Below are 144,179 nucleotides of genomic sequence, written 5' to 3' on the forward strand. Positions count from 1 at the left end.
TTGTTTAAGGAAATTTCAGTTGAGAAGATTCATGAGCACTTGCCTGAAGAACAATGCTAAACAGGTTGGGATTCTATTCACTGGAATTTAGCTGAAGTAAAGGCGATCTCATTCAGATAGGATTCTTAAAGCACTTGATTGGGTAAATTCTGAGAACTTGTTTGCCTTCATGGGAGAGTTCAGGGCCAAGGAGCATTGCCTCAGAAATAAGGACATGACTTTAAGACTGAATTGAGGAGAAGCATCGGTTCAGCCATGATCCAATTGAATAGCACAGTGGACTTGAGGGAATGGATGGCCTAATCCTGTTTCCATTTCTTCTGGTATTTCTATTATTTTAAGCAACATTTCATATTGCAAGTACGTACATGAAAATGTTTTAAGCACAACAATTTCCTTGGGATGCATCCTTTCTTTTTTAGAAAGGAAGCTTTGCACAATTAGAACTGATTTCCCTGTCAAAATATATATAGTGGTAAACATTGTACTTTTTATTCCTTATCATACTATTGGGTGGCTCAGGTTTAACTACAGCTGAGGTCCATGCCCACTGCACTATAATTAATTCTTAGCAATGTAACATGTCAAGTCACTGGGTTCCAATGCTGGAATCCTGTAAAAGCTTTAACTTGTTCACTTGCCTTGGAGCAACAGCCTTATTGCTTTGATTATTGACTATCTTAAGGGCTGTATTACAACTGCTCATTGTTTGACATGTTGATTTTTTTCCATGAGGGTGCAAGCTTTCATTGTTTTTTTTCCCTCAATTCTTTACTGAGCATTGTGCTGGTCAGTCTGTGTGCTTGCTAAACTTTGTTTTACTTTACAGTTCTTCATGGAATGACCAGAAAAGATCAATAATAAGCACTTTACAAAATAATCTATATTGTGTCTGCAAAGATTACCCAATGTCTCTTGTTTCCGACCAGTTCAACACAACATGTTCCCTGGCTAACATCTCTGTCTCAGGCTTGCTGCAATGCTTTAGCAAAGCACAGTGTAAGCTAGAGAACAGCACCATATTTTCCATGTGGGGTCTCTGCAATCTTGACACTTCAATATCAAGTTCAATAGTTTTAGGACCTTAGCACCTTCGCCCTTGTGCTTACCCAGAGCACCACACAACTGGCCTTGTCATCACTTTGGCCTGCTACCAGACCCACTCGCAGCCATCGATGACCCCTATTAGCAGATATTGGTTTTCCCAAGCTGACCTTCACTCATTCCTCTCTGTCCAATTGTTTTTCTTTCTCTCTCTGGGCTCCATCTCCATCTATTGTTTACTCTTTCCCCATTCCCCCACCCCATCTTCAGAATATATACTTAGTTACAATTAGTCCTGCAGAAAGGTCACATGATTCGAAATGCTAATTCTCCACAAGTGCTGCCAGACCTACTGAATTTTTCCAGAAATTTCTGTTTTTGTATCAATAGTGAGCACTTCGGAGAATCTTAACTCCCAAACATTAGTGCACAACATCCTGCAACATCAGTTAGAGAAATAGGAACACGCACGCGCACTGCAATGGGCAAGTGGGCGGGGGAGACGAAAAACGCATGCGCACATTCCCCTCTGCGGGTTTGAGGGAAAGACGCAGACGGACAGAAGGCGCATGCGCACATTCACCTCTGTGGGTTGGAGTGAAAGATGCCGACCGACAGAAAGCGCATGCGCACATTCCGCTCCTTGTTGTGGGCTGGAGCGGACGCGCACATCATCGCCAGCTGGTTAAACGAGCGCATGCGCAATCGCCTCGAGCAGGTGGGCTAGTGGTGTCACGTGATCGCGTTGCTGTCACGGAGCCGACTGATGCGGTGGGAGACAGAGGCCAGTGGTAAATGATCTCTCTCTTTGTTGGAAATGGCTGTCCCTCGTCTTCGAATTCACCGGGAACGATGATGAGGCCACAGCCTTTGCTGGCTTTGGTTGTCTGATTGTGGCGCAGTGGAATACTTTCGATGGGTTGACATCCCCGGGGAGGGGGAGATGTACAGGGACATGGAGGGGAAGGGTCTTTGGCCTGTATAGGGTGGTGAGGGGTGGCATCTCCCTGGGCGCTGTCTCCCTCCTGGGCTTCATCTTGATGCCGCCTTGGTATTGTGCCTCTGCGTTCTTCCTGCTTCCATAGCGCCGAGTCACCTGCATTATTGGACGATAGAGGAGGTTTTCAAAATGTTTTTTAAATTGAGGTGGTGAAATGGACGTGAAGGGAGGTGTTTAAAATTTGCTTAAATGGCAGGGTGGATTTTAATTATAAAATAAAGCCTTCTCTCTGTATCATTACCTGAATTATAGATGCGCTATTGATCTGGGTATTGTCAGCACGGTAATGTTAAACCAGAGCTATGTTCTTTTAATTTAGAAATCCAATTTGATGCTGATTTAAACCTGTAAACAGCCAACTCCTAATTTGTTGTATGTGCTGTAAAAATGTCAAATGTAGATAACTTTTTAAATTAATGAATTGAATGGGTGTTTTTATTAGGTTGGAAGAATAGTAGTTGATACACTTGCAATGCCAAAGATTATAGTATTTGATATTGTTTTTAACATACATTTTCACAGAATAAGTCAAAATATTTGTAGCTTGGTTTATAACTTCTGTTCTTTTAGACCAGAATCTGTTCTATCATTAAATCTGTCTCCTTTCAGCATTATAATGTTGTTAACTCCTATCTCAGCTCAGCTGTAAAAATCGTCCATGTATTTTTTTCTTACCGAGCTTAATGAATTCATTTGGTTTGCATTCCATTGTATATTCTTCAGCAACTTAACTATTTCAGGCCTCTATGCTAACTTGCACCAAATCCCCTTCATTCATCATTATGCTCTTGGGCTTATGTTGACCCTTTGCAGTGATACCTTGACCCAAAAAAAAGTCATTGTTACTTTCAATCTCTCCTTGTTGCTCCTTTTGTCTGTAATTTCCTACAACTCTGAAATTGCGTACAATTCTGTCATACTGGCCTTCTGCCTGTTTGCTTTTGATTGCACTACCATTGACAGTAGTATTTTCAGCTCCCACAGTTCTGTGCTCTGGAATTGCCATTGTACTTCTCTCTCTCCCTTCAAGACAGTCCTTAAACCATCCCCTTTGACCAAGATCTCCGTATATGGCTTGATACTTGTTTAAAAATGCATCTTTAAACTGCCTTGAGCTGCTTTATTATATCAAGGGTTCTAGATATATACAAGTTATTTGCTCCATTGCAGTGAATGATGTTGAATCGGAGGATGCTTTAATTTATGTTGAATAGTTTCAGATCCTTCTAATTGTATTCACATCTACAGTATGAATGTCAAATATATTAATGGTCCTATAGTTTGTGAAATTATTATCAAATTATTAATACTGTCCCTTGGATGTGACCCAGAACGTGTTATTTGGAGATGATCTGCTGTTTTGAGAGAATAGTACTGTTAGATTGTTCCATAATTGAAGAAGTATTCATGATTAGAGCAAAATAACACCGGAACATTTTAAAACATGTTTCTGTATGTGACTTCAGGATAAACCAGAAACATTGTTGAGAAGAAATGTTTTGAGATGTGGAGCAAAGGTATTGAATTTGTATTAAAAAGTCAAAACTGTCATGGCTAGAAAAATGCAGGATCTTTCAATATTACAGCATAATTAACTCATGTTTATACAGACATACAACATACAGCACAGGAACAAATCTTTCAGTCCAACCAGTTCATGCTGACCATAATTGCAAACTAAACTAGTCCCACTTGCCTACAATTGGCCTATATCTTTCCAAACATTTGTTGTTCATGTACTTATTCTAAGAATCAGATGACAAGTGTACGTTACTTGCTAGTTATTAGACTGAGTCTGAAAATTGTGCATGACAGTGGTGGTATTTGAAATCTATGAATATTGTTTTCTGTTATTGTAATTGATTCTGAAAGTAAAACTTCTATTATATATGCATCGTATGTGCAGCTTTCATTGACATATGAGAACTGTGCTGTCTCTTTTCTGGGGACCTAGAAGCATCCATAATAACGATCTTAAAAAGTGACTTTCCGATCAGTTAAGACTGATAGCAGGGGAAATAAGTCTCTCAAATTGGTGAAGATCTATTTATTGTATTTGTTTACAAATAGTCGATTATTTCCTGACAATATGCTGAGTGGTGGAATTTGAATTACTAAACATTTTTTCAAAAAGTCAGATGATTTAGGGCAGTCCTTCCCAAACATGTTTTGGTTGAAGGACCTCATTTTAACTGGACTGATAACACGCTTTTTGTAAATTGTATTTAACTGTCCTGGTAATGTGAAGGTGTTGCTTGTTTAATGTGTTTTGGCTGCAATCCTCATTCATACCTTTGTTACTTCCATACTTTACTATTTAAATACCCTATTGGCTGATCTCCCACAATCTACCCTGTGTAATCTTATCATCCAAACCTTAATGACTATCCATTCTGCGTTCACATATCTCATCTGTTTGCTGATTTGTATTGATTACTAATTGAATAATGCTTGGATTATAAAATTTTTATTCTTCTTTTCAAATCCCTGCTTGCTTCGTCCTCCCTATTTTTGTAATCTCAGCTAGCCTTACAACTCTGATGTAATAATTCTCATTCAATTCTGGCCATGCACCATCCCCCAACTTTAATCAATTTCCCATTTAATAGTTGTACCTTCAATTGCCAAAGCCCAAAACTCTGGAATATCCTCTGCATCTTCCTGCTGTTTTATTTCTTTCGTCTTTCAAGATTTTAAAATGTGACCGAAAGCATTATCAAGCAGTTACCTGGTTTAATATCTCCATAAACGGCTGTCATGTTTAGTCTTGTACTTTGTGAAGTTTCTTGAGATACTTTCTTAAAGATGGTATATGAGTGTAATAAGACAGATGTTTCCTTGCAGTTATTAGTATGATGGGTCTGCTGCATTTTATGGCTAATTCTGTTGATCCTGAGCAGGATCTGAAGGGAGAAGGTGGCAAGCAGGAACTTTTGGAATGTTGAGCTGCTGCTCAATTGGTGACTGTTGACTGCCACATCCATCCTTGGGACTGTAGTTCTGCATTTCCAACTCTTCGGAATGTCTCTGTAAACTTCAGGAAGACTACAGCTTTCATTTTAAGAGACTGAATTGTGCATAGTGTACTTGTGTGCATAGTATCTTATATGTAATAAATCTGTTATTTTAGGAATTTTGATGCTTTATTGAAACGTGCAAATAGATATAGACATCAAGTGCCAAGCTTTCCCTTTGCAAATAGCAATTCAGAAAACTTTTTTTGTGCAATGTCGCATCGATAGCCCTGCATGTTTCTCAGCACTGAGATGTTTGTGTGGTTGATCTTATTTGCATTGGTTTTCCTGCCCATCAACCTCCACCACAACTACTTCCACCTTCAGTGCGTATCAGTTTTTTTTACTTTGAGAGAAGGGGCTGTTTGTTTATAACTATATAAACTAGTATTTGGCAAATTTGAGTGTGCAATGATTCCCTCCTTCATAATCAAATATTTTGAAATTAAACATTCTTGATCTTTTGAGTTTTGGTAGACTGTTCCTTTCATAACATTGAAACAGAAATTTTTCTTTTGTACATTGTAAATTTTTTTCCTTCATTGCTTATAGATCAAACGAAACGTTACTTATTGAAAACAGTTTATACCACTGCAGTGATCCATCATGGGGGAGCTATTCAGGAGTGAGGAGATGACACTTGCACAGCTTTTCTTGCAGTCAGAAGCTGCATACTGTTGTGTCAGTGAACTAGGAGAGCTTGGGATGGTCCAATTTCGAGATGTAAGTTGATGCTTTTTGCTGACTTGCCTAGTTCTGTGAAATTAGCATGAGAACTGCCTTTACTTTACTGCTGATTCATGATTCTGTCCTATTTACACTCAGGGCTGTGATTTCACAAACAGCCAAGTTTTAAAGTTTCAAATTAGAGAATGGGTGACCATTTCCAAATCCTTAGCTGCCTTGCCTTCTGCTTCAATAACTGGATATTATAGTTGCCACTGGAAGGCCATCACATTAAAGTTGCAGTGTAACCTGTTAACTTGCTAAATATAATGCTAAGGTCTTGGCATTATTGGCAGAAGTTACCCCTCGCTCTTGGCTCTCTCCAATGTTTGGCTTTGTCCTGTGTGGTGAGGATGATTTATCTGATGTTAGGATTGCTCAGTCTTTCCAGCTTGCCAGTCATCCTTGGCTCACTGCATTCTTTGCTGTTGTAAGGAAACAATGCCACCACTTGAGTTTGCTTCCCTGTTAGTTCATTCTGAAACAGTTTTCTACCAATCTATTTTGACATACTACATTTCCTGACATTTGCCTTCAAGTATTCCTGGAATCTTGATCTTTGTCTACCTCGTAGGCAGTATTCAAAATTGGAGTTGTTAATGTGTCACTGCCTTAGGGATTTTATCATTAGTCGTTCACTGAGTGTCCACTCTGATCAAGCAATAATAAATTCCTTAGTTTATTATTGTATCCATTAGTTGGATGCTAGTTATTACTTTTAGGCTGGGTGTTATAACATAAATTTGCAATAACTAACGTCATTTTATCTTCACACGACTTTCCTCCTCAGAATGTTCAGAACTTTACTTCGTGTAGGCCTAATGGCTGAATTGAGTACTGCTGCCATGGGGATTTGTGAATATTTTATTGAATTTTTAATACGTTGATTTTTGTCCAAATTTTGATATGCTAGTTGTATCACTATACATGCACCAACAATTTTATTTCTGTAATATGTCAGAAATTCAAAATGCAAGATTCAATCTCCTGGGCATTATTGGTCAGAATGGCCTGTAACTAACAGTTTATTGCAATTAGTATTATATTTTAATGAAACATCACAGAAATTCCTCTTTTTCTATGCAGTTACTCAACTTCATCCTTTTTTGTCTAGCTAAATCCAGATGTGAATGTATTTCAGCGCAAATTTGTAAATGAGGTTCGGCGTTGTGAAGAAATGGATCGTAAGCTACGTAAGTATCATGCAAGCCTAATGAGTATCTGTACCACATTTGTGTAAGGTACTTGACACAAAATTATGATATGTCGAGCAGAACATTAGGGAAGCTGCATGCAGTTCTTTTTAAAGCAGTTTCACTTTTTTTTTCTTCTAAGTGAAATGATAACTTCTGCAAATTATAAAACAAAACAAATTAAAACACTGTCCTGTTGAGTACTTTATACCGTTTCAGTTGTCTTGTATTTAAAGAATATTATCTAACAAGATATTTGGAAAAACAAGCAAAGGCACGGATGTGAGAAATAAATTCACAGCATTTCCTTTGATTACAAATACATTAATTTGTTTTAAACGTCACCTTATAAACTGGCAAAAATTATACAGCTCAAATACTGTAAAGTTCAATGTATTATTTTGTTCAGTTATTGCAGTTTTTAATTTATTTGCCTCGATGTAAATGTACTTGTTCAATTGAAAGGCCACACAAGCTATCAACAGTTGTTTCAATTTTGAGCCAATTTTTCCTGAAGTACCATGATCTACTGCATTGTACGAGTAGTCAGTTGAAGGTCGAGTTAGAAGGCTGTCTGTTGGTGAGTTTTGTTTAAGGCAAAGTTGCATTATTATTTGTGATTTGTGCTGTAAGTAAAGTATAACAATGATGTGTATAGCCCCTGCATTATGTTTCTATCTCTTCATTTGTGTTTTTACATAATGCGAACCTCTTGATTATCTGGAATATTTGATCAACCAAGCACACTCCTGGACCTATCGGTGCCAGTTAGGAAAAAGTTTGTTGAACTAAATTTTAACAGCCAGAAGTGAATATATTTAAAAGAAATAATATTTCTTTCGTGGTGAATAGTGCTGCTTTGAGTTGAATACAAATTTATTTTAAATTCATAATGGTTTAAAATCTTTTATTTTTTTTAAACTATCATTTGACTGTTTTCAGGATTTGTTGAAAAGGAAATCCGAAAAGCAAATCTTGTTATTTTAGACACTGGAGAAAATCCTGAAGTTCCTTTTCCTCGAGACATGATTGACTTGGAGGTAAGCATTATAATTATAAGTTATAAATTTTGGCTTTTGAAACTTTCTGCCAAAGGGCAGTCATTCTGTAAATGTGGTGGATTATTTATTTATGACTGTGTGTACCACAAGCATGAACTTCATTTCTATGATATGTGACCTTTGCTCAGTTAACCAATCTTAAATCAAGCATGGTTAGGGCTTCTGGAGGTTACATGCTTGCATGCTAGGCTTTGGGAAAAGTAGCAATGACTGAGTCTCATTTCTGCCTAGTGTGTGATCCATTGTCCAGTTAGACAAACTGAATGATGAGTTACAGGAACATTAGCCTCTGTGTTTAACGTGAATTGGCAGCAAATTCTTTTTAATTTGTGCACAAATATAGTTGAGTAATGGTATTACCCTTGACACAAATTTCTTTGTCTTTCTCTGGAATACAGTACTTCAGATGTATGCTTCACCAGGTGAATCCTGTTTTGCAGAACAGAACCTGACAAGTTATTGAGATTATTATTTCTAGCTCATTGATCACAATAAGAGAATTTTCATTTCTGAATTGCATGAGGCAAAATTTTACATCCTTGCTTTACTAATATCTTTCTTGTAACTTGGTGAATTGAAGTTCTTGTTAATGCAGCTGATGATTCTGGAGCAGTGATGTTATCATAGTTTTATACATTGATGTAATGGACGACTTTGAAGAATCTAATCACTGTGTACAGTTTTTGCAGTTAGTCATACTCTCTTTAATCTTGCGTTTAAGTGCAAGAATACTTCGGGTGACATTAACAGCAGCAATGGAGCTTGACTTGAACAGTTGATTATTTGAGTACCTTGGAAGACATACATCATAATCCAGTATAAACATACCATCTACAATTGAAATAGTGGAAGTGAAAATTCCCATTTACACACTGAATTTTAACTAAAATGCTTTTGTTTTAGGCAACTTTTGAGAAACTTGAAAATGAACTGAAAGAAATCAATACTAACCAGGAGGCATTAAAACGCAACTTCTTAGAGCTGACTGAACTGAAATATATTCTACGCAGAACTCAGCAGTTCTTTGATGAGGTCGGATTATTGTAAATTTCTCATTTTAAATTCATTTTAACATGTCTCATTGAGGATTAGTTGAAGCTTGCCATGCATGTGTGCAGCTCTACGCATCTTTCTGGTATGCCAGCTTACTTCGTGATTGCACACTGCAAGAAGTAATATTTTATAGTTGCATCAAATATTTTCTAAAGCTCATATGTCTGATAATTACATTGCACTTGTGATAAACTGCATGATTTTGAATTTTGCTTACTTTGCTGTTCTACTTCAATCTTAATAATCGGGGTGCCTTGTAATTATATATTTGTAATCGGGTGTGATGTCTCTAGAAAATTAGATGAATTAAGAGTCTGTACTTTTTAAAAGCTCTTCAAATGTTAAATGTCGTTAAATTTGGCCACACTGTTATACTGATGCTGAATGGGCAAGTGTATCATTCTTGGCTTCCTAGAAAATCTGGTGCAAATTTACACTGAATACTCTTGTGTAGCTCTAAGAAACTTTTAAAGAAAATCACTTCTAAGATGTAGGGGGAAAAGAAACCCCACAGGCACTGAATGATGGTAATTGGTACTGTTCTTCTGTATTAACTTAAAAACGAGGGACTAGATCTGCTCACCTGATTATTCTTTATGGTCAATGTAAATATTGTCCAAAAGCATTCTAACAGGTTTTAAGCAACAATTGAAATTGTTGATTAACTAGAGGAGCAAATTGTAAATGGTGATTTATTTCAAATCATACAGTCATGCAGCATGGAAATAAATACTTCAGTCCAACCTGTCTTGCTGACCAGGTTTCCCAAACTAAACTTGTCCAATTTGCCCGCATTTGGTCCATACACCTCTAAACCTTTCCCATTTATGTACCTGTCCAAATATATTTGAAATGCTGGAACTGTTCCTGCACCTACCACTTTCTTTGGCAGTTCATTCAACATACAAATCACTCTCTGTGAAAAAGATGCCCTCCAGTCCCTTTTAAATCTTTCTCCTCTAATTTTGAGCTTCGCCACATTAGGGAAAAGATCTTTGCTATTCACCTTATCTATGCCCTTTATGATTTTATAAGCCTGTATAAGATCCACCCCCCAACCTCCTACACTCCAGTGAAAGAAGTTCTAGCCTATTCAGACTTTCCTTATAACTCAAACTCTGAGAAACTTCTGGATGAAGCCTAAAATGTTAAAGGAGGAGGATACAGCGGTGGGAAGTTGTTTCAAGGTGGTTAATGTGCTGCTAATCAAGCAGGCTACTTTGTTCTGCATGGTATCAAGCTGTTTGTCTTGTTAGAACTGTGCTTATCCAGGGAAGTTGCATGTATTTTGTCACATGCTTGACTTCTGCCTTGTAATGCTGAACAGTTTTTGAGTTAATTGCTACAGAATTCCTAATATCTAATATGTTCTTGTAGCCACAGTGTTTATGTGGCTAGACCATTTAGTTTCTGGCCAAATGAAATCCCCAGAATGTTGAGTGATAGTGGAGGGGTAGGGAGGTTTCAGCAATACTAATGCAGTTGAATGTCAAGTGATGATGTTTTGGATTCTCTCTCATTGGAGATGGTCATTTCTTGGCACTGTGAAATGAACATTACTCACCACTTATCAGCCCATGCCTGGACATTGTTCAAGTCTTTCTGTATGTGGTAGCAAACTGATTCAATGTCTGAGTCATAGTGAATATATGCAAGCATTAGTGAACATGCCCATGTTGACCTTCATGATGGAGGGGGTATAATTGAAGCAGCTGAAGTTAGTTGGTTCCAGGACAATTATCCTGAAAAACACTTGCATTGATTCCTTTATTACTGAGAATTTATCTCCAGCAACCAGTGGCAGCACCTTTTCTTAAATAAAATGCACTGCAGCAACTCACCTAGCCTGTTTTGACATCATCTTTCCTTGTGCTAGCTATGACTTCAGTGGAGACTTTTCCCCTAATTTTCATTGATTCAAGTTTCACTTGGACTCTGCCATACTTTGGTAAATACTAACTTAATGTTCAAAGTAATTTCTCTCATCCCATCTCCTGTAGTTCAGCTCTTTTACTCATGCTTGTACCAAGGCTGCAATGTCAGTGGGACAGGGCATATCCGAGGCTGGTCATAGAATCAGAGTTTTTACAGAATGGGGGGGGGGGTGGGAGAAAAGTCTTTTGGCCCATTGTGACCATGGTCATCAAGCATCCATCTGTTCAAATCCAGATTTGGCCCAAGCCCTTGTACACTGTGGTACATAAGAATCCATCTAAATATTGCTGAAGTATTTTGAGAGTTTTTACACCCTTTTTGTGCAAGTTCCAGATACCCACCGCCCTCATTCCCCTTTATACCTCCTGTTCTTTCCTTCTAAAACTTGGCCCCTGGTTATTGATCCATTTACTAAGTGAAGAGGTTTCTTCTTATCTTTGCCCCATTGGTGATGGTGCTGCCTGGGATCTCACCTGTATGGTCCAATTCCCTGAGTATAACTCTACCTGTTGCTTAACCTTGTCTCAGATTGCCAATCCAGATCATCGTGAGCTGTCTTCACAGTTGAGGTAGAGAGCATTCTCCACAGTTACTCCTAGTCACTGATTTGAATGCTGCAATGCAGGTCTGGAAAAGTAAGCAATAGAGGTTTTTGGTTTTGAGCTCATTTGGTAAATGTACTCCATATTGAACCCTATGTTCAACATCTGCAACTAGTAACTGTCCTAAATACTGCGTGTGTAAATATTGGAAATCATTAGGTAACCATTAACTGGTTTTCAATATTTAAAAGGTGACTGCAGATGTGAGGTAGAATTTGTCTGGGTATGGTAGATCTTGCAACCCACTCAACAGGAATATAAGCTGGATGAAGTCAGATATCTATAATGGAACATCTTTCATTTTGCATCTTTTAAAATTAATTGACAGGAAAATGTTACACTCCTTTGTTAACCCTCAATCCTCAATCGATTTTCTTTGTGATCAAGTGATTCATTATGCCCGGTGCAAATGGCAATACTTTGACTGTTCAAAAAATATAAAACTGTATTTCACAATTAAATTTTAAATTCTGCATTGCAAGCAGTAAATAATTTTGCAGCTGGTTTGCTTGATTCAGCATGCTAATGTGAGAAATTCAGATAAAGTATGAAAGGAACTAGCAGATGCATACTATTTGTAAATAGTCCAGGGTCAAATAAAAAGAACATCTACACTTTGTCTCCCACTCAGCTTTGGTATCTTGGACATTGCGTTTGGTCCTTCTTGTTTATATTTGATTTGATGGAATCACTGTGAGAATGTTGACATGCACATTTGAAGAGTTTAATATCTAGCCTCTTATCAAAGGGAGTCTACCTCTAAGGCTAATGTAAATACTGACATAGATATGCACAGTAACTTGCAGCTGCTAACTTTAAAATGGTTAACATTTGTAATTAAGTCAGTAATGGTTTAATTCGGGCATCTAAAATTGGGTTACAAAGCAGTAATATTTCAAAAGATTAAACATTTCAAGACATTGCCCAGAAAAAAACAGGTATTTTTCCTCTGGTGCACGTGTTATCAGTTTGGTTTCAGTTTTTGGAGATTATTACATTGCAGACAGCCATTTGAACTGCAGCTTCCCAGTGTTTATTTCTGGCTGTGGCTGCTGCTGGATTTGACTAAATTTGCTATTTCTGAGAGCAGAATTATCGCTAGGAAATTAAGTTTCATTATGCAGTGCTCCATTTAATGTGCCTGATTCCAAACTGATTGGACAAGTCAGGACAGTTGAATAGGAGTCTTGATTAGGTTTGATTATTTCACACTGTATAGCACTGTGTCTAGAAGTAGTTCATGTCAACTATCTAAGTTGAAGGGAAATAAACAAACTCTTACTCTGTCAAAGTAATAGACTCTAGTATACGTCCAAGCCATTTTTGGGTCCCATTTTTATGAGCTGCACTTGTTGCTGTAGATCTGTTAGTTTCTAGACGCTGAGTTTAATTTTATTACAATATTAGGGGTGGCACAGTGGCTGAATGGTTAGCACTGCTGCCTCAGAGCACCAGGGACCTGGGTTTGATTCTAGCCTTGGGTGGCTGTGAGAGTTTGTAAATTCTGCCCCCATCTGCGTGGAATTCCTCCCATAGTTCAAAGGTTAGGTGGATTGTAGGCAATTTAGCATGGCCAATGTTCAGGGATGTGCAGGTTAGGTGGGTTAGCCATGGGAAATGCAGGGTTACAGGGATAGGGTCAGAAGTTGGGATGCTCTTTGGAGAGTTGGTGTGGACTCGAAGGACCAAATGGCCTGCTGCCAGAATGGAAGGATCTATGATTCTATATGATATATACAGAACCAGAATTTTTATAGTGCAGAAGGATGCTCTTTGACCAATTGTCTGCCCTGGCACTGACTATTTTAATTTAGTCCCATTTTCTAGTCCCAATTTCTTTCTCTTACTCATAGCTATGCACATTGTTTCTATTTAAATAAATCATTCAGTGCTCTCTTGAATGCCTCACTTGAACCTGTCTTCCCCACATGTCCAGGCAATGCATTCGATGGCCTCACTACTCTGTGTATCAAAGAATTTTCTTGCCTCGCATTTGCTACTTTTGCAAAATACTTTAAACCTGTGCTCTCTTGTTCTTAATCCATTTGTTTGGGAATCATTCTCTCTATCCACTCTGTTCCAGACCCTTCCTGATTTTGAAAACTTGTATCCAATCTCCTCTTTGCCTTCTCCTTTCCAACAGTTTTACTTCATTTATAGGATGAGGGTGTTGCTGGCTAGGCAGGCATTTATTATCAATCCTTAATTGCACAGAGGATAGTTTAGAGGTAACAACATTGCTGTGGGTTGGGAGTCACATGTAGGCCAGCCAGGTGAGCATGGCAGTCTCCTTCTTTCAGAAGACATTAGTGAACTAGATGGATTTTCTGGCTATCAATTTGAGGTCATCATTGATTTTAGATTTTTACAGAATTCAAATTCCACCCTCTGCCATGGCGGGATTCCAACCAGTGTTCCCAGAACATTCCCTGGGTCTCTGGATTAACTGTCTAGCAATAATGCCACTCTGCCATCATCTCTCCTAACTTTTGGCTGGAACCATTCTCATATATGTTATAATCTTGCGTTGTTTAAGCTACAGTAACCACGTGTCATGTGCTTTTTTTTATTGTTTTCATATTGTATGAATAACTGAGTGAGGCCTTGAAAATATTGTGATTTTAACATTTAATGTAGAATTAAGAATGAAAAATACCAACAATTCTCAAACTTGTCAACATCCAAAATTGAATTTCTCCCTAAGAATATTTATGGTTCATTTGTATGTTTTGACTTTTACATCTATCACAGCATACAGTCAATGTTTCTATATTCTGAAAGAAATGACCCACTGTATTTTAGTGTTACATTTAATTTGATCAGAACAAAAACCAAAAGATCAGATGCTGTAAATCAGAAACAAAAAATGAAATTGCTTGAAAAGCTCAGCAGGTCAGGCAGCATCTATGGAGATAAATCAGAATTGGTGTTTTGGGTCGAGTGACCCGTCCTCATGATTTGATGTTCAGTTTCCAATCTTAATTTTGTAAAATAGGCAGTCCAGTAAAGTACTCTTCATCAGTTTAAAACTTTGTAGTAAATTTGAGCTGCCGAAGAGAGACATGAGGAAAAATACCTGTTAAAAATGTTGTCACTGGTCATGAAAGTCTAATGTATTTATATCAGCTGTATTTATTTATTTTTATCTTAATACTTCCTTCAGCAAAACAATGGGATTGTAGCAAACTAAAGCCATTTTAGCTGGCAGCTGAAGGATCAAGGATGTTAATCATGTTTCTCCTTTTCCCAGTCTTCTGTTTTTTTAACATAGGCAGAACAATAACAAGAGAAATAAGTTTTGAATATTGCAGCGTAAACAACCATAAGTGCAGAAATCTAACGAAGACTGGAAAAGTAACAGTTAATGGCATGCAGATCTCCATCCCCTCCCTTCCACCTCTTCTGGTTTCTTGTGAATGTTTTTTTTTTCTCATTTGCTTATCATTTTGAGTAAAGTATTGCAAATCTGATTTTTCTTTTCTGGATTACCTTTGAAAAATTCAGGTATAATTTTATGGTTTGGTTTCCAATAAAGAGCCACATGTTGAATATTTCTTATTTGTTATGCAAATTTGAGTCAAATTTTCCCTTTATTCCACCATTTAAATCTAAAATTCTCCAGGAAAAAAAAGCAATTATTTGCTGTTTTGATATCTATTGGAATTGGAGACTGTGGCTTCATAGTGGAGATCAATCTTTATTCAGGATGGGGCTTGTGATGTACTCTCTGCAAAGCACTTTTTTTTTAGCCTTGCGCTTTGTGGAATAACTTACTGTGTCATTTAATTTGATTGTTTATAGGAGCTGTGCCCTTTACCAGCCCAGGAAAATTTCTTAGGAATTATTTTGACTAAAGTTATGTGGATCCTGATCTTTTTCCACACACTCTTGTGAAAAGGCTAAAATAATTTGCTAAAAATCTTGTTGCACAGGTCTGACAATCTCTGGTATTTTACCTATATAGTTCCAGTGTCGGGTATTCAATCTACTGTTGATTTTTGGTTTTTCCATTGCAATTGACTCCAGATTCTCCTGGGTAATCTCATAAAGAACAAAACTCAAGTTTAAATCTTCATGAAGTTCACAATGTTCAGGTGCATTTCACTTTCACATGTTAGAGATTTTATAGGTGATTTCTTCACTTGTGTGGCAAATGTGCTTGCAAAGTTATGCATTGAATGCAAAATCAAAATTTGCATGTGCAATTTGCAAATACTGCCCAACTTTGACAGTCTACTCCCAGTGTGTTTTGTTTCTTGTGTCCTGTATATGAATTCTTCATTTATCTGCTTAGCCTGCTCAAACAGCAAGACTGTTCTGGGTACTGGCGATCTTCTCTAGTTGGTGTGGGGAAAAATGAGATGTGCTCCAGTTATCACTAGATATTTTTTAAATTCAGCTTTCCTCAGTGTTGGGGCAACTTACTATTATTTTGCTGCTGACTGCAAAATCTACACCTATGAAGCACTACAGCAAAAATTGACTTTCCTATTTATAAGACGTTTATTCAGATAAATATCTTTATTCCAAACTTGTAACTGTTTGAAAAGACCTAGTTCTTTTTAAAAGTGATTTTACCCCCATAAAACCCCATTCCAGTGCACAAAGGTTAAAGCTCTGAACATTTATACCAAAATGGAAGCACCTTAGGGCGGCACGGTGGCACAGTGGTTAGCACTGCTGCCTCACAGCGCCAGAGACCTGGGTTCAATTCCCGCCTCAGGCGACTGACTGTGTGGAGTTTGCACGTTTTCCCCGTGTCTGTGTGGGTTTCCTCCGGGTGCTCCGGTTTCCTCCCACAGTCCAAAGATGTGCAGGTCAGGTGAATTGGCCATGCTAAATTGCCCGTAGTGTTAGGTAAGGGGTAGATGTAGGGGTATGGGTGGGTTGCGCTTCGGCAGGGCGGTGTGGACTTGTTGGGCCAAAGGGCCTGTTTCCACACTGTAAGTAATCTAATCTAATCTAAAACCTTTTATATCACTGCAGTATTGCTTTTGGTAAGTAGGTGCTATTTATTGAGTAGATGTGGAAGTGCTGTGCATGCATGCTTGTACCACAAAAGCAAATGGTTCACCAGGGCAGCTCAGTACTTATTTTACATCCTGGATTTATTTTAAGTTGCATGCATTCATAAGAATATCCTATCCATTGCTTACATCCTCCATTAGGCACATTGGAAAAGACCAAAGACCTGGCATTTTGCATATATAGTCAAAACTGCCTTGGCTTCTGCTACTGTGGGCCAACATATAAACCTGGATGATTAAATACTGAAATTTGGTATTGCTCTTTCAAAACATGAAATAAATATAAATAGGTTTATGAACGTTGTGTAGATTCAATGCAGGTAAGGTTTGATGTTTAATATAGACTCCAATCTAGATCACTTCACTTATGGAAATGATATATTTTCATTAGGAGCTTGCTCTAATGTAGAGTTTACTTTGTTTAATTTTGTAACATAATACAACGGATTTCAATGTGCAAGACAAGCCCTTTTCTTGGTCACAACAGATTTGCTTTGAAGATTTTTTAACTGTAAATTTAGAAGTTGCACTTCATGCCTTCATTTTTAAGCATGTTACATGTTTCAGTGATATGATGGCACATCTGGCATTAAATACCTTTATACATACCTGTGTTATTTGAATAGCAAGTACACAAAATTGATAGGCATTGAATTCCTAACACTACATTGTTTCCTAAATTTTATTTATACCTCATTTCAGTTTTCCATAAAAACTATAATCTACCCTGTCAGCTTAAGGACTTGGGTTTTCATCCAGCTAGAAGTGGTCACCTTTCTTCAACTGCAAAGGATCAATATAAGTACGTAAACAAAAGCATGATTGATTTGACTCCATGAGGATTCTGGTCCCAGGCGCGACTTGACATTAGAACTGGAAAATTTTGCACTAACCTGTTGTGGTAGTGTGGTCTATTTTCTGTCCCTGAACCTAGTTAGTACCCAACTTCAAGCTCAGTTCAAAATTTGGCTTGTGTATTGCCTACTTGTTAGAGAAATGGCTAATTTTGTTTAAATGGTTAACAAGCTTTGTTCCTAACATAGACCCCTCATTGTTTTTTTTAATGCAAAGTGATATTAATTTTATCAAGTGAGATCTAAGAGTATTCTTTTTCCAATTAAATTGATTGAACAACTGAAATACACAGGTATATTCTATGTGAAAAGATACTTTCGGAAGGCTACAGGCAATGAAATGGTCAAATCTAAACATGGAAAAATTATCAACCTCCAAAATGAATCAATGAATTTCGATAACTACCTTCAGACTGTGAAACATTGCCATATTGCTCCATTGTAGGGTACATAATGACATAGGTCTTACTCTCTGTCAAAGGTTTGAGGCAAAAGTTATTTACTTACTGGTTAGATAGGACGTTTTGTTGAAATGGTTGGGTCTTACTCATCACACATTATGTGGCAGTTGCTGTATCAGAATAGAATCCCTACAGTGCAAAAGCAGACAATTCAGCTCATCGAGTCTTCACATCCCCTCTGAAGAGCATCCCACTCATACCCATCCCCCTACCTTATCCCTGTATCCCTGAATTTCCTATAGCTAATCCATGTAGTCTGTGCAGTCTGGACACTACAGGCAATTTAGCATGGCCAATCTACCTAACCTGCACATTTTTGGATGTATTTTGAGCTTGTTTTTATTATAATATGATAGTAATGGATGTAGGTTTGCTCGCTGAGCTGGAAGGTTCATTTTCTGACGTTTCATCACCATAATAGGTAACATCTTCAGTGAGCCTCGAGAAGATGTTACCTACTGAAGATGTTACCTATTATGGTGACAAAACAACTAAAAATGAACCTTCCAGCTCAGCGAGCAAACCTGTATCTAGAACCTCCACCCAAGCTACAAATCTTCTCTGAACTCGGTAATATGATAGTAATGTTCCATTCCCGTAGGTTAGTAAAGCTTGGCTGGGATTTCATTCCTCTCCATCTAAAATATCAGTGATAATGTCATGACTTTGTTTTTAACAATTACAAATCGAAGGTTTGTGCTAACTAATTATAGAAAATGCATCATAAATTTATGTTTTTCACATGAAAATTGACTTAAAATAGATATAAATTGCAAAGCTACTGTCTCTAATTTGAATGGCTTGTGTGTTTCTTTTAATCCACAAGTGGAAATGGATATTTGGTCACATGTAGACCTTTGGGAGAACTGAGCAGAGCGCATTTTCTTGTGTTAATGCTCTGCTTATTCAGATGTTAAGAGTGACCACTTTGGGAGAACTCTTTTGCTTGCTGTCTAACATCCAGGAAAATAGCTTGTCTGAACTTAGACGTTCTTCATTTACACTAGCTGATTCAACTTGTTCTTATAAGTTTTTAGCAAAATTATTTGAACAGTAATCCAATTATATTTGGCAAGTAATAATTATCATATTTGATAAAGAACAACAGCCTTTAAAGATGTGCATTTAATAAATTTTGGTATGGCAGCCAACTTCTAAATTATGCACTCTTAAAATAATTTTTATCCCATGTGTGAATTTTGTCATTTGTGATTTTTTTTTGCAGTGGTGGAAATTTAGAGAAAGAAGAACTTTAGTCAATCCTTTAACAAATTGTACCTGTCTAAAAGCAGAAGTGTAGTACTGGTCTGCAAGTTCAGACCAGAAGATTTTGGTGGAAGAAGAAAATCCAAGCTAACAGCTTCATGCTGTTTCCATGCACACATTTTATGAAAGAACTCCAATTAGGAATGAGTTTCTTAATTTTCAGTATTCTACTCTGGCACCTTCTCATGCCTTAGATCTGATATTAGTTCATCAGGGAACCCTTGATATAACTTGTTAATATGACTGACTGCTACTACATTAAGGATGCACACTTTAGGATGATTTTTCAGGGCTAGAATAAAGATTGTCATAATTATTAAAATTGTGTGCATTGCATTCCCCACCCAAAAACAAAACATGCACACTCTCTTGGGATTCTTCAAATCTTATGTGAATTCATCAGTAATCTTTTGGAAGTAGTTATTAAATATTGAGTAATCCTCATACTGTTTCAGGATTTGTAAGTTATGGTTTCCATTTGACAAGCTTTTCAAATGATTCAGTAGTGCTTTGATAGTGCTAACATCAAATTGTAGCAGTGCTTCGGCAGAGACCATTATCCTGATCCAAGGGAGATCTTGACCAACAGCAATCTTGAAATTGATCTTAATAGCAAATAAAATGTGCTCTAATTCCTGTAAAATCTAATGTATAAATTGTTTTTGACTTTCATCTGTATTTAGAATGTTGAAATTGGGTTAAAGATATATGCTGAATATAGCCAGTGTTTGGACTATCCCAACATCAGATACAAGTTCATTGTATAAAACTGCTAATTCCACATTAGCTGTATATTGGTAATTTTTAAAAAGGTGTTTTAATGTAGTAAATTAGAATATCTACCAGTGAGCATCAAAGCGTGCTGTTAAACCGAGTAAGGAGAACTTTACATTGTATTTGTATACGGTAGATCTGAACTGGAATTCCTCTTTAGAAAACATTAATGTAAAACACATTAATCTTCCAGTATACTCATGATACAAAATGCATTTCTAATTTGAATATTGCTGGAAAGAGAGACGTTGTCCAAGCTTTTTGTTTTGCAATCATCAGAGCAAACACAATGCAACATTTCAAATGATCACAATTTATACTACAGGAGAAAGGGCTGCTGATTTTCAACAAATCCCCTGTTGTGGAGTAGATTCTCTTTCTCTCGAGAAAGGTGTGCAGAATTGGGACTCATTTTAAAATTTATTGATGCACATGTATTTATCAATGACTTCCAACTGGATTTTTACAATTATTATGGTGACCCTTTTTGTGAACAAATATTACTTCAGCATTGTAACTGACCTTCAGGTTTTCAGAGAATTAAGCCTGTAGAACATACTGTTTGAACTATACTAGTTGTAGGTAAATGGAAATTGCCTAGTAAAAGGCGCAACTTTTGCAATAAATCTGTCACCCTGTCACCTTGGGTTCCAACTAACAGAACACTTTCTACACCAATTTGCAGAAGAAAGTATTTATCAAAATAGTTTCTATAAAATTCAGCATAAAATGCCAAAGAAATTGGTTTAGTAACTTGTTGATACTATGTCAGTATCCTACTGATTTACCTGAAAACAAATTTCCACTTCTGTGATTGTCATGTCAATGGCACCTACGTTTTGGAAACTTCATATCAGTTTTCTGATCTATTTCTCATTCAAGTCTTTCAGACATATCCAAGAACCCACTTGAATGATGCTATTATTCACTTTTAAAATTTATTTTCCTGTACATCTTTGCTTGCATCTCTCTATTTAAAGTCCATTGTTTTCAATGTTCACTGTGGTTTGTCGTCCCACTTTGCAGTTTTAATTTTATCTTTTCTCCTGGTTCCTGATTCCCCTGCATGCCACTAACTGGTTTAAATAGTGTGTTAATTGATTTGTGAATTCAGGCTGAATTGCATCATCAGCAGATGTCTGATCCGGACCTACTGGAGGAATCGTCTTCCCTGCTGGATCCAAGTGAGCTGGGACGCGGTGCCCCCTTGAGACTTGGGTAACTTAATTTTTAAATTAGTTTTAATCTGAAACTTACTTCCTGCGGAAACAGAAATATAATTCCTTTACCAGAATAGCTCAATTTGTGACAATCTGATTGCATGCTTGAGTTTCAGGTGAATTTGGAAATCGGGGACAATCTTTGATTTTTAAAAGTAGACTCTTTATAAAACATTTTAGTACAATTTCTTTGTGAATAAGTATTTATGATTTTTCTTTTAATGCATTCTCTTTGATTGGATGTGGAAGTTGCATTCCTTTCTCTCCCTATTTGCCTATGTTTCCTCAACAAGTTAAGTTTCAGTGGCTTGGGAGACTTTAAATTGGGAAAATTACCTGAATTTTTCTGAGTGCGTCTATCATGAGAGTTGCTTTTTATGATAGTGGATAGTAAACTATCTGTAATAGTTTACTTGATGTTATGGCAGGTGAGCAGTGATAGTATAATTCTTTAGTTTACCTGCCTGACTGTAACTGGTGCTTTTAGAAGTATTTATTTTCCAGTTCAGTGTGTATTCAACTGTCTTGCATGCTGAGACTGTTCATCTTGTTTTAAATCCACAGGTTTTCTTGTGAATGTAAAATATATATTTAATACCAGATATATTTTTTTAAAAATGCTCCAACACTCACTCGTGCATATTAAAGAGTTATATAGCTAAAACTGCAATGATGGCGAGCAGAGTAAATTGTATATCTCAAAAAAAAAATTAGTTACATATGGATCTTGTATATTGACTTGGATAATTTCAGGCTGGGTTTGGTCATCTTTCTGGATGGTTTGAAATGTTGATTAAACAATCCGTGCCTATTACTTTGATTCATCAACTACTTGGCAGACATTGAGGAAGCTGTCTGTGGTGGTTGGCTGGTTAGAGGCAGGCAGGACGTAGGTTTGCAGAATGAATGGAGAAAGAGAGCCATTGCCAGTCCTCCTCTTGCGATTTACCCGTTCAAGGGCTTTCTGGTTGCTGACTGGGCCTCTAAAAGCAACTCCTTGAAAAACAAGTGGTTAGCTTCCTGTTGCCTGAACTTCCTTCACAAACTAACTAGTTACCAAGCATGGTTGTCATAAATGCATTCCAGGGCCACTATTTAAAGTGATGAAATTAAAATTTGATAATTGTGGCCCTTCTCTCAGCTGGAGGCTGCTGTTGAAAATGACTGAGTTTAACGGCTTAGTCTTTACTTGTCTGAGTCATCAGAAGGTAGAAATCCACACTCATGTACGCTTGTCCTGTGACCAGACACAGGCCCGATTCTAAGTTGATTTTTTTAAAGTTGCAAGATGAAGCTATGTAAATGAAGTGCCATTTTGAAACCTGCTGTTTAGGTGACTTGAGTCTTTATGAAACTTTTTTTTTCCTGTGGTTCTTCCATGCTTTAAAATAATTCAGTTTTTGAGACTATTTATAATATTGTCCATTGGGTTTAATGTGTATATTTTGGGAATGCGTAGTATGTACTTTTTAAGAATGTGATTTTTAAGAAGAAAAACTGACCAATAAGCATGCATTTCTGAAAATCATAAGAACAGTACATTTAAAAATAATAAAATCCACAAGTTTGCTTTTGGTAGCTGAGTACTTTATGCATAAACCTTGTCAGAATTCATTCAAAATAAAATCAAAGTGAACAACGCTAATTGTGTGCATTAGAGAAATTCAAATGTATATCTTAATAAAAATGTTAGTCTATTTGATCTGTTTTAGTCTTTGCATCACCCTGGGATGCATTCTGTATTTTGCCTATACAGCTTTATGACAGTGCATATACTTTTATATACAGCTTTGTAGCTGGAGTGATAAACCGAGAGAGGATTCCTACATTTGAACGAATGTTGTGGCGAGTATGCAGAGGAAATGTCTTTTTACGCCAAGCTGAAATTGAAAATCCCTTGGAGGACCCTGTAGCTGTAAGTACCTGGCATGAAATCTTAATATACAGTTAAATTAAGATTGAAACCATAACAGCAAAAAATAGTCTGCTACTGCTGTGGTTTAATTCTTTTGCAACACTGATTATAGAATAACTTTGAAATCCAGTGATTTTACACCCACAAATGAACCAGTATTGCAGGCATTTTTTAGAAGTTGTAGCCCCACCACTGTTGAAGAGCTTATGCTCAAAACGTCGACTCCCTTGCTCCTCAGATGCTACCTGACTGGCTATGCTTTTCCAGCAACTCACTTTTTGACTCTGAGGAGTAAAAATAGGCAGGTTTTCTAGGAGCTAAAAGCAGTTCCTTTTTGAGTTCAGGACAAATTTGTGCAGGCTTTCAAGATTGTGGAATCTCCAACCTGTATGTTGACAGACCAATGAGGGGAGAGGCCATTTTGGATTTGGTTCTCTGCAACAAGCCAGGACAGGTGTCAGATCTCTGGGTGGGAGAACACTTTGGTGAAAGTGATCACAACTGCCTCACATTTAGCATAGCCTTGGAGAGTGAAAGGAGCAGTTACCGAGGGAAGGTATTTAATTGGGGAAAAGGAAATTATGACACGATCAGACAGGAGTTGGGAAGTACAGACTGGGATCAGTTATTCCATAGAAAGGGCACAGCAGACATGTGGAGACTATTTAAGAAGCAGTTGTTGTGAGTGATGCACAAATTTGTTCCTCTGAGACAGGTAAGAAGGGGGAAGATTAAGGAACCTTGCTTGACGAGAACAGAGGAACTTCTTGTCAAAAGGAAGAAGGCAGCTTACGTAAGGTGGAGGAAGCAAGATCTAGCACAGCTTTAGAGGATTACAGGCTAGCTAGAAAGGAGCTCAGAATTGGACTGAGGAGAGCCGGGGGGGGGGGGGGGGGTACGAAAAAGGCTTGGCAATAAGAATTAAGGAGAGCCAAGAAGCATTTTACTCATACGTGAGGAATAAGATAATGATCAGGGAGAAGGTTGGACTAATTAGGGAACTTGTGCGTGGAGTCTGCGCGGATAGAGGAAGCCCCAAATGAGGTTTTTGCTTCAGTTTTCACCAAGGAAAGGGAACTTGTTGTAAATGAAAACTTAGAGGAACTGGGATACAGTCTTGACGAGATGAAGATTGATGAAGTTGATGTGCTGGAAATTTTGGAGAACCTTAAGATTGATAAGTCTCCAGGGCCAGACCAGATTTATCCTAGGCTGCTCTGGGAAGCGAGAAAGGAGGTTGCTAAGCCGCTGGCGAGGATATTTGCCTCTTCACTCTCCACAGGAGTCATACCGGAGGTTTGGAAGGAGGCGAATGTTGTTCCTCTTTTCAAGAAGGGTAATAGGGAAGTCCCAATTACAGACCAGCCAGTCTTCCATCTGTGGTCAGCAAAGTTTGGAAAGAATCCTAAGGGATAGGATTTATGACTATTTGGCAAAGCATAGTGTGATTAAAGGCAGTCAGCGTGGCTTTGAGAGGGGCAGGTCATGCCTCACAAATCTTAGAGTTCTTTGAGGCGGTGTCAAGACAGGTCGACAACGGTCGATCAGTGGATGTGGTGTATATGGACTTCAGCAAGGCATTTGATAGGGTTCTCCATGGTAGGCTGATTCATAAAGTCAGGAAGTATGGGATGCTGGAGGTTTGGCTATCTGGATTCAGAATTGGCTGGCTGACAGAAGATGTAGATGGGAAGTATTCTGGCTGGACGTCAGTGTTGAGTGGGGTCCCGCAGGGCTCTGTTTTTGGGCCTCTGCTCTTTGTAGTTTTCAAAATGACTTGGATGAGGAGGTTGAGGGGTGGGTTAGTAAATTTGCAGGGGACACAAAGGTTGGAGGTGCCGTTGATAGAGGGCTACTGCAGGCTGCAGCACGACATAGACAGGATGTAGAGCTGGACTGAGAAATGGCAGATGGAGTTCAACCTGGATAAATGCAAAGTGATGCATTTTGGAAGGTCGAACTCGAATGCTGAATATAGGATTAAAGATAGGATTCTTGGCAGTGTGGATCTGGGTGTGCAAGTACATAGATCCCTCAAAGTTGCCACCCAAGTGGATAGGGTGGTTAAGAAAGCATATGGTGTTTGGCTTTCATTAACAGGGGGATCGAGTTTAAGAGCCGCGAGATTTTGCTGCAGGTCTACAAGTCCCTGGTGAGACCACACTTTTGGAATATTGTGTCCAGTTCTGGTCGCCTTACTATAGGACAGATACAGAGACTTTGGACAGGGTGCAAAGAACGTTTACCAGGATGCTGCCTGGACTGGAGGTCTTCCCTTATGAAGAAAGGTTGAATAAACTCAGACTTTTCTCTGGAGAGAAGGGGAAAGAGAGGAGACCTGATCGAGGTGTACAAAATAATGAGAGGAATAGATAGAGTCAATAGCCAGAGACTTTTCCCCAAGGCAGGATTGACTCCTACGAGAAGTCGTAGTTTGAAGATATTAGGAGAAAGGTATAAAGGAGACATCAGAGGTAGGTTCTTTATGCAGAGAATTGTGAATGCATTGCCAGCTGTGGTGGTGGAAGCAGAGACATTGGGGACATTTAAGTGACTGCTGGACAGGCACGTGGATAGCAATGAGTTGAGGGGTGCATGGGTTAAGTTACTATATTTGACGTTAGGATTAAATCTCGGCACAACATCGCGGGCCAAAGGGCCTGTTCTGTGCTGTACTTTTCTATGTTCTATGTTCTGCCTGAATTTTAGGTTGAATCTACTGATCCTCTATTAAATACATGCAGTAGTTTTGTTTTTTCCACTGACTTCAAGTAATACAGATTTTTAAGATGCTGAATGTTAAACATATGTCTGTGTTATATAGTGGATATGCAAATATTTTTGAGGTGTAGACTGAGTTCAGTGCCCCCAGTGTATGGAAGGCACACAGTGATTTGGATACTGGTTAAATTACATTTGGCTGATTTTGTCTTTTAAGCAAGCAAGTGAATGCTAGGAGGTGAATTAGTCGAGGTGGAGCCATAGACAATGTAGTAATAAATTATTGCTAATTGTGACATTTCTTCCTTTTTTTTGTTTTGGATGCTGCAAATGAGAGTTTCTGGCAGCAATTAAATGGCTGCGCACACAAAGTAATGTAGCTACTTGAAAATGATGCCAACGCATGGGATAAGTTGAATAACCATTTATCTCTAATGGAATTTGTGGTTTTAATGATATTGCAATTTTTAACGGCCAGGGATAAGCATACAAATTTGGCCTCAGCAGTCTTCTCCACCAGTAAAGTGGGGGCTGGGAGGAAAGAAATCTGTAGATACCATCTACTGATACAGATAGTGACTATCTTCTGATCAAGCGGAACAGGCATTATTCCCTTTATTTGTCCTTTCACATTGGCATCAATATGTTTGTTTCCATGCAAATTTCAGCATGGTCTAATTTTTAATTTTGCTATCCTGGTAAAACTGGGAATTCAGATTAATATTTGTTTTCTTTTCAGGGAGGTCAGGTAGACAAGTCTGTCTTCATTATTTTCTTTCAAGGTGACCAGTTGAAAAATCGAGTGAAGAAAATTTGTGAAGGGTGAGATTGCTTATTTTTTTTCTTGTTGGTTATGCATTAATTCCCATTAACTGAACAGTTAAACCTTTATCCATCATGCCCATGTAATCAGAGTATTAGATGAGCTACTAGATTATTAGTCCCGTGACCTTACCACTCTGCTATCGCCTCTAGGGAGAACTGATCATTTTACTTGATGAATTTGATTATTTGTGAATTTTTTTTTTTCTTCTTTACTTCAGCTAGCTTTCAAACTAAAAATAACATGGGATTGCAGTTCAAAGATGATCTAGTGTTTACTGGTAATCTGATAGCACTACTAGTGTGCAGTAAGTAAAAACATTTACTTCAGAACACTGACAATAACAATTTACTGAGAACTGCCTTCTTACAGGTTCCGAGCCTCCCTCTATCCCTGCCCAGAAACTCCTAATGAAAGAAAGGAAATGTTAGCTGGTGTCAACACACGAATCGATGATCTTCAAATGGTATGGTATTCATCAGTATTTTTGTACTTCATAATCGCCTTGCGATTTTTCTGTAAAGTTTAGAGACACATTTTTAAAGATATTAACGCAAACAGTATTTGTCTATCCCTTTTAAGGTTAATTATTTTTATGAAATAGAAACAGAAGTAAATCATTCAGTCCCTCAAACCTACTCCGTCGTTCTATAAGAATGTGTCTGATCTTTTGTTTTTTTTGAGTTTGACATTCCCATCTACCTCCTAATAATTTTTAATTCTCTTGCCTATTGTGAGTCTATCCACTTCTGTCTTTAAAGTATTTAATGACCCTGCTTCCACAGCCTTCTGAGGAAGAGAGTTGCAAAATTGCTCAGCCCTCTGAGAGAAGTTTCTGCTTGAGAAGGTGACCCATAATTTTAAAGCTGTGCCTCCAAGTTCTTGACTGGTTGTCAAGTGGAAACAATCTTTTCACGTTCACCTTGTTCAGGACTTTAGACATTTAGTCGTTAGCCCTCACTAAACTCCATTTGAAGCAAATGCAGCCTGTCTAACTGATTCCTTATGAAACAATTTTCTATGTCAATCTTGTAAACCTTCTCTGGACTGCCTCCAATGCACTTACAACCTCCTTTTGAAGTAAAGAGACCAAAATTGCACTCCGTATTTGAGATGTGGTCTCAGCAACAATGTTATTAATTGTATTGTACTTATTTTCAATCGGTCCAACATGGGTTGGATATTAATGGATTTCCCTTTAAGTTGTAATCCTGTTTCTTCTAATATAACCTGGTTACAAACTGTTCTAATTTAAATATTAGCATTATTTTACTGTTATAGTGTCTTACATTTTTGTTATTATACACTTGGAATATTTGAAGAAGGTGCAGTGCTGACATTAAAATCTAACTCTTTATGCCACTCCAATTCAGTCCATTAGTGAGACATTTGTGTGCTTTAATAGTCACTCCTCGAATTCACTCACCAATTATATGTATGAGAATTTTCAGCCAATATATTTCACAGATTGCATTCAGCTCCCAAATTTAATAGACACTGGGCTGTTTGCCCATTGAAAGTTTGTTTGGGTACAATAGCTGCATATCTGCGCACATCATCATCAGCATGCTACCTTAGAACTAAGTCATTCAAACATTAAATGTAAGTGTAACATCTAAGGTTCCTGTCATCAGTTATGCAAGTTAACAATACCTTTTATTCTATCGGGCGGAGCAGTGTCAATCTTTTAATCATATTAGAAGAGCTTTGAGAACATCAAGACGATTTCTGTGACTTTGGAGTATAAAATATGTTAGTTTATGAGCAGAAATAAAACAGGAAATGCTGTAGAAACTCAGCAGATGTAGCAGTGTCCCTGGAGAGAGAAACTGAGTTAACATTCCAAATACCAAGACATTTCTTTGGAACTGAAAAAGACTCATTGGACTTGAAATGTTAAGTGTTTGTCTCCCCATGGTTCTGCCACACTTGCTGAGTTTCTCCAGGACTTCCTGTTGTTTTTTTTTTTAACAATCTCCTGCATCTGTGGAATTTTGCTTTTATCTCAGGTTATGGCCAGTATGTATAAAGGTGCTTTTGTTTTATCAAGGAGAAAGTTTGCCAAGTTAATACCCTTTGCTGTTTTCAAAAGTCACCTTAGACTGGATTGTTGGAGATGTGTGAAATAGAAATGCTCAGTTTTGTTCAATTTTTTTTTTCCCTCTTCCAATACTTTTGGTTTCTTTGCTCGTTTACCCTCTTCCTGTGTGCTACTGATTTGGGCTGAGCTCTGCAACATATTGGAGCAAACTCATGTCCATTATTGAGGTGTAATGCAGAAATCCAGTAGATGATAATATTTTCCATAAACTTACTTGTCCTCTCCAGGTCTTAAATCAGACTGAGGATCATCGTCAGAGGGTTCTGCAGGCAGCTGCAAAGACTATTCGTGTATGGTTTATTAAAGTACGAAAAATGAAGGCCATCTATCATACCCTTAACCTCTGTAATATTGATGTAACTCAAAAATGTCTAATTGCGGAAGTCTGGTGTCCAGTTACTGACTTGGATTCAATTCAGTTTGCCCTCCGCAGGGGTACGGTAAGTGAACTCAGAATTTCAGCAATTTTTTTTCCTTTCACAGGATGTAGTAGTTGCTGGCTAGGACAGCATTTTATATCTATACCTAATTGCTCTTGAGAATGTGATGGTAAGCTACCTCCTTGAATCACTACCATCCATGTGATGTAGGTACACAAACAGTGCCCCTAGGGACAGAGTTCCAGGATTTTGACCTAGTGGCAGTAAAGGAACAGTGGTTATAGTTCTAAATTAAGATGATATGTGAAGGACAACGTGCAGTTGATGATCCATGTTTAGTTTGCATTTCCTTGACTCATGAACCTCAGGCAGCACTCCAAGTAAGTGACAAATCCAAGTGATGTAAGTTCCATGAAAAATCTCAGATTCTAAAAGGAATGAGAAGACGAAGGAACATCAGGTGTTTTTAAACCCTGATTTTATTCACAAGCTTGAATCTGTTTGGTGTTACATTTTCATTCATGGAACTTGATAAACAGGAAAGGCCCATTTCCTATCCTGAAAATGGTAGGAAACTTTAGGTTTTCTATTGTAAAAATGTAGAGTTAGATCTTTACATTTCAATACTTAAACATTGTAGTTATTTGAGACACTTGGAGAGCTCCCCTAACTTTTCTCCTCACATTTCGCTTCATTTAGTGTAAATGTATTTAGACAGTCTCTTCAAAATGATCTATACTGAAGAAGTTTCTATTTTTAGGAACGCAGTGGATCAACAGTTCCATCCATCTTGAACAGGATGCAAACCAGCCAGACTCCTCCAACTTATAACAAGACCAATAAATTTACTTATGGCTTTCAAAACATTGTGGATGCATATGGAATTGGTACCTACAGGGAAATTAATCCTGGTAAGAAGTCACATTGTACATACATAACGTTGCATATCAAATCACCTGTTTTTCTGTAAACTTGACTTTCTGATTATTTTAAGGCTAGATCGGTTAATGTTCTAATTGTGTTTTTGTTTTCTACAGCTCCATATACAATTATTACCTTCCCTTTTCTCTTCGCCGTTATGTTTGGGGATTTTGGCCATGGCGTCTTAATGACTGCTTTCGCCATGTGGATGGTGTTAAGAGAGAGCCGCATATTGTCTCAGAAAAGTGAAAATGAGGTATTTTTTAAATAGTGCACAATTTGCTTGGTGATTTTTGTGGATTAAAACATGATAACAATTTCTCATGTTAGATGTTACCCCCGCCGAGTACCCTGACCTACGTTTCAACTATTGGCCTAGACAATAAACAGAAACTTTTAAGCATTCATGTCTTATAGCAGCTGAATAATTACTAGCATTTTTTTTTGCATCCTTTTTTAAAAAGGCATTGAGAAGTTGGAATTGCTCAAAAACAAGCAACTCAATTTTTTTCAAAATGTGCTTTTGTTTTACATCATACTTGACAGGCAGCTGTATGAACCATTGTTCATGTAGAAATAAATTTATTGCAGTAATGCAGGGAAGTGCGTTTCATTATATTCGCGATCCATATCTCAGTTCTGAAATTCTTCCTCTTAACTTTTTGCTTTATATAATATATGCCTTTAACACCCAACTCCTTTGACAAACTGCTCACTTATTCTAATATTTACTTGTATTAATCAGTGTCCTCTTTTTGGGATAATGTTCCTGTGAACCATCTTGGGATATTGAATACACAATAGACACTATATAAATAGAAGTTGCTATGCTATAATACTGCTTTGATTCTTTAAATGGGGATTCTGCCTGCTATCTTCAATCCTCATACCTTGTATTGCTTTCATGTTGCTTCGTACGTAATCTTTTTGGACCTTCTGTGATTTCTAAATTAACAACAGAGACTTATAATTTCTCTGGATTTAATTTCACAGAACCACAGGAGCGTTATGGTGCAGAAGAAAGCCATTTGGTCTATTGACTCATTGAATGTGCATCATTACCAGTGCCAATTTCCTTTTTCCCCATATCCTTACATATTATTTCAATCCAAGTTCTAATCAAGAGCCCTCTTAAATGACTCAGTTGAATCTGCCTCCACCTGACTTCTAGGCAGTATGTTCCACACCCTAACCATTTGTTGAATGTAACTGGTATTTCCTCATCACCTTTTCTTCTTTTTGCAGATCATTTGAAACGCATGTCCTGTTGTTCTTGCTCCTTTTATGAGTGCGAACAGTTTCTCCTTAACTACCCTTTCCAGTCCACTTTTGATTTTTAAAAACCTCAATCAGATTTCCTCATTGCTGCCTTCTTTCCAAGGAGACAAAAAAAACCTGCAAATGCTGGAATTCAAAATAGATTTCAGGTATAACCCACTCCCAGCCCTGAATAAGGGTTACACCTGAAATATCGACTTCTCCACCTCCTGATGCTGCCTGGCTTGCTGTGTTCTTCCAGCCTCCTGCCTGTCTATTTTCTTTCCAAGGACAGCAATCTCAGATTCTTTGATCTATCCTTGTAACCAAAGCTGCTTATTCCGAGAACCATTCCTGTTGACCACTCTTGCACACTCTCTCTTTGCGTTCACACCCCTTCTATAATGTAGTGCTCAGAACTGTACACAATACTCCAGCTGGGGCCTAATAAGTGTCTCAGTTTTAGTGTTAAAATTTGCCACTTAAAGGTCATAATACTGCAGGAATGAAGTGAGCAAAAGTGACAGTAATCCATACCTGTGATATCAATGATAAGAGGAAAGCCTGAGTCTGGATTAGACTTAGAAAGGAATGTAGATTTCTAATCTTGGTGAGTACTTGGAGGTATGTTGAGCTACCTGGGGAGCCAGGAAAACCCCAATTATGAAATGAATGGGTAAGTTTTTAGTTTTAGCATCTTCAGTCTTGAAATAGCTTTGTTTAATCTACTGAGCACAATTGCTAATAAGTTAAAGTAATTTACTGCCTTGTATTGTTGCAACAATGTAGAAGCTTTGAGAATTTTAAAAAATTAAACTTTGTTCTGATAGATTTTCAGCACTGTCTTCAGTGGACGCTACATTATTTTACTCATGGGGATTTTCTCTGTGTATACTGGCCTAATATACAATGACTGCTTCGCAAAGACTCTCAACATGTTTGGATCATCTTGGAGTGTTAGACCGATGTTTCAGCCAACAGGAAACTGGACGTAAGTTTTGTAGAACCAAGATAACCTTGCTGTGTTGATTTTTAAATTATTTTAATATGAATTTTTTGTGAAGCATGTTTATGCTAGGAAAAATAACAATACATTTCTAAAGTCTGGTGCCAAAATCGAGTGAGGCTATGGGTTTCAGATGCAATATATCCAAACTTAAAGAAAATACTAACTTAGGTGGGGGTTTTGTATTATGAGGAGGATGGAAAGAGTGTTCAAGGTGATTTGGACAGGCACAGTGAATTGGCATGAATGTGGCACATAGAATATAATGTGAATAAGTGTAAAATTATACAGGATAGATACAAAATAAGATAGTTACTGATGTAGAACCAGCAGAGAGTTTCAATAAGGGGCAAGCCACTTAGAAGTTAGATGGGGAGGAGTCACTTTTTGGAATGCTCTACCATAGATAACTGTGGAAGTGCAGTGATTGAGTATATTCAAGGTAGAGTTGTCCTGAAGAAGGGTCACTGGATCTGAAATGTTAACTCTACTTCCTCTCTACAAATGCTGCCAGACATACTGAGTTTCTCCAATTTCTGTTTTTGTTTCAGATTTCCAGTATCCTCAGTTCTCTTTTTTTGTTATTGCATTTGCCCATTTTGGGAGTTTCTATCTCTCTGGCTTCAGAATTTTCATTAATGCTGGTTTAGTTTTAATAATATTCTCATGATCGCTTCACAGGGAGAAAACCCTTCAAGGTAATCAACATCTTCAGCTGGACCCTGCTCAGCCTAATGTCTTTAATGGGCCATATCCATTTGGAATAGATCCTGTAAGTTAATTCTGTGTTTGCTTTTGAATTGTCACTTTTCATTTTAAAAAAACAAAAAATACACAAAAATTATCCTGCCTTTATTTTTAACATATAGAAACATAGGGCTAGAATGCATAAAATGCCAAGTTAGGCGTCTGATTGAATTAGTCTTTAATTGTTTTTGTGATATTATCTTTGACTTCGAATGTATATTTTGATTGTGGACAGATAGAAAATGGATTATAATCCCATTGAGTCAAAATGAACTAATCATCCTTTGTGCTTAAATGGAGGTATTGGCTTGTTACAGAATTCAATTTGTGCACATCACTGTTTATTGCCTGAAGATCCTGAAATATCCCAGTAAACCATGCCTTTTTTTTTAAAGCTAAAACATTACTTCCTGATGTTTACTTCCAAACTTTAAACCTACAATTTTCAGAAGTTATTGAATGGTTTGATTGAGAAGTGATATTTTAAGGGATGAGTTGAGAAACCTACTTGCTAATTATTTCTGTTAATATTCCTGTATGTTATGATCTCAATCAAAATTATCTCTTTTCCCTCAGATATGGAATATTGCTACAAATAAACTAACGTTTCTTAACTCGTTTAAAATGAAGATGTCTGTGATATTGGGTGTTGTCCATATGGTCTTTGGCGTTTCTCTCAGCCTCCTGAATCACATGTGAGTACATTTTAAGCCAAGTTTGAGTTTTTAAAAGTATGGAAAAGTAACTGTTGTCTGTTGCTACATGAATGTTGACCTTCTTTGAGGTACATTTCTTGGATCTGAAACCTGGTCTCTGTGTAAACTGCAGCATATGCAGTCTAAAGGTTACAGGAAACCATGGGCCAGTGAGCTGTTGTAAGCTGTTACTGACAGTTTTTTCAGTAGTTACAATGTTTATGCTTGTGGAGAAGATTTTGACGGTTGGGGGCTTTTCACAAAAGTATCAGTTAGGGTTTTTAAAAAAAGCGCAAGTGTTTGAAACAATTTTCGCTTGTGCTGTAATGTGTATGCTAAAAGTATCTTAGATCAGAAACAAAAGCTAATTTTGTGAAGTTCAAATTCAGATTTGACTAACCAAGGCTATGACCTGGTATTATTATTGTAGTACCATAGGTGCTTTCTCTTGTCACATATATACTAAGTATATTAAAGGCTGAGATGGATAGATTTTAATCAATAAGCAAATCGACACTTGTAGGGAAAAGGCAAGAAAGTGGCAAAGCGGACTTGATAGGTTTCTGCTCCTGTATTTTATGGTCTTATAAGTTACTATCTCCTAGACCACCATAATCTATTAACTTGCTAGGGCTATTAACTGAATTAATTTTTGGGCACATTGGATGAGACAAACAGTTTATGGGGTACTTGTGTATTCTTGCATTTGAAATTAATGTACTGCTAAATTGTTAAGTTCAGATTCTGACATTAGTTTTTTTTCTCTCCTTTTTTATTTGTAGATATTTTAAAAAGCCGCTGAACATCTATTTTAGCTTTATCCCCGAAATAATTTTTATGTTGTGTTTGTTTGGCTACCTTGTCATCCTCATCTTCTACAAGTGGACTGCTTATGATGCTAGCACTTCAAAAGATGCTCCCAGTCTTCTCATCCACTTCATCAATATGTTCCTATTCAGTTACAATGATAAAACCATGAAGTATCTGTATAAAGGACAGGTACGTAACTACCTTGGAGATTTAGATTATAGACAAGGTTTAAGAATGTGTTCTAAATGAGTTTAGTTACTTGGCTGCTCCCTGCTATTAATTTAAAACTCATTTCAAAAAATCGGTATATGAGACTTTAAAGCAGCCTGGGGCTTGTCTTTTGTTGTGTACAACAGTAGATTGATAAGTTGTCCTGAATCATTGTAACAAAATCTCTTCTTATCTTTATAAAATATATGCTAGCAGCAACTACTAGCTTTTCACCAAAGTGTCGTAATACATCAGGTCTTCTGTTTTAACAGCGAGGTCTCCAGTCCTTCTTGGTGGTTGTAGCTCTGCTGTGTGTTCCATGCATGCTTGTGGTGAAACCACTCATACTGCGCCATCAACATTTGAGGAGAAAACATTTGGTAAGGTATTTAATATGTTTTGGAATTCAGATGTATATTTCTATATTTATCTTCCACTACGGTGGAGGGCAAAAACTGCATGATTCAGTGAAATACAAAACTACGAATTGCATTTAACTGAATTGCTGGAGTTGAAGAAAATGCTGTTGATGTGGTTTAAGTGGACTTCCAGAAAGCATTTGGTCATGTTATATGCAACAAGTTTGAGCAGGATTAGGTCATGGTGTAGAAGGAGCAAAGAGTGGTCTGGTGGCACAATGGTTAGCACTGCTGCCTCACAGTGCCAAGGACCTGGGTTTGATTCCAACCTAATTTGCACATTCTCCTTGTATCTATGTGGGTTTCCTCTCACAGTCCAAAAATCTGCAGATTAGGTGGATTTGCAATGCTAGATTGCCCATTGTGACCAAGGATGTGCAGGCTAGGTAGATTAGCCATGGGAAGTGCAGAGTTATAGGGTAGGATGGTGGGTCTGAGTGGAATCCAAGGATCAGTGTGGACTCAATGGGCCAAATGGCCTGCTTCCATACTGTAGGGATTTTATGATAACATTGATATGAAGTTGGCTGAGTTTGTAATGGAGTTTGCTGGGGATTGGAGTGAGCATCCTTGCATTTCCTATACTAGACCTTGCTTTATAGGGCACAATTCAAAACGTACAGGTGATATGAACCTTGGATGTATTATGAATTGTGAGGAGGGTAGTGCAAAACTTCAAAAAGACGCAGGTAGTTGGTGGATTGTGTAGACAAATGGCAGATGGAGTTCAACACAGCAGTATGAAGTGATTTGATTTGATAGGGAAAGAGAAAACAAAATAAAGTATAGATAATGCATGTTGCTGCCACTGTGCATGAGTACTGGAGTGAGAGAATTTGTTAACATGCTGCCAGTCAAGTGGGCTGTTTTGGCCTGGGTGATGTCGACCTTCTTAATTGGTGTCGGAGCTGTACTTAAGCAAGTAGAGAGTGTTCCATCATACTTCTGACTTGTGCTTTGTGAATGATGGACTTCAAAGAGTCAGGAGGTGAGTTATTCATTGCAGAACTGCAGTCTCTGATCTGCTTTTGTAGCCATAATATTTTTGTAGCTGGTCCAGTTCAATTTGTGATAAATTGTAACCCTCAGTGTAGATAAGAATTCAGCAATTTTAATGTAATTGATTCTCAAAGCACAATGCTTGGATTCTTTATTGTTGGAGATGGGCCATATATTACTAGTATGTGATGTTAATTCTACACCATGATCTCCCCATGTTGGTGGTGTCTGGGAGTTGTTTATTTTCATGACACAACTGAAAATAATTTTAGATGCTTTGAAACAGATGCATGATGAGATAAAGAATGCTCACTGTTGCAAGATGTCTTCGCACAGTCCAGAGTGTAGATGTAGGTTCATAAAAATAAGAAGTTTGAAAAGTTATCAGGCTAGCATGAAATTTGAGTTGTGTGCTGGAGAAAATTATTCAGGTTGCACCATACACTTCCTCCAGATCAAGATTATGCTTCTATAGCAAGCAGAGCAGGAAAACGAAGTTTAAAGAAGTGATAGGTAAAGATAGCAAAGCAAAGTAGTTATAAGAATTGGCTATATCAAACAAAGCAAAAAAAAATTATGTCAGTCTGCAGTTTAGTGCATTGTAGAAAGGTTAGTTGATGATTAGAAATTTTATTGTGGTCTTTTGCCACATCTCTCAAAATTTGTGTTTCCTGTTTCATAGGGGACACACAACTTTGGAGGAATAAGAGTTGGGAATGGACCAACTGAGGAGGATGCTGAGATAATCCAACATGATCAGCTTGATACCCATTCAGAAGATGGGGAGGAAGTAAGTATGACATGATGCACTAACTAGCGCTTGTTTGTTTGTAGATTTGGGTTTCCCCTTGAAGGAGTTGATCTTTCGCCTTGTGTTATTGCTGTAGCTTGTAATTTGTTTAAATAAAATTTAAAAGGCATTAATTGTGAATTGTCAACACAAATTGATGAATAGCAGGCATGTGAAGACATGTATTTTTATATATAGTTTGTTTGTGACTTGTAAAAAATTTTTGTGAGGTGATTTTTAAAAAGAAATCTGTTCTCTCTTTTGCCTGATGAATTCGTTTTTTTGGTTTCATGGACATTTTTGTGGGGCAAGTAATGTCAGTCCTTAATCATCTTACTGTGCCAAATGTTTTTTCCTCCAAAAAGCTTGGATAAGCTTCATAAATCTGAGCATCGTTGTCTGACATTAATATGATATTGCACCTGTTTACAGAATATTTTTGAATCCTAACAACTTTAAATTTAGATCCAGATTATTTAACTTGCTAAAATATGTTGTGAGCATCATGATTCTTTAATAACAATGTTTATTTATATGGAACCTGTGTATTTATAATTCAGTGCAGTTTTGTTTTATTATTTTGTTTGTTTAAATACTTCGATTCAAATTGAGATTTGCAATTGCACTGAATGCTGTAAAGCCTTCCTTTAGGCTTTATAACCCACGTGGAATGCTGATGATTAATTTTGGGTTTTTTTATTCTGCTTCTGTTGAAGGTTTAAGGTTTAGTGGATCTGTAAATTTTGTGAAATCTTTATTTTAATTCGAGTGAATAAAACTCCTTTTAATTTCTGCTTCAACCTTTTGGTTTAAAACAAAACCCAAGAACCTTTGACCCTAATGTTACAGAAATTGCACAAATTGTCTTTTAATCACTGGATGATGTTTGAACAATTCCATTTTGGTTATTTTCAATAAAAATGATGTGCCTTTTACTTGTATTATGCATGAATTGTATTAACTATTAATTATATGTTCATGTTCTCATTGCATTTAACTGCACTAAACATGTAATTTTTTTGCAAGCCCACTGTGGAAGAATTGGTAAGGCTGCACTTGATACCTGCTTTGAGTATTTATCTAGACTGACTTCATTGTCCATTATTAACATAGCTCAGTAAATTTTTAATTGTACAAAATACTTTGAAATTTAATGACATATTTGAATGTCAGTCAAGGAAATTCTGAAGTTGAGCAATGAAGTTTTATGCTGTAAAGTGATTTATGCATTTCACTCTCAACATTGCTCCTTATTAGATGCAAGGTGAGCTAAGGTTGTCAGTTTTCATTCCCCTTCTCTCCACCCCCCTCTTCCTCCCTCTCCCCATTTCCCCCCCCCCCCCCCTCCCCCCTTCCATGTCACTTTAGGAATGTCACAGCTCTCTGGGCTTTGTCATGTTTATGCTTTTATTTTCCCTAACACAAGGCTGCATGGCTGCTGTGTGAAGTTGGTCATTGTGTTTTTGTGCACTGCAGGATCATGTTTGAACCCAAATGTTGGCAAACAGGACCACATTTATTTAGGATTTTTGGTCAGCATGGACGAGTTGGACCGAAATGTCTGTTTCTGTGCTGTGTATCTTTATGACCCTACAACCTAAATTTCCTGTTGGTATAATCTTGATGGAAGTTAAGTTTGGGCCGTCTCAGTACATTATCAAATGTGCATGGGTCCAAGGCGCAAAATCCTGCATAAATTGTCATTTCAATACAGCTGGTACAAAGAGTGCTGTTGAGGAAAAAATGCGCAGTTGCAATGTTTTTCTGAGGTTGGATTGAAGCACATTGGAAGTTTCATAAGTAATTTCTGTGACCTCAATGCAAATTATCAAAAAAATCTATAATTTCATCACTGTTTCCAACACTTAACAACATGCATAAGTTCAGTACCATTTTTTAAAAAAAAAAGCAAGGTTATGTTGTAGATATAAGATTTTGGATATTTGAAACATTCAATGCTACAATTTTGTTATATTTTGGAAAATCAGAACTAATACTTGTTTTATACATAATAATAGAATATATTACTATTCCATACTGACACTTATCTTTTAATCTGTTGCTTGTAGTTTAACTTTGGTGACGTTGCCGTACACCAGGCGATCCATACCATTGAGTACTGCTTGGGATGTGTTTCTAACACTGCCTCCTACTTGCGGTTGTGGGCACTGAGTCTGGCTCATGCACGTAAGTACAACATAGGTGCACATTCAGATGTGAGAACCATTTGTGCTCCAAGTAAACAGGATAGATTTCTGAGCGAGTGATGTTTATATATTACAGTTTTCTGATGCATTGCCCCACCCTCAGGTATGAAACATAATTATGTTAATTCCAAGTTTATCTGAGTGTGGTGGCTGATTTTTTTCCAAGTTTTTAACAAATGGTTCAACCAGTTATTTGCCTCTTGTGGCATACCTGACAAGACAGAACTCTTTCCTACTGCACTGGAATATTTAATTTATCTGCAGTCTAGTCCAGGAATGGCCTTGAGACCACAACATTCTAACTGAAGTGAAAGTGTTAATTATGGTATCAAGGCTGACATTTTAAGAAACAGCTAAAGATCTTTTACCTCAAAATTAAGTAACTTTGAAGATCAAATGTATGAAGTGTATTAATTGTACAAAATACTTTGAAATTTAATGACATATTTGAATGTCAGTCAAGGAAATTCTGAAGTTGAGCCTACAACCTAAATTTTCTGTTGGTATAATCTTGATGGAAGTTAAGTTTGGGCTGTCTCAGTATATTATCAAATGTGCATGGGTCCAAGGTGCAAAATCCTGCATAAATTGTCATTTCAATACAGCTGGTCCAAAGAGGGCTGTTGAGGAAAAAATGCGCAGTTGCAATGTGAACCCAGTGAATTTGGTTTTAGCTTTGTAGGAAGGAAATGATGAAAAAGCTGAGCTGTTTACACATGGTTGTGATTAAATATTGATATTGCTGTTACTGAATTTTGTTAATGAAAATAGCTAATGATCACGAAGTTGTATTTAAGACCCTTTTTATTTATTTTTAAAGAGGATGAATTGGCAGATAATCGGTTTAAAAGGTGGTCAATAGTTGGCTTCAACAGAAAAGAAATTTCCATTTGCAGAGCAGTTCTTAGCAGTGGTATCATCACCCTCTGCATTGTTGCTAATGTGAAATGTTGACAGAATTGAGTTTTGTTGTAACTCAGTTGCCTGTTCAAATTGAGGTATTTTTCCAAGGAAGGGATAACTGCAAAACACACAGTGGACAATGTGACATCTGTTAGAACCCAGTGGGGATAATGTTTGGCTTCACAATTTTCTGCAGAAAGCATTTTGTTCTGCCTGAATATTAGTGCCAATGAATAGATTAAAGGGGATGGAAGTCAGCCATAATTTTAATCCGATGGCAGTTCATGCAAAGCAAGTATAAATATTGTCATGAGCTGAATCCATAGATAGGGAGTGTATGTTATCTGTTTTAGGTGTGAAAGGCAAATATATAGAGAGAGATCCATGACTGTGCAAAAGTAAATGGGCTGACTTCTTAGCTTTAGAAAAACAAAGAATAATCACTCCCACTAAATATTCTGTTTTAACTGGTGAAGTGGAACTTTTCTTCATGTCTGGTATTGCATTTTAAATTCAAATTGGAGATTTTAAGTAGAAACAGAGAAAAATGACAAGATAGTTTTTTTTTTGTTTACATCGTTTTTAAAAACAAATACTTTTGTAGCTATTGTCTGTAGCAAGCCTAATGAATGTCACTGAAGGCAAATCTGCTAAATTGATGAATTTTAAACTTTGTTCCCTGTTTTAGAGCTCTCTGAAGTGTTGTGGACGATGGTTATGCACATTGGACTGTCAATAAACAACTTTGGTGGATCTTTTCTCCTCTTCTTCATATTTGCTGCTTTTGCTGTGCTGACAGTGGCAATTCTTCTCATCATGGAGGGTCTTTCTGCATTTCTGCATGCTCTTCGTTTGCACTGGTAAGAACCTACTTCCCAATGTTTGCTGCATCTGATGGAAGTTGTCATATTCAGTAAAGTTTTTTATAAAAACAAAAAAAATGTTTTTCACCTGTGAGCACAATTGACAAAATGTAATGCACGGTGCGATCTCATAGTATGGACAACTTGTTGGTTCATCCCCTTTTTTTTGCAGAATTAATAGAAGTTGGGCAGGACAGCAGTCATTACATTTGGTTTCCATTCATCGACTAGAGAAGGAAAAAAGAATAACTGGGAATTACATTGCATTAAACAACAGCAGCTTTTATTCATATAGTGCACTTTATTTTAAAGCGAAAGGCTGTTTGTGGAAATGTAATTAATCCAAATGGACAATATTAGAATTATTCTATGTGGGAAGTTTGTATACATATGTTGAAGACTGAATCCTGCTTGGTTTTGTTGCCCCCCCCCAAATGTAAATAGCCAGATTTCTGCTGTTATTCTGGGATCACAGCTAAATGTACTGGCAAGTTGCTGGTATTTGTTATCCTATTATCAAAAGATAAATCTAAAAATAAGTGGAGACATATATAAATGGCAAGTTTCAAATACAGGCTAACATTAGAAGATTGTGGATGTAGGTTTGCTCACTGAGCTGGAAGGTTCGTTTTCAGACATTTTGTCATCATACTAGGTAACATCAGTGAGCCCCCAGATGAAGCACTGGTAGTATGGCCCGTTTTCTATTTGTGTTTAGGTTTCCTTGGGTTGGCGACATTTGCTGTGTTGATGTTATTTCCTGTTCTTTTTCTCAAGGGGTGGTAATTGGAATCTGAGTCAATGTCAGTGTCCAAACATTACATTAGACAAATGAGCAGAAATCTAGCCACCAGGATACATGAACATCAACTAGCCACAAAAACACATGACCCACTGTCACTACTTTCCTTACATACAGATGAGGAAGGACACCACTTTGACTGGGATAATACATTCATTCTAGGACAAACCAAACAGACATGCACGAGAATTCCTAGAAGCATGGCATTCCAAACGACACTCCATCAACAAACACATCCCATTTACCACCCCTGAGAAAAACAACCAGAAATGATGTCACCACTGGAAATACCGTCACCCAGCCAAGGAAACTTAAACACACAAATAGAAAGAGGGCCATACCACTAGTGCTTCATCCGGAGGCTCACTGATGATGTTAGAGTATGGTGACGAAATATCTCAAAATGAAGCTTCCAGCTCAGTGAGCAAACCTACACCCAGAACCACCATCTAAGCTACAAATCTTCTGAAAACCCATTAGAACCTTACTTACAGTTGAAGTACCAAATCCAGGACTGGTCAGAGATTTTGATTTGTTTTTATAACATATTTGATTCTTTTAAAAACTTTGCAGAAAAGATTTTAGCAGAAAAAGCAGGGAGATGACTTAACAGAAGTCTTCAAAATTACAAAAGATTTTGGTAGAATAAATGAAAAGAGAATGTTTCTTCTTGTATGGAAAATTTAATCAAGTTTTATCTAAAAAGAAAATCTCATACCACATATACAAACCCTATAATTTCTCTTTTTGAGTGGAGATAAATTTTGAGAGAGGGACTCCCACAATTATCATACATCAATACGCAGGTGCAAGGCAGTGAGCACTAATGACAAGAAGCATCATCATATGGAGGCCAGGGGACATTAAGAGAGAGATTTTCCTCTGAAGGATTTACATTTGTTAAGATGGCTAAGCCAGTCAATGGTGATGGAGCTCTGTTGATAGTATTACCAAAGACCAAAGGGATGCCTTTTCAAGTTGGAAACAGTTACAATCTGGCACGTAGATGGTACGCACATTAACCCTTTTCGCTAGTCTAAATAGGAGGTTCTGTGGTTGGCTGCTAAGGAAACTGAATACTTATCAAAAAGTAGAAATTAATAACAACCTAAGCCAATGCACTCATTTTAGGTACAAATAAAACTGGGCAATGTATTAGATCCCTTTGTATAAAGAATGATTATAGGTGTACTAAATTGCTGTATTGGATGAACAAATTGCATCATTTTTTCCATTTGATTTTTGAGGTTAAATATAGCACATGAAGTCAGGCTGCTTGGCCAAACCTGCCAATACCAGTGTACAATACTGCACTTGGGCTTCTTCACAACTTCTCTCATTCAACAATATTTTCATATTTTCTCTTGTCTTGCACATCCTAGTTGTGTGTTTTCCTTTAAGTGCATCTGCTGTAATCACTTAGATTTTCAATTCATCATTGTGATCTCTAAACAGTTGATAGGAATGCTGTACTTATACGAAGGTAACATGCTAAATGTTGTTCAACCCTAGCATGCTACAGATTTCTAGAAGGCATAGAAAATCCATGTTTTTAAATATTATAGGTTAAACCCTTCTCAACCCTCAATCAGCGTTGTTACAAAGGGATTAGAGATGTCCTAGTGTATAAATTACAAAAGGGAAATCATGCAGGGTACAGTACCTGAATGGAAGGCAAATAAAATGTTAGCCTTTGGCCTTTATTGTAAGGGGAATGGAGTTTAAAAACAGGCATGAATTGCTATGACTTTACAGGCCCTTACTGAGATTGCATCTGGAGTACTGTGTAGACTGTTTAGACTCCTTAAGGAAGACGTATAAATTTTGAGACTCGGCTGATTCAAAGGATGAAAGGACCCTCTTATGAGGATAGACTCATCAAATGGGTCTATACGCAGTATAGTTCATAAAATGCTAAGTGATCTTATAGAAAAGTGCAGAATTCTGTAGATTGACAGGATAGATGCTGAGAGTATGTTTCCCCCTCTGGGGAAATCTAGAACAATGGGGCAAAGTCTCCCATTTATGATGACGATGAGAAGGAATTTCTTCTGAATTGTTTACTCCCTGGAATTCATTTTCAGAGAGCCATGGACACTTGGTCATCAAGTATATTCGGGGCTGAGTTAAATGAATTTTCAATTCTATTGACAAGTGAGTTGAGAATTATAAGACCAAAGGAGTGGAAATTAGACCATTCAGCCCATTGAGTCTGCTCTGCCATTCAATCATGACTGATAGTATGAAAATGGGGCTGAAAAACCTTTCTTCCTGTAACCTTTGATCCTCTTGGCAATCAATAACCTACTTATCACTGTCTTAAATATACTCATGGCCTGGCCTCCACAGCCCTTTTGTGGCAATGAACTCCACAGATTCGCCACTCTCTCTGGGTAAAGATGTTTCTCCTAATCTCTGTTCTAAAGGGTCTTTCCTTTACTCTAAGGCTATGCCCTTGGGTCCTTATCTGTCCTGCCAATGGAAACATCTTTCCAATGTCCACTCTGTCCAGGCCATTCAGTATTCTATAAGTTTCAATCAGATCCCCTCCTTCATTCTTCTAAATTCTATTGAGTATAGTCCCCGAGTTCTCAAATGTTCCTCATATGTTGAGGCTTTCATTCCTGGGATCATTCTTGTGAACCTCCTCTGGACCTGCTCCAGGACCAATGCATCCTTCCTGAAGTGTGGGGCCTAAATTGCTCACAGTGCTCTAAATGTGGTCTATCCAGAGCCTTGTTGAGCCTCAGAAGTACCTCCCTGCTTTTATATCCTAGTCCTTTTTGCAATGAATGACAGCATTGTATTTGCTTTCCTAATTACTGACTCAACCTTCAGTTAACAATCCTGGACTAGGAGTCCCAAGTTGTTTTTTGCTCCAGATTTCTGAATTTTCTCCCCATTTAGAAAATAGTTCATGCCTCTATTCTTTCTACCTGACACTTTCCAATGTTGTTTCATCTATCACTTCTTAGCCCATTCTCCTAACCTGTCTAAATCTTTCTGCAGCCTCCCTGCCTCCTCAGTACTACCTGCCCCTCCACCTATTTTTGTATCATCTGCAAACTTAGCCAGAATGACCTCAGTTCCTTCATCCAGATCATTGATCTATAAAGTGAAAAGTTGTGGTGCTAACACTGAGCTTTGCAGAACACCACTAGTCACTGGCTTCCAGCGGGACCCTTTTATCCCCACTCTTTGCCTTCTACCAGACAGCCAATCTTCTATCCATGCTCGTACCTTGCCTCTAACACCATGGGGCCTTGTCTTACTCAGTAGCCTCCTGTGCGGCACCTTATTAAAAAACCTTTTGGAAATCCAGATAATTAACACCCATTGGCTGTCCTTGGTCTAACCTTCTAATTATAGCGCTAGGCATTAAAATGGTCATGTTGAATGGTGGAGCAGGCTTTTGAGTCGAACGGCCTCCTTTTACCATTGATAATTTTATCTTATTTTTGCTCCCAACCTCCTCGGTTTCTTCTCCTATGAATCATGATGACGTTCAGATCTGTGGAACTGCCCCTGTCAGGATACATCATGTATGTGACTCTTTTCAGTGGGATCTTAGTATCAGCTGAAGGATTGATCCATGGGACTGTCAGGGTTGAGCCTTATACCACTAGATGTCCACAGATCAGGCATAAGAGGAGGCGACTATGTTGTACGAATCAGTCATTTTTATAATGATGAATACAGAGTACATAATTATTTTTAAAATATAAACTTAGCATATCTTTGAATAAGTAACTTTTAAATCAGTTATTGGATTAAGTTGTGAGCTCTTGTAAAGCAAATGCAAAGACTCAACTTATTACCTATGTGCCATAAAATTCTGAACATCTCCAGCAGGAAAACTATTGGCTGTTAGAACAAGTGGAAGCTCTGACCATTTTCTTCTTCCTCTGCTTGGTTATATTGTAGCCAGATCCAGCTGACCTGTTACACAGATAGGATGGCTTAGTACAGAACAGAATTTGAACATGGAGATTTCTTCTGGTTTTGTATTTCTTACAATTTTGCACTTAAGGCCTTGATTGTCCTTATACTTGGGTCTGAGGCAAACAAATTTTTCAGAATTTAGGGACCTACAAAATAAAGTCAATTAAACTGCTTTCTTCACATGCAGCCTGCAGCTGATAATGAGCTCTGTCAGGCCAGCCTGCCTTGTTCCACCGTTCCCAACTTCACTATTACAGCCAGCTGGGGAAAATTTAAAGCAGCCTTTCACTTTACAGTTTTAATTATATACTGCAACGATAGAATTACCATGGCAGAAACTTTCACAAACAAATAGTGCTATTTGCTGAAGCTGCTTACTGACTAGCTTCCCTTACAAGAAATGGATGGTAAAATTAATACTTTTGGATTATTTTTCCAAGATTTAAAAATTATTATTTTAAGAAATATAATTTAAAAATTGCTCCAGTTCTTCCAGGTAACTGAACTGCAACTTGGAACTTCCTAGCACTTTTTAAAATTCAGTTCTGCAAGTACCTACTTGATATGTGGTGGGGAAAAGAATCTTGCAGTGTTTGCAGATTTTTTTCCTTTCCCAAACTTCTGTCATTTTGTGCTTCAAACCTTTAGGGTGTGGCTATTCGGTTTAATTTGAGGTGTTAAATTTCACATGAAATATAAATGGCAGACTATTAAAACATTGAATTAAATGTTATACCTATTAGGCAAGGTTGTAAAGACTGGAGGCTTTTTTCCCCTGCAAAAAGGCAACTGAGGAGTGACCCACTAGAAAAAGATTTCTTGTGGAGAAGAGCAGAGCTTAAGAGGACTGAAATAAGTTAGTTACTAGGAAGTCAAATAGAAAATTCAAAGGAAACTTCTTTAACCGGTGAGAACATTGAATTCTCTATCATAAGGAATAGTCCAGATACATTTGAGGGAAGTTGGGTAAGCAGATCAGAAAAGAGGAGGAAATGGGAGGATTATGCTGATAATTAGTAGATAAGGAAGGATTGGGGGTGGATTGAATGCATTAGAGGAAGTATGGACTAGTTTGATTGTGGATTTAAGGATAATTACTAGCCCAGGTTTACTGCCCTTTCTCCTCTTCAAAATAGTGTCAGGTCCTTTATATTCATGTGGAAGGGTAGACAGGGTTCCTGGTTAACGTTGCATCTGAAAGAAGCTCCTCTGACAGAAGTACTACACTGAGGTGTCCCTTTATTTTTGTGCTGAAGTCCTGAAATATGAAATAGATGTGATCAGGCAGGAATGCTACCATTTGTAATTTTATTTAGCGGATCTTTCCTGTAACATACTGCTGGCAATATGACAAATTGGTCTAGCTTTGAAAACATAGATTAATGTAATCCAAATTTGTGTTTAGTTTTCTTTTATTTATTCATGGCATGTGGGCATCGTTGTTCTGGGCAGCATTTATTGACCACCCTTAATTGCCCAGAAGACAGTTAAGAGTCAGCCACGTTGTTGTGGGTCTGGAGTCTCATGTAGGCCAGACCAGCTAAGGATAGCAATTTGCTTCCCAAAAGAGCATCAATGAACAGCATGAGGTTTTACTGATAATGGTTTCATGGTCACCATTGAACTCTTAATTCCAAATATTAATTGAATTCGTATTCGCCATCTGCCATGGCAGGGTTCAAACCTCGGAAGAGAACATTACCAGGCCTTTACCCCTAAGCTATTCCCCCATCACCAACAAAAGCCATTGGGAGTGTTCTCCATTCTTCCTTCCATAATGAAGCAAAGGTGATTTTAGATTAATAACTGTTAATAGTTTCCAACTATGCCTTTACTTTCTCAGACAAAGCTAAACCTGGCAAGTTGAGTGCTGTTTCAAGATATTTTTCATTCTTGTGATATCCTGTTTTTAACTGACAGATTGAAGTGTGAATACTGAGATATACTATGTGTACAGTGGTGGTAATCCAGTATAAAGAAGCTTTTGTGAATTGTCTAAACAGGAACACCAATAGTGGAAAGAGATCTTTTAGATGACCTTGAAACTTTTGAAGTTCCAATGTTTTATCTTGGAATAGTGACCCAGATATTATTCAGCAATGAAACAACAGCATATGTTGTTGCTGAGCTCTGAGAAAGTTGTCCTCAAAGATCTAATGTTTAAACTAATGTAGCAAGGGCATGGGAACCTAAATTGTAGTTCCAGTGTACAGGAGATTAAGGGTAGTGAGGTCATGGATAGGTTTACAAAGTCACGAGTGGGCACGAGCAACCAGGATATTGGTTTGAAACGCATGTACTTCAATGCCAGGATTGTGCGGAATAAGGTGAGTGAACTTGCAGCATGGGTTGATACTTAGGAATTCAGTGTTGTGGCCATTTCAGAGAAGGGACGGGACTGGTTGTTGCAGTTTCCGGGATTTAGATATTTCAGAAAGAACAGATATGATGGTTGAAAAGAGGGCCGGGGGGGTGGGGGGTGGCATTGCGAATCGAGGGTAGTATGACCGCAGCTGAGAGAACGTTTGAGGACTCACCCACTGAGGTAGTTTGGGCTGAGGTTAGAAACAGGAAAGGAGAGGTCTCCCTGTTGAGAGTCTTGTATCGGCCTCCCTCCAATTTGTTCCAGGGATGTAGCAGAAAGGATAGCAAAGATAGGAGCAAGCGTATCAGGATAGTTGTTGTGGGGGTCTTTAACTTCTCCAATATTGACTGGGAATACTATAGTTCAAGTAATTTAGATGAATCTTTTTTTTTCAATGTGTGCAGGAGGGTTTTCTGAGTTTGCAGGAGGGCTTTCTACAGTATGTAGACAGGCCAACAAGGGGCAATGCCATATCGGATTTGGTACTGGGGAATGAACCCAGCCAAGTGTTAGATTTGGAGGTAAGTGAGCACTTTCGCGATAGTGACCATAATTTGGTTAAGTTTGCAATAGCAATGGGCAGGGATAGGTTATACTGCAGGGAAAGAGGTATAACTGGGGGTAAAGCAATTGTGATGCAATTAGGCAAGATTTAAGATGGGGAAGGAAACTGCAGGAAGTGGATACACTTGAAATTTGGATCTCATTCAAGGAACACTACTGCGCGTTCTTGATAAGTATATACCTATCAGACAGGGAGGTAGTTGCCGAGAGAGGGAGCCATGCTTTACTAAAGAAGTTGAAGCTCTTGTCAAAAGGAAGAAGGGGGCTTATGTGAGGATGAGGTGTGAAAGCTCAGCTAGGGCTCTTAAGAGTTATAAGTTAGCCAGAAAAGATCTAAAGAGGGCTAATAAGAGCCAGGAGGGGACATGAGAAGCTGTTAGCAGATAAGATCAAGGAAACCCTTAAGGCCTTCTAGAGGTATATCAGGAATAAAAGAATGACTAAAATAAGATTAGGGCCAATCCAAGATAGTAGCGGAAAGTTGTGTGTGGAATCTGAGGACATAAGTGAAGCGCTTAATGAATAATTTTTGACAGTTTTCACTTTGGAAAAGGGCAATGTTAGTGAGAATACAGAGATACAGGTGACAAAATTAGCTGGGATTGAGGTTGACAAGGAGGTTTTAGCAAATTTGGAAGAACTGAAAATAGAAATGACCCCAGAGCAGCATGGGATTCATCCTCTGATTCTCTGGGAAGCCAGGGAGGAGATTTCTGACCATAAAAGCAAATTACTGTGGATGCTGGAATCTGAAACCAAAAGAGAAAATGCTGGAAGATCTCAGCAGGTCTGGCAGCATCTGTAAGGAGAGAAAAGACCTGACGTTTTGAGTCTGAATGACCCTTTGTCAAAGCGTTTAGCTTAGATCTTTGTCATCATTGTTGACAGAAATTGTGCCAGAGGACTGGTGGATAGCAAATGTTCTTCCCTTGTTTAAGAAGGGGAGTTGGGACAATCCTGGTAATTAATAGGCCAGTGAGCCTTACTTCAGTTGTGGGTAAGGTGCTGGAAAAGGTTATAAGAGAGAGGATTTATAGTCATCTGGAAAGGAATAATTTGATTAGGGATAGTCAACATGGTTTTGTGAAGGGTAACTCACTAATCTTATTGAGTTCTTTGAGAAGGTGACCAAACAGGTGGATGAAGGTTGATGTGGTGTATATGGACTTCAGTAGACAATCGGTGCAGGAATAGACCATTCTGCCCTTCGAGCCTGCACCACCATTCAATATGATCATGGCTGATCATCCTTAATCAGTATCCTGTTCCTGCCTTGTCTCCATAATCCTTGATTCCACTATCCTTGAGAGCTCTATCCAACTCTTTCTTAAATGAATCCAGAGACTGGGCCTCCGTTGCTCTCTGGGGCAGAGCATTCCACACAGCCACCACTCTCTGGGTGAAGAAGTTTCTCCTCATCTCTGTCCTAAATGGTCTACCCCGTATTTCTAAGCTGTGTCCTCTGGTTTGGCACCCTCCCATCAGCGGAAACATGTTTCCTGCCTCCAGAGTGTCCAAACCTTTAATAATCTTATGTCTCAATCAGATCCCCTCTGTCTTCTAAACTCCAGGGTATACAAGCCCAGTCGCTCCAGTCTTTCAGCGTAAGGTAGTCCCACCATTCCAGGAATTGACCTCATGAACCTACGCTGCACTCCCTCAATAGCCAGAATGTCTTTCCTCAAATTTGGAGTCCAGAACTGCACACAATACACCAGGTGTGGTCTCACCAGGGCCCTGTACAGCTGCAGAAGAACCTTTTTTGCTTCTATACTCAATCCCTCTTTTTATGAAGGCCAGCATGCTATTAGCCTTCTAGACTACCTGCTGTACCTGCATGCATACCTTCATTGACTGGTGTACAGGAACACCCAGATCTCTTTGTACTGCCCCTTTACCTCAATGGAATCAATTCAGGTAGTAATCTGCCTTCCTGTTCTTGCCATCAAAGTGGATAACCATACATTTATCCACATTAAACTGCATCTGCCATGCATCTGACCACTCACCTAACCTGTCCAGGTCACCCTGTAATCTCCTCACATTTCACCCTGCGACCCAGCTTAGTATCATCAAATTTGTTAATGTTATTACTAATACCATTGTCTATAGCATTAATATATGTTGTAAAAAGCTGCGGTCCCAGCACTGATCCCTGTGGTACCCCACTGGTCACTGCCTGCCATTCCGAAATGGAGCCGTTTAACACTACTCTGTTTCCTGTCAGCCAACCAACTTTCAATCCAAGTTAGTACTTTGCCCCCAATACCATGCGCCCTAATTTTGCTCACTAACCTCCTATGTGGGACTGTATCAAAAGCTGTCTGAAAGTCCAGGTACACTACATCTACTGGATCTCCCTTGTCCATCTTCAGAGTTACATCCTCAAAAAAATTCCAGAAGATTAGTCAAGCATGATTTCCCCTTCATAAATCCATGCTGACTCTGACCTATCCTGTTACTACAATCCAGATGTGTCGTAATTTCATCCTTTATAATAGACTCCAGCATCATTCCCACCACTGCGGTCAGACTAACTGGTCTATAATTTCCTGTTTTCTCTCTCCTACCTTTCTTAGAAAGTAGTACAACATTAGCCACCCTCCCATCCGCAGGAACTGATCCCGAATCTATCAAACTCTGGAAAATAGTCACCAACGCATCCACGATTTCTAGAGCCACCTCCTTCAGTACCCTGGGATGTAGACCATCAGGCCCCGGGGACTTATCAACCTTCAGACCTAACAGTCTCTCCAACACCAATTCCTGGCAAATATAAATTCCCTTCAGTTCAGGTCCTTCAGCCCACTGTTACCTCAGGGAGATTGCTTGTGTCTTCCCCAGTGAACACAGACCTGAAGTACCAATTTAATTCTTTTGCCATTTCTTTGTTCCCTGTAATATATTCCCCTGTTTCTGTCTTCAAGGGCCTAATTTTAGTCTTAACCATTTTTTTGCCTTTCACATACCTAAAAAAAAGTTTACTATCCTCCTTTATATTTTTGGCCAGTTTACCTTTGCACCTCATTTTTCCTCTGCATATTTCCTTCTTAGTAATCCTCTGTTGTTCTTTAAAAGTTTCCCAGTCCTCCGTTTTCCCACTTATCTTTGCTATGTTATACTTTTTCTCTTTTAACTTTGTTTCTTAACTTCCCTCGTCAGCCACGGCCACCCATGCCTCCTCCTAGGATCTTTCTTCCTTTTTGGAATGAACTGATCCTGCATCTTCTGCATTATACACAGAAATATCTGCTATTGTTCCTCCACAGTCATCCCTGCTAAGGTATTGCACCATTGAAGTTTGGCCAGCTCCTCCCTCATAGCTCCATAGTTCCCATTATTCAACTGAAATATTGTCACTTCCGATTGTTCCCTCTCAAATTGCAGTTTGAAGCTTATTGTATTATTGTCACTACTTCCCCAATAGCTCCTTCACTTTGAGGTCCCTGATCAATTCTGGTTCATTGCACAATACCAGATCCAGAATTGCCTTCTCCCTGGTAGGTTGCAGCATCAGCTGTTCTAAGAATCAGTAAGCCGTTTGATAAGGTTCCACGCATGGTGTAGGCTATTGCATAGAATACGGAGATTCAGGATTGAAGGTGATTTAACGGTTTGGATTAGAATTTGACTAGCTGAAAGAAGACAGAGGGTTGTGGCTGATGGGAAATGTTCATCCTGGAGCTCAGTTACCAGTTGTGTGCCGCAAGGATCTGTTTTGGGGCCACTGCTTTTTGTCATTTTTATGAATGATCTGGATGCGGGCGTAGAAGGATGCGTTAGTAAGTTTGCGGATGACGCTAAGGTAGGCAGAGTTGTAGATAGTGCCGAAGGATGTTGTGGGTTACAGAGGTAAGATGTAGAGCTGGGCTGAGAAGTGGCACATTGAGTTTAATGGGAAACGTGAGGTATTTCACTTCGGAAGAAGTAACAGAATGCAGTAAAATTCTTGGCAGTAGATGAACAGAGAGACGTTGATGTCCTGGTGTAGAAATCCCTGAAAGTCGGCACCCAGCTTGATAGGGTTGTTAAGAAGGCATAAGGTGTGTTAGCTTTTATTAGTAGAGGGATTGAATTTCGGAGTCATGAGGTCATGTGGCCGCTGTACAAAACTCTGGTGCGACTGCACTTGGAGTATTGCGCACAGTTCTGGTGACCGCATTATAGGAAGGATGTGAAAGCTTTGGAAAGGGTCCAGAGGAGATATACTAGGATGTTGCCTGGCATGAAAGGAAGGTCTTATGAGGAAAGGCGGAGGGAATCGTTTTCATTGGAGAGAAGAAGGTTGTGAGATGACTTAATTGAGATGTTTAAGGTAATCAGAGGATTAGATAGAGTGGATAGTGAAAGGCTTTTTCCTCAGCTGGTGAAGGCAAACGTGAGGGGACATAGCTTTAAATTCAGGGGTGATAGATTTAGGATTGATTAGGGGTAGTTTCTTCACTCAGCAGTAGGGGTGTGGAACGGCCTGCCTGCAACAGTTTTAGATTTGCTGACATTAAGGGCATTTAATGGGTATTGGACATACATATGGATAATAATGGAATGGTGTAGGTTAGATGGGCATCAGATGATTTTCACAGGTCGGCGCAACATCAAGGGCTTGAAGGGCCTATACTGCACTGTAATGTTCTATGTTCTAATGATTGTGAGACATAGAGGTTTTGATGTACACTTAATCTGGTGCCAGTCTGAGGTACCCACACCCAACCAGCAGCAATCTTGTATTCAGGCAAGTTAAATAGCCAATCACATTGAAATATTCTCTCTGATGGAAAGCCATGATGCAAAATGAACTGAATTTTTTGCTTAATGAAATTTCAGAGCTGTAATTCTAAATTACAAGTGAAGATGAGTCTGAAGTTTTGTAAAACAATACTTATTATTTTGGACTGAATGTTTTTCAAAGTGCAGAATTTTAAATTTCTCCATTAGAAAACCTATTTTACAAAGCCAATGAGGCTGTTCTTTCTGAGGAACTTGTGTGTTAATCCAGTCAAAACCAGGTCAAACAGTACGGTTATTTCAACAGTTTTCTGAGCAAAGCTATCCACATATAATTTCAGTTAGTTCAGTGCTTTCTGTTTGTTCGCGGATTTGGGGAAACTTGACAATGCATCCCGGGGGAAGTGAGAAATCGCTCTCTCATCCAGCAACTTCTGGATCTCTTGAACTGCCGATGCTTGGACTCCTGAAATTGGCTACACCTTCTCATAAAATTATACAGTACAGAAGAGGCGTTTCAGTCCATGTCTGCACTGCCAAAAATAAACTAAATCTACACTAGTCCCACCTCCCAGCACTAGGTCCATAGCTTTGAATATCATGACACTTCAAATGCTCATCCTAGTATCTTTTTGAAAGGTTGTGAGCTTACCAGCCTCAACTACCCCCTCAAGCAGTATATTCCAGAATCTTAACACCCTCTGAGTGAAAACGGTTTTCCTCAAGTTCCCTCTCTATATGGACTGTTGATCATCATTGCTACTGCAAACACCAGACCATTCTGAATGCTTTCCTAACTTAACTGGAACAAAATATTTTGTTACCCTCTCTGGAGTTGCATGCTGCAGAAAGTGTTGACAGTTAGATACTTAAAATAAGCAGTGCCAATGCATTTTAAAGCAGTAACTAAACTAGTTTGAAATGGGAGCAATGTAAACGAAGCTGGATAATTAGATTTAATTAGTGTAATATGATGTCATAGTCTTGGTAAGAAGCACTTAAATCCCAGTAGTGCCACCGAGCATGGCAAAAATGTATTCCTTTATCAGTATCTAATTGCAAGACGAAGGTTACAAAATAGAGACTAGACTTCCAGTATGATTTGCCAAGCTTTAAAATAGTGTTTGTATTTTAAACCTCTCAACAACAAATGTAATGTTGGAAGCGATGGTTGAGCTCAGTTATTTTAGACTATAACCTGAGTCGAGTATATCCTAGGGCACACTTTCAAAGCCTAGATAGTCTTGTGGATAGAGCATTTTAGTTGCAATATTATTTTTGGAAGTATTCTGTAATTATAGTAATTGTCTTTGTCACTGGTGATTATTCAGGTAACTCATTCCGTGAAGTGTGTTTAGCTGTTCTCATACGTTTTGTTTGCTGCTTCAATGCCTTCGTTCAATCTAGTTGAAGCAGTTACAATCTGTGCTAATTCTCTCTGAAACTAATGATTGACCGTATCCATTGGTAGCAAGCAACAAAAATGCTACAAGAACGTTAAGAATGATAGAGAATTGCCCTTTTAAACTGATCTGTGGCCTGATCTACATTAGAATTAGAATCCCTACAGTATGGAAACAGGCCATTTGCTCCAACAAGTCCACACTGACTCTCCGAAGAACATCCCACCCAAACCCATTCACCACCCCCGCGCGACAGCAACGGCCAAGGCACCTATCCTACATATCCTTGAACACTATGGGGCAATTCAGCATGGCTAATCCACCTGCACATCTTTGGACTGTGGGAGGAAACTGGCACACCCAGCGGAAACTCAAACAGACACAGGGAGAACGTGCAAACTCCACACAGACAGTTGCCCAACGGTAAAATTGAACCCAGGTCCCCTGACGTTGTGAGGCAGCAGAATTAACCGCTGAGCCACTGTGCTGACCATTTGAATTATGCCTGTCCTCATGGTCAAAGAAACATTCGCTGACTAAATTTTTTTAAAAAGCTGAAATGTCAGATACAATTGTAGTGTTCCCATTGCATTTAAATTTTAACTTATTTTAGTCTGATTGTTTCATTAATTTTCTCAGTTCTGTCTTCTGGGCTATTTTACTATTGCCCCCTATTTGCTTCAGCATTTTGGAACAGACTATACTCCCAATTCCCTGGCTTCCAAATTGAACACTAACCTTGTGGATTAATGATACAACTGAGGCCACATCAGTTGACCATTTGCATTTTTCATAAGTGAAATAGAAGACTCCAGATTAATTTGTTTATTTTCTACACTGTGATTTCTATAGTTAACTATAGAAGTTATGCAGTAACTTAACTTAAATGTTCATTTTCTGTTAATTTTTTGCCTTATTACAGTGAGCTTTTAACTGGTGACCTTTTGCACTGAACAATGCTGAGCAGTCATAAGATACATTGATAGAGTTTTACTTGTTCATAAAATTTCAGTAAACATTTCAAAATGATTTAATTTTGCTGCACCCTTGCATTTTGGTGGTTGGAATAGCCATGATCCATCTAAAGTATATTCTCTCCTGTTTATTTCAGTCAGGTGGATAGAAACCATTATATCCTGGAGATTTGTCTATCTCCAGTAGCACTATTTTCTGAGACCATTTATTTTCTCTCCTAGAAGACTTAATATAAGTTTCTCCCTTTGACCTAGCTCCTGTTCTACCACTGATTTTGTTTTCATGCTTCATTCTTAATAACTGAGGGTATTCATTTAGCAAGGCTATCAATTCCTTTTCTGTTATGATCTTGCTTCCTTTTTTAATAGGCTTACATACCTACAATATGTAGGGGATATATTGGGTCAGTGTTAACTGGAAAACTCAGGACTTAAGTACAAAATCTTGACAAAATCTTCAGTACCAGTGTGCTGAATTGTTAAATGTAATAGAATGTCTCACGTTTTAAGCTGACGGGCTATATGCAAATTGATTATTTTTGGATGTAGGTGTGCTGGCTGAGCTGGAAAGTTCATTTTCAGATGTTTCAACCCCATACTAGTTAACATCAGTGAGCCTCAGGATGAAGTCGGAAGCTCACTGATGTTACCTAGTATGGTGACAAAACATCTAAAAATGAAGCTTCTACCTCCAATGAGCAAACCTACATCCAGAGCCTCAACCTGAGCTGCAAATCTTCTCAAAACTCGCTAACTATTATTTTTGTCTACTTACTATTTGCCCTATTTTAGAAAAAAACATTAATTCATTGGATGTACTAAGATGCTTTATAAATTCACTTTTTGAGTAGGTAGCATTTCAGAATAATTTTAATGTACACTTACTTTCAAGTGAGAGCAAACATTCTAGAGCTAAGTGTACTAGTTAAAGTACTAAACGTGTTTTGCATCAAAACTATCCTTTTGAGAAAAGTATGATTGAACATTGCGGACCGTTAGAAGGAATTGACCTATCTTGGCAGCACACTTGATTCATGGCCTGTACAGTGCTGTGCATTCATACACATGTTTTGGCTGGTGAACAGATTTCATCATATGTAGCTTTTACAAAAGATGGGTGTGTTATTGGACCAACTGGATATCCATAAAGCTTCCAATAATCCAGAGTGTGTTGGAATGCTTCATGTCTTTCCAGAGAAATGCAACATCTATAAAAGAATAAATTTGATGCCTGTAAACAGATTCGTTTTTTGCTAAAGTAACGCAAAACCCCCCAATATGTATGAGATTTTCTCTTCCTTGTGTACAATATTGTATCATACTTTTTGAATAAGTATAAGCGTGAAATTCCTGAAGCCATTTGACGTCAATCCAAACTGTTGAAGTTGAAAACTAGATGATAGCAAATTGGCTTGTGTATTAAATCAACACTATGTAGCCTTTCCCATGTGATTAAGGCAATTTTCTTGTAAACAAAATTGTTTGGCAAACTAATTCGTAGGACTGAGATGCAGTAATTATTCAAATGTTCCCCAAGTTGATCTCATCCCTGAGATTAAAATACATGCATTCACCGACACTCTTCTCTTGGCAAGTGGTTGGTGTACTTTTGTGTACAATAGTAGTCCATTATGATATTTTGTTCCTGTTTCTCAGTGGTTACATATTTGCTCTCCACTGAAGTTACCAACATATGTTTGTGTTGATTACTTCCCCTCTTGTCTTAAGGATAAGGTTGAGTTTATTTTTTAAATATTCGTGCGGAAACGTAATTCAAAAGATATTGCTCTAAATTTATAAACTCACTTTTATGAACTCTTAATGCTGAGCAATTTAAGAATCCTTGTGAAAGGGAAGTTTCTATTTTTGAAAATCCTAATGAGTAGAAGTTTCAATTTAGGATACTATAGTGTATTTGCAAGCGTATTTAGGCTTTTTCTTCTCTGCCAAATTGTACTTTACCTTGAAGAAAACTTCTCACTGTGTATGCAGTCAACTGGGAACTGATCTTGGAGTTTTAAATCTATTTTGCTGAATCCTTTCAGTTGTCAGAAAGTTTTTAATCTATCAGTCATTGCCGTAAACTAACACAAAAGTGAAAAAACATCTTGCTGTCCTAATGTGCCACCATGTTTCTTGATTTTTTTTTCCTGTAATACTATCAGTCAATTTGCAAATCGTGTGCATTTGTGCATATTGGAAAAGTTCTTTGTAATGAATGATAAAGCATTATTAGTAGGAACTGTCCAAAATATTTTTAAATTTTAATCATGTTGATATTTTTACAGTAATTGGGATTTATTTTTAATTTTGGTGTTTATCTGCTCCATTGTAAAGTATCTGTGTATTCAGAATTGGCAATCTCAAAGAAGCATTATTTTACCTGCCCTTCTGAAAGTTTAGTTACTGTGAAGCCTAAAGTGCGTCTTCTGTTTGATACTTCAAAACAGTGCTGTCGGTTCCTTTTTGGAATAACTGTTTAAAAAATGTAAACAAACTATTTGAGATCAAACCTTTTCCTAAAATCTGGTTTGATTTTATTGCATAATTGCAGGAATTTTGTAGAAATTACAGTGACTGGATATTGGAAAAATGCTTGAATCAAATGGACCCAAAGCATATCTTAGTGCAGCCATGTCTTATCCAGATAGAGTCCAGGAAAGGTCTATGGGATGATCTTTGTCTTGTGGTGACGTAATTAAAGTGATACTCATTCTTGCTGTGTTTGTGTCTGGGAGGATGAGAGAATGTGATCTATGTAGAAATTAATTTAGATAAAAATAATCTGAATTACATGGTAAGGGAGTGTGACCTAGGTTAATTTACTTTGTGCCTTGATACTTGCAAAAGATTTGTTTTTGAAGGAAAACTGCTGTATTGTAATTTTCATTCATTTTGCTGAGGATCATCTTTCATTGGAAGAATATTTACAGGATTTGCATCCCTGCTGATTCATCAGTAAAATTGTTTTGTGGAACAGATTGAACTTTAATTAACGTTAAAAAATTAACATTTTTAAATGTCCTGGAAATGTGATATCAATGTTCTTTCAACAATGGTGTATGAGACCATACTTTTGAGATCAAATATATTTTAGAGTTCTCTAGAGAAGGTGTTTGAGAAGTGGTAGAACTCCAAAAACACAACTGAACCTACCACAAGCCAGCAATGTTGTTTGTTAGCACTTCGGCCTGTAGGTCAGGTTCAATTCTCAGTTTTTCACTAATGTTCTATTTTAGATAAACATTTACAAAAGGATATAGAAAAACTGAAAGTTCTGGATATGCCAAATATTCCCCCACAATAGCCTTTGTGTCCATTGTAGTGTGCATTTGGACAGTCAATTTTCCAGAAAATATATAGTTTTCATTTTTATGCAGTAATTGAAATATCAACAAAAATAAAACCTGTTTTTCACCAGCTGGTCTCTAAACTGGTTATTGAAATCAGTTCAGGCCCCCAAATCTAAAGCAAACCATTCATAGTTGGAGAAATTGGACATAAATCCCTGGTTTGTCCTTGGCCACCTGTTAATTAAGGGTAGTATGTGAGATCACTTTGCTGGGTAATTGTACAACAGCTCTGCTGTTCCGTTACCTGTAAATTACATTGTGTCTAATAGTTTACCTTACTCACCTGATACTCTACTGCTGTTTCAACTGAGGCATCAGCTGGAATTTGAGATTGTCCTTTAAATTTGCATATTGGATCTCCCACAGAACAACTATAGTCACTGTTGTATTTGAACTCATGGTCTATGTTGTACTACATGGACAGCACAGCATATTGGGCAAAAGTGAGGACTGCAGATGCTGGAACCAGAGTCTAGGTTAGAGTAGTGCTGGAAAAGCACAGCAGGTCAGGCAGCATTAGAGGAGCAAGAAAATGGATGATTTTCCTGCTTCTCTGATGCTGCCTGACCTGCTGTGCTTTTCCAACACCACTCTAACCCAGCACAGTATAGCAGTGCTGTGTGGCTAATTGTGATTATAAATTGATTTTATTTTCAGCCATAATACTACCATCTATAGATAATTAACCAATATGTTTTTGATTTCACAGGGTTGAGTTCCAAACTAAATTCTACTCTGGTTCTGGTTACAAATTTGTTCCCTTCTCCTTTGAAAGCATACTTGAAGGAAAGTTTGAAGAGTAGAACCGAAGTTGTATTACATTTCAAGATCTGTCTGCTTGTGGTTTGTAAATGTATGGTTTGTGATGTGCATTTAGATCATGTAATTTATGCCCTTTGTATCTTGATGCAATGTTGTAGCTGATGTTGTTGTTACTTTTCTGCATGCACTGAAACCAAATGTTTTCCTTGTGTGAATCAATGCAGTTATGAAGTGTGACTATTGCATTGAACTGAATTTGTCCCACTCAATGTTCACTTAATGATTTCTTGCTGTGTAATTGTACTTTGGTATACACATTCATATAGATAAGCTGTTCACTTTTTGTGTCTTGGAAAGGCTGGGACTAATCTGACAGTATTGCAGTATTATACCTCCTAGTAATTCTATACAATGTGGGATAAGACTTGTAACTAGCTACAGATTTATTTATTTAACTTTGTGGGAAGTGAAGGGCAAGATGTACTTCAGGGAAAAGATAGGTGGGCATTAGAATACAGCATTTGGAATGTATTCTTGGCCACCAAATATTAAAAACACTATGATGTGTAACTTATGATTCATTGTAGGAGGTATGACCATCTGTGGCCACTATCTGGGTGAAGGTTCGGTGCGTAAAGCACAACAATGTATGGAAATGTATTAATTTGATGACAAAGTGACTTCACTTGTTGCTAAACTTCAGAGGAAGGCTTTTCTGGAACTATGCTCATGATGCCCACCTTTAGCAACCAGAGTTAATCATCTTGCAATGTAAAGAAATTCTAAAATGACTCCTAAAACACTTCTTCAGCAACATGGTATCAGGAGGAGAATTGTTCTGGTTGCTGTGCAGTTTCACTTATTTGTTTTTTTTTCCTCCCCTTTGGTTCAGTTGGAAATATTAATCAATTTGAACTGTACACTTTAGATCAGTATCTCAGTTACTTGACTGAACAAACTTCCCATATCTTCCCCACAACCCAAGTGACAGATATTTAATTCTGGCCACAACCACTTTTGTCCTGTCATTAAGGTTTCAACTTCATATCACCTCGGTTTAGAGGGAGCATTTGGAGTACAGAGGGGAGAAAGTGGCACATTCTGTTGGTTTGGATAAAGTTTTAATCCAATTGTGATGGCTGATTCAGAGATTCTGATAATTCTTGGATGCCTAAAAATATAAAAATTAACTGTTATCTGGTTCAGTTATGGAATTTTACAAGACAATCATACCATTTGCAGCAAACTAGTTACCCCGCCCCCTTACATTGTGCAGGTGAGCTGAATACCATCAATGAAAAGCTATTCCTCTTGGTGTTGGTGTTAGCCCAAAGCTGCCTTTGTATCTCCAGATTTCCAAGAAAATATCAAGTTGAAATCTTCATACTGATTTTATTTTTATTATTGTACGCATTGGACTCTTGAACATGTTGAACATAGCATATCCAATTCAAGGTTCCGTAAATGGTATGCCTTTGATTTCTAAAATGATTAACTCGGCTGCATCTACAAAATAAAATGGAGCAGTTTTATGCATCAATTGAATAGATCTCTCATGATTATTGGCTTTCGTTGGTCCTTGGGTTATTTTTGTGAAATTGTAGCACCCTGTGTTAAGTTTCATATTTTTGGAATGACCAAATTAATGGACTACTTTGGTTAAGAGTCATACAGGTTTAAGACTCTTCAGATATAAATCTGACATGTCCAATACAGCAGCTGTTTATAATTTATATTTGAATGTTATATTTAGCAGATTAAAATAACATTATTTCCCTGCCAGTTCCTCTTACAGGTGTCTCAACACCATTTTGGTTTGAATTCTGCATTGTTGATGATCAATCTTCTTAATTTTAATTGAATTAATTATTTATTTCAAGATTTTGTAAATGAAATAACCCTCCTTAAACCTTAATGGTCAGTGAATCCAGATTTGTCTTTCTGTTTGGATCATAATTTGCATTGTTGTCGTGACTGTTATTTAACTGAATATTAATACAAGTTTCTCCCTGTACCTTTGTCTTTGGCAATTACTTTATGTAATGAAATTGGTATTGGGATGGTATAGTTGTTGAATATTGGAAATTCTCTTCCAATAATTGTATTACCATTGTAACTTGCATGGTATTTCTCTTTATGTTGTGTACAAAATTCCATGGCCAAATTAAAGCTATGTGTCCTCCATTGTTTTAATCAAATGATTTGCACTCAGAATATTTGCATATCTTGAAACATTAGACGATTATAATCTCTTTCACTTTCTTGCTCTGCTGCAAAACTTGCTTTTAAAATTAGATGCTACTCTAGTTTCTGATATACTCCTTCATACAATGGATCAAGAAGCCCATTGATTTAAAACTAGTAGTATATGCTTATGGGACTACTTTGACCTGTTGCACAATGATCATGTTCCATGTCATTATGGTGTGGAGGAAGGGATAGAAACAGCATTAAATAATATTATAGTTATGCTTGTGTATATAGTGCTTTTTGTCAGGAGAAGTCAGCCGTTGTACTTTTCAATGTATTCTGTTCTGGGTGAAAAGGAATGACTATCTTGTTGATTACCCTGTCCTTCAACCAACCAACCAACCTGGACCCCTGACACCAAACTATCAATGTGTCAAACATCGTGCAAGCATTAAATTCCAACTTTAAAATGTTACGTTAATTTTGTGTATGTACTTTCATAGTGGCTGAGCCACAACTAATGAATCCTCCAGGTCTGTTGATATTTGTTTGCTGTTGTGATTTCTTGTTTACATGTTTTGACTGTTTACAGTTAGTGAATGTGTGCCCAACTGAAGCTGAAAGTTCTTTAGTCACCATATTGTGATTATTTAGGAATTATTCTGATCTATTGAAACTTGTGCATAAAGTCAATGTATATTTGAACATAGAATAAAAACATAGTGGAATGTAAAAATGCTCATGGCCATTGAATTAATTTCTGACTTTTTTTTTAGTCGTTTAGTATTTACTTGCAACTTGTCCTTTTTGGTTGCCTGACTTTCTGCTATTCCATTGTTGAACAAGTGATTTTGTTTTTATGTCAATAGTATATGAACTTGCTTGATGGCAACGTAATAACTAAATAGATGACTCTTGGTGATAAATGTAAGACATTCAATTATAGATGAGGCAAGTAAAGATGTTCATTGTTCTTTGTAATCTTTTAGCTATCATCTTTTAGCTAATTGTATTAGGGCCACCTTAAAAGAGAACAGTCAGGAAGTAAAAAGTTGTAGAGAATTTAATAATTGACTAGAATCCATAGAAACAGATGTTTTTCCTTTATTCAGTTGTCCTATTTCAGAATCATCATATATATCTAGCATTTTTAAAAAAAATCAAACTATGCAAATATAACTTGTTAAAAATTAAACTGATGTTGGGGGAAAGAAATAGACATGTGGCTATAAATGATATTAAAACAATCAGATCTGGAAGTGCTGAATGACAGGTCCCTTTTGTAAATTGTTTATTAGAGCACACCAAGTTCAACATTGCTACATGCAGTATGTCGTACAAATTTGTGAAGACTGTGTTAAAGGTAGCCTTTATATATTTTGTAATATGAATGTTTGTTAAATCAAACATGCAGTGTTAAATCAAAATGTATTAGAAGAACAAAACCAGATTTGATCAATTATTCTCTTATTAGGGACGTAACAATGTTCTTTAACTGAATCCATCTTGACTCAGGATTTCCACTAGTTTCACCATGTAATTTTTACAGCAGTTTAGTTAGAATCTAGTTGTTTTCCTCTACTGTAGCAATTTGTTTTATTTATAAGACTTGGCCTTTTTGTTTTGCAGAGTTACTTCAGATTGGAAAGAGATTTTAAAAATCGGTACCCTTCCTTTTCCTAAGATATCAAACTAGAGAATTCCGTGATGATCAGTGTTTGAGCTTGAATGTTGTTGAGTCTCCTTCTAAAAGCCTTGCTGCAGACAGGTGAAATGGAAGCAAGGGGGTGACTAACACTTTCAGTGGTAAAGTGGCATGTGCAAAAGACCAGGTATTTAGTCATCTGTCCTAATACCTCCTTGCGTGCCTCGGTCTTGAATTTTTGCTACCTTTTGCATTCAGAAATGTACTCCATAAAATTTGTAAATGTTACATACAAAACATATTTTCACTGAAAATTACACTGTGTTGAACTTATTTTTCCCTTACAGCATGTTCCACTCTGAGGTAACTCACATCAGTCTCTAGAATACTGAAATTGAATAATGTGCATTCCATATCAGCCTAAGGGGTTCCAGGAGTTTCCAGATCCTCTGTGCAGTGTGGCTGAAAGGAATTAAACATTGGCTTCCTCCAAATTTTGCTTCACATTCATATGAAACACCATGGGGCATTTTTCCCAAGTTAAAGGCACTATATAAATTTACTGGTGTTCATAGGTTTTAGTGATGCCTCAAAAATTGCTGCAGTGTCCTTTAAAGCATCTCTGGTTAGGCAAACACTTATTGCTCAGAGGGAAGTTAGAGCCACCCATATTGTTATGGATCTGGAGTCACAAATAGGCTTGACCAGATTAGGACAGCAGTTTTCATTCTGTGAAGAACATTTGAATCCGATAGGTTTTAATGATAATCAAATGTTACATGGTCACTTTTATGCCAGTATTTTTAATTGAATTCAATTTTCACCTCTGGGATTTGAAGTCACGTTTCCAGAGCACTAGCCTGGGTTTTCAATTGTTAGTACGATCATATTCCCACTACACCATAATTCTTTGGTGCCTAAAGAATGTTAACTCCCAGAATACAAATAAACTTCTGTTTCTAAGCTGAAAAGTTCCAATTTGATTGAGATTACATGAAGTAAACATGAATTTAGCAACCTACATTTACCTAAGTACTTATTCAAATTCATTCAGGGAATGGGGGCTTTGCAAGCTGGCCAGAATTCATTGTCTATCCATACTGTTCATGTAAAGAAGTTGGTGAAGTGCTTTCTTGAACCACTGCGGTCCATTCGGTGTAGGTAGGTTCATAATGCTGTTATGGTGCACGATTCAGGTTTTTGACTCCGTGACAGTGAAGGAATGGCACTGTAGGGAAGCAATGGCCTAGCAGTATTATTGCTGGACTGTTAACACAGAGATCCAAATAATGTTCTGGGGACCTGGGTTCAAATTTTGCCACAATAGAAGGTGGAATTTGAATTCTATAAATATTCTAGAATTTAGAGTCTAATGATGACCATGAATCCATTGCCAATTGTTTGAAAAAAACTATTTAGTTCACTAATGCCCTTTTGAGGGAAGGAAGCTTCCATCCTTATCTGGTCTGGCCTACATGTGACTCCAGACCCACAGCAATGTGGTTAACGCTTAACTGTCCTTGGGCAATAAATGCTGCCTAGCCAGCAATGCCCTCCTCCTGTGAATGACTTTTTTTTAAACGTTTGGGTGGTGTAAAACTTGACGGTGAACTTGCATGAGAACACCACCACCATATACACTTGCTGCCCTTGTCCTTCCAGATGGGAGAGGCCATGCGTTTGAAAGATGTTGTCAAAGGAACTATGGTGGGTTACTGCAATATAACTTTTGATGCTGTTGTGTTAAAGGTGGTAGTTGGGGTGACAATTAATTGGGCTGTTTTGTCCTAGATCGTGTCGAGCTTCTCAAGTGTGATTGAAGCTGCACTCATCCAGGCAAGTGCGGAGTATTCTATCTCACTACTTACGTTTACACTGTAGATGGTGGGCAGGTTTTAGAGACCCAGCTAAACCCCGCAGTGAAATCATCACTTGTCACTGTAAAATAACCTCAAGTCTTTCTGAAAATGGATATTATGGGTAACTCTACCTGGAAATCAAATTGATTTATGTTTCAATACATTCCGCATTCAGGACTAACCAACCGGGAGTGTTTCTTTTTAGGGAAGGTGTGTCATATTGTCCTGCCCTTTGCAATGGAAAGCAACTTTACTAAAATTCACCATTCAAAATAACTGGAAAACCTAGTTTATGATAATTAGGCAATAGCTGATTCTAGGATTTGAATACAAGCCCTATGAAATGGAGTCCATCCATAGTTTTGCCGAAAGTATTGCCCTGCCCCTTCCAATGTAACAAAATGAAAATATAGCAGTATTTTACATCAGGAGATGAAGGCATCCTGCAGTCTCATTAACTTGCTGTTACCATTGGCCTGTTGTTTATATTTGAGATGCCCTGTGTCCAAAGTGTAGCTTGGGATGTGTACCAATGTGTGCTGGAGCTACCAAAACACTACCATTCACTAGAAAGTTATGACACTTTGCATCCCAATTGAACAAAATAATTGTGAATACCAACAACTTTAATTGTACGAGAGATACCAAGAGCACTGAAATGATATAGAATGGTAAAATAAACATTGTATTTAGCACTGAAATGCAAGGAAGGCAAATAAAATTAAAACATGCAAATTGTGATGGATGAGTGAAATGACAGGGTCTCTTGTATTATCTAGAATTCCCACTAGATGGAGCAAATAGGGTAAATATAAAAAAAGCTAAACGAGCACAGTATTGAGTGCAGCAATACCACAAATCTAAAATTCATGGAATGTGGGTGTTATTGTCTCAAGTGACAAGAATATACAAATACAGCAAAATAATCATCAATTTCGCATTGTAAGAGATCTACCCTTTTTGAGTTTAAAAGAAGTCACCCATTAGCTCTTTTTGTCCACTTTACTGATATGAGCTTCACCTGATGTATGGCCATTTTATACGTAATTCAAAACCTATCTATTGCTTTTGAAATTGGAGTGCGTTCTTCCTTTTCTATCTCCCCAATTATAATGCGCTTCTAAAAATATATAGCAGAAGTGAAAGCAACCATGTCATGAAATCATTTTTATTTTGCATTCTGTTATACATATATAAACGTTTTGAACTTTTAAAACATGTTATCTTGTATTTCAGAGGTATTTTAAACAAAGAATGCCATTAAGCAGAAAGACTCCTCACAGAGCAGGGGGCCATTTGGCCCCTTACTCTGTGCTGACTCACCAGTGGAGCAGTGTACCTAACTCCACTCCCTAGGCTTTCTCCCAATACTCCTGTAAAAAAATGCCACAATAAGGTTAAGAAAAATATCCCAGCAGTTGAGATTTCTTTCTGTAAAAATGTTGAGAAAAGTGGGGAGAGAAAAAAAGGTGAATTGAATGTAAATATGCAAATATATGGAACATTGTAGATTTAAATCATAAGCCAAAAAAAAATCAAATACCACAATCTGTTATTTGCTCTGGTTTTGAATGGAGAGTGTCTTGAAGAAAAAGTGTGCGCGCTCCAGGAATTGAGAAGCAATATTAAATATACAAAGGCCAATAACACATTCTATTTTCCATTGCTGTCTGTTTTAATATGACGAAAAAAGTCATGTATTTCAATCAGAATGATTCCACATGAATATCAGCATTTCTCTTAGGATTCCTAAGAGATGTTCTACACCTAGTGAATTCTGAAGGTGGGAAATGAGCCCAATCAACTTGAAGAAACCAGTGTTGATTTTAAGACCCTGTTTCATCTCTGGCATTGGGATATAGGACTTTCATTTACAGGTTTGTGTTTGATGCACTTAAGTTATGTAGTTGCAGAAGTGAACTAATTATCTGCTAAAGTATTTAGTTTTTAAGTAATGTCCATTATCAGCATATTAGGATGAGAATACCATGAAGAAATCTCCTCAGTCTCTCCACTTGTCTGAGATGTGCTGATCCTCAGTTCAAAACAGCACCAGTCCCCTCCCTCTAATGAGAGAGCAGCCCCACGGTCTGGTAAGGTGGTGGCAACTTCACATTGGGATGCAGGACTGTGACTACAAGAGCATGTCAGAGACTGAGTAACTCCTCCTGTTTCCTCAAAGCCTGACAAGGCAGGGTTGGTATGGGATAATCTCCACTTTCCTGGATAAGTGCAGCTCTAACAACACTCTAAAATCTTAATAGCATTTAGGACCAAAGCAACCCATTTGCTCTTCACCCCATTCGCTACCTTTCATTTTTAGTCCCTATATTGGTGGCGCACAGAAGGAGCAACATACTGTATACAAGATGCACCATAGCCATCATCTCAACCTGCATCCTCTGCCACCTAGCAACCCAAAGGCAGCAGAATATGGGAACATCCTGCAAGTTTCCCTTCAAACACACAATCTTGACTTGAATATATTGCTGTCACTTCACTGTCTCTGGTCAAAATCCTGTAAATCCCTTTCCAGCAGCAATATATGTTACCTACACCAGATGGATTGCAGCAGTTCACGAGGCTGTCCCGTTATTGTTGCCTTCACCCTCTTCCCAAAGGCCATTCGTTACCTTCACCTGTTGTACTGCATGCTGACTTTCTGCTTACTTGTCTTCTAATTGAGGAAAACTCAACAATAAAATGATTTTGAATAAGTTTTCCTACGTAGAGTCATAGAGATGTACAGCTTAACTTGCAATAAGCACATCATTTAATGGAAATCCTTCAAAATATTCTCTGGAATAAAGCATATTAGAATGAATTGTTTTGGAATGTGCTGGTTGCAGTATGGGTCATTTTGCACACAGCAACTTCTTACAGGAAGACATTAACTTTCAAGGAGTTATGAACCTGCATTCCAAGGTCTCTTTGTTCAGGAACACTCCCGAGGACCTTACCATAAAGTGTATAAGTCCTGCTAAGACTTGCTTTCTCAAAATGCAGCACCTCAAATTTATCTGAATTAAACTCCACCTTCCACTCATCGGCCCATTGGCCCATCTGATCAAGATCCCGTTGTAATCTGAGGTAACTTCCTTCACTGGCATCTGCAAACTTACTAACTGTGCCCCTTATGTTAACATCCAAATTATTTATATAAACGATGAAAAGCAGTGGACCCAGCACCGAGCCTTGTGGCACTCCACTGGTCAAGAGGCCTCCAATCTGAAAAACAACCCTCCACTACCACCCTCTGTCTTCTCCTTTTGAGCCAGTTGGCTCGTTCTCCCTGTATTCCATGAGATCTAACCTTGTTAACCAGTCTCCCATGGGAGAACCTTGTCGAATGCTTACTGAAGTCCACGTAGATCACGTCTACCGCTCTGGCCTCATCAATCCTCTTTGTTACTTCTTCAAAAAAACTCCAAGTTTGAGAAATATGATTGCCCATGCACAAAGTCATGTTGAGTTTCCCTGATCAGTTCTTGCCTTTCCAAATACATGTACATCCTGTCCCTCAGGCTTCCTTCCAACAACTCTCCCACCACCGACGTCAGGCTCACCAGCCTATAGTTCCTTGGCTTGTCCTTACCACCTTTCTTAAACAGTGGCACCATGTTAGCCAACCTCCAGTCATCTGGCACCTCACCTGTGACTATCGATGATACAAATATCTCAGCAAGAGGCCCAGCAATTACTTTCCAGAGTTCTAGGGTACACCTGATCAGGTCCTGGGGATTTATTCACTCTTGTGCGTTTCAAGAAATCCAGACTTCCTCCTCTGTATTATGGATATTTTTCAAGATGTTACCATCTATTTCCCTACATTTTATGTCTTCCATGCCCTTTTCTACATTAAACACCAATGCAAAATACTCGTTTAGTATTTCCCCCATCTCCTGTGGCTCCCTATTCTCTCCCTAGTTACCCTTTTGTCCTTAATGTATTTATAAAACCCCTTTGGATTCTCCTTAAATCTATTTGCCAAAACTATCTCATGTCCCCTTTTTGCCCTCCTGATTTCCCTCTAACGTATACTCCTACTGCCTTTATATTCTTCTAACGATTCATTCGATCTCAGCTGTCTATACATGACACATACTTCCTTTCTTTTTCTTAACCAAATCCTCAATTTCTTAAGTCATCCAGCATTCCCTATACCTACCAGCCTTTCCTTTCACCCTAACAGGAATATACTTTGCAAGAACTGTAACAAGCACTACATTGGACAAACAGGCAGAAAACTAGCCACCATGATACATGAACATCAACTAACCACAAAAAAACCATGATTCACTCTCACTGGTGTCCTTACATATAGATGAGGAAGGACACCACTTCGAATGGGACAACACATCCATCCTAGGACAAAACAAACAAAGACTTGCACAAGAATTCCTAGAAGCATAGCATTCTAACCCAAACTTTATCAACAAACACATTGTCTTGGATACCATTTACCCCCCCCTGAGAAAAAGGACAGGAAATGACTTCACCAACCCAAGGAAACCTAAACACACACATAAATAAAAAGTGAGCCAGGAAGCTAGTGCTTCATCCGGAGATTCGCTGATGATGTTACCTAGTAGGGTGATGGAAATGTCTGAAAACGAACCTTCCAGCTCAGTGAGCAAACCTGCAGCCAGGAATGTACTGTCTCTGGGCTATCATTATTTCATTTATGAAGGCTTCCCATTTTCCAACAGTCCCTTAACCTGCGGGCATCTGCCTTTTAAAAGTTTTTGCCTAATACCGTCAAAATTGGTGTTCCTTCAATTTAGAACTTCAACTTTTAGATCTGCTCGGTAAAAACAATGATTGCAGATGCTGGAAACCAGACTCCTCGGATGCTGCCTGAACTGCTGTGCTTTTCCAGCACCACTAATCCAGAACTTTTAGATCTGGTCTATCCTTTTCCATCACTATTTTAAAGCTAATAGAATTATGGTCGCTGGCCCTAAAGTGCTCCCCCACTGCTACCTCAGTCACCTGCCCTGCCTTATTTCCCAAGAGTAGGTCAAGCTTTGCATCTTCTCTAATAGGTACACCCACATACTAAATCAGAAAATTTTCTTTTACATGCTTAACAAATTCCTTTCCATCTAAACCCTTAATACTATGGCAGTCCCAATCTATGTTTGGAAAGTTAAAATCCCCTACCATAACCATCCTATTATTTTTACAGATAACTGAGATTTCCTTACAAATTTGTTTCTCGATTTCCCACTGACTATTAGGGGATCTATAATATAATTCCAATAAAGTGATCGTCCCTTTCTTATTTCTCAGTTCAACCCAAATAACTTCCCTGGATGTATTTCTGAGAATATCCTCCCTCAGTACAACTGTAATGCTATCCCATATCAAAAACACCACTCCCCCTCCTCTCTTGCCTCCCTTTCTGTCCTTCCTGTAGTATTTGTATCCTGGAACATTATTGTTTTCATTATTAAGTTGAGTTTGATGAGAGGTGGACACTATCCTGAAGTATTGATCCTCTTAAAGTTTGAGCTTGAAACTATATTGCCTTTAGATACCATTCAAATTAAAGTTACATTAATTTAAAAAGAACAATGTTGACCAAAATACATTCAAAAATAGATTTTATTCCTAATCGTGCAATGCACATGGTGAGCATCTGGTGGCAGTAGTGTCTGTATTCATGTAATATCTATTTGTCTGATATTTGATGTATTATAAACATTGAAACTTTTACTATTTGAATGAAACAAAGTAATTTATGGTTATTTATTTTATTAAGATCCAATTGCCAAATAGGTTCCTTCAATAACAGGATGTAAATGGACAATAGATGGGGAGCTGTTGAGGTGGATAATTTTGCAAATAAACTAATATTAACTACAGTTGGAAGGGAGCTTTTCAGCTCTTTATAAAGATATCCATGGTTTCTCCCACACCTCTCCTATGCCCAAATCTCAGCTTCTTTTGTTTTGAAAGGGGGAAACAGAATGATATGCAAGATTACAGGAAGAAAGCAGGAAAATGGCACAAAGCAAATTGCACATTCAGAGAGCTATTGCAGACATGATGGGCCAACAATTCTGTGATTCATTGATGGTATCTTTCGCAAACACAGCACATTTCAATTAATGTTCTTTGCAACAGATGACATATTTGTGAAGTGTAGCTATTGTAAAGTAAGAAACGCAGCAGTCAGTTTTCTTTAGACTGCAAGTCCACATGTAGAAGTGTGACAACAATTAGATTACTTAGAATGTGGTAACAGACCCTTTGGCCCAATAAGCACGCTGACCCTTCGAAGAGCAACCCACCCAGACCCATTCCCCTACACTTAACACTACGTGCAAGTTAGCATAGCCAATTCACCTAACCTGCGCATCTTTGGACTGTGGGAATAAACTGGAACACCTGGAGGAAACCCACGCAGACACAGGGGCAATGTGCAAATGCCACACAGACAGTTTTCCGAGGTGGGAATTGAACCTGGGTCTCTGGCGCTGTGAGGCAGCAGTGCTAACCACTGTGCCACCCTGTTCATTTGTGATAGCAAGAGATAACTATTGGCCGTGATTCAAGGAAACTCACCTGCTCTTCAAAGTAGGATCATTTCCATCCACCCAATAGCAGACTCAGTCTCGGTTTCCAACCTTATTTAAAGACAACACTTTTGACAGTTTGGCATTCCCTCAGCCAAGTGCTGAAGAATTTGTTTTGATTGTTGGCACAAGTCTTATTGAGAATTGGAATTCCCTGTGTTCATTGTCTCCATATTGGTTGGGAAAGGAAAAGCAGGGAATGATTTGCATATCTTGGACATATATTCTATTATAGTAACAGGAGTAGGCCATTCAGCCCTTTGAGGCTGCTCTGGTCAGGTTGGATGTCTTGTTCAAGTGTCAGGTTTTTTTTAGATTAGATTCCCTACCAAATAGAAACAGGCCCTTCAGCCTAACAAGTCCACATCAGCCCTCCAGAATGTAACTCACCCAGACCCATTTCCCTACCCTATATTTACCCCTGACTAAGGTACCTAACATGATGGCCCATTGAGCCTGGCCAATTCACCCGACCTGTATATCTTTGGATTGTGGAAGGAAACCAGAGCACCCAGAGGCAACACACACAGACATGGGAAGAATGTGCAAACTCCACACAAATAGTCACCTGAGGCGGGAATCGAACCCAGGTCCCTGGCTCTGTGAGGCTGCAGTGCTAACCACTGAGCCACCGTACTACCATTTTGTGGTTGGTCCACTTCTGACTGCCACAGGCTAGCTGCCAGATTCTTGGCAGGCAACTCAGCAATTTAGATGATGGAAAATCCAGCGATCACTTAACAGAGAGTGTGGCCATCTAAGGCAGGCACTGGAAAGCATAACAGCAGAACACATGGTAATACAATGTTGTACTAATCCTTTCCTCTGCACAAATCTCTGATACATTGACGGAGTTGTTTGAAGGAGGTCTAATTTCTCTCTGACAGGTGGCAGGTGTCCTCATGAAGTAACCAATAACCAAGTAGGTCAATTTCAGCAGCACTTTCCCAAGGACTTGACTGCAGCGTTGAAAGAAATTTCACGTCCTTTCCAAAACTAGCGAGGAATTGCACACTTCATATTTCTCTCACTCTCCCCACACCAGCCAGCTTTGGCCTCAACATCTTCGATCCTCCTGTCACCCAGCGGAAACCCATGCAGATGTGGGGAGTATGTGCAGACGCCACACAGTCAGTCACCCAAGGCTGGAAGTTGACCCAATCCCTGGCACTGTGAGGCAGTAGTGCTAACCACTGAGCCACCTTTGACACCCATGGCGATGTAGTCATCAGCCCAAGTGGCAGTGTTGATGATGGGGAGTCTGTAGGCCACCAACAGCAAGATGTTTGAGTATCTCTTGTTTTTTACTTTCTACTTTGCTTCGTCTTCATGCAATGACACAAGGATGCAGCAAGTGAGGTTGGTAATTAATTGTACAGCCACTGATCTGCCTGTATTACTGTGTGTGAAACTTTTCTGCTTGTATTATCACATGTGAATCTTTCTTGAAATGGATCTGTGCGGCTGGGGTACTTGACTGCAGCTGATGACACCATTTTCTTGGAAATGTGTAGCCTCCTTGTTCATTAGCGCTTAGGCAGACTGTCTTGGACCTCTGTGTGGAAGAAGGAAAGATTTGTATTTTCGTTGGGCTATATCTTCCCAGTCACCTATTAGGTGTCACGAGAGGATTTCTCTCTGCAAGGCCTAATGGGATTTCTAATGCCGTTGGCGCCAACATTAATGAGGTACCATACACCTAGGCTTATCTGATACTAACCCAATTCTGCCACTCACTGTAGGCAGGCATATTCACCACTACAAGGAAATCCAGGAATGTCTGCCATCTTTAAAAGGCCTTTGTGTGCCTGGTCAAGACTAGCAGTCTGCAACAGCCCTGCAAGGTTCGTGCTATATGCCCTAGGCATGGTAGATAAAAGTGATTTTCACCTGCTTTGTGGATGGGGATCTTGAGGTCCTGGTAGGTGAAGTGGTACAGGTAGGGCAATTCCTCTTTCTCCAGGATGGAAAGAGGAGGCCACAAAGCCACATCTTGTCAGCCAGGTCTGAAGTTGCCAGTGTGGTCTCAACTACTTGGACAAACACCCACAGCCAGCAGCGCTGCAAGAAGGTCAATGACCACCTCCGCTGTGCCAGGGAAGGGTCAGCTGTCCTCTATCTGCTACCTCACATTCATTCTATCTCTTCCACTGCACCCACCTCCCCAACAACACTGATGTACCAACACCAATACTGTTGTCTGTAGCGTCATCCCTCATTTGCTCTCATGCAGTCGATCCCGACTCCTGCATGGCTTCTGTGTCTCCTCCTCATATGGGCCACCTCACCAGCTTTGCTCCCCTTGAACCAGCATTAATGGCTATACATCCTACTCAATTATTCCCTTTGTCTCATTTCAGGAGAAAACAGCCTTCGGAAGTGCAGAAAGACACACAGGAAGATGGGGTGCCTGACTTTCAGCTCCTGGCCGTGTATGAGGTGACTGTGACTGTCCCAGATGACTGACTGACTAACCCATTGACTTGCTGTACCAGCACCCCCTCCGTGAAGGGTGGCTTCAATGTCTTAGACTCATAGAGTTCTCTAGCACAGAAACAGACCCTTCAATCCTACTTGTCCAATCCGACCAGGTGTCCTAAATTAATCCAGTCACTTTTGCCAGCATTTGGCCCATATCTCTCTAGACCCATCCTATTCCTGTTCATATCCAGATGCCTTTTAAATGTTCTAGCTGCATCAGCCTTCCCACTTCCTCTGGCAGCTCATTCCATACGCGCACCACTTTCTGTGTGAAAAAGTTGTCTCTTAGGTCCCTTTTATATCTTTCCCCTCTCACCTTAAACCTATGCCCTCTAGTGTTGGACTCACTTACCCTGGGAAAAAAAATACCTTAGCTATTCACCCTATCCATGACCCTCATGATTTATAAGGTCACCCTTCAGCCTACAACACTCCAGGAAAATAGCCCCGGCCTGTTCAGCCTCTCCCCATTGCTTAAACCCTCCAACCCTGCCAACATCCTTGTAAATCTTTTCCTTTCAAGTTTAACGCCTTTCCTATTGCAGGGAGACCAGAATTGAAAGCAGTATTCCAAAAGTGTCCTAACCAATGTCCTGTGCATACTGGGGTCTACTCCCCTTAAACTTTGAGACATGGTCATTCAGTAGTAGCACATTCTGGATATAACTAGCACTTGCTATAAATGTGAGATTAATGTAGCACGGTGCCATACAGCAACATGACTGCTGACCAGTGGGAGCTGTGCAGCTGGGAAGAACATTAGAGGGTTAGCTGGTGCTGACAGCTTGACAAGCTGCACGGCTTTGTGTCTACACCAAAAGGCAAGAGAGAAGGACGTGAACCTGTTCACTCTGGCTGAGATTGCAAAGCACAATAAATAAGGTAGGGATTCTGCGAACATCAAAGTCAGCATAGAGCAAGTGAGCATTGAGGGAGCAAGCAAAGAGCCCTGAGCTGCAGTCAGGAGCTGAACGTCTTTTTTTTATCATCCATTCATGGGACGTGGGCATCACTGGCAGGACCAGCATTTATTGCCTGTCCCTAGTTGCCCTTGAGAAAGTGGTGGTGAGGTGCCTTTTTGACCCACTGCAGTCCACATGCTGTAGATAGATCACCTTCAGGAGGGAAGCGCAGGATTTTGACCCAGTGATAGTGTATGAATGATGATATATTTCTGAGTCAGGATGGTGAGTGGCCTGGAAGGGAACTTGAAGTTGGTGGTGCTCCCATATATCTGCTGCCCTTTTCCTTCTGGATGGAAGTGGTCGTGGGTTTGGAAGGTGCTGTCTGAGGAACTTTGGTAAATTTCTGCAGTGCATCTTGTAGATAATACACACTGCTGCTACTGAGTGTCAATGGTGGAGGAGCAGATACTTATGGATCAATTAAGCAGGTTGTTTTGGCCTGGATGGTGTCAAGCTTCTTGAGTGTTGTTGGAGTTGCACCCATCCAGCTAAGTGGGGAATATTCCATCACACTCCTATCCCTGTGTAAAGTGTCCTTACAGCCATAGTCCACTGAGAGGTGCTGGTGCTCTCCAAAGTGCAATATTGTCCATGTCAAACCCTGTTGTAAATGGATGTTCCCTGAGGCTGTACATGTCTATGGATGCAGGGTCTGTGAGGTCACTGCCCTTAGAATGTGCCTGGAGATTTGAGTGCCTGGTGTTCAAGATTGAAGTCCAAAAAAGCAAGCGGTGAGCTGGAGTTGCCAGTTCCCTGTTCTGACTTTCATGTTGGGAATTATCAGCTTTCGATTTTGATCCTGTGGGTAGGAGAATGAGTTTTTTTTCATTTGATTTATTTATTATCAGGTGTATTTTGATACAAATGTATTGGAAAGTATTGTGTAGTATTACCACTATCCAGCGCCATCTTAAAACACAGAAAAATAAACCAAAGTATAGAATCTAAAGGCAGAAAAATAAAGCAAAAGTGTTCAACATTACAGTCCACTAATGAAGTGAGATTGGGTCGTGATGAGGATGATAATGAGTAAATAGATGAGTGATCTCATCTCGCCATCCAACATTTGGTTGGAAAATGGGGCCTTTTGGTCTCTGTATTGAGAAGGTCCTCATTGGACAGCTCCCCTGTTCTCCCCAACTTTCTCACCATGGCCCATATTTTGTTTTATTGGAAAAATATACTATATTCATAGAAATAAATCTTTGGTACCTATCCAGTTAATGGAGTTGTTCATATCGATAGTCTCTTAACTTACGAGAACAAATTAAGTCTTTGATGTTCACCATTCTCTATATTTACAGTCAACCTCTTGGCATTTAGCTGAGCCGTCAGCGTGGCCCAGTTATTGATTGGACCCCGGTTATTCTTCCACAGAAGGACCTCATATGGTGGTCTTTCCCCACTGCGACTTGGCAAAGCTGCCCCAAGCTTCAGTGCATCCCTCAGCACGGAGTCCTGGGCCTTAGAATGTGCCAGTCTGCAACACTCAGTCGAGGTCAGCTCCTTCAACTGGAAGACCAACAGGTTTCAGGCAGACCAAAGAGCATCTTTCACTGCATTGATGGTCCTCCAGGCACAGTTGATGTTCGTCTCAGTGTGTCCTGGGGAACAGGCCGTAGAGCACGGTTTCCCTTGTCACGGAGCTGCTTGGGACGAACCTCGACAAAAACCTCTCCAGACTTCCTTTGGATAGACACATTCCAGTAGGAGGTATGTGACAGTTTCATCCCATCCACAGCCGCTTCGAGGGCAGTAGCATTGGTGCAGAGGGTGCAAGGCATGCATAAAGGGTCTCCCAGGCAGAGCCTTTCTCACCACCAGCCAAGCCATGTTTTGGTGCTTGTTTGAAAGTTCTAGCAATGAGGCATTCTGCTAAAAGGCTTTGACTGTCTGCCCAGGGAACTGCTCAGCAGGATCCACCCTCCTCTTCCCAAAGGGCCTCAGGCTCTGTACAGCACACAAACAAGGCAGGAGAGAGTGGGCAACCCTGCCTGACTCCAGATCTGATTGGAAAGCTTTCCACCCATTGATTAAAACTGCACTGACCATGTTGATATAGAGCAGACGAATCCAATTGCAGATTCTCTCCTCGAAGCCCATTTTAGAAAGAACCTCACTCACGTACATGTGCGTTATCCTGTCAAAGGCTTTCTCCTGGTCCAGGTTGATGAGACAGGTGTCCACCCCTCTGTCCCGTACATAGGAGATCCTATCCCTGAAGAGCACAAGACTCTCAGTGATCTTCCTGCCCGGTACAGCACAGGTTTAGTCGGGGTGAATCACTGATCCCAGAGCAGGCCTGTCTCGATTGGCAGTGACCTTTGACAAGATTTTGTAGTCCACATTTAACAGTGAGATTGGTCACCAGTTTCTGATGGTCTCCCTCTCCCCCTTCTGCTTGTAGATGAGGGTGATGGCACCTTTCCTCATGGGTTTGCACATGGTATCTGCTAGAAGCATACTGTCACACACCTCCAGCAGGTCCTGGCCAATCAAGTACCATAGAGTAGAATAGAACTTGACCGATAAGCTGTCACTTCCTGGAGGTTTATTCTTTTCAAAGGACTCGAGGGCCTTGGTCAGCTCATCCAGAGATAGCGGCTGATCCAGCCTCTCCCACATGCTGTCATTTAAAACCTCCATGATAGAGGACAGGAAAGACCGGGAGGCCGCGCAGTCAGTCTGCTTCATGTCATACAGACTGGAATAGAAGGATTTGCTGGGAGATTCAAGATGGCAGCAGTTGGAACAATCTGCTGTATTGGACCCCAAGGATTGCGCATTGTATAGATCCATCTCGTTGTTGAATGTGGATTTTAAAATTCTATCAAAGGTGCTGGCTCTGAGACTGGAGAAGGTGCTGCCTATTACTACAAAAGAGGACCAGACAGGTTTTATCAAGGGTCGCAGCTCCGCCAACAATATCAGGCAGGTGTTGATTATAGTGCAAGTATGTCAGCAGAGACTGATTCCGCGTTTGTTGGTCTGCCTTGATGCAAGAAAGGCTTTTGGTGGGGTGGAATGGTTGTATCTCTTTGCTGTTCTAGATCTTTTTGGTCTGGGAGGGGCCTTCGCCAGGTGGGTGGGGGTGTTATATGACGACCCCAAGGCAGCGGTTATCACGAATATGATTAAATTGAGCAGTTTTAGTTTGGGGAGTGGCAGCCGACAGGGATGTTCCCTATCACCGCTGCTGTTAACCCTGTTACTTGAACCGTTGGCGGAGGCTATCGAGAGGACCATGAATAATGGCACCAAAGGTGGGAGTTGGGGAACACCAAATCACTCTCTATGCAGATGATGTCCTTCTGTTTTTAGCTAACCCCGAAAAGTCCATACCCTGGCTAGTACAAAAAATTAAATTATCCGGCAGCTTTTCAGGATACAGGATAAATTTCACAAAATCCAAAGTCATGTCCATGTGGGAGTTGGTGGAAGTACCGAAGTTGGAGGATGGAATGGAGTTTTCTCTTAGATGGTCACAGAAAGGTTTTCTCTGTCTGGGAATTTTTGTAACCACTTACTTCCAGCAGCTGTATGGAGCTAACTTTGTGCAGCTGTTTGAGAGAATAAAGCAGGGCTTGCAGCGATGGGAGGGACTACCCATGTCATGGCTAGGCCATATAGCCTTGAATAAAATGAATGTTCTTCCTCAGTTGTTATATCTGATGAGGATGCTCCTATTGTTATTACCCCAACAGGTGCTGCGGAGGTTTGCTGGGTGGCTTGGATCATTTATTTGGTGCCATAGGCACCTCCTAATTAAATTTACCAATTTGCAACTTCCGCAGGGTATGGAGGGAATGAACCTCCCAGATCTGAAGAGATACCAAATAGACGTCCTGTTGTCATATGTAGGGAATGGGTGCGCAATGATTCGAAGTCAATATGGCTTGATGTAGAGGTCTCGCAGGCGAGATGTCCCTTCACAAACTTACTGTCCATGGATAAGATGAGATCTGTAGTTGAGCACTGTTAGAGTCTGATTATGATAAATACGGTAAAAGCATTGAGGATAATGTGGCAGGATGAGGGCAAATTGCTTAAGACTTCACGGTTCACCCCATTAGTGGAAGCCCCAGGTTTTAGACCGGGATCAATGGACTCCGGCTTCAGAGCATGGGAGGGTAAGGGAATCTCCAGTCTGGGAGAGTTATTCAAGGGAGACGTCTTGATGTCTTTCAGCCAGTTAGGTCAGAAATACAGAATCCCTAATAGGGACCTTCTCTAATATTTCCAGGTTAGGGATGACATCCAGAAGAAGATCACATGCTTGACCCAGCCCTACAATTGGATATAGAACACATAGTGCTCTGATGTGGGAGCGCTCTCTCAGTTAGTACCGTATACCATCTGCAGAGAGGGAATGCCTTGGGGGATATGGAGAGACTCCATGAGATTTGGAATCAGGAGTTAAAGGAATAAATCTCCTGGAGGATATATGGGGGAATGTGAAGAAAATTTCAAAATGCAATAAGGCTCAAGCGATGCAATTGAAGATCCTTCACAGGCGCCAAAGAGGTTAGCAAAGTTTAAGAAAGGATCTTCCCCGAAATGTCCCAAAAGTAAAAACAGTATTGCAGCCCTTACACATTGTTTTTGGTCCTGTTACAAGATCCCCGGATATTGGGGGTAGGGGGACATAGTGAATGAGCTGGAGAGGATCCTGGGAATGGAAGTTAGGGAGGATCCGGTGTCCCTCCTTTTGGGACTACTGAATCTTCCCTGTTTGGGTGAGCATGGGAAGAAATTATTCAATATTCTTACACACTGTGCAAGGAAGAACATCCTAATGAATTGGATATCAGAAAAGCATTCAGGTCTTACAGGGTGGCACAGACTTGTGATGGAGCACATCCATCAAGATTACCTGACAAGTATGGTGTGCCACCAAATGGAGCAATTTTATAAGACTTGGCGACCCTTTCTAAATTATATAGATATGGATCTGTCGGCAGTACTGATTAGGGCCTTTATATAGCCACGAGGGCCATATATGGTGGTCCGGAGACCCCAGTGTGGGCAGGCCTAGTAAATATGGGTATAATAAGTGTTGCTCCCATGGACGGGAGCCTTGATGGAGGTGCAGTGAGTGTTATAATGTAATATACTGCAATGTAGTGTAATTTAATTTTAGTGGATTGTAATTTAATTTAATGTTATTTTATCCTTTTGGGGTGGCACGGTGGCTCAGTGGTTAGCACTGCTGCCTCACAACAACTGTCTGTATGGAGTTTGCACATTCTCCCCATGTCTGTGTGGCTTTCCTCCAGGTGCTCTGGTTTTCTTCCACAGTACAAAGATGTGCAGGTCAGGTGAATTGGCCATGCTAAACTGCCCATAGTGTTAGGTGCATTAGTCAGAGGGAAATGGGTCTGGATAGGTTACTCTTCGGAGGGTCGGTGTGGACTTGTTGGGCCGAATGGCCTGTTTCCATACAATAGGAATTCTGATCTTCTAATCTATCTTTATTTAATTTGAGTTTATGCTAATTTGGTTTAAGTTAAGTAAATATGAGATGACTGTATCTTGAAGAATACTAGGAAGTTTATTGTCAATGTTACTGTAATATAATACCACGATATTATTTCTACTTTCCTATACTTTTGTACTTTAATAACATTTTTGGTTTTTATGTGAAAGAGTGAAACATATACATTAAAAAAAGAAGAATTTATTGGTCCTCAGGACGTCAGACTGAGATGACGTTATCGAACCATCTTCCTTCAGGCTACTGAGCATGGAGTTCTTCTTGTGCATTTTTTAGAAAAGGAAATGTGAGTGCGTCTCATCCTGCTCCATGGAGTGGACCCTGGACCAGAAGATTACCTTGGAGGCCTCTGAGGCAAACAACAAGGCTTGCTGGCCCTTCATCTCCTGGAGGTCCTCCGTTATATCAACCCTCATTGCCTGCAGCAGGAGTGGGTTCTGCACATTTTTCTGGAGTTTGGATTCTCTCTCTCCTCTCTCTCACCTTCTGCACACTTTTGAGGATAAAGAACCTCTTGATGTTCCCTTTGACCATTTTCCACCAGTCCACTAGAGACTCAAAGAGGGGCTTCACAGTTCTCAAGCTGCATAAATCCCTTTTGAGCTCCTCAATGTTTTCTGGGGTCAACAATTTCACGACCATGGCATATATCATTCAGCAGCTGGGAAAATTGCTCCCAAAGGACTTGATATCACTTGATATCTCAAACTACTTTACAGCTGGTGAATTCCTTTTGAAGTGTAATTACGATGTGCATGTGGGAAACACAGTAGCTTATTTGTGTTTTGGCGCACCAGGTGTAACAGGTTTCATTCATAGTGCTTTAAAATGAATGATCCATGCTTAAAGCTCTTTGCTTTTAGCAACATTTACCATTTGCTCAGTCTTCCCTGAGTCCCTATCTAGCCTCAACTAATCAAACATAGTGGGCAGCAATAATAAACAGACTCACATAATCAGAGAACCAAGTGAACAAAACAAAGAACAATTGAACACTGCAGCATACAGCAAACTTCCTAAAATAGCAATAATGATCAGGCAATCTGTCTTTTTTTGTGTGTGATCAAGGGATATATTTTACCAGGGTACCAGGGATTATTCCCCTGTTCGCATTGTTCCCTAGTCAATTATGCAAGTTTGGTAACTGATCCATGCTCACTCTGCCTGACTGGTTGAACCTTGGCGTGGACTCAATTCTAAAGTAAACAGAAAGAGCTAGATGCTGTCAGCAAAGGTGCAAAGACTTTGTGATTGAGGAGATATTTTGAAAGCAATGTCAATGAAATTTGTTCACGCTTAAAATCTAGCATCATCTTGGCATTGTTCTGACATATATAAAATATCCAACAAATCGACAAATACACAATCATGTTGTGACCATTTTTTTTAATACAAGTCTTGCGAATCTAGCACAAGCCAAATCCAACTGCTACATGCTAAGTACCCTCTTTTAGGTATTTTGGAGCGAATCTAAACCAGGTGTTGGGATTGTGAGTGTGTAAATATGAGACTGAGTGCCCGTTAAATGATTCTTTAAAAATGATTCAGTTATAGTGCCCATTTGCACCAGTTGAGATTTCTTTTCAATGGAGTGAATGGGAACTCCGTCCTGGAATATAACTTAAGATTAAATTTGGATTGGCACGTCTTTCAAATGAAGTGAATCTAAATGTCAGTCAGAACTTGATCCTGATGCAATTTCAGGGTAATACAGTAAGACTTGGGACTGCCTCTGCTCACACTCAGTTTTGTTAAGTCCTCTAGCAAATCTAACAGCAGAAGTATGTAAGAACACATATTCCCTAAAATGTTATATTTGCCAAGAACTGGAATTGCATCAAAGTTTAGCCTTTGCTTGTTTGTTTAACAGATGCCAAGTGATCCAGGAAGAGGTCAGAACATAAAAAATTTGAATCTCCAGCATGGCCAGGAACATAGCAATAGTTAACACCCAGACTGTTACATAGTATATCCAAGACAGGAGGCTGCAGTGCCTACCCAGTACAATTTATAATAACAGTCTATGTTTTAGGAGACTCTAACATTTTCAATGTTTGAACTGTGTACATGTTCATTTAAATAAATATGTCTTGTAGACAATACAGTTCTGCTGTGCTGGGGCCAAACCTGCTGCTAACAATGGAATGAATTAAGTACAATGAGATCACTTTTAATAATTAAGTTAAACTGGATTGCTTTTAATGTAAAGGAATCATAAATATTACCAAAATTCAAAGTAATTTATGATATGCAAAGAACTTTGATGTGTTCCTCAAAGACATGATGATGTAAGAAGACAGCATTTCTTTTTCTTTAAAGATAAGAGACTCCGGTTCACTTATTTCCTATGTTACTACAACAACATTTCAAATATGTTTAATTACCTGTCAACACTTTGAGAACTCTGGTCATGAAAATTGCTATATAAATGTAAGTCTTTCTCTTTCTTCTGTCAGTGGATACCTTTTTTGTGTTGTATCAACTGTGTTTTTCTAAGACCTTTGCTTCAATCCTTTTATTTTGAGCAATTTTCTTGGGTTCAAGAGAAATATAGCAAAGACCAATCTACAAGTACACACGCAGCATCAATGCTTGGGCATTCCAAGTGGTTGTTTGATGAACATCCTGATTTTGACACAGCCAAACTATATCTATGCTGTAGCTGAGCACAATGCACTCAACACAGGAAAAGTCAATTCAGCTCAGCAGGTTTCTATTGGCATTTGCTCTTCTTTCATGAAGTACTTATAATCACATTTACCCACTCTGTTTGCACATCCCTTCAACCCTTTTATCTTCCCTTTGCATCTCCAGTGCTGGAGAGCTGAGTTAATAACTCTGATGTGTGAAGCAATTACTTGTGATGCTTAGTTCACAAATGAGAACTCTTCATAGTTCAGGCTTTCCAAACCTATCCAAGCACTCAGATGTGACACATAAAATAGGTTAGCGCACTTCAGATTATCGTCGTGTGATAGGATCACCAGAATTGTAGGAATGGACAATGGTTACACACTGAGGTATAAGAAATGATTATATTGTCACTAGCCATGATGATGAAACTGTCAATGTTCACTGCCATTACTGTTCTGGAACTGACAGCAACAACTGGGGTCATTTACTGTATGCACAGTTAAACATGGCTATCTAGAGGCTGCTATTAGTAATTCTACACTTTGCCATTGTGTGTGCAATGTCTAAATCGGCACAGGGTGCAAACAACTAGACATCATTGAATTGATGTGAATTAGTCCTCTTACATGATTCAGCTCACCATAAGAACTCTTGAAAAAATAGCACTTTGGTGAATGAGGTATTAATTGAATTAGGTTTATTGACACATGAACTCACATGAGTACAGGGAAACATTTACAAGTCACTACTTATGGCACTATCTTAGGTTATTAGAAGTAATTAATATACACCCTGTATTAAGTTGAAAATTACTTATGTACAGCCTCACTGGCTTTGAAAACACATTTCATATTTGTGCAACATCAAATGTATCCATTATGATTATAGATTCAAAGTCTGTGAGAAGATTTGTAGCTCGGGTGCTCGTTGTTGTGGTTCTGTTCGCCGAGCTGGGAATTTGTGTTGCAGACGTTTTGTCCCCTGTTTAGGTGACATCCTCAGGGCTTGGGAACCTCCTGTGAAGCGCTTCTGTGATCTTTCCTGTGGCATTTATAGTGTTTGAATCTGTCACTTCCGGTTGTCAGTTCCCTAGGGAATTTCTAGAGGCATGGCACTGATCCACTGATTCAATCAATAAGCATATCGACCTGGACCCAATATACCAACCACTGCAGCGGACAGCTGGAACTGACAACCGGAAGCGACAGATTCAAACCACTATAAATGCCGGAGGAAAGATCACAGAAGCGCTTCACAGGAGGCTCTCAAGCACTGAGGATGTCACCTAGACTGGGGACAAAACGTCTGCAACACAAATTCCCAGCTCAGCGAACAGAACCACAACAATGATTATAGATTCTACATATTTTAAACAGCTTTTTAAACATATTATTGATATTTCAAATTCTATCTTAATTCCATCTTAATTCCATGTATATATTCCAATCATTTATGTTGTTCTTTTACCATTTTAATTAAATATGAAGGAGACTCAGTGGAATTTACTTCCCAGTTTCCTATTTGTGAGAATGCTTCAATGTTTACCATGACATCACATTTATTGGATGCCCTTGGTTTGCCAACAATTTCAAACTTACATCAAGAAAGGGGACACCTAAGACACAGAGGTCTCTAGATTTTTGTGTACAGTTTTTTTTGAGGTCAGGAGCAAGTGATTCTTGCATTTACCATGAAATCTCATTTCCTTGTCAAAATGCACATGATTGTCAGCTATGGTGTTTGTACAATACACAATAAGATGAGCTGATAATGATTTATGTAGTGTGCAGATCATTCTGTCAAATGTGCCCTTGCAACAGCCGAACTATGCTGAGAATGTACCTTTGTCCAGCTAATAAGATTCATTCCCATTTCTTAAGCTAGATATTAAGTTCCAGTTCCAAAGCTAGGATAGGATTTGGACACAAATGCCAGGACTGACTGGGAAGGTCATGTTTGGATATGGAAATGACATTGATATTGTCACTTGGTAAAGAAAAAAATGTTTAGCTTAAATTTTATTGGTTTAATTAATTAAATCAATTGGATTAATCAAATTAATTTACTATAGACACAGGAGGAAATATATGCTTTGAACAATTTCATCTGTAAATTAATATCTCGCCTAACTATGTAGCAATGGGGTATTAAACAGATGGGTTGTGGTTAAGTAAGATGTTAAAGTTTTCAGAAGCTGAAATTTGACTCCTAACCTGTGCACTTCTGAGATCAGGGGATTCAGAATAAGTGTGTGAAGTGGACTCATTCCCAGGAGCTGGATTCACAATTTAGATATTTTATTAGTGTTGACAGGCTAGGATTTAAACTGCTCAGTAGGTTTAGCACATGAATTCTCCAGGCCTTCAGAAACGAGTGGCTAAAGGGCAGTGGAGACAATTCTGTTGAGAAGGTATTTGTCATTACAACACTGTTTTTGGACTAGGCAGAACAGGAGTACTTCCCTTAGCCACAATTCCACAGGTCTCATTGGACCCCATCACCCTCAGTGTACAAGGACAGCTGAGGTCAGGATCAGTACCCATGTTCCCCTCATATCCACCTCCCAATCCATGTCAGTGATTGGACCACTCCACCCCCAGGGTTACTTCCCTGTGACTCACACTGAAGTCCACACTGCTTTATAAGACACCAAGCCTGTCAATCAGGGGGACTGCGAGGTCGGTAGTCTGTCATAGAGAAAAGACAGAAACTCTAAAACATGCAGTGAAACACAGACTGTTAGTTTTTCCATTCGAGAATTCACTGTTCCACACTTGTAACTCACTCTGTTAATATCCAGGCCAATATCTCTAGTTTCACCATTTGAATGTTGATCATTTATGATGGGCTTAGGATGGTGGTTTTGTGATCATGTAGTTTTAAGCAAATTCCCAAAACTTCCATCAGTTCATCCAAAGCATCACCATTGTGGTTTACAGTCTGAGGAAAGCCTAAGTTGGTGTGTGACAACAGTATTTATTCACTTTGGGCATGGGGTGTATTAGCTGTAGAAGAAAATTATCTCCTTTCCTACACAGAGATTAAATTGCAAGGTGCATCAAAATGTCTTCTCATCTGGATCTGATGAGTTCCAGTCTATTCACAATTTAGTTTTGATGTGGAGATGGATAGCAAAAGGTGTCACTGGTGGGGGAATGAAGATTCTACGTAAATAATTTACCCTACAATTTAAACAAGTGTAATCTCAGTACTGAGATGTTGGCAAAACAAGTAGACACAATTACAATTCAGATTCCTAATAGTTCAGATATCATAATTTGGGTTGCTTTTTGTTCTCCTTTTTTTATCTGATCATTTGTTACTTTCCATGCTTCCAATCAGAATGTTGATCTTACAGACTTGATAACAACCATAATCTAAGATGATCAATTAACACTTCTGCTTACATAGGTGTGTACCGATCAAAGTGTGTTTCAGATATTTCGAAACCATTGGAAAGCATCGTTCTGACCATGTAACTCAGGCAACAAGCTACTAACCCACTTTTATTTGAACAGGAAATTATTCAGAAGTGAGGGTGACTTAGCAAATAAGCATTGCAAATAATTAAAATTACATTACCTGTTTCAAAATAATAAAAGACACAAAGATTGGAGTTGTTTAGTTAATATTTGAGTGTCATTCCTTGATATGAAACTTTGCATAGGACATGAACTTTGGAGAACTCTTCATTCTTCTAACTTGTATTGCAAGAGAGTGGAAGTGCAAACTCGCCAACAGAGTACAAGAAGAGTCATATTGGACTTGAAATGTTAACCGTACATGTCTCCATAGATACTGGCAGACCTGCAGAGTTTCTTCAGCACTTTCTGTTTTTATTAATAGAATACCATCTGATGTCATGTCAATCTTTTCTGAATCGTATAAAAAGCAAAGTAAAAAATAAGTTTAACCTATCAATCAGAATAAATTTCTAAGTAGCAGTTTGTGAAATTGGGAAACTTGATAGTCCAATAACTGTGTGGTTTTGTGTTATCCAACTCTCGCGAGGAAATATGCGTAAGTCAGTCATAAGTATCCGTGTTTCAGGAGCTCCCAAAACAAATCATCTGGGGATGGGGGCAGATCGACAACCTGAGTGGGTTCAAAGGACGTAGCTTGGACTCTACATTCCAAGCTATCCACTATGGAATGACTAAAAACTGTGCATTTTTAATCTCCCAAGGCATGAAGTTAATACATCATTTAGAGGTTTATAACATGATCTGGAACTGGGCAAATTCCGACGCTGTGACCTGTTCAGAAATGTTATAAATCCAGTCATCCCAAATTGAAACATTTTAAAAAGACATATTCCTTTACAAGGTCTGAGCATCACTGGCTCGGCCAGCATTTGTTACCAATTCTGAATTGCTCTTGAGAAGGTAGTGTTGGGTACCTTATGCAGCTGTCCATTTGGGGTAGGTATACCAACATTGATTTATGTAGATGATAATAATCAGCAGGAATTAATATAAAATGGTTTGGACAACTACTGACATCATATGGTTTGATGAGAAAACGAAATTCAGACATTTGAAAAAATCAACTTTAAAATGGTCTTACAATTTAATTTTTTCCATTGATAATTTGAAAATGAAACTGTGAAGTATCAAGTTTTATGAAACACAAACACAGCTTTCTTCCACAAAACTTTTCTGCCACTGTAAAATTGCAGCTGAAGATTAACCAAGAAAAATATGTCTTTAATCAGAAATTGTGATAGAATGTAACAAAAGCTTCCAGTGATTTCAAATCACTGAAGCAATTACATTTGCCATGAAATAAAAATAGTAGCTGTTGAGTTTTAAATACTCAAATTATACTTGGCTTTTGCACAAACATTTTATGGGCAAGAAGCCCATCTCATGTATACTGTATAAATGACCATTCAATGCTATGATTTGCATAGCCAAAACTGACTATAGTTCGTGCCTTTTTGTGTTTTATTGAAGGTTTTCCTGTTCCACTGTTGGAAGGTGGCTTTTCTTTTTAAACCTTTTTCCCTACTATCTTACTTAATTTAGATTTATTTCTTCCTCTTTCAGTATTTCAGTAATCTATGCTCTTAGAGTCATAGAGTCATGGAGTTATACAACATAGAAACAGACCCTTCGGTCCAACTCATCTGTGTTGACCAGCCATCCCAGTCTGACCTGGTCCCATTTTCCAGCATTTGACCATATCCCTGTAACCCTTCCTATTCATATTCCTGTCCAGATGCCTTTTGAATATTGTAATTCTACCAATCCCCAACACCTCCTCTGGCAGTTAATTCCATACACATTCATACACTCTGCATGAAAAAGTTGCCCCTTAGGTCCCTTTTAAATCTCACCCTCTCACCTGAAACCTATGCCCTCTAGTTTTGGACTCCACCACCCTAGAAAAAAAGACCTTGGCTATTCATGCCCCTCATTTTATAAATTTATAAGGTCACCCCTCAGCTACTGGCACTCCAGGAGAATAGCCCCAACCCTTTCAGCCTCTCCCTGTAGCTCAAGCCCGCCAACCTTGGCAACATCCTTGTAAATCTTCTCAGAGACAAATAACATATGCAGACACCCTTCTCTGATTGATCTCTGTTTTTGTATTTCTGGGTTGGATGGTCGATGGTTCAAGGTGGTTTCATCTTTTGATTTTCTCCTTGAAAAATAATTCACTGGTCTGGCCTTTCATTCTGCCCTCCCTCCTGACAGCTGGACAAGATTAGAAGTTTGCTATGTGTCTTGAACTAACACAGGTTACCTTTCGGAGGCATTCAATGACTGAACCCGTACTGTTTAGATAAGATTTGAACCATCATTCTTTTTTTTAAATAAGGAAAACCAAATCAATTAGTAATGCACATTTTTGGAAACAGGTTCTCCACAAAGCTGCAACTTTCACAGAACCTTACCTATTAATTGGATATTTGAACCCTTTCTTAGCAATCTTCATTCTAAACATTAATTTGCCTCTTCTAAGGGTGTGGCATGGTATCAGTTTCAGCAGCTCTTATTTTCATCTCATCTCTGCCAACTGGCTTGACTCTATGTTGAGCTATCTGGTTCCTTCTCGGAATATACATTTACAACCAATAATGTGTGTGGTGTTTACAGGAATTGAAGAAATATCAGTAAACCTGGATTAAATTAAAAATACCACTGCTATGTACTCTAACATTTTATTTTTCACAATAAGCAAGTTTATCCAAAAAGGTCAGCCAAATGTTTTTTGAACTGAGAAAAAACTTATTTTTTTGTTATATAGAACAGTTAAGAAGATAAAGTCACCATAGTCTGAGCCTTTTGTCAGAAAAGGAAGTTTAACCTAAGGGTTACCACACCCCATGTGAGAGGAGAAATTGAGAAGGAGAGTCAGTCCTTCATGTTAGCCTCAGCCAGTGCTGGAACTGAGCCGACACTGTTGGTGTTATTCTGCAAACAAAGACAGCTGTCCAGCCAACTGCGCTAACCAACATCCCCATACAGAGCAAATACAGGGGTCCCAAATTTACAAACATCTGAGTTACCAATACTTGTACATTTGGCACCATCCTGTACAGGGGTATTATTTTAAAGGTCTGACATGTGAACATTTCCTGTACTTAGGAATGACTGTTTAGATCATCCTGCATTGTGCTGCGACTTGCATATAAATCAAATTGTGAGCGGACTGCAGAATGCAACCCATTCACCAACCCGGGGACTACCTGTACAACCGAAATGAAAAAGACAGGTTGATTTAGCAAAAGTATAACTGACAATAGGGACAGGCTTGAGAAATTGTAAAGTGTCATAAGTTCAGTTAATGTTTTTAATGCAAAATATAAAACTGGAGACTATCTGTTTAATAGATAAATTCTCTTGCATCAAGTGGCACCATAAATATCTTTGTCATTTATTTTAAGGTTCACACTTTCGGACACACACCTCGCAAAGCACAGAAAATTTTATATACAACTGCTGGAAACCATTCAAAGAAACCAAAGTCACCAAAGCTGTCATCCAATAAGATTATGGAATTGAGTTGAAGCAGAATTCCATTACATATTAAGAAGGCTACTTAATAATTAATAACAACAACATATATTTGTAAAGTGTTTTTAAAGTAAGAACAATTTCCAGTGGGCTTCACAGGAGTATGATAAAGCAAAAAAAAAGTTAAGAAATCAGATCAGGTGACCAAAAGCTTTGTGAAATGGATCGTTTAAGGAGAGTCTTAAAGGAGGGAGGTGAGCTTGAGAGAGGTAGGGAGGGAAGTCTCGAGTTTAGGACTTGGAACTGGTGACATGACCAGCATTGATGGAGCAATGAAAGTCAGGGATGGTGACTAAACAGGCCTGAATTAATGAACACAGTGTCTGGGATACAACATAGCACTCCCTGGAAAAATAGGGAAGGCCAACTAGGATACTGGGAAATTTTAATCTGTTTGCAAGTTCGAGTTTAAAAAAGAAATCACAATCTATTTATAAAAATGTTTTGGTTTCTTCTAAAAAATACCTTTTCAGTCAGTTCTACCATAACCCATGATTCTTCAAGGCGAATTGGCTTTAATACGATTGAAGATTTCAGACCATCATTTATAGAAAGCGAACTTTCCTTATCTGTAATAGTTAAAACGCAATTCCGGCCCCATTAGTTTAAATGTCATGGTTATTGCACGATTTTCTGATGACGAGAGATCGCTCGAGTATGGAACTATTGCATTATATCAGAATCAACAATATGTAAAATACACAAACATGATAAGTAATTGTGCACAGCATGCCAATTGTGCACAAGAACACAGAAAATGGGAGCAGCATTAGGCCATTTGGCCCTTTGAGCCTGTTCTGCCTTTCAATGCAACCATCACTGATCCCTGTATCATCACTCCCTATACCCTTTGATGTCTTTAGCCCTAAGAACTATATTTAACACTTTGAAACTTTCTGTGGTAGAGAATTCCACAGACTCACCACTCACCATGTGAAGAACGTTCTTCATGCCCCAATCTTAAATTATTTTTAATCAATCCTTATTAAATGGGCCAAAGGCAGGCATATGAATTTAGGTTGCAGACCACCCAAGGTCTCCTTGAATAGTGGAACAGGCTCGAGGGGCTGAATGGACTACTTTTCCTATGTTTCCATGTTCCTATGTAAGTGGTCCACTTAAGTATCCTTAATCTCAGGTTAAGGATCGTGGTTCTGACCTCCCCAGTCATCAGGAACATCCTTCTTGTGTTTACAATGTCTAATCTTGTTTGAATTTTATAGCAATCTTATCTCATCCTTCAAAACTCCAGTGATTATAGTCTTCAAAACTCCAGTGATTATAGTCTTAACCAATATGTCCATCCTGCCATCCTAGGAATCAGTCTGGTAAACCTTTCTTACACTCCCTCCATAGCCTTCCTCGGATAAGGAGACCCTGATGGTCCGACCTTTTTATTGGATCTTAGCAAATCTATGAGTTCCTTGCCATTTTTATTGAACCAGTCTCTGTTGTTTTTGCTGCTGTGTTGCACTCATTGGAAGTATCCAACATTGCAGAATTGATGTGTTCCCAGTATTCTTCCTGAGTGGAATCAGCAGTGAGATTGGGATGTTCCGATCTGGTCTGTAAGATTGCTTGACACCTCTCTCTGCGAGATAAGATTTGCTGCTAGCTGACTCAAAGTTCCTTCGTCTTCACGTCTGTTGGGCTGAGATGTGAAATGGAAGTTCAACTTTGAGTGAACAAAGTAATTGTTTGTGTGACAGTCAGCACTTGGACATGACCCTAGTTTGCAGGATATCCCTTAGCTCATGTGCATCCACCAAGATGTAATCTATCAGGTGTCAGTGTTTACAATGGTGCAACATCCATGTTGTCATGAAATGATTTCTTTTCTTGAAAAAAAGTGTTGCTTACGGACAGCTGGTTTTCTGCACAGAGTTTTAAGAGTAGACATCTGTTTTCAGTTGAATTTCCAGCTCCACGGTTTCCAAATACTCCCTTCCACGCTAGGCTGTCGCAGGCAAGTCTGGTTTTGTCATTGCCAAGCATAACAATTATGACCTTGCATGGGCCATTCTGGATGGGTTCCCAGAGATCTGTACAGGACCCATCCTTGTCAGCTGGGTTAGCCTTCAGGGTTGGCACATAAGCTCTGGTGAGAGCTGGATGCTGATGGTCTTGAAGGAGAAGCACAGGGGCATAATGTACTTGGGATGGCCAATTGGCAGATTTGAACACTTAGTGGGGATAGTCTTCTTCATAACAAAGCTGTCACCGAGGAGACATTGTTCACCTGGCGGTCCACCTGGTCAATAGAAGGTGTAGCCAGGATTGTGTTCCATCAGGCTGCTTCACTCGAGGAGCGGACTCATTCAGGGCTGCCATATTGATGTCCCGTCTCGCGAACTCAGTGACTGCCAGAACCAAGTGTCATTATGGGCAACTGTTGGCACCAGGTTCCATCATTGTTCTCACCTTCCAGTGGGTGAGTTTCAGAAGTTTTCTTCTTTTCCCTCTCTTTAAAGCCAATAACTTCCTTTAAGTTCAAGTTCATCTTAACTTCTTTTAGTGGCATTTGCATTTCTGCCATTGTGTCACATGAAGAGATGCCCTTTGACTGCAGCATTTCTCCAAGTGGTGGGGAGATGGTCATATTTGTTCAGGCTACCTTTTTGAGACCCCTCACCAAGTTGAGAGCAAAAAATGTTATCCTTGGCTGCTCAGACCATTTCTGGATGATGCCCTGAGGAACCTGAATATTGGATTGGAACAGTGGCTAGCTTTTATAGCTGACCTTGTATCTCTTTTCCAATGCTATGGGGCCTGTATGTGTTGAGTTTCAGTTATGTTGCACTTTTTTTTAGTAGATCTTTAAGATAAGGTACCATTGGCACTGACTGACCCCCTCTTTTGAGCCTGGTGCTCGTCCATCAATACCCAGTAAACTCAGAGAGTGGCATCAGGGTTTACAAGCTGTTGGTTTGGATTGAGTTTCCTTCTCCTTAGTGAGTAGCAAACCCATGTTTGATGGGACCCTCCTTCCCCTGCTCTGCTATGCCAATAACTGTGATACTTGCTTTAACATCAAGTTCATCTTAACTTCTTTAGGAGGCTTTGAGAAAAGACAGGCTCTGAGAGGCTGTTGCAGCGATGTGGGTCCAGACCCTGGTGGCTCTCTCCTGGTGGGTCCTTTTACAGTCTGCTTTGACAGTGGCTTTGAAGCTGAGCTGGGTCCATACCCAGGATTCCAATGTCTGGTGTGGGACTTCTTTCAACGATAGCCTGAGATGGCTTTCAGGGACTTTGGGGACAGCTTTCTTTGGGGTCGGTCTGTGACTCCATATGTCTTTTCTTCAGCATCATGGGGGGGTCCGGCCCAGTATTCCAATGAGGGGTTTGGGCCCTTGAACCCAGAGCTGTGAAATGGGCTAATTTCTTTTTTATTTAAATTTCTTTCTTTTTTTAATTATACTATCGTGGAAGGGCTGTTATTTCTGATCTTTCTATTTCTTTATTTTTCTCATGTATGGCTATGATCTTGTACTTTTGAAAGTCTGTATTGCTCGACTTTTTATGTCTTTATTTTTCTATTTTTTACCTAAGTGTTAGTACTCAAGAATCTGTACTTCGTTACCTTTGTAACTAAGATGGCACCATAAGTGGCGACTTGCAAACTTTTCATTGCATTCATGTGAGATAATGGAGCTCATACAATTCATTTCCTCTGAGCATGTACATACAAAGCTATGTCAGAGTAAAGTCTCATCACATGTAAGCCTCTGTCTGTTGATTTCCAGAATTATCCTCTTACCATCTCTCACATATAATTATGTTGAGTAAAGCCTGCTAATGTTCACTTGGCTGAATTTACCTTACTCCAGCGCTGTTTATCACAAGATGTTACACTGCCATAAAGGTATGCAATATTAAAAAAAATCCTGACATTAGAAACTGTCACTGGCTGAAGGGAGAGAACTTAATTGTCACATAGGGCTGCCAACCTCAGCAATTCCGTGTTCACAGAAAGGCTCACTTCCCTTATCTGCCAATGTTCTAACCCTTCACAGATACAGTGCTTCCATGTAGCATGCTGGGAGGACGCACCTTGAGTTTTATGCCCTTCAGCCACAACCTTCTTCTCTGTACCGCCTTCTGCAGTGCCATGCAGCTCAGACGCTGTCAATCGCTTGTTTACTGCTCTTACAAGTCCTTGCTCTTCAATCAGAAGTAATGCTTTGTCATGTGTGTTGGAAACTTGTGGTATACCAAGTCTTTCTGAACTGTCCTAGTAAACTTGCTGAATGGTTCTCTGTCTCCCATCAGTGCCCACTGAACATGGGATATATAAGCTTTTCATTTTGGATGAAAGCTCTTCCCATTGACAGCATGAGGGATGTCAGTGTAGGGAAATGGGCCTCAGTTTTACCTTTTGATGTCGGTATTGTCTTCAAACACTATAACTAATTTGAGTGTGATAAAGAAGCCAACAGCAACACCATCAAATTGGAGCAAGTTGAAAAGATTTGCTAAGAATAAAATATAACTTTGGAGAAAGTGCAGACTGCAGATGATGGAGATCAGAGCCAAAAAGTGTGTTGCTGGAAAAGCACAGCAGGTCAGCCAGCATCCGAGGAGCAGGAAAATTTCTGTTTCGAGCATAAGCTCTTCATCAGAATTCTTCAGAATACCCGATGAAGATCTTATGCACAAAACATTGAGTCTCCTTGAATGCTGCCTGACTGGCTGTGTTTTTCCAGCACTACACTTTATGACTAAAATATAACTTTGTAAATGATATAGTAATTAACACAGCTTAACCTTTCCTGTTTCAGACCAGGACAAATGCCCAAACTGGGTCTCTCTTGTAAACTTCTCAAATTCTAATGCTTTGAACTATTGACCTTCTTAAAGTTCTCAGACTCTGAGTAGAAGTAATCCCTCTGTTGGATGTGGTTTCTTTTTCCTGCAAAGACCATGGTTTCAACCTCCTTTTGATAGTAACCTGTTCAGAGATGCTTTTGCATATCTTTGGAGCAAGTGGGTCTAGAACCAAAGCCTTCCAGTCCAGAGGCAGGGACATTACTACTGAACTGAGCCCTCCCTCTTAACTGATATTTTTCTAAACAACTTGTTCAGAGGTGTAATTGCACAACTCTGGAGCAAGTGGACTTGAACTCAAACCTCCTAGCTGCAAGGTAGGGACATTACAAATGCACCACAACAGCTTCTCCTTTTCTTTCTGTTTTATTCATACACAACTCTTAAATACAGATGAACAGCTTTTTTTTTCTAACATTATATCACCCATGGAATGTTTTCATTTATTAACCCTCACCAGTAAATCACTGTGTTCTCCAATTAATCCAGTTACATGCAAAGCCTGTGAAGGGTAATGCAGACCACCAGAGGTGACAGAGAGCTCCCCTTCTTTTTTAATTTTTCTTTTTTTTCTTTAGCACCCAGAGGGGTTCCAGCAGGAAGTGCTTACGTTTTCCCCAAATCAGCCATAGCCATGTGTGAATGTGGAGCGACACAGTAAAAAGATGCCATTGTGCTAAAACTTTATTCTATATTTTCCACATGGCTAGTGAAGCATTAACAAGCAAAACCTGATAAGAGTGATCCCCTCTTTTTTTTCCCTTTTCCATACACTCCACAGCAGCAGTTCTTATTCTCCCCCCATAGCACTCATGTTGTCCGTGTATGTGTGCAGTGACTTAGTAAAGACGCCAAGTGCAAAAACTTTATTCAATATTTCCATCACCAGGAAAACACCCATGTGGCCAGTGAACTGGTAACAAGCAGTCCCCTTCTTTTCAATACACTAGACACATAATTAGTCCTCCCCTTTACAATTCATTTAAGCTAATTGATCAGTTACCAGGGCCGGCAATTAACTTTTAATCAGCCTTAAGCAACTGATGTTAGCTCCTAATCTGTTCCAAGTTATTGTGGTGCATTTTTAGTCTCCATACCTCTGAGTCAGAAGGTCTGTGTTCCTGTCCAAATTAAGGTTCTCATGCATCCAAGCACTTTATCTATTTGAACTAGTTCTAACCAAACTACATGGCTTCATGAGTTAGGGGTATGTATGCAAGCCAAGGTACAGAGATTTATTTTGGTTCTATATGACAATATTTAAACCTTTACAGACGTGTTAAAGAGTCTGACTCTTTAATTACTTTACAAAGTGTGATTCTAAGGCATGATTTTCCCACAGCTCTTCAGTTGATCCATAGAGTAGGTTGGATATAGAATTACATTCTCTCCATTCTGCTCCAGTAATCAGGCTGTGCTGAAGTAATGTGGGCACTTGCATTCCCTTCAACATCAGCGTTCTCTAATTTGTGCTATACTGTGGATTTGCTAAACACAATTTAAACTCTTCAGAATCTGGTATAGTCATGGATTAAATTGAATTGAATTGAATTTATTGTCACGTGTACCAAGGCACAGTGGAAAGCTTTGTCTTGCGAACAATACAGGCAGATCACAGAGTTAAGTAGCATAGATAGTAAATAATAGGGAAACAGCAGCAAAAACAAAAACACAGGTACAGGTGAATGTTAAGAGTTTGTGAGTCCATTCAGTGTTCTAACAACAGTAGAGTAGAAACTGTTTCGAAACCGGCTGGTACGTGTGTTCAGGCCTCTCTACCTTCTCCCTGATGGTAGAGATTGTAGAAAAACATTTCCAGGATGAGATGGATCTTTGAGAATGCTGGCGGCCTTTCCTTAACAGTGGGCCTGGTAGATGGATTCTATAGATGGGAGGTTGGTCTTTGTGGCTGTCCGGGCTGAGTTCACCACTCTCTGTAACCGTCTCCGATCCTGAATGGTACAGTTGCCATACCAAGTAGTGATACATCCAGACAGAATCCTCTCGATGGCGCACCTATAAAAATTGGCAGGGGTATTCGCCGTCATGCCAAATTTCCTCAGCTGCCTGAGGAAGAAGAGACATTGTTGGGCCTTTGTAACCAGTGCGTCCACATGAACAATCCAAAAAAGCTTGTGGATGACCACTCCCAGGAGCTTGACATTCTCCACTCGTTCCACCTTTGTTCTGTTAATGTGTAGGGGGGACATGAGTAACATCCCGCCAAAAGTGAACAATGAGTTCCTTGGTTTTGCTGGCATTGAGAGCTCGGTTGTTCTCAGTGTACCATTTTTCCAGGTCTTCCACCTCCCATCTGTAGTCTTGTTTCGTCGCCATCTGAGATTCGACCGACTATGGTGGTGTCATCAGTGAACTTGTAAGTGGCATTAATCTGATCACTTCACAACCAAGAATCATATCCTTAATAAAGAAAACAGAGAGCAGACTAAACCAGATCTACACTGCAATATCAACAAAGAATCAATTTGTATAATGTTCTTCTGTTCTCCTATTAAACTATTAATGCCTTTGGTAAAATGGCAGAGAATTACTTACTATCGCATGAGCACATTTGTTACTTACATCACGCAGTGCAAGTTGAAATAACAGGGAGCATGCAGAAAATGATAGATTTTCATGGATTGAAATGCCATTGAATAGGTAACAGAAGCAGGTGGAAATCCCAAAATACTAAAATGTACTGCAAGGTTAAAACAAGGGGATGCAGTGTGTTCTTTTTCATAAGCATGGTTAAATTATATATAATTACAAAAACTTGCCTTGAACTTGACAGCAAACTGTCAAGTGAGGATGGACCCTCCAACCACACAGAATCAATGTTGATTTTACCAGTTTCCTCATCAGTGCCAACCCTTCAACTTGGCACAGCCCTCTTGAACTGTCCTATCTGTCCATCTTCCTTCCAACCTATCTGCTCCACCCTCCATTCCGACATATCACCATCACCCACACCTTCATCCACCTATCACATTGCTAACTACCTTCCCCACACAGCCCCACCCCCCTCCCCATTTATTGCTCAGCCTCCGTGCTCCCCGCTCCCTCCCTCCCACCACCCCCCAACATTCCTGATGAAGAGCTGATGCGCGAAATATTCACCCTCCTGTTCCTCGGATGCTGCCTGACTGGCTGTGCTTTTCCAGCGCCACACTCTTTGACAGTAAACTGTGATGATGCATTGGACCTTCTGTATTCCGAGATGACCACATCCATATTTGCAGATCCCCACATGGTAAATACCCATCATAGCTATTGCTGGGTAAAACAAAATCAGGAGCTTTTCAATTGGCAAAAAAACCAAAGGACTGGTCTATAAAGTTTATACCAAATGTGCCTTTAAGCAATCGATCTGTGAAAAGTGTGAAATCGAAGAGGTCTTAGAAGTTGTTACTAATGGACAAAGTTGATCCAGTGCACTGGGCTCTGTAAGTGTAGGTTGAACATAGATTCAATAATCTCTGAGGAACCATAAAAAGGGAATTTAATATAGGGATCATAGCCATTTTCCATTCTTGCATACCTTTGCACTCTCTGAGAAAAGTCATCAAATGGGTACCAGTTTGCAATGAAAGTCGCCATTGTCCCAATGGACCACAGGCTTCTCTCTCATTAGAACATGACAACAGATGGTGAGATTAACCTGAGAGTCACCATTCCTCAGGTGAGGAATGAGATTGAGAAGGCAGAGCCTTCCTGGCTCCATCAGCTGGTACAGAAATTGGTATTACTGCTGTAACAGTAGCTAATGATCCCAGTTATCATTGGTGAGTTCTAATGTGGGTGCGTAAACATACCTGCAAGTAACAATTGGGAAATCCATGCCACTTCTTATATTTACACAATACAACAAAAAAAACCCCTGGTTACCCAGTCTGTGCTGTATTTACTTTAAACCAAGTGATAAAGGGTTAGTGTTTTAAAGTACTATGCCCATCATAGAAAATTGTAATGGGACATAATAAAATGCTTCATTTTATGTTAATTGCCTACTGTTTGAATGTAGGCTTAGCTAAGCAAAGTACAATCATTTATTTATACTGTAATGTCTCCAGTCTAAGCTTACCTGGATCAGATGCAATTAAATTCAAAGCTTTCTTAAAATATTGAGACTTCTTTAAGTTTCACAAAGACACAAGGCAAAGCCAATAGAAACAGACCTATAATTATGCCAAATGAAAGCAAAATGAGGCTTACAGTTCTAGGCAAATTGTTTCTGGTTCAAACAATTTGGTTTCCAGTGCATACAGAATGTATATCATTCATGAAGACTACTAAAGTACATGGAAAAGAAATGTCATTCCGCAGGGATTTATCAAGGTATAACCCTCTTGCTGAATTGAACCTATATAAACTTCAAGCTTTTAAAAAGCAAGGGCTTGTAAACTCCAGACGCCTTACAATGGATTTATTCCTCCCTACTCAACAATCATCTATCTGATATATGCCGTGCAGTTATATGGCTTTGAAATAAATATCAATTTATGGGTCTACAACTTACATGATCCCATGTGAGCTGGATTCTGTGGCTGTGGAGATCACTCCCAGATAAAAACAAAACAATAGTCTGCTATGGACACTCCCCATTTTTGATGCTTGAATAAGATACATACAGCCTACAACAAATAAATATGGGGAGTGTGCAATCTGAAAAAAACCCTGAGTACAAGGCTGGGAAATTGATCTGGCCAGTTTGCAGGCCACCGGGTGTGGAAGATTGTAGTCTGTTGATCCAAAGATTCTTTAATGCTCATTGCAGTGTCTGGTGTGATGCTTAATAACATAGACTGGCTAAGGCCTGCTCTGAACTCTCTCTGCAATGGCTCCTTGAGAAGAAACAGCAATTGTTCCCACTTCCCAGAAATGGGACAGAGCAAACTCAATCAGAATTCATCTTTCTGGGCTCTTCTCATTAATATTGACAACCTTCTTTTTAATTAAACTAGTAGTATTGGAATTTACTGATGTATTGTCAGAGCTGATGTATTGTCAAATTATAGTTTGTGCTTGTCAAGAGTTGTGGTGCTTTTCAATTCCTGATCTTTCATAATAATATGGTATTGGTTAGGCTAACAGCTACTCACAGTAATCTCACACTATACTGCTGTCAGACAATAACATCATAATGTAGGAAGCAGAAATTTGTGGTTAGTCCAATCAGATAGCCTGGTCATGTAGCTCTTAGTCCAGTACTCATTCAAAAGTCACACAACACCAGGTTATAGTCCAACAGGTTTATTTAAAATCACAAGCTTTTGGAGAACTGATCTTTTGTCAGATGAAGTGATTTTGCCTGAAGAAGGAGCAGCACTCTGAAAGCTCAAGACTTTAAATAAACCTATTGGACTATAACCCAGTCTTGTGTGACTTCTGACTTTGTCCATCCCAGTCCAACACTGGCACCTCTACGTCATGGCATCCAGTACCCATGCCAAGCATTCTGCCTTGACAATGCTCACGTCTCACTCCTGGATTTTGAAAGTAGCTTCCAGGAGCATTAGAGAATCCACAATACAATTCCACAGGCTCTTTGAGACATCAAGATTTGGGTCATCTGTCTTCTGATTTCTGTATGTTTCTCTGTTGGCTGATATATGTAAGTGCACTTTTTTTGTACTTTTGCATTTAAAGGAATGTCCTTTATGGTGTGAACACAATAAATATTTGGTAGTACAGATCTTGAACATTTCTGAGGAAAGGATACATTTAATCTTATATATACATTGGTATTCTTGCAAATGGTCCTGATGAGTGCAAGATAAAAGGCTTTGACAACATGTTTTTTTCAGCAACGGTAACACGGTTTATGCCTGAACAGCTGATTTTGCCTTTTTAGAACTAACATCAAGTAACTCCAGTAAAAGATCAAAAATCATGCATGTTTCACAGTAATAACTGGGCCCTGGTAATATGTCATAATTTGCAGGTGAGTTCTGGGTGTGGGTAACTATCCCCTGACATGGGTCACTATTTTGCAAGAATCCCCCACATACAAAATCATGACCATTGTGTGAGTCAGGAATTTGTCCATTTTTTATTTGACAGTGCTGTTGCCTTGTTTAAACAATCCTCAAAATTGCGTTTAAATTGTAAAGCAGATTGGTTCAGCAGCTATCACTGTTCAAGTTATTCATTTGGCCTAAACAATTACCAGTTATGTTTATCATTCATGTACATGCCTTGACAATAAGGTGGAAACAGGTAAAAATAATGACTGCAGATGCTGGAAACCAGATTCTGGATTAGTGGTGCTGGAAAAGCACAGCAGTTTAGGCAGCATCCGAGGAGCACTAAAATCGATGTTTCTGGCAAAAGCCCTTCATCTATATTCCTGATGAAGAGCTTTTGCCCGAGACGTCGATTTTACTGCTCCTCGGATGTTGCCTGAACTGCTGTGCTTTTTCAGCACCACTAATCCAGAAATAGGTGGAAACAGAATGTTTTAACCCTTTAGCAGAATCACAGTTCAACTCAATTCAATCTCCCAAGACCATAACAAGAATCTTATAGCACAGGAGACTAATTGACCCATTGTTCTTGTGTTACATTGAAAACTCATTCACTTAATTCCCTTTCCCAGGCCTAACTTAATGCATTTTCAAGAGTGCTGATCGAAAACAGGTATCCTTGCTCTGGAGAAATTCAACTCAATTATAGCACTCCTTCTGCCACCTCAGGTAACCCTTTTTAAAAATTGGTTTTATGCCATCCTGTGACCAAATATGTGCAGGTTAGGTGAATAGGCCATGCTAAATTGTCCACAGTGTTCGGTGTAGGGGAATGGGTCTGGGTGGGTTGCTCTTCAGAGGGTTGATGTAGATTTGTTGGGCCGAAGGGCCTGTTTCCACACTGAAGGGAATCTAATCTAATCTAATCAATGGATGACACATGTTTGTGGGTTATCAGATGAGAACTAGCCTGAGCCATTCTTCAGACTGAGAACATTAACTCTGTTTCTCTCTCTACTGACTCCGCCACACCTGTTGAGTTTCTTCTGCATTCTCTGTGTTTGTTTCAGTTATTGCTGTGTCTGTTACCATCATGGTGTAAGGTACAGTGAAGGTCTGCTGACAGTCAAGGATAATATAAGTCACTGTAAGGGACACTGTATAAACTTTTCACTATATCCATTGAGTATATGTGACAATAAAGGCTAATTCCATTCTATTTTAGGATAAATCAGTGCTTTTGGAAGTCAAAGAAGGAATTTCAAAAGAACATATTAACCAAGAAGTTAGGTTTATAGTTTAGGATTTGATAATAACTGTTTGGTGTGTGTTAGCTTCTAGATGGACCATTAGCTAATATCCAATACTGAAAAAAAAAATTCTTAATGACAATGTAATTATAATAATATAAATTTCAATGAATCAACCAAAGATCTGGGACTCTGTTTGTTGAATAGATTGGCATGTACAATCAGTTAGAAGTAGTAAGCTCCATAATTAATTTCTTAGATATTTTTAAACAGCCCATTCAGATAGGTTATGTCAAACTTTTGAAGCAGGTGGGACTTGAAACCAGGGCCTTTTAATCTAAAAGTAGGGATACTACCGCTGTGCCATAAAACACCTCATGATTAATGTTTTAAGTTGTGTGATTTGGCAGCTTCATGATATGGAACAGTAAGAACCTCACTGAATATGTCCTGAATCTGAGATTGTGCTATGGAGGAAGTGAGGACTGCAGATGCTGGATTTCAGAGCTGAAAAATGTGTTGTTGGAAAAGCGCAGCAGGTCAGGCAGCATCCAAGGAGCAGGAGAATCGACATTTTGGGCATAAGCCTTCCTGAAGAAGGGCTTATGCCCAAAACGTCGATTCTCCTGCTCCTTGGATGCTGCCTGACCTGCTGCACTTTTCCAGCAACACATTTTTCAGCATTGTGCTATGGAGACAGACTTCAGTAAAGATGGTGTCTGTTACAATTTCCCATGTGGTGTGAACTGAAGTGAAATGTGTGTGAAGTAAGTGTCCTAGCATTGACTCAACTCATGCTGCATTATGCTATTTTGCTTAACTAATGGCCACATAGTCTGTTATAAACAGTGAAAATAAAAGATTCCCGTCAGTTTGTAGCTACTAATACTTCATTGAACAGAATGAAACCTGTGAATGGAAATCTCAGTGGCAGTCTAAAGATTACAGATGTATGAGGATTACACATGTCTCATGTTTCACCATGACAACGCAATCCTGACTTGAGGAAGCTAAAGCATCTTGAACAGATTATCCTGTCAGGCTCTTAAAATTCCACAATTCCCTCTCAGTGGGCTATGATAGATTAGAAGTGATCTGACAAAGTGGGATTAAATGTGAAAGAATTCTTAACCTCTTTCAACCTGAGCACGTTCATGGCTTCCAGGCCCACTGGGGTTTTCTGGATACAGGAACGTGGCACAATTTATGCTGAAAGGTTTCTAAGGAGAGTTACTCTTGGCCCATAGTTTGTTATTCAGTGGTTATGAAATGTATAACTCTGTATATCACCCCAGAGCTGCAGGTGTGATTGTATCCTCCAGGGCAAAGTCTCAAGCAAATTAAATCCAGAGACCATCAGGTAGCAATACTTGTTCCTGACATCTACCTATACCAATGCAACCAAGACCACTTTCTCTTCCTTTCTGAAGTCAAGATTAAATGTAAAAGAGGCCAAACAGTCAATGATGTCAGGTCGTGTCACTCAAATTGTAGAAAAATATAAAAGTCCTTAAATTAATTTAATGCTCATCTCAAAATCATGAAGTAAATGTCCAATTTGCCTCATAAAATGTGTGGATTGCATTTGTCCAAAATTATCTAGATGAAAAAGATCAATTTGAATCCTAGTCTCTTCAACCAGCTAATTTTCCAGCTGATTTCTATTTTATATTCATTCAGGGGACACAGGCGTTGCTAGCTGGGCCAACAGTTATTGCCTGTCCTGAGTTCCCCTTGAGAAGGTGGTGGTGTACTGCCTTCTTGAACTGCTGCAGTCCACATGGTGACCCTTTGGGAGGGAATTCCAGGATTTTGACCCAGCATCAGTGAAGGAACGGCAATACATTTCCAAGTTAGGATGGTGGGTACCTTGGTGGGGAACTTGCAGATGGTGGTGTTCTCACATATATGCTGCCCTCTCCTTCTAGATGGTAGGATCATGGGTTTGAAGGTACTTTATATGGTGTCTTTGTAAATGTCTGCAGTGCCTTTTGCAGATAGTACACACTGTTACTGCTAAGTGTCAGTGGTACAGGGAGGGAATAGTTTGTGGGTGTGATGGCAATCAAGTGGTCTGCTTTGTCCTGGATAGCATTAAGTTTAGGGAGATCTTAAATAGCTCTCAAATAAAGCATATTCTTCAGAGGAAGATGTAGTGATTGTAACAAGGTCAGCCAGCTGGGCCGCATAGAATATGAGTTCCCTGATTGTGGCTGTTAACCTGAGCCAATCAGGGAGCCCTGGCTGACATAAAAAACAGGAGCACACACCCTTGGAGCACTTTCTACTCATAAGTAAGAGGTGACTTGGGGATGGGATACTGGCCTCTGCGGATTTATTTCAAAGAGGAATGGAAGACAAGGATAACATCAAGGCAAAAACTAGAGCATATCATACTGCAAACTTTAGTTGCACTCTGGAGGGCTGGGAGAAGTTTATACATCATCAAAAGGTTACTAAAAATAAAATTGAAAGAACAAAGATGAACTAGGAAAGGAAAGTTGTCCAGTTAGGCTGGAAAACTAAAAATGATTTAAACAGGAAGCAGATCCAAAGTGTGTCAGTGCAGAGGGATCTGGGTGTCTTTGTGCATGAATTTCAGAAAGTGTGTTTGCAGTTGCAATGCAATGCATTACAGGAAAGGCAAATGGAATCCTGGCATTTATTGCAAAATGGCTGCACTATAAACATAGAGAACTGTTGTTACAATTAGATAAGGCATTGCTGAAACCACACCTGGGATATTGTGTTCATTTTTGGTCTCCTTACTTGAGGAAGGGTGTAGTGGCATTGGAGGCAGTTCAGAGGAAGTTCACTGGATTGACGAAAGGGCAGGTGTAAGAGGAGCAGTTAAATAGCTTGGGATTGATGGATTTTAGAAGAATGAGGGGGGATTGAGGAACATAGAATGTTAAAGAGGATTGATGATGTGGACATTGAATAGATCTTCCCCTTGTGGGATTGTCTTAGATAGGAGATCATAGATATAAAGTGAGAGGAGTTAGACTCAAAACTGAGATGAGGAGAAGGTCTCGGAGGGTTACGAATCTGCAGAACTCCCTGGCAGAGTGCAGTGGTGGAGAATCAATCAACAGAGTCAAGAAAAAATTGATATGTTTCTGATGGAAAGCAGGATAAAGAGCGGGAGGGAGCTGGCAGCAAAGTGGAGTTGAGACCAGGATAAGATTAGTAATGATCATTGTCAAATGACAGACTGGGCTCAAGGCCTGAATTGTCTACTCCCTATGTTCCAATGTAAGCTTTTTGAGCATTTTTGGAGCTGCACCCATTCAGGCAAGTGAAGAGTATTCCATCACACTCCTCACTTGTGCCTTGCAGATAGTAAACAGGTTTTGGAGAGTCAAATGATGAGTTGCTTACTGCAGGATTCATAACCTTAGACTTATTTTCTATTTATATGGCAAATCCAGTTCAGTTTCTGGTCAATGGTTATCCCCAGGATACTAAAAATGGTGGATTCAGTGATAGTAGTGCAATAGAATATCAGGGTGAAATGGTTTGATTCACTCTTGTTAAAAGTAGTCATCGCTGAAAAGTGTGTTGCTGGAAAAGTGCAGCAGGTCAGGCAGCATCCAAGGAGCAGGAGAATCGACGTTTCGGGCATCAGCCCTTCTTCATTCCTGAAAAGCTTATGCCCGAAACACATCTTTCAGCTCTGATCTCCAGCATCTGCAGTCCTCACTTTCTCCTCCTTAAAAATAGTCATCGCCTGTCAGTTGAGTGATATGCATGTTATATTCCACTTGTCAATCCCATCCTGGATGTTGTTCCAATCTTGCTAATTTGGGCATTTTCTGCTTCAGTGTCTGAAGAGTAACGAATGATGCTGAGGGTGTTGCTACAGTGCAATGCTTCAAGAAGATAACCAGCACTAACCTTTTGGGATGGTTAACAAATGGTGACCTAGCCAGTGATGCCCATGTACAAATAACCTAGAAAAGGCCTCTGTTTGTTCTGAACAACCACATTCTCAGTCAATATTGCATATTGGTAGGTTTTTGTAAGTAGTGGTGGGATGAATTTTAGCCTATACTCAAGGTTATTTTGATTTTCCTTTATGGTGACATTTGCCGCATAAATGTTATTATCTAGTCTGGCTCTATTATTTCAACTAGAATCTTTTGTCTTTTTCCCCATATCCCTGCATATCACTATCATTCAAAAATAATCCAATGTTCTCTTGAATGCCTGAATTTACCCCACCTCCTCCACATTTCCAGGTAGTACACTCTTAACTACTCGCAATGGGAAAAGGATTTTTTCTCACCTCACCCTTGCTGCATTTGCACATTACTGTAAAAATTCACTTCATTCCCTGTCAGTTATTCCAATGGTTTGAAAAGTGGAATCTGCCAACTTCTGTGTGTTCTCAGACATTCAAGAAGTCTAGGTGGGTCCTGTGGATGGTCATTCAGGGCATCATGGTCAATGGTCAAAATGTAAGAAAATGAGTGGTGGCCAGTGTATTCTGTTCTCCCCGGCCACCTCATTTCCCTGTAGCTTTCTGTTCTTGTCTATGTGCACTTGCCAAGGGGCGGTACGGTGGCTCAGTGGTTAGCACTGCTGCCTCATAGTGCCAGGGACCCAGGTTCGATTCCAGCCCCAGGCGACTGTCTGAGTGGAGTTTGCACATTCTCCCTGTGTCTGTGTGGGTTTCCTTTGGGTGCTCCAGTTTCCTCCCACAGTCCAAAGATATGCATGTTAGGTGAATTGGCCATTCTAAGATGCCAATAGTGTTAGATGCATTAGTCAGAGGGAAATGGGTCTGGGTGGGTTACTCTTCAGAGGACCAAATGGTCTGTTAAGTGGTGGAGGCTATACAATTGCAACATTTAAAAGGCATCTGAATGGGTATGTGAATAGCAAGGGTTTAGAGGGATATGGGACGGGTGCTGGCAGGTGGAACTAGATTGGGTTGGGATATCTGGTCGGCATGGATGGGGTGGACCGAAGGGTCTGTTTCCATGCTGTACATCTGTATGACTCTATGACTTCATTATATTGTACAATCATCAGTGAAGATCACCACTTCTGATTTTATGATAAGGGAAGGTCATTGATGAAGCAACTGAGGATGATTGTCCCGAGGACTATATCCTTAGGAGACTGACTTCCAAGATCTGCAACCATCTTCCTTTGTGCGAAGTGTAACTCCCCCAGTGGAGAATTTCCCCCCAATTTCCATTGACTCCAGTTTGCAAAGGCTGCTTGATGTCAAACTCAGTCAAATGTGGTTTTGAAGTCAAGTGCAGTCAGTTTCATCTCACCTCAGTTCTTTTGTCCATGTTTGAACCAAGGCTGTAATGAGGTCAGGGGCTGAGTGGGTCGATGCCAGGTGGTCTTCCTCATTTCATTCCTTTCGATTTGATTTGATTTATTATTGTCACATGTACCGAGCAACAGTGAAAAGTATTGTTTTGCGTGCTATCCAGACAAATCATACCTTACATAAGTACGTCAGGGTAATAGAACAGAATGCAGAATACAGTGTTACAACTACAGAGAAGGTGCAGAGAAACCTTTTTTAAAAAACTTTTAATGGCTGATACAACTAAACACCTTGCCTAGCCATTTCCAAGGGCAATTAAGAGTCAACCACATTGCTGTGAGTCTGGAATCACAATTAGGCCAGACCAAGTAAGGACAGCAGATTTTGTCCTCTAAAAGACATTAGTGAACCAGATCAGTTTTTAAGATCATTAATGACTTTTATTTTCTTTTGAATTCATTCCAGCATTTGCTGTGGTGGGATTCAAGACAGGATTATTTGTCGAGCAACAATACTACTAGGCTATCCTTTAACCAGGAATTATTTATTACTTGTGTTTCCACCAAATATTGACCTAGCTTTGGTTCATCTGTTGCTCTTGTTACCTCTGCACCTAACTATTCCAACGCACAGACGAAAGTGAGCACTGCAGATGCTGGAGATTAGAATCAAGAGTGTGGTGCTGGAAAAGCACAGCAGGTCAGGCAGCATCCGAGAAGCAGGAAAATTGATATTTCAGGCAAAAACCCTTCATCAGAAACCCTTCTTGATGAAGGGCTTTTGCCCGAAAACACCACTTTTCCTGCTCCTCAGATGCTGCCTGACCTGCTGTGCTTTTCCAGCACCACACTCTATTCCAATCCACACCTGAGCAGGCTCTCACCTTCATAAGTTGGAGACCATCCAAATTTTTTGCTGCTCATGGCCTAACTTACATCAAGTCCAGTTCTCCTGTCTCCCCTGTGCTCACTGATCTACATTGACTCTTAGTTAAACCATCTTTCAATTTTAAAATTCTGATCTTAATTTTTGAATTTCTCAATGGCCTTTTTCCTCCTTGGCTCTGTGAGCCCATCTAGATCTGTGCTGCCATTATTCTGGCCTCTTGACCATTCTCATTACCCAAGTGTCACCATTTCACCTGAGGGGTCTGTGCCTTCAGCTGCCTCGGCCCTAAACTCTGCAGTGCCTTATTTCTATCTCTTTGCCTTTTTCTCCCTCCATTATGATGCTCCGTAAAATCGAACCCTGGCCAAGCTTTTGGTATCGTAGCCAAACTTTAGCTGTAAGGCACCTGGGGATATTTTATTTCATTAAAGGCAGCCTGTTTTAGTGATTAACAGTTCAAGAAGGACTGGTGTCTATGTCAGCTTTTCACAAAGTCAGTGTCAGGCCAATCTCACTGCCCACAGTTGACTAAGATTCTTCAAATATTTGTTGTACAATTATCCCTTAAAATATATCATAATTTCTGTCTCGACTATTCTTTGTGGCAAAACACTCCATTCTCCAACACACTTGAGTGTGTGAAAATTAGTCCTCACTATCTGAGTGATAGATTAGAATGGCCTTTGCTATTTGCTCCCCAATGTTATTTCAACAAAAGTTTAAAGCTTTCATTTCTTTTAACATCTTACTTGGTTCCTTCTTCCTCCTCTCGAATTATTTCCTGCAACTGGGAGAAAAGATGGAGAACTCCATTATTGCAACATTTTAGACAACAATCCAAAATATATTTTTATTTCCCTCCTCAGACTGTGATTTTGTCTGGAATTTAAAAGTGCGCACAATAAATAAGGGGCACTACCTCTTTCCCTTCCACTAGCCCTCCGTGATCTGAGAAAAGAAACAGTACTAACTTGCACCCGCAAATATTGGTGTCATCAGGGTTTCGGAGTTTAATAGTGTCAAGGGGTATTAGGAAAGAGCGTGAGTATGGCATTGAGATAGATGATCCACCATGAAGGATGAAAAGGGTTCGATAGGCCAAATGGCTTACTCATGCTTCTAATTCTTATGTTTCTACATTTTCATTATAAAATTGCACATTCCCTCAAACAAACTTTTGTTACTTCTGGACTTGGTCTTTCTAATGTGCTCTTGTCCCGTCTCCCGGTACCCACTTAATTCTGGAAAACTGCATAATTTGAGTTTTATAACTTGATTCTCCTGCTCAGGTCTCAACACAGTCTGTGTGGAGCCTCTTACACAAGCTCAGATTTTAATGTGAGCTCTGAGTAGTAAAACCATGAATAGTTCAAGAAATCTTATGCCTGTTGAGGGATTCATTGAGAAGTAATTCGATGCATTTTAGACAGAATATAGAGCATTTATTGTGCTGATAGTAAGTTTTGGCAGGACTTTTATAACTTTGAACGATGTACAGCTCACGAACATTGAAAGCATGTATTGGATTATGACGCACTTGATGGTGAAACACGCTGTGAGTACTTTGGGGCACCTTATACAACTTTATGGAATGAATGCAGCCAGTCCACATTGTCAAATTTAGGTTAATTAGATTAACTTTAAAAGCAACAAAGAGAAGAATCATAAAGAGAAAGAGAGAGGAAGTACTGAAAAGAAAAACGAGACCAGGAAAACCGAGCAGATAAGTTATCTTTCAGATACAGAGAGTGGCTCTGAGATTCTGTGGAGTCCAATCCAAATGGTTGCTTTGAGGTTTACCAGAGACAGCGGCAAGTTAAAAATCAACCTCACTGCGCCCTACCTGCATGATCCAGGCATTTCACCCAAATGAGCTAAATGCCTGAGGGAGCTCAAAGAATTGTAAGCAATAAGTAGGCAAATTGATGAAGAGAGGAGGTGATGATGGTCATGGTAATGAGTTGTAATGTTGTTGGATTAATAATCCAGAAATCCAGGTAATGTTCTGGGGGAATATGGTTTAAAATCCCACCATGGCAGATGGTGAAATCGGAATTAAATAAAAAACTGGAACTTTGAGTTTAATGATGATCATGAATCTTTGTTGTAAAAGCACCACTAGATTCGCTACTGTGGTTTAGTGGAAAACTGCTGTCCCCTACCCAGTCTATCTACATGTGATTCCAGACCCACAGCGATGTGGCTGACTCTGACTGCCATCTGAAATGGCCAAGCTGTTCCAAGCTGTATCCACTAGAAGAATGAATGAAACTGAATGGACCACCTAGCACCAGCGACAAGCTTAATCCCGTTGACTCTGTAAAGTCCTCCTTAACAGCATTTGCAGGGTTGGAGAGAGCTGTCTCACAGACTAATCAAGAAACAAGCAGATGCCCTCAGACTCATGGAATTGTACCTTACACACAATATCCTCAACAGCACCATCACCTGTCCCACCATTGGGACAGGAGGAGCAGCACACTGGTATACACTCGGCAGGAAGCTCCTGTTGAAGCTAATCTACATTATCCATGTCTTCTGGTGTTTTAAAGCTTTGGATTGTGTGTCCCTGAGTTTTAGTCTCAGTCGTGAAGTCATTTAAACTTTTTTTTCTGGAGAACATTTGATAATGTGTTGATTGTGTCTTTCAGGGAGAGGATAAAGTTAATTCAGTATATAGCAAATACAAAATTGAAAGCAAGCTTACTCAGAGTATTTAGAAACTGGATAATAACCTATTCAACAACGTAACGGGCAATTAGGAGTGTTTACCTTTAAGGTACTGCAGTGACAGTATTATAATAATGTTCAAAAATAATATCGATTTTCATCACTTTTTGTAGTGTTGCATTCAGAGCTATTGCATGAAGAGGCAACGCATGAATGAGATTTATAATGGTAAGTGATGTGTTAGGAAAACAGTCTTTCAAATAGTAGATAACTCAATGTTAACTTGTCAGTGAAAGCCCTCAGGCAAAGAACTGTGAAGTACTCTCTTCTTGCTAATCATGTCAGAAAGGGAGTATGGGGGTGGGGAGGGGGAGTGGTTGGTGAAGAAACTAAATCATGTCCAGTATCAAGAATCTGATACTTTGTTGGAACATGATCAAAATACCTTATTCCAATACAGTCATTTTATTAAAAACAAGTCATGTTTTGGAAATCAATTTAACAAATTGTAGGTTTTATATACACATTTATAAAAATGGAAAAATACAGTAGCAGATAATTTTTAAAAGCTCCATGAGATTTGTGCTGTAAGATACAGAGAAGAACTGCTTGGAATTGCTTAGCTTGAGTTAGTCTAGATCAATGTGACTTGACATTTAGAAAAGCACAGAGAATGTTTGTACTCTATTTCCATTAAAAGCGAACCTGGTTTGGAGACTTGCAAGCAGAGTGATGGGTTTCTGCTGATCAGACTCCCCAAAGACGGACAAACAAAGCAACATTTCAATTTTAATCTAGAATAAGAGATACCTTCCCATTTTGCCCGAAGATACAATTAACAAAGATGTCTTCAATGAGTTCTTCTATTGGCTGTGTGTTTAGACTTTAAGCTGAGCCTGCAAAGCAGGAAACCACAGGAGGAGCCAAAACTGGCAATGCAAAGTTACTCTCTATTGACGTGTGCCATAACTTTGCTGTTATTAACTTCAATGATTGGAAGACTCTCTTATAATTCAGTGGAGATAGTGGATCTAACTTTCAACTTTGCTCTTTTTGTGTGCATTAATGGTATACATGTATCTCTAAAAAATGCATGATGGTCACACCCAATGGGTTCAACGAAAATGGAGCAAGTTCTCCAAGTGCTGATGATCACTTCTTCCACATTATGGCTCTTGGTAAAGTTGACAATATATTCCACTCCCCTTTCTTTGGAACCTTTTGTCCATATTTTTAAGAATGTTGTAAATTCAATTATTCCCTGATGTTCTTTTGAAAGAATACTGTCAAGTATTTACTACCTGCCTGGTCCACTTGGTCAGACAGTTTTGTCAAGTTGGTTGGAGGATTTTTGCTACATGTTCTGGCCATTTCTCTTACCGTAGCTTTACTAGATGTACCTTTTGTCTGATTCCAGCCCCACCTTACTGCAGCAAGCCGACACTCAACAGATATCTGCCAAGAGTTTGGCACCCTGTGCTGTTGGGTCATCTTGAAAGGCTGTTGTGCATCTGAATAAGCACTAGCATTCCAAAGCTGCCTTACCCACTGACAGACATTTCTGGAAATTGTTGGAACTGGGAATGATTCTCTGACAGCGACCAGGAGGTTCTGATTGAGGAGACAGCACAAACGAGGGCCATCCTTTTCCCAGAGAGCATGCAGAGGAGACCATGCCACCAGAGCCTGCCAGCCTGGCTCAAGGTTGATACATGGGTCAATGCCATCTCAATGGTCCAAAGGATTGACCGATAGAGCTATGAGAATGTCAGCAAGATTCTCCGCTCTGTGAGGGTATGTGCTAAACTCTACTCTTGTGACCTCACACCGGCTACTACACTTACCTCTCTACAAGGCTCATACTCTGTCACTCTCCCTATTGCTGACAACATTATCATAGAAACCCTACAGTGTGGAAACAGGCCATTTGGCCCAACAAGTCCACACTGACCCTCCAAAGAGTAACCCATTCCCCAACCCTATTACTCTACATTTTACCCTGAATAATACACCTAATCTACACATCCCTGAACACTATGGGCAATTTAGCATGGCCAATTTACCTAGCCTGCACATCTTTGGATTGTTGGAGGAAACTAGAGTGTCTGGAGGAAACCCACGCAGACAAGGGGATCATGCGCAAACTCCACACAGCCTGAGGCTGGAATCGAACCTGGGTCCCTGGCGCTGCGAGGGCAGCAGTGCTAACCACTGAGCCACTGTGCCACCCATCTTTCCTCATTCAATCTCATTACCCTTTCCCAACCTTCTACACACTAATCCTGCATGGCCTCAGTGCTGCCTAGACGCTCCATCAGAATACATCACTACCTTTTGTCTACTTGCACCAGCATCAGTGTGCCACCAGCTATCACTTCCCTCAATTCCAATCCTTGTCTCTTTACAGGAGAAGACAGCCCATAACAGGGCAGATTGAAGCCTTAGGGATGGAGTGGTGCCACCCTCATCCCCTGTGAATACAGAACCCAGGGCCTCACAGGAGGAGACCTGTGGCAATGCCAAGATAGCCATGTCCCAACAACCAAGTAAGTACCATCCTTCACTCCACTGCAACTCTAGCTGTCAATCTCATTCATTGCACCATTCATTTCTAACCACTCACAATGGTGCCTTCTCTCTCTCTTTTGTCTTGCAGGCCCTACTGGGATATTTGATGCCTCCCCGCAGAAATGCCTGGCTCCCCCAGCATCCTTCTTCTAGATCTCTGAGGATGAGAAAATCAAGGCCTCAAAGAAAGCATCGACATGACTGGCTCCCACTGGCCCAGATACTGACTCCTGAGTGGGAACGTTCAACCTAGAAGTGTAAGCTGGCGAGCACCACACTGTGATAGCTCTGCAGCTGGCTGAGGAAGAAATGCCCCAGTCCGCTGGCACTCGGAGGGTGCCGGAGTCCAGGCTCCTGCTCAGCCCAAGGCAGGAGACAACCTTGTGGTGTCAGCAATCAGGGATTTCACCCACTTGCACAGGGAGGAACAGGTGGAGCAGGTATGTATGTGGGACAGAATGGCCATCTTTGCCTACAAACTGCAAGTGAGGCAGGTCTTGTGACTGACTGGCTGCCTCCATGGACAAGTTGGTAGTTGCCATGGAGAACTAGATCGAGCATCCTCAGGTCTGCTGGAACGGGACAGTCACCTTCCATCCACCATCCCAGCTGCTGGGCCTTGGGTTCAAAGGTACAGTTTTGGTGTGGCACACGGATGTGAAAATGAGTTGCTGGAAAAGCGCAGCAGGTCAGGCAGCATCCAAGGAGTAGGAGAACCGACGTTTCGGGCATGAGCCTGAAGAAGGTTCCTGAAGAAGGGGTCATGCCCAAAACGTCGATTCTCCTGCTCCTTGGATGCTGCCTGACCTGCTGCGCTTTTCCAGCAACACAGTTTCAGCTCTGATCTCTAGTATCTGCAGTCCTCACTTTCTCCTATGGCACAGGGAACCTGGTTCACACTCCTTCCTCACAAGGAGACAGGGCAATGCCAGGAGAGACACCCAGTCAGAGGAGGAATCTCTGGGACTATTTCAACATCTTGGACATTGTTCACTCTTTTCCTCTACATTAGGCTATGCTGTTTTCTGAAACTGAATGGGAAGATTGAAAAAGTGATCTTGGCTTCTAGATCTTCCTCAAAAGTGGCAGCATTCATTATGTCTGATGGACTTGCTCTCTATCGGGAAGGGCCTGATCCTCATTCATTTGTTTGTGCTGGTGATCAACACTACTCCTTTTATTAAACTTGCTGTTGTTGACCAGCATCATTAAAGATACCTTGTTAAATACACTTAGTCCAACATCACAATCAAACCAGTCAGGCATATATGTGCCAGAGTTGGTTGTTGCTTTGGAATAATACCAGATTAAAACAGAGCAACTTGAACAATTATATCCTTGTAGTTAAATTTGTTTTACTTACGAAGATAACAATCAACAGAAGTACTCATCCGGCAGGATCACAGATTAGTTTGGCTAACTGCATCAATGAACCAGAATAGGCAAAATATTAATTTTGTTCCTCTTAAATACACACGAATGAATAGTTGACCTCTATGCTAATCCATCTTTCAGCACTTACAAAGGAAATTAAAATTGATAATTTCAGAGCAAGAACGTTTCATTTTCAGGGCACAGTGTTGCAATTCTATAAAGTGTCAACTTTAAAAAATAATGATGAGTTTGAAAAATATTAGGGCTTGGAAGAAATTTGTGAATCCAATGACCTGTCCAAATCAAAGGTAGGAAATTAGTTATTTGGCACTACAGAACTTGATTTTTTTTTCAAAGCAAACAGAACATCTGACACTCCTGTTTTTTTAATTTTTAATTTTTTTTTCTTTTTTCCCCAACACTAATAGCGGGAGTGATTATTTTTCCCCAGCACTCATGTCATGTGTGTAGGACATAGTGAAGAACAACAAATGTGTAAATCTTTATTTATATTCCACTACCAGGAAGAAAGGAAACACCCAAGTGCAGTGACAAGCAGTGCCTTTGTTACAGAACTTGAATTGATTGGAAAGTGAAATCTGATTGGTAGAGATCTTGCCATGTTTAACGCACCTATTAATGTTGATTGAAAGTTAACAGCCCATCCTTGTTAAATTTTAGAGCTGGCAGGTTGACTCTTACTGTGCAGGGAATGGCTGTCACCTATTTTGTTAATCTGAAACAAGCACAGTGTATTTACATGTTCTTTCTGTCTGCAAAGAACAAGACCTTGTGTACTAATGTAAGTAGCTTCCAGTAGACAAAGCGCACCACATTGTGGGCCTAACTGACAATCCTAAATCAGTTGTCAGCATAATTCATGTTACATTCAGGATGATCCAACAAATATTATCCTGCTGCAGAATCACATTGAATGTTGACGTTGTATTGTGAGTTTTGCAAGTGTGGGCTGTTTGGGTACAGTCAGTACCATGCTTCCTGTGAATAGCCAAAATGACACGTTGTTTGGTATGATCTGTAAATCTTGGGGATGTATGGCCTACCTATCTGGCATCACACTGGCATTGAAACCCTTATGCCACATTATTCATTCATGTGAGAATTCCTTTTTGTCTTGATGGCAGCATCTTGTTAATAGTGAACATGCTAGCAACATGAAACAGCTAGTTTCACACGTTGCTCAAACATTTTGAAACTTTCCCCTTCCAGGGTAATCTGATATAGACTCAGCACTTTTCAGGATCAAGAGTGGTCACCACTTCTGTGAGTTTGCCCAATATTTAGAGAAATGATCTGATTAGGAGAGTTGTTAACCTATAGGGTAACTTTGATGGCCCCATTTCAACATCAAGTTTGCACAATGAACAACAGACTCGGGCCCTGTTGACAAGGTTTTGATAAGGTCAGTCTCATAATGTATGGAACTGTAAGAATTCCCACATGAAAACTGAACACTGAAGGTAGACTCAGGGTGGATGGCAGTAGAGAATGACTGCCCTTAAATAAGACATCAGAAAAAGGGAGCTCATTTGACTGCTTCTTTTCCACTAAGACATTAGGATTTTTAAATTCAGCTACAGGTTCAGTGTATCAAACATATCATCAATATATTGGAAATATGCAAAGTATACAAGGTAAGTTGTCATTCCATCAAATACATGTTTCTCATGGAACCCAACAGAGAAATTAATGAGCAGTGGCCTAGTGGGAATCACATAGCAACACCATCTCTTTGGACATATATGGTATCATTGAAACCGAACAGGGCTGAGTTTGAACTAGTACTGGTTCAGACATTCATGGTGGGTTTAGATAGCCATGAATTAGTGCAGATATCTATGACATCTATTAACGTATATTGCTGACACACTAGCCATGTCAAACAAACATGTTGGACACTGTATTGCGACTGATACACAACTCATGTAAGGTCTTCTCCTTGTAAATGGACAACTTGCTCTAAACTAGTTGTAGCAGTTCACCCAGCTATTTGGTCAAAGCACAGTTGGTCATAAAAATGTTAGGACATGTATGTGTGCCAGTGCATCGAGAGATGAGAACACAAATATCATTCAGCAACTCATCGCTCTTACACACATCCATGAAATGCTTTTTTAGCTTGGCTATTGAGTAAGGCTGTCTGGTCATACTGAGCAGCAGGTCAGTGCTATGGGAAATGACCAGCAAAAACAGAGCTATCAGCTCAAGGCACCTCTGTATGCCTCATGTTATACCGCAGTAAGTCATCTTTTACTCGTCTAACAAAAGAGGCTTTGTTTGGTGGGATGTTTTGTGTCCCTTCCTGGAAAACAGAAAAGAATATATGCATTTCCCCTCATTTTTGAATGCCTGGGACTGTGTAGTATTTCGTAGCACAGAGTAACAGAAGACTAATTGCAGCAACAATTAGAAATGCTTTCTATGAAATCTGAATTGCTCCTGTAAATTTGCAATTTTTTTCCTTTGGTGAAATAGATTGATCCCTCAGCTAACATTTCCATTGAAATGAACAATCCCATTAACAGGATGACTGGCATGGATTGTAGAAGAAACAATGAGACCACCAGTAGCTGTCTGCAGCCACATTTGGGGATTGTATGATGGATTATTTTGCTTGACCTAAATAAGAGACAGGTGGTCTTGTGTGGCTCTCACACTGATAGTTAAAGTAGCAAGTTTTTGTTTAAAATTCTGCACAGTCCAGCCCATTGCTGCTGTTCTAGCACACAGCACATTTTCTTGTATGTTAGATAACTGCCACAATCTCTAGACATTCAGGAGGGTTGTTGGCCTTAAACAATTTATGAAATAGGTAGATAATCAACTTATCGAAAATTCATCATTGAGGTAGGTATCAAATTGTAATGGCAATACTAATGAAACAAATAGTTATAACTAAAAGAATATTGATAACCAATAAAAATAAAAATAATTTGCAATATTATAAACGGATTGGATAACTATAATCATTTCAACATGCAAATGAGCACAATCTGTTGCAATTTGCAGTTCTCCTTAATTTACAGAATATAAATGAATCATCATCCACATTGTTTTGTGTTGGAGTCCATTGATCATAGATTGTCAGGATGAATTAACTAAATTCTCAAATATTGTGCAAATAATGGAATATGATAGTGACCACTGTTTGTGTGATAAGGGTGATGTTCAGGGACCAATATGGTACCACCACATGTAGCAGGGGGGCCTAATCTGGAGAGGACCTTCAAAAAGCAACTCTTTTGGGAACAGATGGAAGGAAGGCTGTGTTGTCCAGGGAGACCTCTGCAGCAGAACTTGTGTGGCAACTTGTCCTCTGGTGAGCTGATCTCTCCCCACCATTCTTGCCTCCTATACTGCCTGCAGCACACTTGTAACTGATGGTTCAATATGTACTGAAACTGTATCCTCTGAGATTCATGCAATGCCAGTATGAGAACAGATGGCAGTGAGTGTGAAATCAAATGATGGCGTGTCTTCACCACTATCTTCCTGGTACTAGTCAGTTTAACATTCATGGGTAACTGAAAGGTAAAAGATGTAAGAGTAAAGTTATGATGAAGTGAGAGAGAAAGTAAGAGGTCCATGTGGAAATCACCTCTAGGTTGTCATTCAGAAGAGACTTAGGGGAACGTTAGAAGAGGATTAGGCATTGCTAAACAAATCTTTAACAGGAGCCATTGTAACAACATCATGTTCTCAATGGGAGCTCAGACATGCACCTTCTGCCCTTCTCCAGTTGCTTCCTGTTACTTTCAGTTGTGAGCTACCCTGTCCTGCAAGACAGCACCAGTATATCCGTGACCCTTGGTTAATTTCAGGGAATACAGCTTTTATGGTTAAATACCTGGTAGTGTGTACAAGCAGTGAGATGTGAGTGTGAGGCTTACAGTCATGTTAAAGGTGTGAACTATATAAATGTCAGGCCTGAGTCCTTACTCATTGAGATGTTTAAGATATGGCATTTAAAGATGTGTTCACTGACTATAACTCTCAAGTGTGTTGTTGAACATCTACTGCCACTTCCTCTTAGTCTTTGTGGCTGCACTATTAGAATTGATCCCCACAGCTATCTGTTTGGATGGGGTTCTGGTCTACTGGGGGCACTGGACCTCATTCATCTTCCACCAAGACTTCCGGTGCAGCATCAGGACATCTTGGAGCTCAAAATCTTCTGTTTTATGCCATTCCTCATTATTTTCCCAGTCAGATTTACTTCCTGTCCAACTCTCAGCACCTGCTGCTCCAGCTTACAGAGTGAAAGGCATATTTAGTTCAGAAGAGCTAGCGGGATATGATTTCAGACCCATTAGGAATGTGAAAAACGCAGTTAGTACCCTGAAATCATATTAATGAGCAGGAAACAGGAAGGTGTGATACTTGCAAACTTTAAAACCAAGGGTTCAGTTAATTAAGTATCACAATTCTCTCACCTGTTATTGGTATTTTGTGAAGGTGATAATTAGAAGCTAAAATTTCAAATATGCAGTGTCTCATAATAAGCTGAAAAAACAGGATGTTCTGTAGTCTATTAAAAGACAAGCTGGCATTCCACTCAATTATATCTCAATAGTTCTCAGTGATAATTCAATCATTTTACAATGTTAGATACCACCAATAGGTTCTCAGTGGTCCATATTAATCCGCCAATTAAGTCTGGTTAATAATGGACAACAGCAATCGCTGAACAACAGAGTTATTCACTTTATGAGGTATGCATTGTAGAGATTTCTCTGAGTGAGTTGACAAGGCACTAAATACATCTGCAAAAGTCTTGTTCCTCCTCCGATTTATGTATTAATAAGGGCAACTGAACTGAGGAATGAAAAGGAAACAAATTTTGATCTGGGTCAAGTATGCCAGAATACTGTCCGACATCCGTGGATGTAGTTAAAATAATCTAATTGGTTATGATTTAGGTTTTGTAAGCGTACCACCCAACTAGTTACTTGAATGAAAGAGACTCTATTGTCTGTACTCAATGAAAAGTGCAGCTGATCGTGTGCAGGCCAAACTATCTTTGCCCAATGTGGCAGGAATAACATTTTTGTACATTTTCTGGTCTGCCGGCATGGCACAGGTAAGAAATGAAAACAGGAGAAACATAGCAGATCTGGCAGCATTTGTAGAGAGAGAAACAAAGTTAACATTTCAAATATGGTACTGTCTGACTTGTCTTTGGAACTGTTCTGAAGAAGAACATATCGGAACGTTAACTCTGCTTCTCTGTGCACAGATGCCGCCAAACTGCTGAGTTCTCCAGCATTTTCTGTTTTGATTTCAGATTTTCATGTCTTTTGTTTTTATTTTATTCTTGGATACTGGCTATGCTGCTGTTCAATCTAATCTTGGAATGTTATTTTCAGAATCCAATCACATAAGCAAGGCACACAGATAATAGTGCGTTTTCCAAGATGCTTTCCAGGATTGGTCCCTCAGAAAATCCAAAGATACCTCATAAAGTGAATATGGACAGAAACATCTGGGGTACAAGCAATTCATTCTTTGCAGATCTCCTCATCATAGGAGAATCAAAGAAGCAAAAGACAAGATTCCATTATGTTTGAAGACTTAAAGGAAGAAGACTCAATACTAACCTTCTAAAGGGAATGTGTTGTAGTTTTGTAAGTAATTGGGGCTAACTGTATAGTTTTTGCAAAAAAGCAGAACGTGTACAATGGGCCAAATGTGCAGTGAGTGTATTACATCTCTTTGCAGAAGTATGCCTTGTCTCGTAGAAGAAGGCAATGGCAATCCATCACCAACAAAAAGATCAAGAAATTAGTATATAAAGGGCCTTTGAAATGAGCAAGCAAATTGAATGACGGAGTTTTTCTCATAGTAACATTAGGGGAATATTTTGAACAAAAAAATGCTTTCTTCTTTGGGTGGCATGGTGGTTCAGTGGTTAGCACTGCTGCCTCATAGCACCAGGGTCCTAGGTTCAATTCCAGCCTTGGGTGACTGTCTGTGTGGAGTTTGCACATGTTCCCTGTGTCTGCATGGGATTTCTCTAGGTGTTCTGGTTTCCTCCTACAGTCCAAAGATGTGCAGGTCAGGTGAATTGGCCATGTTAAGTTGCCCACAGTGTTAGGTGCATTAGTTGGGCCGAAGGGCCTGTTTCCACTCTGTAGGGAATCTAATCAAAAAAATTCTTGAAACATATTATGGTCACTGATTTACAGAATTAATGTTATCCAACCCCATTTTCCAACTATGTGCACTGTATTTGGCTATCTTCACTAACCCTTATAAAATAAGCACACCAGGAAATAGCTAGAATTTCACAAAATGAGGTTTAAAATTGTAGTGTCAGGTTCTGCACACTGTCTGGAATGTAACCTCATTGAACTGGTGAACTGTAGAAAATTAACAATAATTACAAAATGGCTTGACTTTCTGAAAAATAATCTTCCAATGCAGATAGGAATCCAATACAGTACAATACAAAGTCATGGGACAGGAAATAGGATTAATTAATAAGCTAACAATTTCTTTCTAAGCGTGTGTAATTTACATTTCCCATCCTTGCTTATTTTCCTTTGTGTATCCCTCTCAAGTTGTTTACCGCTGTGCAACCTCTTTCGCAGAAGTGGGTGGAATGTGTTTGTTCTCAAGATTTTAATTGTATTCACCCGTGTTCCTTCATCACCAGCTGTGGGGCAAGTGGGAGGGCACACCCTTAATGGCAAGGAAAGGCAGAGTGCAAAGTTCAGGGGACAAGGGTTAGGATAGGGCAAAGTTGCTGTTGGGCATCCTGGGAGCGTGTGACATGTCAGAAAACCAAGAGAGCTGAAAAAAGAATGTTGCAGGTCAGTTAACTTACTGCTTCTGTTTTTGTACTTAACATGGTGGACGAAGGGAATTACTTTCTCCACAGTATCTGTCTGAAAATAAGTAGATTCTTGGATTGGAGACACTGAGCCAATCTCATACAACCTTACTTAAGAGAGACCCATGTAGTGACAAAATGATCATAGAGTCATAGAGATGATAGAGCACAGATGTAGACCCTTCCATCCAACTCATCCATGCCAGCCAGGTAGCCTAAATTAATCCAGTCCCATTTGCCAGCATTTGGCCCATATCCCTCTAAACCCTTCCTATTCCTTACCCATCCAAATGCCTTTTAAATGTTGTAATTATACCGGCCTCCACCACTTCCTCTGGCAGTTCGTTCCATACACACAACATCCTCTGCATGGAAAAGTTGCCCTTTAGGTCCTTTTTAAATCTTTCCCCTCCCACCTTAAACCGATGGCCCTCTAGTTTTGGACTCCCCTACTCTGGGGACAAGACCTTGACTATTTACCCTATCTGTGCTCCTCATGATTTTATAAATCTCTATAAGGACATCCCTCAGCCTCCGACACTCCAGGAAAATAGCCCCAGCCTATTCAGCCTCTTCCTATAACTCAAACCTTCCAACCCTGGCAACATGCTTGCAAATCTTTTCTGAACCCTCTCAAGTTTCACAACATTTGTTCTATAGCAGGGAGACCAGAATTCCAGAAGTAAAAATATATATTTAAAAATGCTCACAGATTGTAGAACAAATGGTGGGAATATTCCAACTCTCTGCTTTGGCTGAGATATCCGATGCTTCCGATAACAACAACTGGTTTACAGTAATAGACCAGGGAGATAGATTAGACAGAGATCCTGCTCTGGCTCCAATTCATGAGTCTGATCAAAAACATGAATTGAATTGAATTTATTGTCTCGCGTATCGAGGCACAGTGAAAAGCTTTGCCTTGTGAGCAATACAGGCAGATCACGTAGCTAAGTAAATAATAGGTAACAGCAGCAAAAACAAAAACACAGGTCAATTAAGTTTAAACAGTGTAGGACAATTGTAGGAAATAGGAAACTTAGACCCACACACAGGAGCTTGCAAGAAGTCAACCATATCCAGGGCCATCTTGCTTCGATGATGACAGCTTAGGCTCAGTTCTCAAAGCTGGGACAGCGCACATAAGCTCATAAGAAATAGAAGGGAGAATAAACTTATGGAGTCTGTCCTGTCATTCAATAACATCACAGCTGACTGTGGCCTTTATGTCACTCTCTTGCCTGTTCCCCATTACTATTGATTACCCTGTCAATCAAAGATCTTTGTAACTCTACCTTAATATATTCAATGGTCTGTGTAACACCTCGTTAACATATTCAGTGTTCACTGTTATCTGTTGTTGAAGGTAATGGTTTTGAAAGAGTTAACCCTAAAGACTGTATTAGGATCCACCCAATGGAGTCATCACAAATTGGATGGAGATAGGGGAAACAACTCTGGAACAACTTTGGGTTTTGAAGAAACCGAAGGGTCTGTTTCCGTGCTCGACCATCTCTATGACTCCATGATCATTTTGTCACTACATAGGGTCTATCTTATGCAAGTGACTCCATTGCAAGAATCAACTTAACATGGTAGCCAAAGTGTCTGTTTGAAGTTAAGTACAAAACAGAAACAGTAAGTTAACTGACCTCAATTTTAGGTCTCCTCACAATCTTAATAATAATGTATATTACACCAATGTAACATTTACTTGATTTACCTGACAATATAGTAATTTCATCTCATCAGGATCACCTGGTGGTTTTCATCTACTACACTAGGCAAAGCAGGTTCTGTAGGTACCAACTTGAAGAGATGATGGTGGAAGCAAATCCACCTTAAGGTTGCCAAGACTCCAGCTTTCTCACACAAAATGGTGCCAGCAGTGGTTGTCTGAAAGATTCAGTTTAGCCGCACCATTATAACATCATCTGTGGAAGCGAATTTCAACGATGATTTTCCAAATGGTGAGAAATCCTCAATCATTTCCACCTTCCACAGGAGACATTCATCTTTAAACAACAACCCCTAGTTCTGGCTTTTGAAAACACCCTTTCAGCACCTACCCTGGCAAGACACCTCAGTTCTCATGTGTTCAACAAAGTCACCTCAATAGGGGAGTCCAAAACATTAGTGGAAAGCAAGCAAGTTCTGCTGCTGCATGGAAAGAACAAAGTGGAGAAAGAAGAAGAAAATTGCAAAAGAAATAGGTGAAAATAGAAGGAGAGCAACCAGCTTATAGAGTGGAACAGTACCTATCTGGTTTATCTTCACATGTAATTGGCTGCCATGGTGACGATTGTGGCAACTCAGTTTAAAAAAGCACAAGCAGCTGCCTTGTGCAGTAAGCTTAAGTGTGGCTAATAATAAGGTTGCATTGAATCAGTATTCTTGTATAATTTTCTCAGTTTTAATGATGGGGTTGTTGCTGTAATCGTAACTATTAAAGGACTAATTCAAGAAATGCTAGCAGCTGTATCAGCTGAATGTCTGACATGGAGAGGCAGTGTGAAATCCTTGGACTGGGATACGTGAAAGTGGTTGGACTGGGTTTGACTGTAAAGTCAGAATAATGATCAGATGTACCAATTTGTCATACTTAGCTAAATAAAATCTATGTGTCTGGATTGTTCACTGTTATTTCAAATTAGCGATATTCTTAGTTACAATCTTGAGCAATGTTCATGAGCCCAGTTATTCAAATGTGTTTCACAGCCAATTGCAGTACTTTCAAAATGTGATTCCCGTAACAGAAGGATGTATAGCACTCACTTTGTGCATGGCAAGATCCCACAAACAGCAATGACATGAGTAATCAGAAACTATGGTGTAGTCACGTCGGTTGAGGTATACATATTTGCCAGAATATTGGAGGAAACCTCCTGCTCCATTCAACATAGTGTATTTTTTTTAATATCTATGTGAGAGGCTGACAGAACTTCAACACTTCATCTGAACAATAGTGCATTTAGGATTGCAGCATACCTTCTGTTATGCTGAGCCATTATTCTAGCTTCCCGTGTTCAAATCCCTAGAGAAGAGCTTAAACTATAATCTTCTAACTCAAAATTAAAAGTCCTATTGATCCAAGGCTAGATATTATATCCAGCCTTTCAGTGCTGCAATCAAAGATCAAAACATTCCTGTCTCCAATTTTGACTTTTACACTGCACAAGTGCCAGGGAATGATCATCTCCAGCAAGAGTGAAATTAATCTCTGTATCTTGACATTCCATGGCATTACCATCACTGAATCCTCCATTATCAATATTCTGGGGGTTACTATTGACCAGAGACTAAACTTACATAGCCACATAAGTAATTCAGCTACAAGAATAGATCAGAGACTAGGAATCCTGCAGTGAGTAACTCACCTCCTGACACCCAAAGCTTATCTACCATCAACAAGGCACAAGTCAGGAGTGTGCTGGAATGCTCCCTGCTTGCCTGGATGGGTGCAGTTCCAACAACACTCAAGAAGCTTGACATCATCAGTGAAAAACAAGCCTGCTTGATAAGCTCCTCATCTGCAAACATTTACTCCCTACACCACCAATGCTCAACAGTGTGTATTATGTACAAGATGTCTTGCAGAAATTCGCCAAGCCTCCTGAGACAGCTCCTTCCAAACTCATAACCACTACTACTACCTAGAAGGACAAGGACAGCTCACACAGAGGAATACCACTAACTGTAAGTTCCCCTCCAAGGTATTCACCATCTTGACCATCCTAAAAGGTATTGCTATTGCTTCAGTGTCACTGGGGCAAAATGCTGGGATCCTCACTCTGATGATACTGTGGGTCTACCTGCAGCATGTGGACTGTAGCATCTCAAGAAGTCAGTTCACCATTACCTTCCCAAGGCAATAACTGTTGGCCTAGCCAGTGATGCCCACTTTGCATGAATCAACTAAAAATATGTGCACAGCATCACCAATGAATGATAAGCCTGATGTGCTCACATAAAAATATTTTTTTGTTCTTAGTAAACTAGTATACATCCAATAAGATTTTAAAATGGTACTAATCTGTTTGAAAACGAAAGCATCGCGCTCAGGTTATAAGAAAATGCCATGTTCATTTTTATCAATGGTCAGCTGAAATATATATGTTTTTTCCAAATGTAAACTGTATTATTAATGTTAGGACAGTAGCTTCTTAGATTCCAGATAAGCTGTGCTTAAACATTCACTTCAGCTCTGTTACCATACAACAGAACAGACTCTGTGCCATGTTGGTGATCTGTCATTTGCATGTTATTAGGTGGACATCTGAGTCAAAACTGGTTCACCTTGGATGCCTGCTGTGTGCAGGGTAAAGGTGTTAGGCATGGTCGTGCTAAAGAGAACAAGTTGTTGCTGATTTCCTTTATGTAAACACTAATCTCAAATTAATTTGCTGGAATTTCTTGCAGTGCTCCCAGTCTGCAACACTTCTGTCGAACCCAATAAAGGTCACTATCTTCTTGGTATCCAATATGTTTGAAACCAGGAGCCAGGAATATTGTGAATTCTGGTACCTGATATCAGCCAACATTGGCACCTTATTTCTTATATCATATCAGGTTGGAAGGGATTAGATACAAATATCACCCACTCCCGACACAAGACAGAGATTTCTCTCCAAAGTGGAAATGCAGCATAATCATTCTACACCCAATTTTGTACCAAAGAGTGTCCCTGGGTGACATATACATCTTTGGTATTGTCTGGTGCCATCCATGGATACATTACCAGGTTATGTACTTGAGAGTTATATTGCATCTGAAGTACATTGGTGCAGTATTACCACGTGAAAGTTGTAGCCATGATGTAATAAGTGTTGCATTTGGATATGAATTGACTGAGTGAAGTTACTATAAGAACAATATCACTGACATACTACAGAGGTGTGATCTCACCAAGTCATCTATACAGCTTTGAAATAATTGAGACATCTGCTGAGCTGCACGTGACAGTATGGTACATTGGAGAGTATGGTGCTGGAAGAGCATAGCAGGTCAGGCAAAATCTGAGAAGCAGGAAAATCGACGTTTCGGGCAAAAGCCCATCATCAGAAATGATGAAGCCCTGATGCCTTGATGAAGGTTTTTGCCTGAAACATCAATTTTCCTGCTTCTTGGATGCTGCCTGACTTGCTGTGCTTTTCCAGCACCACACTCTTGACTGTAATCTCCAGCATCTGCAGTACTTACTTTTGCCTAGTATGGTACATTGGTTATACTTACCAATAAAAGTTGTCTCCAGACATAAGATCATTCAGCAATGTATACCAGCTGATAACACCATATACTAGATACTCTCGGTTTGATATCGCTGAGCAATTTGTCTGACCTATTTAAGAATTTTTGTTAAAAGCAAATTACTGCGGATGCTGGAATCTGAAACCAAAGAGAGAAAATGCTGGAAAATCTCAGCAGGTCTGGCAGTTAGACCTTTTAAGTCTAACTGACCCTTTGTCAAAACTTTGAGAAAGGGTCAGTTACACTCGAAACGTCAGCTCTTTTCTCTCCTTACAGATGCTGCCAGACCTGCTGAGATTTTCCAGCATTTTCTCTCTTTAGGTTAGGAATTTTTGTTTATTGTCGACCTTGAGATTTCCTCATTTTTTTTGCTGGAGCTATTTATCAAGGGATTTATCTTGGGACTAACATTTTCGAGTTCCTGGCCTGATCATATTGTCTATAATAGAGAGGTTCTGAAAGTTGATGCTGGCACTTGCCCAGATAATAATACAAGACAGACAGGCTCTTAAAGTAAATTGGATAACTCCAATCTTTTTTTTGTCTTTTAGGAGCTCCAAGTATTTCATTTCCTTTGCACTTTTCAGCATGGTATGCTGTTGTCGGGTGCTTTGTAGGGGGTTGGGATCTGGCAGTCAAAACAAATCAAGTGTTAGCCAGTTTCGCTTTGCACTGGAACAAAATTTATGAGCTCATTTTCCAATGTAGCGCCTCAGGCAGGTGTAACATTAGAACCCACCATCGATGAAATGAATATTAAAATGCAGAGATTCTGTATTTTTTATCATGCTCCTGAGGGTTATGGAATTGTATTTTGAAACACAGCCAGAAGATGAAAGAAGAGATGTCTCCCGTTACATGACCTGAGGGTTTGAATTGACTCCACTGGAAGATTAAGGGTGAATTCAGAGATTGAGCATGAGTCAGAGAATTTCCGCTATAGATTTGTCACATCCTGACAACACAATGTCTCAGATAATCTGAGGAATAGTGCTTTTCATCCCTTATCAAATCTTCATTTCCTTAAACACTAAAGTGTGCAAGTGCTCACTGTTGTGGACAATAAACTTGAGGTGCCATCAGACAAATGTTTGCACCAAACTGATCTCCTCATTACTGCAGACTGTTCTACCCATTTGGTGAGCTGTTTGTCGGTTAACAGAGAGACTCTGAGTCTGCTCCTGCTCCATTTTCCCCACATAGTGTATTCTTCTGCATATCCAGCTCTGCCACACTGTTCCTCATCAATCTCAATTATGAAAAGTTGAAAACACCGCTGAAGGTCAATTCTGCCATGTACTAGTGTGAAATAAAACATTGTGAGATACTCTTGTGACTTAATTACATGTACTCATTTTTCCAATTTAAACATGAGCAATTTTCAGGAAGTTCAATTAGAGTCAGTCAGAAAACAGGAAGGTTAACAGGGCAATATCCAAAATATTCATTAAGCTTCAGTTATGCAACAAAATTAAATTTGTTTCAAAATACTGTAATGGGCACATAGATACAAAAATACTTTTCAGCTTTTGAACATAATTAGTAAGTGAGTGTACAATACTTTGTGTGTTTAAAAAATGATTTCTACACTTTATAAATGTGGTTCTGATATTAACGTACAGACTCTGCTTAAATATGCAGGGAAACCTGTTCAAAGTACAACACAGTCACTGAACACTTTAATTAATCCAGCTCCCCCACATCACAATGGACCTTATTTTTAGATAATGTTCACTTTATCTATGTACATATTAGTACCAAGCTTCCCAAGGGGTGACAGGGAAGGAATGCTCAGGGTGGTGTCTATAGAATGAGACACCTGACAATGTTTCTAATACTCAGCATTGCTTTTGACTACTGCTGGCCCTTCCTGCTAAATTGCACAGAGTATGATAAATGTTCCTTAATAACGTACATATATTTCAACTTTTCAAGATAATTTTTAAATTTAGTGGAAAATAACAAAAGAAGTGATTGGTCTTGTGGTATTATTGCTAGACTGTTAATCCTCAACCCAAAGTAATGTTCTAGGGCCCAGGTTTGAATCCATCATAGCAGATAGAACATAGAACATAGAACAATACAGCACAGAACAGGCCCTTCGGCCCTTGATATTGCGCCAACCTGTGAACTATTCTCAGCTCGATTCCCCCTACACTGTCCCATCATCATCCATGTCCTTATCCAAGGATTGTTTAAATCTCCCTAATGTGTCTGAGTTAACTACATTGGCAGGTAGGGCATTTCATCTGAGTAAAGAACTGCCTCTGACATCTGTCTTAAATCTATCACCCCTCAATTTGTAGTTATTCCCCCTTGTACAAGCTGACGCCATCATCCTAGGAAAAAGACTTTCACTGTCTACCCTATCCAATCCTCTGATCATCTTGTATGTCTCTATCAAATCCCCTCTTAGCCTTCTTCTTTCCAATAAGAACAGACCCAAGTCTCTCAGCCTTTCCTCATAAGACCTTCCCGCCAGACCAGGCAACATCCTGGTAAATCTCTTCTGCACCTTTTCCAATGCTTCCATATCCTTCCCGAAATAGGGCGACCAGAATGTACACAATATTCCAAGTGTGGCCGCACTAGCGTTTTGTACTGTTGCAGCATGATATTGCGGCTCCAGATCTCAATCCCTCTACCAATGAAACCTAACATACCGTATGCCTTCTTAACAGCACTATCAACCTGCTGGCAACTTTCAGGGATCTATGTCCATGGACTCCAAGATTCCTCTGCACGTCCACACTACAAGAATATTTCCATTGACCTAGTACTCTGCTTTCCTGTTATTCTTTCCAATGGTAGAATTTGAATTCCATTTAAAAATATGGAATTAGAAGTCTAATGAGGACCATGAAGCTGTTGATGATTATTGGAAAAACACACCAGGTTCATTAATGTCCTTCAGGGAAATAATCTGCTATCCTGGTCTGTCCAGACCCACAGCAATATGGTGGACTCTTAACTGCCCTCAGGGTAACTAGGGATGGACAATAAATACTGGCCTAACCAATGACATCCACATTCCAGGAGTACATTTTTTTTTAAAAAGTATTCAGTAGTGTTTTAATTTGTTTTCATTTTTGTTTTATGATACAGCACACCCACAATCAGAGGGGAAAAGATAGGGAGGGCTGGTGTACCTCAGAATTTCACAGTATGTTTGTAGGATTCCTTAACCAATAAAGAGGATTGATAACCACTGGTCTCTATTCACTAAATGGGAATTACAAATTTACATTGGGGTTTGTTTCCACAATGCTACTTGTTCTGCTACCTTTTCCAAATGTCATTTATGTCTGAGCTTTAACATTGAACATAGCCATTTGATGTTGGATATTTTGGTTTGTTATAAATGCAAACTACATTGTAGGAATTAACTACTCCCTCAATTAGAAGTGGAACAGCAAAATATCACAAGCTACTCAAATTATTTTACCTTGCGTTGTTTCCCTTTAGCATTTCTGCTTGATGAATCGGTGATGAGGGTTGAAATGTCACAGGAATTGAACAGAAAGCACAGCTTAGTCTTTAATGTTCTTCTGAGTGACCTTATGAACTCATCAGCAGCCTGGGCCCTCAAAACAAGACCAACATGTCCTCTTGCTTCTGTTATGGTAATGGTGCCAGAACCACCTTCATAACACAGTCTGCTAAGATTTAATGATTATGCTGGCCACAACTATGTTAGTTTTGATAAATATCTTTCAAGCCAAAAAAAAAATCCTTGAACATTAGTAACTCACCAGACAATTTCAATTTTAGACAAGCCATCTAAAACTCAATTGTAATGCTTTTGAAGAAAGTACAAGTCCAACAAGACAACATTTTCAGACTTGGTTATTCACTGAAGAGATGTGCCATTTGTGGATATTCTTGACTTATCCCTTTCAAGTAGTGGATTTGGTATTGCAAAAACTGGAGGTGAGTCATTTACCAAAAAATGTTTTGCCAATGACCTGTTCTTGAAGACAAAGTATTCAGGTGGCTGGTCTGGTCATAGTCATGGTTAAGATTTTGGAATTGGAAATGCCATTGAATGTTAACGAGGAGATGTTTAGAATTGCGCTTGTTGGTGTAATTCACTACCTGTGCTGTGAATTTTGTTTGGCATTTATTGACCGAAGTCTGGGTAATTATCCAGGTTTTATTGCATATGAGCATTCAGTGGCACATTGTCTGAGGGGTTATGAATGGGACTGTACACAAATATCTACACTTCTGACCTTATGATGACAGATGAGCCATGGACGAAGCATGGTTGAACATAATGTACTGTCTTGGGATTTTATGTGGCACAGTCTGCAGTTGAGGTTATTGACCTCCAACACCACAATTATTTTACCACTGAGCTAGGTTTAACTCTAAACAAGGGAGAGGTTGCACACATTCTTATTCAGTTCAATTTAAGAAGGCATTCTTGATGATCAAATTCTACTCTGATGTCATAGATAGTCACACTGCCATATAAAGAATGGTTGAGAACTTTGGATCTCCACTCAATGGAGTTTCGAAAGATGAGGGGAATTTCATTGAAACTTGCAGAATACTGAGAGGCCTGATAGATAGAACATATGAAAGATGTTTCCACTGGTAGGATAGTCTCGGACCTGAAGGTACAGCCTGAGAGTGAAGTTATTATCCTTTAGAATTGAGATTAAGAGAAATTTCTTCAACCAGAGGATGGTGAACCTGTGGAACTAATTGTCGCAGGGGGCTGTCGGGAACAAGTCATTGAGATAGATAGGTTCTTGATGAGTGAGGGGATCAAAGGTTACAGGGAGAAGGCAGGAAAATGGGGTTGCGAGACAAAAGAGCCATAATTGAATGGCAGAGCACAAGTGATGAGCTGAATGGTCTAATTTTACTCCCATATCTCAAGTTTTTATGGTCTTATTCCTATTGCACTTCTAGAATTCAGCTATTTTAGAACATGGTTGCAAAGAATTTTGAAATCAAGTTAATTAACGGTCTTATTTAATTTTAGCAACCCACTGTCACCCTGCAATTAAAACATAATGTTGGTCAGAATAAAGGAGCAAATTACAAGGATTTCTGGAATGAAAGATAGAAGAATTGGATTTATCCTGCTTTTTGTGGACAGGGAACACCTGGACATTTTTTTTTGTTAAGTCAGGTAAATGTCAGTATTGTACTGCAACAGTTTGGATAGAGGCATGGCTAGTTAGGGTGCATAAGTCTTCAATATTACAGCTCGGATATTATTGGGGCTCATAGCCTTTGATCAGATGCCTCTTGGAGTCAATTGAATTGGTGGAAGACTTGCTTTTTGTGATAGTGGGAAATATGCAATGTTGGTTTGTTCACTTGACAATTCTGTTACAAAGGTTTCAACTTTGTCTTTTGCATTCACTTACTCGACTCCACCATCACTGAGGGTTGGGATATTATTTCCTTGTCCACTACTATTCCTGACAGGACTGCAGAGCTTTAATCTGATTCATTGGCTAAGGGATCATTTAGTTCTGTCTAGAGAATGCTGTTTAGCATGCAATATATGTTGTAGCTTTATCAGGTTGAAACCTCACTTTTAAACAATACCTGATGCTGTTCCTGTAAATTCTTTCCTCTGTTTAATGAACCAGGCTTGGTGGTAATGGTAGAATAGGGATTATGCTGGGCTTGTTACAGGTTGTATTGGAATATAATTCTGCTGCTGATGACTCAGAGTTTCTTATGAATGTTCGTGTTTGAATTACTAAATCTATTACAAATCTATTCTATTTAACATGGTAGTAGTACCACACGCCATGATGAGTGAGTGTCCTTAGTATGAGGACAGGCCATTATATCAACAAGGTCTGTGCAATAGTCAGTCCAATTGACAGCATTCTTGGACATGTATCTGCAGCAGTTAGCTTGGTGAGAATGGGCTCAAGTAGATTTTGCCTTGTGTTGATTTTCTCACCATTTTCCCCAGGGATATGTTCTTTAGGGCTCAGGCAGTTTTGTCATTAGAGGGACTATCAAGGCATTCTTGGCAATGGACATTGAAGACTGAAGTGCTCCACACTTGCCTTGGCTACATTCATTGTGTTTTCCAAGTGGTGTTCAACATAGAAGAAAAGGCTGCATTCCTGTGAGGAAGGATCATATTTGGCAAACAGCACCTTTGCACATTTTTTTTAACCTGATGCCACATGATTTAATGGGTTTTGGAGTCAATGTTAATGATTCCCAGAGCTGTTGTCTTTTGATGTATACCACCGTGCCCCCATCTCTAATGGGCCCATATTGATGGAAAAGGACATAACGAGAGATGCTGTTGGAGAATTGTATTGACTGAAGCACATGGTTCAGTGAGAATGACTGTGATAACAATGGCTGACAACAATTTTACCTCCCAGCTCACTGGCCTAGGTGAACCTTTATCATGTCCAAATCTGGCGCCTGTTGGCTCATGCTGTGCTAACCACATTATTGTGAGTCTGAATTACACATAAGCCCACACTGGGTAAGGATGGTAGATTTCCCTACCATAAGGGCATTAGTAAACTCAATGTTTTTATTAACAATCTGACAGTTTTGTGGCCACCATCACTGATACTAACTTGTTATTGCACAAAAATAGGAATTAATGTATAAACAAGACTTGCAAGATTAAAACGAAAGGGAAAAAGAAATGTAAGCGTTTTGAAGCTAGTGGAAAGGGGCAGGATTTCCTGTATCTGCAATATCATGCTTTTGCAGTTTTAATATCTGTGTGTGCGTCTTTCAGTGCATATATGCGCAGTCTTCGTCTGCCAATTTTCCAGCTATTTGCACAACTTGTCAGGCTATATTTGTGTATAGAACACATACCTTCAAACTGGCAACAATCCCAGCACAGAGGAGCTGTTGTCTAATTGCACGTCTATGACAATCCAGCTATATCTAGTTTATTTGCCATAAATTCTGAACAGTTTTATTTCTGAGACTTTCACTTTCTATTGATTTATTCTCTCAGTAGATTGCTGAAGGAACAGTCTGACAGCATCAGTCTGTGTGAGATTCACTCTGTAGCCAGGTGTGCCATACCTGGATGACCACTGTAGCATGACTTGTGCTGTATGTTTTCTGGTGGTAATGACTTGCTCTTTGCTTAATTGATGTAAGTCCCCCAGTCTTACAGCAAGACATTCAGAACTTTATGAGGTTCCTTATCAACCTTCAGTTTGGCCCTGTGGGTCAGGTGAATATTATTGCAGGCAGTGTCCAGTGAGTTGGCCAATGATGTTAGCTGCTTTCCTTTTGCGAATATCACATTCTGCATCAAGGGGCAGATTGCCTGTTACAATGGACCTCAAATGGTAGCACCGTTTCCAGGGGGCTCTTATTTAATGTGAGTAGGAAATGTATCACATTGGAAAAGCACAGCAGGTTAGGCAATATCCAAGGAGCAGGCAAATTGACGTTTCGGGCATAAGCCCTTCAGGATGTTGCCTGACCTGCTGTGCTTTTCCAGCACCACACTTTTCAATTCTGATCTCCAGCATCTGCAGTCCTCCCTTTCTCCTAGAAGTATATGTTACCCTGTTACCTCAGGTTTCTTGACATTTGTAGTCAAAGAGAACAGGTACAGGCATGTGATAGACACTGTATCTTTCCTAAAACAAAAATGAAAGAACTGCGGATGCTGTAAATCAGAAACAGAAACAGAATTTGCTGGAAAAGCTCAGCAGGTCTGGCACCATCTGTGAAGAAAAACTAACATTAGAGTTTAACGTTTCGTGTCTGGTGACACCTCCTCAGAAGAGTCCCTTTCTTTCTGGTTGATTTTCCATGTGAGTGACTAGCCCAGCATTGTCAGCAGAGAGGAGCCTTGAAGCAGGATGCAATGTATCTTATTTGTGGTGAGAAAGCCAGAGTCAGATGGACTGTAGGCCACCCATGCAATGTTCCACATTGAAGATGCTTGCAAGGGTGGTTTGAAAGCCCAAGATATTCATTTTTGCACCTGGGAGTCACTAGCCAATGACAGAGGAAATTGGCAACACTCTTGGTGAACTGTGATCATCAGTGACTAAACAACAGAGACCACCACCAAAAACAGCAACCCTGGTACCTTCAGGTGTGGCACAAATGGGAGAGCCTACCTCTTTAGTCACCAGCAAACAGGTGAGATATGAAGAGACTCCACCTGTAATAGGTTTGTTTGCTGTGAGTCCATCACCTTTTTCAGATGGGCAGATCCTGAAACTTGCTTATTTGCAAACTTGAATCGAGAGTGACAAAAATAAGGAACTTTGTGTTCCTTCCTGATACACCGCTGGTGAGGTAAAATTCTTAAATTTCTTTCTGATCCCCAATTTCAGATTCGAAAATAGAAATTTCTGGTAAAGCTCAGCAAGTCTGGCAGCATCTCTGGAGAGAAACCTGTTCTGAGGAAGGGTCACTCAACCCACAATGTTAACTCTGATTTCTCTCCACAGATGTTGAGCTTTTCCAGCAATTTCTGTTTTTGTTTCTGATTTGCAGCATCTGCGGTTTTTTCAGTTTTTAATCCCCATTTTCAGATGATGGAGAGGTATCTTCAAGCTCACTTTTTACCTTTGTATTTGTGTTACTTCTCTGGCCCTACAGATATACTTTAGTAAACTGTGGTACAGTTAAGTACAGCATTCTCCTGGGACTGTTAAGTCATTGTTTGGTTACAGTCTTGCTTGTAATTTGTTACGTTTATATTGGCTTCACTTTTGTTTTTTCCTGTATGAGCCTTTTGCTGAACTTTTCAAAAATTAGATGATTTTCTAAACTTAAAAGGAACACTTTAACTCACAGATGTTTACGATCAAATTCAGCAGCAGCTGATACTCCATCCTAATTCTGGCGTCATTGGCCAAAATGGTATAAAACATAAAACTTAAACTGCTTGGAATTTGTGGTGGCAATAACAATAAAATTGCTAACATTTACCATCATTGCTCTATTGAAATTGACAGTAACTTTGGAGCCTACATGTGTGCACATTAATTCAGAATCTGGAATTCCTTTCAGTAATTCTATCCATTGTTGACATCTTCTGTGCAATTTTCCCCAAGATTGCAATCCCCAAGTAATCATAATATTGACAAAAATATTTACATTAACATTATTAGGCTTGCTGTAAAATGCAGTATGGTGTTGAGTGAGTTGCAACTGGATTTTTTAACTGTGTCCAAGCATTGTAATTACTGCTAAACAACATGACACACACTGAAAGGCTAACTGTGTATTTGTAAAATATTAATTCTATTATAATAAAAGTAATTCTAAAGTTTAAAATGTTTTAAAGTAGTTTGTTTTCCTTTGTTTTGACTTCTATCAGTCCAATCTTAAATAATCGTTCCACTACCTGAAAATTTAAGTTAAAAGTTAGAGTGTTTCAGTGCTTTTAATTTTCTGGTTTGCTGTCTATGAGCATACTTCAGTATGATCAGCTGCTCACTCTGTTTGTTGACATCACTGTTGCCGTATATCTGGATTTATTGCCGGTATGTAAACTGTTGTCAGGAAAGAGAACATATAAGCAATTAAGATTTTTGTAGGCAGTTTTCTTCAACATCTGGAGGAGCCGGTGTTGGACTGGGGTGGACAAAGTTGAAAATCACACAACACCAGGTTATAGTCCAACAGGTTTATTTGGAAGCACTAGCTTTTGGAGCGCTGCTCCTTCATCAGCGCTCCGAAAGCTAGTGCTTCCGAATAAACCTGTTCGACTGTAACCTGGTGTTGTGTGATTTTTAACGTTCTTCAATATCAGTGACGAATGCTGTTGCTGCATTGCAGAGTGCAAAATATCTCTCATTATTAAATATAGAATGTATTATTTTTATATTTTATCATCTATTTATCAAATTAACCTTAACAGAAACTAAATGTTAGAGAGTCCAATGAATCATGGATGGTTCAGCTGCTCCCACCAGTTTCTATGTATTGTTATAAATAGCTTACTTTTTGTTGATTTATGTTCACTGACTGGCTGCTTTAACAAATAATACTGTGAATCTGTGTTTTAAATTTATAGCAAACTCATTTGGTAGACAATTCCACAAACCATAATTTAATGACTTCTGGAGAAATGTAACTGTTGCTCATAAATGAAGAAAAAATCCAAAGAGAAATTAAAGAGCAGCATTGGGTCAATGATTGCACATACCTTTGAGTGAAATGACACAAAAGGAGGAGGCCATTCAGCCCATCATGCCTCTGTAGAGCAAACTAGTCAGTCCCATTCTCCTATCCTGACCCCAGAGCCTTGCATGCACATTTCCTTCGAGAGTCCACCATAATTCCTTTTCAAATTATTGATAATTTCTGTTTTCACACCCCCCCAACTTAAAGACTGTGAGTTCCAGTAAATACCAGTCGCTGCATTAAAAATTTTAAAAAGTTCTTTCTCACATCAGCCCTGTAGCTCTTGCACAAAACCTTAATCTGGTCCCCAAATGGAAGTGATTTACTCGAGATTTGAACACATTACCTCAGGTGATAACATCAGAAAGCATTGTTGGTCATGTTGTATTTCAGGTGAGATGCTAAATCGAGATTCCACCTATCCTCTAACATGGATACAAAACCTCCCATAATTGAAGAGGAGCAGAGATATCAACCCAGTATCCTGGCTAAGCAATGGGTCATTTATCTCTTTGCTCTTTGAGACTATACCATACACAACTGTTACAATTTTCAACCTTACAACAACACCTCCTCAAATATAACTAAGTGTTTGCAAAATGCTTTGGCACTGCCTGATATTGTGGAAAGTGGTGGTGTTCAAAATTATTTCTTTCAAAGGTTTGTGTCAGAGTAATTGGCTTATAAACACTATTGTAATCTAGACCATACCAGCACTGGAGCTTAGATTGGAGCTATCTCCTCCTATTTCCATCTCATTGTGACTTTTATAGTTTTCTTTTCCAAGTAGTTGCTTAAATCCCTTTAAAATATTATCATCTCTGATTTCAATAATCCATGAAGAAAGAATTGTTTTGTGTTTTCCTTTTTGTTCTTCCTGTAATAATCCTCAATCTGTGCCCCACTATCATCAACCTGCTAAACAGCAGAAATTGATTACCATTAACATCTTAAACCACTCAGACTTTTCACAATCTTTATTGCCTGGCAAAAATAAACACCAATTTTTCAACATTTTGGCATTCATTTCTGTCTCCACCAAGAGCACACCTTCCCTTGGCCAATTTATGTCAACTTCTCCTAATTCCTTTGGCTTCTTGTCAACATATTGATTCCATGACTACATACACATCATTCCAAAGTTTTGAAGTACACAGAGAGGCTCTTCAGCTCATTATATCTGCACCAGTCATCAGACACCAATTGACTCTATTCTCAGTTTACAGCCTTGCATACAATGGAGTTTAAATTGTTAATCTAAACCGTTCTTAAATATTGCAATGGTTCCTACCTTTCCCAACCTTTCAGACAGTAAGGTCCAGATACCCACCAACTTCTGGGTAGAAAAGAATCTTCCTTAAACCCCCTCTAAACTTCCTGCCCCTTATTTTAAATCTATGTTTCCTGCTGATTGATCCTTCCACCAAGGGAAAATGTTTCTTCCTATCAATGTCCCTCATAACTCTGCAGACTTCAAATCAGGTAAGGAAGACAACTCCAGACTATCTAATTCCTTTTTATTGCTAAATTGCTCCAGCCAAAGCAACATCTCAAAGAATCTCTTCTGTGTCATCTCCAGAGCACCATATTCTTCCTATAGTGTGGTGATCAGAACTGCGCACAGTACTTTAGATGCGGCCTAACTATACAGCTCCACCTTAACTTCCTTGCTCTTGTATTAAATGCCTTGATTAATAAAAACAAATATCCCATTTGCCTTCTTAACCATCTTATCTACCTCCTCTGTCTTTTTAAATGATCTTTGGCCACTTTACACCATGGTCACTCTGATCCTCTGTATTTCCTAGTGTTCTGCCATTCATTATTAGTCCTCCCAAAGTTCATCCACCCTCACTTTTCAGAATTAAGTTCCATTTGCTGCTGTCCTGTCCATCTGACCAGTCAATCTATATCTTCCCATAATCTTTGGTTTGCCTCCTCACAAGTTATCACACCATCAATTTTCATGTCACCTGCAAGCATATTGATTAAACCTCCTACATTCAAGTCTGGATCATCAGTGTACATTACAAGCAGCAAAGGACCCAGCACCAAACCTTTCGGTATGCTACGAGGTATAGGCTTCTCATCACAAAACCAATATTTGACCATGCCTCCTGCCACTATAAGCAAATTGTAGATCCAATTTGCCCTCGATCCTGTGGGCTAGCTGAAAGCTACTCTTCCTATAGGTAATCATATCACATCTGATTTTACAACCAGCCAATCAGGATTCACCAGAGTTGGGCTTTTCTCAAAAGCCTTTGAAGTAGAGAGATTGTGCCTCAAATCTTTCCTGACAATTTTGAGGTGATAATGAAACATATCATAGAGTCATAGAGATGTACAGCACGGAAACAGACCCTTCGGTCCAACTTGTCCATGCCAACCAGACATCTCAACCCAATCTAGTCCCACCTACAAGCACCCGGCCCATATCCCGTTAAACCCTTCTTATTCATATCCCCATCCAGATGCCTTTTAAATGTTGCAATTGTACTAGCTTTCACCACTTCCTCTGGCAGCTCATTCCATAGACATACCACCCTCTGCATGAAGACATTGCCTCTTAGGACTTTTTTATATCTTTCCCCTCTCACCCTAAACCTACGCCCTCTAGTTCTTGACTCCCCCACCCTAGGGAAGAGACTTTGCCTATTTATCCTATCCATGTCCCTCATGATTTTATAAACCTCTACAAGGTCACCTCTCAGCTTCCGACAGTCCAGGGAAAACAGCCCCAGCTATTCAACGTCTCCCTATAGCTCAAATCCTCCAACCCTGGCAACATCCTTGTAAATCTTTTCTTGTAAATAAATACAATCTATGTCCCACATCCTGAAATCATATCCAGTGATGTGTCAAAGAGTCATAGAGTCATAGAGATGTACAAGCATGGAAACAGACCCTTCGGTCCAACCCGTCCATGCCGGCCAGATATCCTAACCCAATCTACTCCCACCTGCCAGCACCCGGCCCATATCCCTCCAAACCCTTCCTATTCATATATCCATCCAAATGCCTCTTAAATGTTGCAATTGTACCAGCCTCCACCATATCCTCTAGCAGCTCATTGCATACACGTACTACCCTCTGCGTGAAAAAGTTGCCCTTTAGGTCTCTTTTATATCTTTCCCCTCTCACCCTAAACCTATGCCCTCTAGTTCTGGACTCCCCAACCGCAGGGAAAAGACCTTGCCTATTTACCCTATCCATGCCCCTCATAATTTTGTAAACCTCTATAAGGTCACCCCTCAGCCTCTGACGCTCCAGGGAAAACAGCCCCAGCCTGTTCAGACTCTACTATAGCTCAAATCCTCCAACCCTAGCAACATCCTTGTAAATCTTCTCTGAACCCTTTCAAGTTTCATAACATCTTTCCAATAGGAAGGAGACCAGAATTGCATGCAATATTCCAACAGTGGCCTAACCCATGTCCTGTACAACTGCAACATGACCTCCCAACTCCTTCACTCAATACTCTAACCAATAAAGGAAAGCATACCAAATGCCTTCTTCAATATCCTATCTATCTGCGACTCCACTTTCAAGGTGCTATGAACCTGCACTCCAAGGTCAACTTTGTTCAGCAACACTCCCTAGGACCTTACCATTAAGTGTATAAGTCCTGCTAAGATTTGCTTTTCCAAAATGCAACACCTCACATTTATCTGAGTTAAACTCCATTTGCCACTTCTCAGCCCATTGGCCCATCTGGTCCAGATCCTGTTGTCATCTGGAGTAACCCCCTTCGCTGTCCACGACACCTCCAATTTTGGTGTCATCTGCAAACTTACTAACTGTACCTCTTATGCTCGCAACCAAATCATTTATGTAAATGACAAAAAGTAGAGACCCAGCACCAATCCTTGTGGCACTCCACTGGTCACAGGCCTCCAGTGTGAAAAACGACCCTCCACCATCACCCTCTGTCTTCTACCTTTGAGCCAGTTCCCTATCCAAATGGCTAGTTCTCCCTGTATTCCATGAGATCTAACCTTGCTAATCAGTCCCCCACAGGGACCCTTGTCGAACACCTTACTGAAGTCCATATAGATCACATCTACCGCTCTGCCCTCATCAATCCTCTTCGTTACTTCTTCAAAAAACCTCAATCAAGTTTGTGAGACATGATTTCCCACGCACAAAGTCATGTTGACTATCCCAAATCAGTCCTTGCCTTTCCAAATACATGTACATCCTGGTCCTCAGGATTTTCTCCAACAACTTGCCCACCACCGACGTCAGGCTCACTGGTCTATAGTTCCCTGACTTGTCCTTACCACCCTTCTTAAACAGTGGCACCACATTTGCCAACCTCCAGTCTTCCAAGCACCTCGTATCTGATGAAAATATTATGCATCTGATGATAATATTCTAAAATAACTGAATGCACAGAGATTTTGGAACATGCTAAATAATAAATTCTAAATGATTCTTCGCTGCCTTCATTTCATTGACTTAGATATTTCCTCTGAAGGGCCTTTTGACACTGCATATAATATTCCAAGTATGGCTTAACTGATATCTTGTGCTAAATCAATGGCATTTTCTTGCTTTTAATAATCAAATGTTAGAATTCCATTTTGCTTTTAATCTGCAGCCTTTTCCACTCTTGAATCTCCAAACAATTATTAGTTTTCAGACCAAAAGAAGAAATATCGCTGAACACTTAGGCCTTAACCAGGACTGATTCCAGTCCTGCTGAGGTGAGTTCAAAACCAGGGACATATTTTTAAGGTGAAAGGAGAAAGATTTAAAATGGGCCATCAGGGCAGCTTTCTCAAACAGAGGATGGTTCGTATGTGCAATGAACTGCCAGAGAAAGTGGTAGATGCAGTTACAGTTACAATGTTTAAAAGACATTTGGACAGGTACATGAATAGGAAAGGTTTGGAGGTATATGGGCTAAATGTAGGCAAATGGGACTAGTTTAGTTTGGGAAAGGCGGTTGGCATGGACAAATTGGACCGAAGGGTCTGTTTCTCTGCTGTGTGACTCCATGACTGTCAATTATGTTTTGGAAATGTTCAGGTAACTGTAGCTTCAGCAGGGGTTTGGAGGAAAGTGTTCCCGACTTCAGCTACAGATATCATACTCAAAAATCCAGCTGTGCAATAATTGGACATTTTTGTAATAGAGAACTTTACTGTTTGAGGTATTGCACAACATTCTTCGATTGAAAATGCTTTCTTGGAATTAAACAGGAACAAGTATGCTGAAAGGCTAGTAATTGACATGTGCACCAATATCAGGTGTCTTTGTGTGTGCATGGGTGGATGGTGGAAGAGAAGGTGATGGTGTTTCCTCAGTCACGAGTACCCACAAAGAGAACAATAAATCAATTTGAGTAAAGGATGTTCAGTAAGTAGATAGTTTTGAATTCACTCACTAGTCAGGCACCACAGCTCGAATCTCACACAGAATTAACTCTAGATTACCAGTGCTAGGAGATAATCATTGCTTATACCCTTTATTTGTGATAGTGCATTGCCAATCAGAAACAAAGTTAAAAAATACAGTAAGTTATCGAACTAACTAAAAATTGATATTGCATGTGAACTGAATGCAAACAGAATCTATTGAACTCTGACTGAATCCATTCCGTGGCAACAAGATGGGTTACTCGAACACGCCCGTTTTAATGTCCAAAATCCAGGAAAACCCAATATCTGGGATGATCACAATTCCAAGGACGTCATACTTTTATCACTGTACATACACCTGTTGGTAACATATACTTTCCAACATCAGCCTAAATGATCTGGCTCTAATTTTAGCATTGCGCTTCTTTTTTGGATTTCACCTAACGAAAGGAAAGAGTTTGGCTCCATCCAATCCATTAAATGCTTTAAGCATTTCATAATCATTCATCTCTTAATCTTCCAGCTTCAGTGGATTACAGATGTGAATATACAGACATGGTTAATAATTATGCCAACTATTATGGTGTCATCTGCAAAGTAGATAAGTGAATGTTATCTAAGATTACAAAGAGATCTTGATCATTTGGATTAATGGCTCAAGTGTGGAAGCTGGAGTTAATTTAGATTAATACAAAGTTTGCCTTTTGGTAAAGCAAACAAGGGCAGGATTTATGCAATTGAAAGTAGGGCTTTGGGTAGTGTTGTAGAACAGAGAGACCTAGGGATTCAGATGCATAATTCTTTGAAATTTGCGTCACAGGTAGATAAGGTGGTTAAGGTGTTTAGTACGATTCCTGTCATTGCTCAGATCTTTTGAGGATAGGAGTTGGGATATCATGTCAAGGTTGTATACAATGTTGGTGATGCCTCTTCTTGAGTACAGCGTTCAGTTTCAGTCGTCCTGTTCTAGGAAGGACATTAAGCTGGAAAGGATTCCAGGAGA

General features: G+C 39.4%; 1 protein-coding gene across 5 annotated transcripts; it reads left to right on the forward strand.

The window, feature by feature from the left end:
- The first annotated feature begins 1,718 nt into the window (after window positions 1-1,718).
- LOC140465771 (V-type proton ATPase 116 kDa subunit a 1) lies at window positions 1,719-62,813 on the forward strand. 5 transcript variants are annotated; one of them, XM_072561523.1, is made up of 22 exons: window positions 1,719-1,835; window positions 5,611-5,781; window positions 6,899-6,977; window positions 7,920-8,017; window positions 8,942-9,070; window positions 21,125-21,228; window positions 23,019-23,145; window positions 26,606-26,688; window positions 27,062-27,155; window positions 29,018-29,230; window positions 29,931-30,081; window positions 30,208-30,347; window positions 32,179-32,339; window positions 33,036-33,126; window positions 33,678-33,796; window positions 34,579-34,795; window positions 35,089-35,196; window positions 36,917-37,024; window positions 38,051-38,068; window positions 39,094-39,211; window positions 40,823-40,994; window positions 59,835-62,813. In XM_072561523.1, exons 2-22 carry the CDS (start codon window positions 5,665-5,667, stop codon window positions 59,926-59,928), a joined length of 2,541 nt encoding a protein of 846 aa, XP_072417624.1. In that variant the 5' UTR covers window positions 1,719-1,835; window positions 5,611-5,664; the 3' UTR covers window positions 59,929-62,813. The 5 variants fall into 5 exon arrangements, with proteins under 5 accessions (XP_072417624.1, XP_072417627.1, XP_072417626.1 ...); XM_072561526.1 differs by having other exon boundaries at window positions 21,146-21,228; XM_072561524.1 differs by lacking the exon at window positions 1,719-1,835 and adding an exon at window positions 2,040-2,164.
- Window positions 62,814-144,179: the final 81,366 nt, after the last annotated feature.

The sequence above is a fragment of the Chiloscyllium punctatum genome, chromosome 42, assembly GCF_047496795.1.
Source record: "Chiloscyllium punctatum isolate Juve2018m chromosome 42, sChiPun1.3, whole genome shotgun sequence".
Lineage (NCBI taxonomy): Eukaryota > Metazoa > Chordata > Chondrichthyes > Orectolobiformes > Hemiscylliidae > Chiloscyllium > Chiloscyllium punctatum.

What these genes read in the sequence shown, in the direction of transcription:
- LOC140465771 (XM_072561523.1), top strand. Translation starts at nt 5,665, where the DNA reads ATGGGGGAGCTATTCAGGAGTGAGGAGATGACACTTGCACAGCTTTTC. An exon ending in CTACAGGGAAATTAATCCTG is followed by an intron (nt 30,082 to 30,207) that starts GTAAGAAGTCAC and finishes TGTTTTCTACAG; the next exon opens with CTCCATATACAATTATTACC. An exon ending in ATTTGAGGAGAAAACATTTG is followed by an intron (nt 35,197 to 36,916) that starts GTAAGGTATTTA and finishes CCTGTTTCATAG; the next exon opens with GGGACACACAACTTTGGAGG.